Below are 144,179 nucleotides of genomic sequence, written 5' to 3' on the forward strand. Positions count from 1 at the left end.
TTAGGTTAGAGGCGCGACGGTAGGCGCCCCAGAGGCACCGGGAACAGTCACCAACGCCGCGCGCGTTCGCTGCGAACGCGGGCAGAACGCCGACGGCGTCGACAACAGTTCTGCGCGTTGCTGGTGCTGCTGCATGTCCAAGTTTATACAGCTGATAAAACTACCTTGAGTCGACCCCATGGCTGCTTCGCATACTACTCAGGGTTCCCCTACGGGAAGATGGTGTAATTTTTTTATCCAGCGGCCGTTTCTTTTTATCCAGCGGCCGTGGCATAGCTATACAGGACAGACAGATACAACTAGGTGCGTTCAGTTTGCACAATAGGCAGTGGTCCACAAAGCTTGCGGTCTCAATGACAAGTTTAGTTCAGTGACGCTTTCAGCTAGCACAGATTTGATTCACTGGTTGCTACTCAGGGGAGGGACGCTAGAGGACAAAAAGAAGGGTCCTTATGGTATGGATGAAGATGAGAATAAATAAAGCCATTGGACTTGATATGATCGACATTTCCATTTCTAGATAACTTGAGGACAAAAAATTGCCCCCATCTCCCCGAAGGGAATCGTGAGGAAATGCGAATGCATTTCTTGCGCCGAGAGTACACGGCGTAGTAATTTTAATGGCGTAAATTAATGACGAGACGAGGATTTGTACCGTAACCATTTATTTACACATTCATCAGCACCTGTTTGTGTTGTCATTGTACCTGACGGCCATAATCACAGCCTTGTGGTCGCTAAAGTGTACAGTCAAAGGGTCTTTGAGAAGCATGCGCACGTCACAGTTTCGGGTAAAGGCGAGATCAATGCAACTTCCGTGAATGGTAGTCGGACACTTGTCGGACTCGGCGGAGGCACACTGCATAGAGTACTTTGTACACATGTACTCCACCAACCACTCGCCGCTCTTTTTTCTCACGTCCACGTTAAAGTCACCAACCAAGACGACGGGGTCAGATACCTCCTCTTCCAAACTCGTCCCAAAGAACCCGAAGCGCGTTCAAACGACCCGAGTCCTTCTTGATGATCCCTATCACGCTCAGATTGTTGTCGAACCACAACCGATCGCAAACCTTGCTGCTGTGACCAAAGCTGTGGTCCTCGAAGTCGCGCTTGAAACGGGCGTCCGGCTGCGTAAACTGCCGAGCGCGCGCCGCCGCTTGCGTGGCGCGATCGAGAGCGCGGGGGGCAGCGGGATCAGCCTGTCGTCGTTGCCGCTTGGACTCGGCCTCGCGCCACTTCACTCGAGGATCGGCGGCTCGCCGTTGACGTTTCTCCGCCGCGTCTCGAACACGAACTTCAGCGTTCTCGGCTCGCCGTTGACGTCTCACAGCGGCGTATCGAGCACACATTTCCGGATCTTCGGCTCGGCGTTGGCGTTTCGCAGCGGCTTCCCGAGCACGGAGTTCGGTATCGGCAGCTCGCTTCGCTCGCTTGCGTTCGACATCACGCGCTCTTCGTAGCCTTGTCTTCCGCTTCTTCTCCTCCCGTTGATGATGACGTTGAAGCTACTGCAGTGACGTCATCTCCAGCGAGAGGTGTAATGCTCGGGTTGGATTGTATTACACTTCTTGCTAGGGGTACCAGAGCGCGCTCCTCCTCTCCACTCACTCTCCGCTACTCCGCCCGCACCACCGCTCCGGTTGCTAGGGGCGAGGATAAGCGCGCGCGCCCGCAGCTGTTGCTATGGCAGAGGGAGTGAGAGCGGAGAGATAACACCTGCCGGCGCGCGGACACCGACAGACGCCTGACATGCCCCGACTAAGAAATGCATTCGCATTTAAAAGAAGTGTCTTTATGGTATTGATGAAGCTGACGATAAATAAAGCCATTGAACTTGATAGGATTGACATTTCCACTTCTGGATAACCTATTAATTACTTATAACTTATTATTTACAATAAAATTCTGATCTACAATAACTTACAAATAAAAAAGACGTATGTTTTCTTACACACTTCAATTCGTTTCAAATTGTGTAATTCGTTTTGAGAAGAAGTGATCGTAGCGATCTGCCTCAGCTCCGATCTCTCAGTGTATCCCTGTGATTTTCTCGTGATTTCTGCAATCAGAGACAAGAACACTGGGGGACGTTTTCCCTTAGGATGGGGGATAAAAACCCCTCCCAGCAATGGGGCCCTGGACGACCACATCCTTGTTCTTCCGATGTGAGTGACCGCTTCGGTCCCAGCGTCTTCGACATTGATACTTCCGATGGCTATTCCACTGAAGATATGGCCTCGGATAGCGACTTCACCGTTGTCTCAAGCCGCCGTTTGAAGAGGAAGATCAGAAGGACATCACCGACCGGTCGGCAGCCACCGAAAAAGGCGAGTGGCATGCGGTCATACACAATCTCGTATGTACCAACAACGACGACAGACATCTTGAAGTCTCTGAATAGACAGAGCTTGACGGAGTATTTTGAACTTGTCGCCCCTGGCCAAGTTGAAGAGATACGTATAAATGCTCAAAAGAACATCCTGTCTGTGGAAGTCAATACAAAGACCATACTGGACACACTAAAAGAATTGGTCAGTTGGGCAATATTCCGGTCCGCGCATTCTACGCGTATGACAAGGAAACTACAACAGGCGTCATCTACGATGTGGACGAAGACATTACTGACTCCAGCCTTGAAAAATTTCTCTCATTGTCGGCTCCTGTACTTGGCTTTCACCGCTTTGGACGGTCCCGATGTGTGAAAGTAGTGTTTCAGTCGGAGACCCTGCCTACACACGTCAAGGTTGGATACGTGAGGCATTCGGTACGTCCTTACGTACCGAGGCCTCTACAATGTCATAAAGGCTTAAAATTTGGGCATGTAAGTGCAGTTTGCAAAGGTGTGGTAACATGCAAACGATGCGGTGGATCTCACGAAGATGATAACTGCAGCGTTGCTGCAAAATGTCCAAACTGTTCGGGCGCCCGTGATGCTACATCAAAGGAATGTCCCAAGATGAGGAACGAAATAAGTATCATGAAGACGATGGTTAGAGACCGTTCCACACACAGAGAAGCTGCAAGGGCTGTCCAGCGCCGTAGGCGTCGTTCACGACACCAACGACGACGACGAAGCAGCAGTGCTCATCAAGTAGAAAAACCAACACCCAAAGTGCAGTCTTCTTCACCTCCTCGCCCGATCTTGCCGGCCAGAAATGAAGACACGCGTACTTCAATGCCCTTACAGAACGCGAAAGTGCAAAGTCACCAGTCATTAGCCCCGAATACATCGGAGGCAGAATGGCCATCGTTACCATCGAGACCCACGTGTACGCCTCCGTCGCACAGTGCTGCTGCTTGCAATGAAGAGCAATACCAGGAATTAGGGACATTTCGTACAGTTTCCTTTTTTCGCCACCACGTGGCGTATCGACCTTAAAGAATTCGAAATTCCCGCTATGACGTATGCTATGACGCACAACTAAAGAAAGCGCAATAAAAAGAAACACACCCTGAAGCTGTGGCTTCACCTTGGTGCTTGGAAACGAGCGCGCTTGTGTATCAGCGTTATCTGGAAGACGGCCAGCTACTTGCTCTACTGACAATGAATCGACAGTTTTGCTAGACACTTCGCCAGAAAGCTCGTCCGCACTCTGGAGAGATGTCTGATCGAGATAACGGCTTCCGCGAAGCTTCCGATGAATACATATTTTTTTCCTTGAGCAGACTTTTTATTTGTACACCTCTGTGGCCACGGTCTTGCGTATACGTCAGGGTTCTGTCATAGAGAAAGAAATTCAACAAGAGGGGACACTCGGCAAAAACTGGCAACAGGAAACACGTCACCATACGTCACGCTATACTTTTGACACCGAACGTTAGCTGCCGCGAGCATCGAAAAAAAAGAAAGTGAACTTAAGTTAACAGGAATTGATTTATTTTTTAAATTCTTTGCCGCGAAAACTAAAACGTTTTGCGTATAAATGAACTTAAGCTTTGCGACTTATTTTCCTAGCCTTACCTAGCCACAGGTCAATGACGCGCCAGATACATGCGTCATCCGCCAGACAGTCCCCCGAAGCCAGCGAGTGCGGCCGCGCGCGCGTTTGAGCGCTCGCCCGCGGCGACCCGTCTGTCCCCTTTTTTTGTAAAGTAGCCTGGTTTCGTGGGCTCCCGGCGTATGCTTACGTTCCTTTTGCACTGGGACAAGACACCACTGCACTATTGGATTACGGCAAGGTGAGAAATTTGGTTTCACAATCTACGACGCATTTAGGCTTACGGCACGGGACCGAGACTTAAGACGCAGTTAGCGAAAAACAGCTCGGCCGTCCTGGCGCAGTTAATTTGGGTTAATGAATCGGGCTGGGATATGCTTCCGAAGCTTCCTAGGGGATTATTGTAACTTATTTCGGTTCTGTTGAGGCACACTGACCGCGCAGCGTGCTGTGACGCAGTTAGCGAGAACCAACTCGGTCGTAGTGCGCAGTGTAGTGCATCTTACTAGAAGTTTGTGCCGCTTTCTCTGACGCCAGACATTACTGAAGAGTAATTTCGTTACTTTCTGGGGTACTTTTGAGGCACGCTGGCCGCACAGCGCGCTGTGACGCAGTTAGCGATAAGCAGCTCGGCCGTGGTGATAAAGTTAGTTTGGCGTGTAATGAATCTTATAAAGGGTCAAGTTTGTGACGTTTTTTGTGGCCCCGCAACAACATATACCTTCTTTCGGTACTCACGTCTGTCGAAAACGCGATGGGCGATTGCCGAGAGTGATAACATGGAAGTGTGCTGCTGGCGCCGGCAGAACGCGCGAAAGATAACGCCGAGGAACATATCACACTTGTAATTCGAAAATTCCGTCTTCTAAAGGACTGAAAACAGGCTTTGCACCCACGCATTTGTCTTGAGTGCCTGTTGCGTCCGTCTCTGTGTATGTCACGTACCGTCGCATAACCTGAGGCCAAGTTTTGAAAATGCGAAGTCGCCCGTGTATTTGTGGTGCCAAAGTGCAGGAAATAATGCCCGGAAAGGGGGGAACGCTTGGAAATCAGATGTTTTCATATATGTTTGGGATGAGTCGGGTATTTTCTACGCCATGTATGTAAAAGCGAATTGCTTTTGTTTGTAATGCCGCCCATTCACCGCTTTCGCACGTTTCGCCTCTACACGCAGTATTCCTATATCTAAATACCAAAATGACTCGTGCTTGTAACATGTAACATGCTTGTAATTTACTTTTTTTTCAGCTGGTGCCGTCCGGTGGAGCTTTCATACAGGAACTACTGCCTTACCTGCTGGTGTCACAACGTTGGATGAACGCACAAAAAGCGCGGAACGAGCTTTTATATAGAGCAAAATAAATATTTCCTCATTGCACAAAAGGTCTTGCGTCTACTTTGTGAAATTGCACGTGGCACAGATTCGATGGGACTTTACGGGATCGTTCACAATCATTTTTACTAAATAATAAACCGATTCTGCACGCAGAGCAAAAAAAAAAAAATAAAATAAAAGGAGGGGGGGGGGGGGGGGTCGCAGCCGGCGTGCTAGCTTGCGTTCAAAATACGCGCGCCCAAAACCGAAACCGGAAGTGATGTAAGTGATCGACACCGACCGCTTGGCACGCTGCAGTCAATTCGGCCGCTGGGCCCTATGGGAGTGTCCCCTCTTGTTGACTTCCTTTCTCTATGGTTCTGTTTCATGCGTTTCCTATAAAACTGGCGTGATCCATTGTTTAAGAGGAAGCTTTAGCTCGGGCCTATCTTCGATGCCGGATTATCAAATACATGTAAAATGCAGGAATGCTTTCATGAGAAAACCGCTGAACCGATTTGAATGAAATGCGTTGCATTTAAGAGGGAAAGTTAAATTGCAGAGACTGCAGCAAATAGAATTTTCGTTTAGATAGTGTAATGTTTTCAAAGAATTGCAGGATGTTCGTAAACAAAAAAAAAATAGAAGCATGAAGTTTACAAATCCGAAACTCGGCCATTAAAAACAAATATGGCATTTCTATAAACTGCACCCGTTGAAGCATCAAAAGCGAACAATTTTTTTGCTTTAACTTAAAACTTACGTGAATTTGTTATAATGTTTGGAAGGGTTTTGCAAATGCAACATTCACAACATAGTGGTATATTTCAGGATGGTGTATGATATATGATTGCTATCCGCTTTCGATGTATTATTAGGTGCAGTTTACAGAATTCCGATATCATTTTTAGCTGCTGAGCTACATAGCTCTATACGCCAAGTTTTCTTTTCGAATTTTGACAATTCTTTAAAATTTGACGTAAGAAAGGTAGACCAGCCTATATTAAAATATCCCTTTCGGCAATCACTACACTTCAGCTCTTTTTTTCTAAATTCAACATAACTCATCAAATTTGGTGCATTGGTTGCTCTGAGAAACTATTTCCGATTTCCCGTGTATTTCGATAGGAGCCCCCAAGCTCAATGTTCCCCCTAAGTTCGAGCTTGAATAATATACTTGTTGGCAAGATACGTTTGTAAACGTGTGATCGTGGCCTAATGAGCTAGAGCACTGGCGTACTGAGCTCAACGGCAGAGGATATGTTTTCAAAGCGTCTTGAGAAGGAATAGGAGAAAAGAAAGGGAGCAGGCTGGTATGTTATTCAGAAGCGTGTCTGGTTGGCTAAAAAATACTAGATGTGTTGGTCGTCATACCACCTTCCGTTCCATCAGCATAATTTCTATTTCATTCCGCTAGTATTGTGCTATTATTGTCAATCAATCGAGATTAGAACACCGGTGTCATGGCATTGTATTCCGTCGCAATTCTTTATCGCCGTCACTTCAGAATCCTCTCATCGTCGTCATGCCGTCGTCCTTATATGCCTTCGTCGTTCTATCGACATCATTCCTACCTCGTAATTCCATCGTCGTCACTGCATGCACCGTCGGCCTGCGGTCCTTGTTCTACCATCGTGAGGTAACATTGGCGAGCGATGGTCATAACAAATCGGGTCAATCAGGGAGACAGTGTATGGCCGCATATAGCCGAATCACTTGAAAATGAGGAGAAACACTACGGATTCTAAACAAAGATGTCTTAGCTAACACGGTGTGTCGCTTCTTGTTCGCTAGATTGTGTAAATGCTAATCGCATTAACTTCCATAATCATCTTAACATGGGTTCTGCAGGAATTCGTTCGTCTTCGCGACACTAACGAACTCTTGTCCACAATGTTCCCAGCCTATTAACACCTCGAATTCCTAGAGGTGATCGTGCTCAGGCATGTGACGGACGACCCGAAGTTTGATGGAGGTAGCGGTATGATTTCGACAGCGGCGCCGCCTATCGACCATGAGAAACACATTTGGGTGGGTGGGAATAGCGGCGAAAGGCACACTTCATGAGTTGCTAGACATCACAGATTTGAATCAACCTGACAAAGAGTTAGAAATATATATGCATTGCAGTCGCGCTAAGAAATTGAAAACTATTGGATTGGTGCGGGACTCGCTGCAAAAACATTCATTAGACTGTCTCAGGTATCCGAGCTATCCTTAACGGGAATCAATGAGATTAGTTTCGATAGAGCTCGTTACATTTTTCAAGAGCGGGAGACGTGCCTAGAGGCAGAGTCGACGGCAATATTTTGTTGCTGCACAAAAATATCTAGATTTTCGGCAATATCATTTTAACGGAAAACCAAAAATTAAATAACTTTTCAAGAAGTACTTAGAGTACATTGATAAAATTGTAGCAAACAAATTCTGAAAAGTTAATTTGCAACTTTTTTGTGTCCTAAGGCACAGGGCTACTTACTACTGGTTTCCATTAATTTTCTTCGTTATATTTTCAAGCGAGTTGAATGTTCTGCCGTAGGTTTTATCACAATTAGCCCAACTAATTAAACTGAGACTTTCAAGTGTATATTGTTCTTGGACAAATGCTTTAAGACTACGCGGATGCTGCAAAATTTCTCAACATTGGGGAGGGGAATATGAAAAACAAAACAGAAATGCAAAGCACTTTATTGCCTCATAAATTTTTATTTTGAATGCTATTTCCACTCATTCAGTGGCGCGACCCTTGTGTTCTCAGCCTTATATATGTTTTTGTAGCACTAGGTGCGTTGTCTGCGAATATACGTGAATAAGCAAGCAGATCATACTTAAATCTGGCGGAGAAAAAAAAAACAAGGAAAGCCTACGTTGTTAGATGCACTGTACTGAAACACAATTAGACAGAGTCTAAATTTGCATATATTTCTAAACAAGGGTGCCTAAATTGTTGATTGAAAAATTGACATCATTATAATGAAGCCGAATAAAGCAATAAAGATGACATGTTCCGCGTGAAAATATGATGAGAGTTAGCCTTGTGGGTCAACAATTTCTGTTTAATGAAAAAAAAAGCTTCTAGTGGCCGTGTATTATCGTATTTCTGAAAACCAGTAACCAGCGTATCTAAATTTACATTCGCGCCAAAATTAGTGGCTCGAGTTCCATCACTGTAGGTACACCCGAATGAATATATGAGATTAAAAAGTGAGATTAAATGGCGGGCGGCGGCGTGTATGGTAGTGTTCACCTATGCCTTCGCTATAGTATGTTGCCGCACACTTTAAAGCATGAGCATGGTGATCAACCGATGTGCCTTTCTACAACTTCATCCCTACATGTAAGCCGGGGTTCTCCCACTCCCGGTGGTTGTTGCCAGCCTGATCCCTCCCTATTTTCCTAACTGTCCATTGCATGGTTTGTTTTCATACCAAATATTCACATAATAATCTGTGAGTGTTCGGCTAGTAATGAAATGTTCATTTCTCTCCCAGTTAAATTATCAAGTAACCACAAAGAAGGGATGCAGGGCAAAAACTTGCTATGATGCAGCTTGAAGACCGCCCGGCGGCCGTTGATCACATGACAGTATCTTCACAATAATCGAGAACGCGAGCTAGCTTCGTAAAGGCAAAGGGGCTCATGGGTCGAACAGAACCGGGCCGGCCAAAGAATGGTACTTTCAGGCTCGGGCCAAGCCCTGACCTGAAAAACCGGCCCGTGCAGTGCTCTACTTCAGATAGTCTGATCAGCAGATTCCCATACTGTCATGTAGTAGTGACGCTGAAGTAAACAGTCGTAAAACTGTGTATGATGAAACTGATTCTTTACTGGGCGAACATGTGCCCACAAAAGCAAGCTACACTCAAAGCACAACGAAAGCGGTGAACACAGTCGGCGATGGTCGAAATCTAATCAGCGGCGAAACGCGTCGGCTTTTATACATGAGTCATCGAAGGTCCCAGAATAACCCCTGGTACCCGCATCTCTTCCAGAAAGATCTAGATAATTCGCGTCTCTCATACAATCAGATTACATGAGCGTCGGTGACAAAAGACAACGGATAGAAGCATCGATAACGTTCGAGAAACTTCCCATACATGCAGGCGCGTCCTGTGCCTAGCGATAACGTTTAACATTTTTAGCCGGTGAAAAGCGGTCGCTGGTGAAAGATAAACATATATACGTGTCAATACCCTCCCCTTAAAAAGCATCGTCCCGATGATACAAACAAGAAAGCGAAAACAAAACCACGCGTACAGAGAGAGAAAAAAAATGTCTCAGTTTCGCCCGAAAGGCGAAGCATCAATTGCGATAGCAAATTAGTAGAGAGCTATTCGGAGTAGGGATAGTAGTTTTATCGGCTGCATAAACTTGGACACATCCGCTTACTAACTGAATTAACAAGCGTGGTGTCAGCGCGCACAAGCAAACATGAAAAGATCACACTGAATGACCGCATACAACGACTATCAGAACGTTGGCAGCAATCGCAGCTGCCGCAGCGGGCAAGGTTCGTGGGGTCTATCGCTTCAAAGGAAACTGAGCGGCGGATGCACAGCGCATACAAAGGTCAAAGCCGTGTGGAGATAGGAGACCGTGCGGGCGACGGCCACAGCCGGGCAAAGTACGAACGGAGTTGTTGGCAGAGTAGAAGCTGCGCCCCCCCCTTCCCTCCCCGCGCTGCCTTACCGCTTTGCTGCTTTCGCGTGGGAGATAGAGTGGCAAGTTCCCCTTACGCCCGATTGCAAGATACGCCTTTGGTGCCGGAGCACAGCGTCGCCCCGCCTCCCTCCCTCCCATACCCCCACGGCCTTTCGCGCGACGGTCGCGTTTGCTTTCGGCCGTGCGTTCGCTCTCCGTGATAGCGCGCGCGTCCCCCCCCCCTCGCGCTTTCGCTCGCGCATACGGCGCGCGGCGACGATTTTATCGCCCTCGGAATCTATACGGAACCTCACGGCGACGGCGACGGCAGAAATCCGGTTTAAGTGTCCATATAATTGCTATCGCAATAACAACAACAACAAACAATAACAAAGTAACAAAGTACCGAAGTTCGTCAGCGGGCGTAGAAAGGGCTAAGACGCACCACATGGTTGACTTCACGCGTAGAGTTCACGCGCTGTGGTATCCATGGGAATGCCGGTATATTGTGACTTCGGATTGGCATCGTTCTTGGAGAGCCAGAACGCCTTGAAGACGCGCCTGGCTAGCACCGTTCCGTCTGTCACAATGATTCATTTCCTGCTAAAACAGCACGTAAAAAACTGCTTTAGCTTTATTATTACACAAAAACATGTTTTGTTTAATTTTGACGACATACTATTCAATGCAGAATTCTATGGAACGTAAAAAGTATCAGCTGGCCACTAAAGTTGGAGGGCAGACGAAAAGATTCTCCCTCGCTTTGGAACAACTTGTCGTCTGCTCTTGCTTTTCTTCGCTTGATGCTGCATTGCAGGTGAGTAAACTTTATTGGGAGATGTATTATGGGTGAATGAAAGCCTTTTATGTAGATTTTATTTTAAGAATGCGTTATTTGTGTAGCCATATAGACACGTTTTAGACGGGGCCTCGTACAACACCAGCCAACACAAGCCTCGCAGACACATATCCCGTCATTCCCATGAGGGCACGGCGCCCTTTAAGAAAATCGCATAGACGGTGGCGCCAGTTTACCCTCTAGGTGTTATAGTGAGAAACTCTATGACTTCACGTCGTGCCCGGCGCCGCTGTGATTACGAAATGCCGTCTGGCACGACCTCATAGTCCAGTGTGCCAATACGTCGGATGATCTTATATGGTCCGAAATAGCGACGTAACAGTTTCTCGCTAAGTCCTCGTCGGCGTATCGGAGTCCAGACATAAACACTGTCGCCGGGCTGGTACTCGACGTAGCGTCGTCGAAGATTGTAGTGTCGGCTGTCGGTCCTCTGCTGGTTCTTGATGCGCAGGCGGGCGAGCTGTAGGCCTTCTTCGGCACGCTCCAAATAGCTGGCAACGTCGAGATTTTCTTCGTCGGTGACGTCCGGTAGCATGGCATCAAGCGTCGTTGCCGGGTTCCTTCCGTAGACCAGGTTGAACGGCGCCACGTGCGTCGTTTCTTGCACAGCCGTGTTGTATGCGAAGGTCACGTGCGGAAGGATGGCATCCCACGTCTTGTGTTCGACGTCGACGTACATTGCCAGCATGTCGTCGATGGTCTTATTTAGGTGCTCGGTGAGGCCATTCGTCTGCGGGTGGTAGGCGGTGGTTCGGCGATTGCTTGTGTGGCTGTATCGCAGGATGGCTTGAGTTAGTTCTGCCGTAAAGGCTGTACCTCTGTCGTTGACGAGGACTTCTGCGGCGCCGTGACACAGGAGGGTGTTCTCAACGAAAAATCGGGCTACCTCGGCGGCACTGCCTTTGGACAAGGCTTTTGTTTCGGCGTAGCGCGTGAGGTAGTCCGTAGATACGACGATCCATTTATTCCCGGACGTCGACGTCGGGAAAGGCCCCAGTATGACCATCCCGATCATCTGGAACAGTCGGCAAGGTGGCTCGATCGGCTGTAGAAGTCCGGCTGGCCTTGTCCGCGGTGTTTTGCGTCGCTGAGAGTCTCGGCATGTCCTTACGTAATGGGCGACGTCGGCGGAGAGGCGAGGCCAGTAGTATTTTTTCTTGGATCCTCGCGAGCGCGCAGGAAAAACTGAGGTGTCCAGCCGTTGGGTCGCTATGGAGAGCTCGCAGAACCTCTGGACGCAATGCTGAGGGTACCACGAGGAGGTAGTTGGCTCGAAAAGTCGAGAAGTTCGTCTTTAAGAGAATGTCGTTTTGCAAGAAAAACGACGCCAATCCTCGCCTGAACAACTTGGGCACAATGACGGTCTTGCCTTCCAGGCAGTCTACAAGGCTCATTAGTTCCGGGTCAGCTCGCTGTTGTTGGGCCCCATGAAAGTGTCGTCATCCTGGTCGTCCTGTGGCGGCGGTTCAACGGGGGCGCGAGACAAGCAGTCGGCGTCAGAGTGCTTTCGCCCGGACTTGTAAACGACGGTGATGTCGAATGCTTGAAGTGTCAGACTCCATTGTGCAAGGCGGCCTGAAGGATCCTTCCAGTTAGCTAGCCAACACAAGGCGTGGTGGTCGCTGACAACTTTGAAGCGCCTGCCATAGAGGTAGGGACGAAACTTTGATGTAGCCCAGATGATGGCGAGGCATTCCTTTTCGGTTGTGGAATAATTTGTTTCCGCCTTCGACAGCGACCGGCTAGCATAACTTACAACCCTTTCTAGTCCGTCAGTCCTCTGCACAAGCACAGCGCTGAGTCCTACACTGATTGCGTTGGTGTGCACTTCGGTATCGTCTTTTTCGTCGAAATGTGCAAGTATTGGCGGCGATTGCAGGCGTCGCTTCAGTTCTTCAAATGCTTCGACTTGCGGCGTCTCCCAGTTGAACTCGACGTCGGCCTTCGTGAGGTACGTCAGTGGCTCAGCGATCCGTGAAAAGTCCTTCACGAAGCGCATGTAATAGGCGCGCAGTCCAAGGAATCTACGGACTGCCTTCTTGTCGGCGGGCGAAGGAAAGTCAGCGATGGCCGCAGTTTTCTGTGGGTCAGGGCAAACTCCAGACTTGTTGATGACGTGGCCCAAAAACAAGAGCTCCTTGTATGCGAAGCGGCACTTTTCTGGCTTTAACGTTAGTCCGGAGGTCTTGATAACTTGAAGAACTTTTGAAGGCGCCGGAGGTGTTCCTCGAAGCTTGAGGCAAACGACGTCGTCCAAATAGACGAGGCAAGTCTGCCACTTCAAGCCTGCCAGTACATTATCCATGACGCGTTGGAAAGTCGCAGGTGCCCAGCAAAGACCAAACGACATGACCTTGAACTCGAACAGTCCGTCTGGTGTTATAAAGGCAGTCTTCTCCCGGTCCCTCTCGTCGACTTCGACTTGCCAGTAGCCGGTGTTGAGGTCCATTGGCAAAAAGTACTTTGCGTTGTAGAGTCGATCCAAGGCGTCGTCAATACGTGGGAGAGGGTATACGTCCTTCTTCGTGATTTTATCGAGGTGACGATAACCGACGCAGAAACGTAGCGTTCCATCCTTCTTCTTTACTAACACCACGGAGGACGCCCACGGACTCTTGGATGGCTGGATGATGTCGTCGCGTAGCATTTCGTCGACTTGTTGCCTTATGGCCTCGCGTTCGCGCGCCGAAACTCGGTAGGGGCTCTGACCGAGTGTGCGGACATATTCGTCGGTTATGATGCGGTGCTTGGCGACAGAGGTTTGTCGAACTTTTGACGACGAGAAGCAGTTCTTGTATTGCAGGAGCAGAGCTTTTAGCTATTCTTTCTTATGATTGGGAAGGTTCTGATTGACGTCGAAAGTTGGTTCAGGTACTACAGTCATCGTTGCAGGTGCACTAGAATCCGTGAAGCGAAAGCACCGCTGGATTGTACTATTTCGTCGATGTAGGCGACCATGGTGCCTTTGTTATTGTGCTTGTATTCGTGGCTGAAGCTCGTAAGCATCACTCTTGCTTTGCCTTCATGTAGCTCAGCTATGCCTCTAGCGACGCAAATTTCACGGTCGTGCAGTAAGTGATGATCGCCCTCGAAGACACCCTCCATGTCTGTAGGCACTTCGGTACCGACGGAAATCATTACGCTGGAGCGAGGCGGAACGGTGACTTGTTCTAGCACACTCAAGGCATGGTAACTGGTGTTTGTATCCGGTGTTGTCGCGTTGTGCGTTGAAAGCGTTATCGACTTGGACCTTAAGTCGATGATTGCACCGTGTTGGTTTAGAAAGTCCATGCCTAGGATAACATCCCTGGAGCCGTGCTGCAGGATTACGAAGCTCGCCGGGTAAGTGCGTTGTTTACCGTGACTCGCGCTGTGCAGATTCCAGCCGACGTTATTAGGTGGCCTCCCGCTGTCCGGATATCGGGTCCTTGCCAGGCCGTTTTCACCTTCATCAACTTGGCGGCGAACTCGCCACTGCAGACGGAATAGTCGGCTTCAGTGTCGACGAGAGCGGTGACGTTATGACCATCGAATAGCACATCTAGATCGGTAGACCATCGTCTGGCGTTACGGTTAAGTCGTGGCGTCGGATCACGGCTGCGTCGGCTTGCTGCGCTGCTGCTACGTCGCGTTGGTAGGTCTACTTTCGGCGGCGAAGTGTTGTCGTCAAGGCTCTTGCCAGGCGCTATGCTGATACCTCGTCATGATGAGTCGCGAATTTAGTTTGTCGGTGGCGGAGTATCTTCAGCATTGCGTCGAACAGCAACCGCACCTCCATCGGTTGCTGCCTTTAGTTTCCCGGGTAAGGGCTAGGAGATCGGCTCCGGGTTGGGCCGGCATACAGCCGGCGATGCGGCGAGATGTAGCAGCCTGGTGACGGCGAGCGTGAGGGTCGTCGTGATTGCCACTGGGCTCTGGCGAGGTAGTAGGCGATGTCACGTGACCGCTCGCCAAGCTGTGGACGTGGCGCGCTGACGGCGAACCCTTGCAGGCCCACAAAATCAAGCTACACTCGAAGCACAACGAAAGCGGCGAACACAGATGGCGATCGTTGAAATCTGATCCGCGGCGAAACGCGTCGGCTTTTATACATGAGTCATCGAAGGTCCCAGAATAATCCGTGGTACCCGCGTGTCTTCCAGAAAGTTCTAAATAATTCGCGTTGCTCATACAATCAGATGACATGAGCGTCGGTGACAAGAGACAACGGATAGAAGCATCGATAACGTTCCAGAAACTTCCGATACCTGCAGGCGCGTCCTGTGCCTAGCGATTACGTTTAACATTTGTTAGCCGGTGAAAAGTGGTCACTTAGATTTAGGTGCACGTTAAAGAACCCCAGGTGGTCAAAATTTCCGGAGTCCCCCACTACGGCATGCCTCATAATCAGAACTGGTTTTGGCACGTAAAACCCCACAATTTAATTTTTTTTAAAGTGGTCACCGGTGAAAGATAAACATGTATACGTGTCAATATGATTATGAAAGATTGAGTAAAACAATTTAAGACGTAACCTGCTTCCCCGTTCAAGCAAAAGGATCCAGTCAAGTTATTTTTTCCTCTTACACTTAGAAAGTGGTTGTATATCCCCAGGTCGAACAGTGTCGCGACGAATTGGACTTTTTCTAGAGCATTAATATGCAAAAAATTTATTGTTGGGCTTTACGTGCCAAAACCACAATCTGATTATGAGGCACGCCGTGGTGGGGGACTGCGGATTACTTTAGTTCACCTGGGGTTCTTTAACGTTCACCCAATGCTGCATTGATAAGCACATCAGAAACCGCATTCAACACAGGGCATGCCTACACCAACTTTGGTAAAATTTGTTTTTTACGCTGCTCTTTTACGTTAATACTTATGTGTTTTAAACTTTGTTGCAAGTGAAGGGCATGCCCGGCATTTCTAACTACGGTATTGACATGTTATGACCAAGAGCCATCCTCTGACAGCATAAGACCTAAATATTTGACAGGTGAATTATTTTTATATTTCAACTGGCCACTTAACAAATACTTATATCTGATTTTGTAACATTTTTGTAGTGAAGCTAATGTCTACATAATTATTTATGTTTAGGGCCATGCTATTAGTGACACAACATTTTTATACGCGCTTCAAGTCGGCCGCCAATAAAAACAATGACTCATTAGATGCCCTTGCACACAGTACACAATCATTCACAAAAATTGTATCCCGGTTCAATAATATCACACATATTGCTAATAAAAAACCTTGCACTCGGCCGCGCAACGCTTGAAACAGCGAAGCTGTGTGATCGTAGCCCAGCATTTTCCGGAAGTGCGCGCGAACTTTTCATCTTATTACTCATGTGGACGATAATTTCTTTTCGCGCGTCTCGGACTTACGGCCGACACTGCGCGTTGCACAGCGCAGCTTGCAACACCGACACCACGTTCCAGGAGACCCGCTCCGTGAATGCGTCGCTCTCTCTCTCTCTCTCGCTCTCATAGCACGCAAAACCTGTTCACCTCGCAGAGCACGAGCGTACAAACGCGCCAGCTGTGGAGGAATACGACGACGCTCGAACGCAATCATATGGTTAGCATAAATGCATGTTCTGTCAGCGTGGCTGTATAGCCTAGTACGTTGTGTAATATGAATTTGTTAATTACTTACTATGTTCATTTTAAATTATTTGTAAGGTCAGGTAATATGGTATAATTGTAAAGCTGCCTTCGTGGTGCGCACTGAACTTTTTTTCCACGTACCACCAGATAAAATTATATGACTAGAAACTTACTTTTTAATCATTGCATTATTTGTTTAGCCTGCTCAACCCACCTCCTTCCATTAGTAATGCCTTCGAGTGCTGACGGCGCAAATAAATAAATTATTAAACTGTAAAAAATATTTCTTGGATGAGAGGTGGTCACCTCCGGCAATGTTTCATCATCATCATAAGACTATATGTCCATGGCAGGACGAAGGCCTCGCCCAGCGATCTCCAATGACCCCTATCCGGCGATGTATAAAATATGCGCATTATTTAAAGCTACATGGTTTAACACTACGTAGCTAAACTCGGTTATTCTTCTGAAATAACTAGTCAGTTGTTCCTCTTAGCCGCTTATTTTGTCTGTGCATGAAAGTCTCTCGTTTTATTTGCTCATATAACAACCTAATTAACAAGCTTTTGAAACTTATATCGCTTTGGTAAATAAGTTGCTATGTGTTTTTGGACTCACGCGCTAAAATAAAAAAAAACGTACATTGCTTTATAAATGCAGTGAATGAAATTGCTGCGAAAAGACAAAGCCGTGTAATACATTTGAGCTTTTCATTACATGCCTATAACCAGGAAGTTTATGCAACCAAATGATTGTGTATTATTACATTCTCAAATTCCTACGGCATTTCCTCTATGTGGAGAAGCCAGTTTAACTTTTAAATGATTGACAATTCGACTTTGTGATGTTTCGACCATGTATTTGATAGATAGAAATGTGCATAACCAATAGGAACATATGTTGGAGGCAAAAATTCTTAGCAAATTTTGCAAAATAATCTGTGGTACCAACTGAACAGCATATATCTACCCTGGAACAGATAGGTAATTGAAATGAATCACATGCATAAAAGTTTGCAGTGCGAGTATTATGAAGTACAGTTTCAGTTTTATTTCTTTCAATTTATGATGTATGATAGTTGATGTGATGACTTCAATTTCCTGTTTTATGTTTAGGCTACTGACACTGCACAAACTATATTTTTTGTCTTAACACGGAATACAGGCCCAGAGTGCGGCTCATAAACACATCGGGATAATGAGGTGTAATTTGTGGATACATTTCTCGCTATGGGTAATATAGGAGCCCCTTTCTCGCAAATATGTCTTGGTTGAGAGCGCGTGTGCTGAAAGTAGACTGATTGTCCGCGCTTTCCGTGCAGCTACCGAAGCGACTGTGACAGCCTTTCGCTGTTTAAAGGTTTAAGCCTTTCGATGCCAAGCACCTGAAATATACACAAACAACGCGCTTGTCCAGAACCCGAAAGGTCACAAGCATCATGCGAAGGGAGGGATTACCCTTGTACGGGTTAGTTGCATTCTTGAGCAAAAAAGAAAAACCGGGGAGTGACAAGTCATTTTTAACGACGGGCTGTCGCTCTTATCGTTATCACAAATGACGACTTGCGGCAACGTACTGCGCTTTGTCGGGAAGCTGTTATGGTTCATTCTTTAGAAAGGGTATTTATTTTTTTCCGCAACGTAACCTACGTCATCGGGGCAGATTTTAAAACATAAAGGTCTTGGGTCAGGCGGTGGTACCTAGGTGACATGAACGCCCGAGAAAAATGGACTTGTACAGTCACTTTCTTTTGGAAGCGAGGATAACGTTGTAATTTTAACCACAATAGCACTTCGTACATGGCATTTTTCCTAACAGCTTAACAGAAGGCTAATCAGTTCTCATATTAATAAACTTATGACTTTTTACCAGAGACGCTCTCAGATGACTTCAATATATTTACAATAAAGGGCTCCATAATTTCCACCATGGCTTTACGTAGGTACGTTGGCGCACTTCATGTAATAATCCCAGTCAGCCTACTCACATATAGCGCATTAATAATCACATCTACCATGGCCTCGGCTACATCCCAAGAAGCAATTTCCTACCTATTTTGATTACTTAAGACTCGGTAGGCTTAAGACAGGCCAAAATTCGAATATGAATGCGTACTATGGAATTAGTATGGAACCTACAGTGATCTAGAACGTATGCATTACACTCGAGTCTGTCCAGAATTAGACAGTAACATTCATTTACTCTGACTATTCATCTATCATCAGTGTTAATTAACTAAACGGATGCTGTGCCGATCTTTCCCCCCACCTCACCCCAAATTCAGCTGGGCGCAGGCTACCACCCTGCGTCTGCTACAAACAAATACGTACCCTTCACTCGCCCGCCTCCACCTTATATTCCCTGAAGTCTACAGTACACCTAACTGCCGGTGCTGTGGCACTCACCCGGCTACACCTCCGCATGTGCTGTGGGAGTGCCCAGCACTGTACACATACATTAACACCACGACCCCCTCGTCGAGGTTGCGTGAGGCTCTGCGGAGCTCCGCCCTCGACGACCAAACCTGGGCGACCCAGCACGCCCGTGAGGCGGCGGCGAGGCAAGCCCTCGACGTCCCCTCATGGGAGGCTTAGGCCCGGCCATCATGAAGTGCTGGCTCTACAATAAATGTTTATTCCTCCTTCTGAGCTTCTATCGCTAGGTTTGCGTCGTGAAGTCGCCTGAGCTTGCACAAGTTCTACAATTATACGCTCCAATATCCCATCACGAAGAGCTCGGCGCTTGTCATCACGAATAAGCTAAAAAGCAACCTCGCCTTCAGAACGTATAGTCAGCGTCACAAGCTTTCGTACCCCGGAAGGTGAAAAAATATTTATATTTCTACGTCTTAGTCACGCATCGTAGTATTCGGATTTAAAGCGTATACTGGTCTAGAGTAAACAAAACAAAAGTTTTGCATAGTTTTACTGGCTGCGGGGTAGCTGCGTTGAAAATGAACTTATTCGCAGAACCTCGGCCGCGTAAACTTTTGGCGGCGACTGTGCGATTGAACACCTGCATTTTCTTTATTCTGCAAACAATTTTTTTTAATGAATGGCCTTTCAGCCAACGTCATGCAGTGCTTACACCTGGTTAATTTTCAGGACAGCAGATTCAGACATGACTTATTAAGTAGAAGAACTGAACTATTATGTAGCACGTCATTATTATCACCAATCAGGTGTAATAAATATATAAACAAATAAATGATAATAACATTGCCTATGAAATTTTACTAAAATCTCAGGACTACTTCAAAACTTCGCCTGTTCGTGTACTTCCCTTTACTTTCTAGCAAACTGAAAGGGAGAAATTCAAGGGTGAAATTGACATCGCTTGTGGCACCATGGCAGAAAAGGGAAGGTGTAGCTTAGTGGGCCCATATGAAAGGATCAGCTGCGATTGTGCTACTCACGCACAAGGAACGACACTTTTGTATTTTTTTACATGCAGTAAAGTAATAAATGGTGTCCGTGGACGCTGGAGTGATCATGACAATACCACCGTACCGATATGGGTGATAAACGATTCTAATAAGGGAACATTTCTGCAAGCCTCACGGTCCTTTCTCATGTTTCTTCAATTGTCGAAACACGTTAAATTCAGCGTAGGACAAAATTCTTACAGAATTACTGAAGAATTGTACCAGTAATTATATCATGGTGCTGCGATCTGATTCAGCAATAGCGTTAGTTAAGAAAAGAACAGCAGAATGCCATAGTAACTTTGTTGATTCTAGCCGAAAAAAATGTCTTCTTGCAACGCTTTGTGGGCATAACTCAAAAAGGGTGTGGTCTGTGATTGGAATAGTTCTCTATTTTTACACGACAAACTACATTAACACGCCCCGGTGTCTTTTCGCATTATTTCCAATGCTCCTCTGCGTACGTCGTGGTAAAAGGATATGAAGACCTTTAGTATTTCGGGAATTTCGTGAAGGTATATGGGAATGGTTCAAATGATAAGACACGTGCGCTGCATATTGAGGATAGAATGTTTATGTTTCGAGGTATTGGTTTGTACTAAGCAAAAGAGCTTGTGAAATAATTCGGACAGCCTTCATTTGCACCGAAGATCCGGTACGCAAAAATTCTGCTTTGACATAATGCAAATATACTCAGTCAAATAGCTTCTGTATTCCTTTGTAAGAATACTACGTCTGGGGCTGCAGCCAAGTTTTCTACTTCTGCGTCTTTTAATTGCACTCACGGGAAGCTATTTATTTTTGTGGTACGTTTCAGGCTAAACAAAAGTCGTACAAACACGCCTTTCCATGACATAGCTGAATAGGCAAAAATATTTCTTAGTAATGTCTTCATAAATGTTTGCCTTAAGAAAGAAATCAACTTTGAAAACACAAAGTTGGGTTTATTGTCTAAAATACATTACACCTAAAGTGCAAAAGAAGTTTGGAAGCACGTTCGCATGTTCACGAAACCAGCCAGCTATTTTTTTTTTAGGAAGACGTTGGTACAGTAGAAAGAAACGAAACAAGAACCGCCACTAAATGACCTGCGTTTCGGAATATGCCATCTGGCGGGAAACGGCCAAACTAAGCAGCGACAAAGTGATAAAAAAAACAGCGGCGCCGCTGGCTTCGAACCTGCGAACTGCCAATCGTGGTATCAGTGATCCTAATCGGTGGTCGCGCAGAACGCTCGGCTATCGGTTTGAGTGCTGCCGGAGGCAAAAACTAGGTTTATATACGTACCACAATAAATTCTGCGACCTTGTTATGAAAACTGCGATTTTGGAACGACTTTTTTGCCATTTCAAGAGTTGATGCTGCAACTAGCTGAAAGCCGAGTCATTGAAGTTGATAAATCCCCAATAATACGTCGATCGATGCAATAGGCTCATCGCAAATTGCTTTTTACTGGCCAAAAAAGCCTCCAAAATTTGGCCTTTTCCATAGACTCCCATACTTCGAACTTCGCCCGCAATTTGGAACGGGTTTTCTGTCGTAATTAATGGTACCGCTTGCATGAGATGTCGGGCTAAGCTCCTAGAGCCTATTTCCACGGTAATATTTTGAAAGATAGCTTCTATGATTAGTTATTTGGGAAAAACGACGCTATCCCATAGAAAATGCGCATGTTTTCAGAGGCGGCCGCTAGAGGCGCTGTTCGGCGATGTCCCAGATTCCTGGTATTGAATCAAAAGACGGATGAAGTTGACGTCAAGGCTATGTTAAAAAATTTGATGGGTTCGGTGCGCAAGATCCTTGGCAACCTCAACAGCCCGGCTGCTAAGGCCGCTGTACAGCTACTTGAGGTGCTGGAGCCACTTCCAGTGGTTCTTCAATAAGCGAATATGGCATTGATGTTTGAGGAACGCATACGTCAGTCGCTTGTTATGCAATGGAACGCCAGAGGTCTACGTGGTCGTCTGCCGGATTTCGGACAGCGTTTGTTTAAGTACCAATTTCCAGTTATTGTTATATGCGAGCCAAACATGGATTCCACGTTCCGTATCTCTGGGTATATCCAGGAATGGTCTCGCAGCGACCAACGTGCAAGCAAAGTACTAGTTTGTATACGCCGCGATCTGACGTACTTTAGACATGACATCATGCCGCATACTACCAATGATTACGTATGCCTGACTATAACACACAAAAGGCGAACGTGCTCTGTAATTGGTGGATACATCCATCCAAGAGCGAAGATTGACTGCTCCTACCTGACGTCTGTGCTGCAAACCACACGAGGTCCGCACGTTGTGATTGGTGACTTTAATGCACATCATCCCATATGGGGTAGCGCTGCAGTGAACTGTCGTGGCAGAGATTTGGCCGACTTCATGTGTACTCAGGGACTCATTGTGCTCAACGACGGGTCACCTACATTCATTCGTCGAACTTCTTACAGCAGCTGCCTTGACCTTACTTTTCTGTCCAGAAGCCTTCTGTCAACTGCATGTTGGTTCACGGATGTAGAAACTCATGGAAGTGACCACCTCCCAACATACGTTCAATTTAGCTGGTTCCGCCGATCAGCCTCACGATGCATACACCAAACAGACTGGACGTTATTTAAGGCATCTATCAAAACCAGATGTCAGTGCCCGCCTACACCATCCGAGGTTGAGGACATCATTTCTACTTCTCTGCGTGACACAACGAAACAAGTTAACCTACCAATGCGCAGATCAGCGATCGATTCACAATACGAGGCTCTTCGTGCAATCCACCGCCGCGCAGAACGACGATACAGAAGAACGAAGTCTCCGTCAGACCTTTCAGCCAGTCGCCGAGCGCAACGACACGTTCTTAGACATCTCGACAAGCTTGACAGGCAGTGGTGGCGGACGTTCTGCGGCTCTCTGGACCCAAGACAGCCTTTATCTAAGATCTGGCGGGTAGTACGAAGTCTGCAGACGAGTCCACAACAAAGCCACCCATTCCGTGCCGTGGCTCTACATCAAGGCCGGAGCGAACAGGAGGTGGCCAATGAATACTGTAAACTTGTGGTGGCTACCTCTAATACCGAAATTGAAGCTCTTACCACCATAGCGCCCCCGTCACCTGATGAGCGTCTCGAGGTGCATTTTACGATGCAAGAACTTGAAGCTGCAATTTCAGTCTCCCGACGCTCATCGGCTCCAGGTTCAGACGGAATCACGTACGCTGCACTCCGTCATCTTGGCACAGAAGCACGACAAATCCTGGTGTCCTACTATAACATCTCGTGGGAATCAGGAAATGTTCCTGCCAATTGGAAATGCAGCCACATTATTGCACTGCTCAAACCAGGGAAGTGCCCTAATGAACTTTCATCCTACAGGCCGATCGCATTAGCCAGCTGCGTCGGCAAAGTAATGGAAAAGATGGTACTGTCTAGATTAGAGTGGTTCTTAGAAAGCAATAACTGCTTTCCCCAATTTATGCATGGATTCAGAAGAGGCCGATCTGCCATTGACGGTGTGGTCAACTTGATCTCCGATGTTGAACAGGAAAGAAGTCGACGCAGATTAGTCGGGGCAGTATTCCTTGACATTAAGGGCGCCTATGACAATGTTCTGCATTACGCGATCCTTGATGTGCTAGACGATTTAATCATTGGTGGCCGACTATATAATTGGATCGTTAGTTATCTCAATGACCGTACCGTATATATGTCGACAAGCGATGGAGACACCGGTCACTATAATATTCACCGCGGTGTTCCCCAAGGAGGAGTTCTCAGTCCGACTCTCTTCAATGTGACATTGATTGGACTTGCGTCTGAGCTTCCCAACACAGTAAAGATTAGCGCGTATGCCAACGACATATGCATATGGGCATCTGGAGCTACGCGTCCGCAACTGCGTGCGCATTTGCAACGTGCAGTGACTATTACAGCCACGTACTTACGACGTCAAGGCCTCACACTTTCAACTGAAAAATGTGCAGTGCTTGCCTTCACGCGCAAACAAATGACTAAATATTCCATAGTCGTTAAAGGAACATCGATACCTTACGTAACACACCACAAGTTCCTTGGTGTAACCATCGACCGTGAACTATCCTGGTCAAGGCACGTCACTGCACTGAAGTCAAAACTGAAGAGTTTTGTCCTTGTGCTTCGGGTGGTGACAGGAGCAAGATGGGGCCCGTCGGAATCATCTCTTCTTCAATTGTACCAAGCCCTGTTCGTAGGCTATATAAGATACAGCATGCCGGTGCTCTCGAACATGAGACCCAGCTGTGTGCGGACGTTAGAGAGCATACAAGCTCAAGGTTTGCGCACGTGCTTGGGCCTACCACGCTGCACCTCAACGAATGGAACTATTGCGGAAGCTCGGGCTTGTCCCATCAATGTATATATGCTCTGCGAACCTCTTCGAGTGCACCTACGCTTGTTGACCCGACATAGGCAACATCCCCTATCAGCACTCCCTGCCACACACCCAAACTGCACGAATGCCCTGCTTCGGTGCGTTATGCGGAACTCTACACTTGAGTACTGGACCAATCCTGATCAACGGCACAAGAGACTGCACAAATGGGACCCAGAAATGAAGTTCCGCATGCCTCATAAACTGAAGAGGAGCATAACAAGTCTGCTACACCGGATTCGTCTTGGTGTTGCACTCACGAGGCGTTATACACATACCATCGGCTGCAGTGACACTGGTCCCAACTGCGATCACTGCCCAGTGCCAGAAACACTTGAGCACATATTTTGCTCATGCCCAGCGTGCGCGCGAGAACGGCAGAGCCTCATTTCAACTATTCAGCGAGTGACTAAAAGACCAATGTCTGACGAGATTGTCTTAGGTCCTTGGCCTGACGCCAACAGCGCAGCTGTGGTCATCGAAGCGACTATAGCCTTCCTTCAAGCCACTGGACTCCATGCACGGCTATAGTATGACCTCAACGGGATGGACATGTACATACGCACCTCCTAATCTTATCATCATCATTCATCGCTCTTTTTATCCCCTCCCCCCTTCCCCAGTGTGGAGTAGCAGGCCAGAGCAAACTAACGCTCAAGCCGACCTCTCTGCCTTTATTCAAATAAACCTCTCTCTCTTAATTCGTTTCAATGCCATAAAAGCTGGACACATATCCCAATTTCATACAATCAAAATGGCAAACTTCGTGTAGAATGATTTGGCAGGTGCAGAAAATAGCTGTTTCAATAGTGTTTTCACTTCACTGATGTCTCCGGGAGGCTCACAACATTTCACATTATAAACCCATTCCCTTAGAATTAGAGCCGACTCTGCATTGAATATTTTTAGATGCGAAGCAGCTTATGGTCGGGGCTATGTCACTCCCTCCCTCACTCCGTCCATCCGCCGTGCGGCGTCCACATCCGCACTGCGCTTGCGCATCCTCCTCCCCCTCCTCTCCTTGTCTCATTTCTCCTCTCCGACGCTCCTCTCCTCTCCGGACTGCACAACGAATGGCAACACCTGCGGCTCCGCGCGCGATAATGCGAAGCAGCTTAGGTTGGAGGCGTGACGGTAGGCGCTGCATACTCCGCTGCGGGCGCCACTGTAGCTTGCGGTATAATGACGCGCGCGCGCGCTCAGCTCCTCTCATTCTCCTCCCGCAACGCCGCGATGAGTGCCACGGACAGCGCCAGCGTCAACGCCAGTGTCAGCGCCGTGGACAGAGCCGCGGAGAAGAGGGCAAGAGCCGCTGCCACGAAACGGCAGCGGCGACAGGCCGGTAGCTACGTACCTCAACCTAACGGAAACGATGACCTGAAAACTAATGGGAACTTGAGTCGACCCCATGGCTGCTTCGCATACTACTCAGGGTTCCCCTACGGGAAGATGGTGTAATTTTATTATTGATTCTAGAAGCACTGCTATACAGGCTACACTGTTCAGCGCAGCGAAGTGAGTTCATCGAACGCACTCGCTGCCGAATAATTTCACAGCAGTGCGTCACCCAACATTTCCGTCTGACAGCCCGCGAATGACACTAACAGCGAAGTGCACTCGCTCATAGTGACAATACATTTAACTGTTTGAGTGAGGTGTGTGCGGATCTGCTATTCAAGCAATATCTTTTTTTTTGGTTGTCCCACTCTTTTTCGCGGTGGTCGGTGGTAGTCAAATTTTACAGCGGCGCTGTATATGTCTACCCTACTCCCGCGCTATGAGGAGAGAAAGCAAACCAGTAAGGCATGTGCTGACATCTGGTGTAGAAAGACGAAACCCACGACACCACCCAATACATAGAATGACATACAACAATTACTACAGGTATATCTGGCGCAGGTATATACGGCAGCTGCCATCGGGGCAATTCCGCCAGCGTGAGAGTTGTGGGAAGTACTTAGATTTTCCTCAATTTCGTCCTTCTAACTTTAAACGTCTCCCCAACTTCGTAATCCTTTGCATCGTCCTTGATCGTCCTTTGCAACAAAGTACCGTCTAATAAAGAATTAAATAAACATTATTAAAATCATCCGCCAGCAGGATTCGAACACAAGCCCTCTAGCACAGAAGCTCGAGATTTAAACCCTACCCTACGGATCTTACGGAATTTTTTTTTGAAGGTACGCGGATCTGGCATTTCTTCTGTGGAAATACGTCGACCCTATCTCGCTGGTTTTGGCATGTCTCACGTGAAGGACGTCGGGCACTATAAGCACGCGGAACAGCTAAATAGCCACTTCCCTCGCGTTAACGTTCCTGTTATGTGTGTTACGGCGGAGCACACCAGAGTGAGCTCAGCCGCCACAGAACTTCGCGCTCTTCGCTGCTGCAGCAACGGCCGCATCTGATTCCACAGCCTTGATGTGCGCTGTCACAGGATAACAAATAAGCCATCTCGCCCGAACGGCGAAGCACCAGCAGTGATAGCAAGGTTTATAAGCGTTGTGCCTCAACTCCTCGGATGGCGTTCTAAATATGCACGAGTGCGACTGTGCGCGGATGCAACATAGGCGGGTACGCTGATATATCTGGCACCCTTAAAAGGCTTAAGACGCCATGTAACGCTGTAATGGCATCGCACAGGCCCCATTGCTCTACCCGTATAGAGCGGCCCCAGTGAAATTGCATCCCTTCCAGGCTGTGAGTACCAACATTGTTTTGCACTTTTTAACAATCTGACATTCAAGATCTGAAATGGGTCATGTAATTGTAATGCAGTCATGTATTTAGACAGCACAGTGCCAGGTATTTCTCTGCCCACTACGCCCGCTCTGCATACCGGCAAATTGTTGTTGACAAAAACGAAAGCCAGAAAACAGCCTTTGTTACACCGGTTGGACTTAAATGGTCCACAGGCGCGTGCTATTTTGGAGGCGTTATTGTTTTTTTCGTCCACGAAGTCACAAAGCATTATCGACTTGCTCGCAGGGCATTTCCGTTGCCCCACCGAAATCTATCACGGCCTCAATCGGTTACGCTTAGGTTATTACAAACGCACTCGTATCCCAGCCTCTCGATCTATAGTCGTTTCACGGAGGTCTCCCCTTCGTGTCCCGACTGCGGCGGATACAGCGATTTTAACCATATGCTCTGGGAGTGCCCCTCTTTACAGCACCACACGGATCAAGGGATCCCGCAAGACACATTTTATTTACTGATAAAGAGTCATGACTGGTTCGATCAACTCAAGGCAGTCCAGAAGGCCCACGATGCGGCGGTGAGGCTTGGCCTTCCCGTCCCGACGTGGGAGCGGCCCGCGGTCCTCCCTCCATGAAAACGAGGGGTGACTACTTCAGGACGTCAATAAAGTTTGCTACCTACCTACCTACATCCACAGCCCATCTTCATCACCTTCCGGCCGTTCTTGCCATTTTTCGAAAAGCCGGCCTACAGCTCAACTCTGCTAAGTGTCGTTTCTGGCGACGCCGCATCAAAGTCCTTGGCCACCCCGTTGACGCTGCCGGTATGTAGCCTGATCCAGACTTGGTCCACGCTGTGAAAAAATTTCCGCTGCCGCATTCATCCAACGATGCCTGAAACTTTCTTGGACATTTTCTTACTTCCGACGCTTCATTAGGAACTTCACGGACATCACGCGGCCACTCACCGATCTTCTCAACGGGGTTGGTGCTTTTTTGTTGCAGCCTTTTCTGGACCTATTGCCGGACTCACAAGTCCGCCTATTCTGGCTCAGTTTCATGCGTCTGGCCACGCAGAAGTTCGTAGAGACGCGAGTGGCCGCTGTGAATATTATACGCTGAACCGTATGCGGCAGGCAATATGAAAAAACAGTCAAAGTAAGAAACAACAAAACAGTGGTCACATATTGATGCGCAACCAGATATCCCATCTCTAAGACATGCAACGCTGTTTGGTTGTTTGGCTTAATTTACCTTAAGAAATTGACCCGGAGTGATTACGCAACAGAAATTACGGCTTCAAGTTCTTGCAAATCAGGAAACCTTTCTCAGCTGCTCGGATGACGGATTTACAGTCTTGCATCGGAATGCATCGTCTCGCTCTATTGGTCCGAAGATTTACAATTAACTAGCATAATTTCATATCTGATTGCTATTTTGAGACACTCAAGAATGTGTGTCTCTGCGGTTAAACGTTCTAGAAGAAATCGTTATATTATCCCCTGTTGCCTGTGCTTAATGAACTTGGAACGCATTCTCAAAAACTGGTTTATAATAGCATCACATTTTTCAACGGCGCTAATCGGTCAAGCTCTTTGAGCAGCTTTCTTGTTCATTTAAATGTTATTTCTATTGCTGCATCCTAATTAAGGCAATAATATAAATATTCTTGCCTCCTCCAAATGTTATGCGATTTATGGCAGCCACGGAGCACCCAATGAAACGCAGGCTGTTGGTCGCACTAAAGCTGCACTAAAGGTTGGTCGCACAGTGACCAACCTTTATCGCAGCTTCTTCTTCACTGCAATATTACTATTTATGTGGGTAAAACTTAAGAGGTCATTCTAATCGGGGATCCTTTGCTGCGCCTAGAAGGAGAGGAAAACATTTTGAGAGCAAGCTCATTAGGATCACCCACTCTACACGCGTCCCGGAGCCGTCAGCACGGTTATCGCGGGCCCTTTATCACGGTGTAAGCGACACCGCTCTTCTCGTCGTCGATGAGTGACGTGGGAACGCCAAAACGAGTCGGCGGAACTTGCCCCGCTGGCAACGATACGGAATTCCCACGGAACGCGCACGCCCGCACCCAACAAAACTAGCAAGCCGAGAAGCTTTGTAACACGGGTCTCAACGACATGTTCTAGTTGCACCCTGCTTTGAAACTATGTGATCTACGAAATAAACAGAGCTAAAGAAAGCAGTGCTCAAATGGGCTGGGGAATTTAACGGAGGCAGAAGCGCCCATTGAGTAGGAAAAACCTGGCAAGGTTGCATGCATTCTACTCATTTGGGCCTTTGGGCTCTTCGCCGACATTCGATATCTTTCGAGAAACCTAGTCCTGCTTGTTCCGCGTTGGTGTCAGTACTTGTAGTTTCCTTGCTGTTTCCTCAAGCGGGTTTTACCACGGTGTACATATCTACAGATTTTCCAGGATACGCTGCGTACGTAACTAATGCTGAGGCAATGTCTCAACTACTGTATATATATAAAGCGTGCCGGTCCTGCACCAACAGAATTCCTGTCCTGTGGTCTTCGAGCTTCACTCATAACTATACTCTCTGCCATGGCTCGTCCTGCCACATTTGCTTTGTTATTGGCGCTCACAGGTAATTACTGAAATCATATTGTTAGACATTTTTCGCATATTTGTGATAATTACTTTGTGTTTGGCACTCACACTTTGTCTTCTTATTTCAGCTCTAGCTGTGGCCAATGCTCAGGTACGTAGCTTCTGAGCATTCGAGAATGCGCATTATAGGGAGAATGGTTAGACTCGGCAGAGGGGACATTGTATCAGTATGTGCCGTCTAACGGTGCTTAAGCTACAGCGAATTTCATAACTGTATTTGAAATACACATGCCTTAAAATTCTACATTTCTATGTTTTCAAAGAGGGCGCAGTCTTGTAAATCGCTTGCGCATTATCGGAGATAGAAGTTATGCGAATGCTACTTTGTCCATTTAGTTCATAACGGAGGTTACTTAAACGGAGAGCTATTACGCCAAATACCAAGGAGTAAATTATTCGTGTTCGACATAGCTCTCTCTCTGCCTTTTAATTGTTTATTATGAACGCCTTCTTCGGCTCTCGCAAGCCGGCGAATGGTTGATGGTCTTCCGTTTTTTTCTGTTACAGAGGAGGAGATTCAACTTCAACTTTCAGCCCCCTCCTCCACGAGTAAGTGCCTGATCCATGTCGCAGTGGTGTGCGAAATTTCTTTCTCTGAAGACTTAGTGCTTACTCTTCGGTTATAATAATAGAGCAGTATTGTAAATGATGTACGGAAATGTTCCTGAGGAAATGTTGCCTTACATTTTTTTATAATATATTCGCGTTTCATAATACCTTCTAAACCTAAAGTAAGATTACTTTTGCAGCTACACAAATATACCGCTACATGCGGCAGCGTGGGGTGTTTTTTTATTTTTCAGCAATCGCTACAGAAAAAAAAAACCGCTTAACTTTACACTCGGCCGTGCAACGATTGAAACAGCGCAGCTGGGCGATCGTAGCCTAGCATTTTCCGGAAGAGCACGCGAACTTTTCATCTCATTACTCATGATGTTGATAATTTCTTTTCACGTGTCCACGTGTCTCGAACTTACGACCATCACTGCGCGTTGCATAGCGCAACTTGCAACAGCGACACCACGTACCAATGCCGACACTACGTTCCAGGAGACCCGGTCCGTTAATGCGTCTATCTCTCGCTCTCATAGCGCGCAAAACCTCTTCACCTCGCAGAGCACGAGCCTACGAACGTGCCAGCTGTGGACGAAGACGACGACGCTCGAACGCAATCATATGGATAACATAAATGCATGCTCTGCAGATGTGGCTGTGTAGCCTATAGTGGTTACGACGCTCGCTTTGGGACCGGGGGTACGCGGGTTCGAATCCCGCCTCGGCAAGAAAGTTTATTCCTTCCTTTCTTGGTAGTTTTGCTAAGCACCACAAATTACCGCTGGCTTAAACAGCTTCGCGGTTAAAAAAAAAGTCTGCTAAAGTCAATAGCTGGGTTGCTTGTGTTTCTTCATTGACAAACTATTGCGCCGTGGCCCCACAACAGGAAATATGTGTTCTCTTTCTTCTTTGTATATCGTTGTTGCAAAGCCTTTATTTCAAGCGAAGCTTGTATACGCTAGCCTGCGCCGGCGATGTAACGCTAAAAAAATGTTGCAGTGGCTTAGCTCGGCTATGCCAGGATATACGTAGCGTTAGCAAAGGTTCAGCTGATTATTCTTAGCTTATTCTTAAGATTATTCTTAAGATAAGATTATTCTTATGAGTCAAGCTTCTCCGTTCTTCTGCGCTGTTGAGCAGCATTTGCGCTCTCCTTCTCCATGGCTATACCACACTGGCAAACGCCAGTCAGAAGCGCAGCGGCTCCAGCGCAGTGTCAGACGGCGACTGCACAGCGAGCGCGCGCCGGCGCCAGTGCGCCTACCACGGCTACGACGTCACTCCTCTGAAATGCGCAGACCGGCGCCGGTGATCCGCGCGCGGCGGCGGCGGAGTGCGCGAGAGGTGCCGGCTCCGGTGGCTCCGGTGCGCATGCCGTGTGACATCACTGACCCTTGCGCATGCGCAGCACGGCTATTGATGTGCCGCGCGAAACGGGCTTGGCTAGGCCAGTGTAGCTAACGCTACAAAACCAGCTGCTCTCACAACTCCACAGCTGGTTCGTGCCCGACACGCGCTTGTGCCAATGCTCCCGCGTTCGTCGTCGTCTTCTGCTTCCACAGCCTGCTCGCAGAACTTCACTTCTCTTATCTAGTCGTAATGGGGTGGCCGCGGTTACGGGGGTATGAGCACTTCATTGTCTTACGTGACGGACAGATTTAATTTTGAAGAAATTTCATGGATATCCATCCAGAATGAACGCACTCGGGAAAGGGCACCTCGTTGAAGTTCCGATTCCAGCGTGAGGGCTTCCGAAGCCCAGGAAAAACGTTAGCAAAGCTCGCGGATCCCTAGTTGAGGATGCGCGATGTTGAGATAAAACATCAGCGTCGTCTAGCCCCCCAGGAATCCGACCACCGTGGTGCATGCCTCGGCAACGCTAGCGCCAACTTCCATGGTGTGACGGCCAGGTTTCAACGCGACTTTATCAACCGGAACTTCGGAGCCGGCTGCAGTGCGTGTCACCGGTTGTAGTTCGAAGACACGGTGGCACTCGTCAGTGCAATTCGTTCGCAGGAACACCAAAGAAACATACGAAAAGCTTCGCTAACCTCCATCTCCTCGACAGAGGAGGGGCTACTGACTTCTTTAGCTTGTAACATATTTAATCAGGGCTGTTGTTTATATAAACTTTAAAAAATGCCACTGATCTATGCCATCAGCGCCAGAGTGCTTGATAGTGTCATCAAAACATTATTGTGTCATTATCAAGGTGTTAGTGATATTGCTCTGCGTAATCACGCTGTGAAGTTACGCAAAAAAGAAAAAAAAAACATATTGTAGGGTACTTTCGGCCCTGATGAAGCACATTTGCTACGTAAACAAGCCTTCTTATTACATGGAGGGTGAAGGTTGCTTACCCCGTCTTTCTGCAGCACCGCTTCAGCGTGGAGGCTTCGGGTGGAGGCCGCAACCACCGCAACTTCAACGTGGGCGGTTCTGTCCGCGGCGAGTATGACGTGTATCGAGGCAGGGACGGCACTCGGGTGGTGGCCTCTGGCGGAGTATCGCACGGTGCGACCCGCATCGACGGCAAGACGTACAAAGGCAGGCCTCAAGGCGCAGTGGGCATCGGCGTCGAGATCCCGATCGGAAAGGGTCGATGAACTTGGCGACATACCAACACAGCAGCCACGACCATCAGCTTAGGCGAAGAAAACTACGAATACCGTGTTCATTTGCCGAGCGGCTTTGCTTTTCTGTGAATGCAGCGTGATGAAGTTAAAGAACGAGGTATTTCTCTGTGACGATATCGAATTAATTCAGATAAATGTTCGGTTCAGCCTGAAGGAGCTCGGATTAGAGTTATACCTTGCGTTCCTTCTCATTGTGAATACATTTATTGTTTTTGCACGATGTAGCAGTTATACATTCTTCTTTAAAGTATATATCCTTTGTATAAACCAGTGGTTAAGATGCGAAACAGAAATGATACTTGTGCTTGTGCTTGTCTTCAATAAATTCAATGCTATATGTACAACGGTGCTAAAACAGACAGACAATGAACTTTTATTGAGGTCCTGAGGGACTAGCCGGCGGAGACCCGTTGGGGCCCCCGGCTCGCCGCTTGCTACTCCCATGTCGGAATCGGGAGACCAAGCCTCTCCGTTCTGGACGGCCATGAACTGGAGCTTGAGTTCCGTACTAGAGATGGCCTCGTCCCAGTCCTGTTCGCTGGTGAGTGACGTATCCCGTAACGCAGGACACTGCCAGAGCATATGTGCTAGAGTGCTAAACTCCTCCCCACAATCCGGGCACTGTGGATCAATTTCTGTGTTTATCCTGCTTAGGAAACTTTGCGAGGGATATGACCTCGTCTGAAGCATCCTAAGCGTGATGATTAAGCTCTACATAGATTTGGGTGTGGAGGCGGGAAGCGCCTGCGTTCCTCTTTATAGTGGGAGACGATCTCATGGAATGTTAATAAGGGGTCCCTGGCCGAGCTCCTCCGGATCCAATGAAGCCTCACCGCCGTCGCGGCGCGTGAATTCTCGCGCATGGCGGTAAGCAATCTCATTGGGGTTCGGGCGGCCCGGCAGCACGTTGTCACCCATGTGAGCGGGGGACCACGTAACGTAATGCACGGGGTCAAAATTAGTTCTGGACTTGCTCTTCAGATGCGCCTCCGCCTGTCTCGCAACCATTCCCGAAGGGAAAGCCCTGACGGCCGCGCGTGAGTCAGTGCAGATATACGGCCTTTTAAAATCCTGCATTGACTATTAGAGTTACAGAATGGGTACAAAGAGAAGGGAAGCGTAGTCAAGGACGGCAGAAAACTAGGTAGCATGATGAGGTTAGAAAATTTCAGGCGCAAGTTGAAATCAGCTAGCGCAAGACAGGGGTAATTGGAGATCGCAGGGAGAGGCCTTCGTCCTGCAGTGGACATAAATATAGGCTGATAAAGATGATCTTCACTAATATTGCCCAACACGACATTATACTAACGCAGGGCTAGTATCAATAGAGAAGGGTTATCGCACACCTGTTTCTCTGGCATCCTCAATGTTCACCGCTGTACCATGGCAAATGTAGGACATCGCTTCTTTTTCTCGACATGGGTTATTCTTATCTTGTTTAACAGCTCAGTACTGCTGAGCAGTTTAATGAAGAGGGAGCAAGGCTCTCCGTTAAACAGGCTACAGATTCCATGAATGACTTGCTTGGTGCGACTGGGAGATGCAGGTATCCGCTGTCGCCCCATGGATCGAGAAAGTACTGCGAGAAGCGAGTTGCGGCAGTCAAATAAACGCCAAGCGAATATACCTTGTATGAAGCTACTTCTTGTACACTGATGTGGCGGTTGCACAGAGTGTGTTGCGAAACGCGATGTAACCAGTTTGATCAGTGCTATCACGACAAGTTGAGACATATTCGTCTCACTGGCGCGTTTTGATTTGTGCTTACCGAGGCGCAGTCAGAACACAGGCGAGAGCTTGCGCAGACGAGGAACCCGCGGATAACACAGGCTTCCGAGGGTGAGAGCGAAGCGGACGGCGATGTCCTCTCCCCTCACGCAACACGTGGCGCACTAGCGCCGCAGCAGGTGTGCCCTTTCGCCCGCGCTACTCCATCGACACGCGCTCGTGATGTGGCATCGCAGCCAGTGGCAATGCGAGCTTAGGTGCCGTTTCGTTGCTACAGACGACAGACGCCGGCTTTTTTGCTCAAATGGGCTCTTTGACCCCTTCATATCAAAAACCTGTCCCGGTAGCCCAGGGGGTATGGCGTCGTGCTGCTGAGCGGGAGGTCCTGGGTTCGATGATGGCCGCGGCGACTTCATTTCATAGGCGCGATATGCATAAATGCTCGTGCACTGTACAACTTAGTTTTCAATCTACGTGCCCACAAATAATCCTAGGGGGCCAAAATAATTCCCAGTACCCCACTACAGCGTTCGTCATAATCAGATCGTTGCACTGGCATGTTAAATCCCAGAATTTATTTTGTTTATTTACTGACTGCAACCACAATAAAATAGGCTTCCTCGTAAAATAAACGAGATTCTGAACATAGTGGGGTATAGACGCGGCGTAGGTAATATAGAAAATGTACCACCCACATAATAATGAAAATGTCTGTTTCTTCTACTTTCAAACCTCATCAGAATATGGCTGTAAGTAAGCACTGTTACCGTTTATTTAGTGAACTTCGAGTCGACTGTTATTGCAGTCGTTGGCGGGTCATCGTTGCTCCGGTTACGCGCTCGTGCCGGCGTACTTTTCGATTGTCTCGATCATGATCTTGTGGAGGAAGTCCGTTGCTTGGTAGCCGAACGCGAAGTCTAGGTGACGGAAGTCTTTGGGTGGCACCACGTGGTTGAAGAGTAACCTCGAACCCAGCCTTTCAGCAAGGAGAGACACATCTTTTGGATCGGCGATCGTGTCTCCCTCTGACGAGAACAGTGCTATCGGAACTGTAATGCGATCCACGTCGTAAGCAGGAGGCGTTTCCTGCAAGCACGTGCAGCATGAAGACGTAAGCAAAATCAATCAATCGATCAATCACTTTATCCATCAAATAATCAATGAATTCGGCAACCAATGAGTTTATTTTAGCTCATTTTTTGTGAGAATCTGAGGGTGGCAAAAAAATTCTTAACCGCGACTTACCGAGCTTCCCCAAGCCTTGAAAGAAATGTAGGCAATACGTGAATATGTGATAGCGTAGACTGAGACTTACATAATTTCATGTATATTCCAAATATTGCAGATTAGTAAAGGTGACATGAAATGGATTGCGTAACAGACATAGCAAACATGATAAGCTATTACAATGAGAAGACTACTAATAATTATATATCGTAATGCAGTCATGGAGACATATGGATAATTAGCTCATAGTGTATAAATAGCAAAACGAAATTAAAAACGGCATGTAAAACTGCCGTGTTGACTTGTGATATGTTCACATGTTTCTTTCCGTTTCGAAGGAAGTATTTCACCGGCATTTCTAATTGGTTTTGGTAGATAGTGATAGTGTAATTATCAAAAATGTAATTAGAGAATTTTTGGTAATTAGTCAAATACGGATTTTGATTTATTGTGCATGTAGTGTCCATCTCTTTGAGAAATCCAACTGAAAGACTACATTTCTAACAGGAAATGTTTTAAAATTCAGTATATTCTGTTGAGTACAATTCAGTATATTATGTCTTGAGAAAACAATGCAGAGCATAAGACTGCGCCGAGTTTGTTTTTTTCACCAATCTATAAAGTGTGCAGTTTGTAAAACTATCATAATCCGCTAAATGCAAGCATAGACCTTATGTAAAAGTGTCGCCGGCTCTCGGCGTTGCGGCGCGACTAACGTGAGGGTGCCATGTTATAGGAGGATTGCGCTGGTCGCAAAATCTTGAGAACGCACTGCGGCAGTCGCTTAGGAGTTATTTTTTGCGAGATAATGCTGCGTTGAGTAGTTCTTTAGTTTTTGAGTTTGAATCAAAGCTTCTGAAATATTTATTTATTTATTTATTTATTTATTTATTTATTTATTTATTTATTTATTTATTTATTTAAGCAAGTACCTGCAGCGCCACAAGGGCATTATTGGTGGTGGGGGGGGGGGGGGGGGGGACATTCGTAGCGAAAGGCAAACATAATAAACATGAGCTGATTCAAAAAGCAGACAGCAAGGTACAAACTCAAAAAAAAAAAACAGAGACAAAAGAAAAAGCGTCACAACAGGCTGACAGGCGCATTCATATCCTGCAAAAGGAAAGATTGGTTTATCGAGCGAAGTGCAGTGATATGCGCTTACGACAGGTTAGCCGATAAGAACAACAGAAACTCAGAGCACGTTTTACATCGAAGAATACTCTTAAGAAGCTTATTCCAGTACGCTGAAGCAAGCGGGCAAATTATTTGCGGGACACATCCGTGTGACACTGTTTTTCAAGAACTTTATACTCGTGATCACATCAGAAAGAAATGGAATTGGGGTGGTAAAATGCACAAGGTCTTGTCTATTCCTGTGATATCAAAGTAAATTCGTAACAAAAGTTCTAATTTCGTTGCTATGCAACCTTGTGCTAGTGTTTCCTAGCCAAGTTTATCTTTAATAAATGTAATACTACTGTGGAAGTTGTAATTTTCAGAAACAAACCTGGCTTCGAATGCGTTCAAGTTGGTTTATGTGATATGAGGTTTCAGGCTCCCAAGTCGCCCAAGCGTACTCGAGTATTGTGCGAACATTTGTGTTCTAAAGCTGCTCTTTTACACTTTTGCGGGCTTCACGAAAATTACGCCTAATTCTTGATGACCTTGAGGTGAGATATTCAATATGTTTATTCCAGGCCAAATTTTCTGAAAAGTACACACCAGATATTTGTAATGCTCAACCCGTTCAATCGGCAGTGCATCCGAATTATAAACGGACCTCACAGGGAGAATTTTATGGGTGAAAGACCGGACATGACATTTTGCACTGTTCAAAGACATGCCAATGTTCAAGCACCAACTCTTAGTTGTGTTTAAATCCCTTTGTAGGCAGCTAATGTCATCATCATTTTGTATGTCTCTAGTGTTACACAGTCGTCTCCATCCAATCGGGCTTCGCAGTGAAGTCTTCGGACAACATCATTTACATACACGAAAAATTATAACAGCCCGCAGACTCTTGGAGCACGCCAGAAGTTACTGTGACACCAGTTGATTTAGCTCCGTTGATGAAGACATGCTCCAAAGGCCCAGTCAAATAATTTAGTGCTCATTCAATCGACTTTAGCAGGATGAATGAAGGGACATGAAAATGTATGTAACAGGAAGCCATGAGGAACGGTATCAAAGGCCTTTCGGAAGTCCAATAATACACAGTCTGTCTGGTAACGTAAGTCCAAAGAGTAAAAGAGATCATGGCAGAATTCTGCCGATTTAGTGGTACATGACAAGCCAGGCCTGAATCCATGTTGGGCACTCGAAAAGAAATTATTGCTTTGACAGTGCTTCAACACAGCACTTTAGATGATGTGTTCGATTACATTGCAACACACGCATGTTATAGAGATGGGCCTGTAGTTCTGTATTTTACTTTTGAGACAACTTTTACAGCGGAACTATTAATGCATCGCTAGGCTGGTATCGTTGTCGTGCGAAGCATCGCGAAGCTGGGAGAGCGTAAGCTGGGAGAGAGTGAAAGCAGAGCAGAGGAGGAGAGGGGGTGCAGAGAGAGAAAGAAAGAGAGACAGACAGAGAGCGAACACATTGAACTTTCTTGGGATTCGAGCCCGAGTACCCCCAGTTCCAAGGCGAGTGTCATTTTCCTTCTTTATTGGCGCTATACACCCACGTGTGCAGAATATCTACTATGGGAACCGTATGGTTGCATTGTACCGACGATTGTACCACAACTTGCTATGGGCGAGAGAACGAGAAAATGAGAGCCTGAGAGAGAGCAAGAAAGAGAAAGAAAGACAGAGCTAGAAAGTAAGAGAGAAATAAAGAAAGAAAGCGAGAAATAAGAACAATATTAACTTTTTCGGGGAGGCAGGATTTGAGCCCCGGTACTCACGGTCCGAAGGCGAGCGTCATACCCACTAGGCTATATACCCACGCTTGGAGAGCTGCGCTGTTTCATCGGATTTCACAAGCGTGGAACTTGCTTAACTTTTTATGGATTCGTACCACATCGGCTACTTTCCATTGTGCCGGAATTGAACGGCTGTGTAATGATTTATTAAACAAATTGCTAAGAAATAAGCAATTTCTTGACAGGAAGTATTAATCACCTGTGGAGGGATACGATCAGGACCTCCAGCATTTTTTTCTTTCTTTTTTGATGGAGAGCAGTTTCAGAACCCCGTTATAAGTGACAGTAATCATGGGCATATGCCCATAGGCTATTTCATGTATTTCAGGTAGTGGACTGATGTATGCGGAAGAAAACGCGGATTTAAAATAGGAATTACGAGAGCACGGCTTCTCATAATCGTCAGACACCGTTTCACCATCGACTAATAAATTAGGGTGAAATATTATTTTTGCAGTACCGGTAGAGACGAGATTCTACCAGTCGTTGAGGTAACGTTGCGGCCCCGGTTGGAGAATGCGCAGTATTATGAGTTTGTTTTACCAGGTCTGCACTAGAGAACGACGAACGCCGTAAGAGTTACTGAATAAGATTCATAGCATTTTTGATGGTATGGTAAACCTTTCTTGAAAGAGGGATAGCTCATCGGCCTATTAAGGGTTAATGAGTTGGGGAATTGAGAGATGAGGACAGGACCAGCCACCGAGGAATGCTTCCCGGCATGATTACTGCTTCCCCCCTCGCGAAAAGAAGATTTATGCTGGGCTTAACAATGGGATGTGTATAAATAGAAAGCATACTCGTTTCCAGGGCGAATTGGTAAGCCTTATAGGAGCACATTAATGGCGGACTTCGAATGCATGCGCTAAGCGCAATTCCTTTCATGCACCCGTGCCGTCACTTTCGTCCTGCACGGTACTGCATAGTGAAGCCTACCGCACTCAGCCTGATTAACCTTCCTGCCTTTCCCTTAAGGCTTATCTCTCTCTCTTTGAGAAGGAATTGTTTTTAGATGACTGCCGCGATTGACGCTCATCGCATGATTCAAAGCACCGCGTCGCAATTATGAGAAACGCTGCATCTTTCTTGCTTGTTTTATTTCTTGAGTGTGTGACCTCTAAGTGACGCGTGGTTGCGTGTAAAGGCGAGTGTTTTCTGTGAATAAACTTCATTTGGTAGTTCGTCCAGGTCCTCTAATTCGGTAGTTCTGTCATCATCGTTCTGCGCCGCTTATAACATTTCAACATAAACGGCCACACAGACGAAATCAAACTACTGATTACTTACCTGACCATAGCGGTCTTTGTTCTCGGAGGCACCGTAATTATACATAAGAAAGTCTTTTTCCCGATTGATCTGTAATAATGAAGAAGGCACGTAAGGTAATATATTGCTGTTGCCAGGGAGGGTGTCATGAACACACTTCAGTGTAATTTGGCAAAATTACACGATCGCTCTTCTAAGAAACATCTGGTTCTAGGGACTTTATTGATTCATGAGAATATTTCCTTGCCTGCCCTCCCGGATTTGGCGTGGCTGGTGCTTTGTTGGTTAAAATCTCAGCGGATACAATTACTGATATACGTGTTACGTAAAATATGTATACGTTTCATGTGTGCTGAATGCGAGTACCAACAAATGGCCTAGATTATCTGTCTATGTTTACCGAACAAGTAGCGGTGCCAGCAAGCGCGCCTCTGTTCAGTGTAATATAAAAACAAATAGATCCTAACGCCTGTACATATGTTGGCTCACAGGTGTCTCTGAAGTACACAGACCTGGTAATAGAACAGGGCATTATATTGAGTGATTTTTTTTCATTCAGTTGATTTTTTGGGATCTAGTTGAACTTCGCACTTCATTTCGTATCTATACAACCTACAGATAACAGGGGCACATATAAAGAGCCATAAAATCGGCTTGACTAAGTCCGTGTCCCTTATAGGTTTCTTTGGCAACACCTAGCAATGCGTGCATAAATACAAGACATGAACACATGTATTGGTAAAACTATGTAAATATAAACATTGTGTGGATAAACTGGACAATTTCCAAAAAGTTGCGTTTGCACAGCGGCAAAAGATTGACATGAATGCAGAAATTGTAATTGTCATACAAGTTATAAATAACAACAGGAACAGGAAAACAACAAAATGCAGACAAAAATCACTTTTCATTTAAGGATAACCAATCTGAGAAATAAAAAAACTAAATAAGTCACTGTGCAATTGCCGCTTAGAATGCGTATTCATCAGAAAAAACACACAAAGGAAAGCGCCAAGCATACACGCGAATAACAGTATGAATGGCAAGTTTGGGCCACTAATTTAAATAATAAGAAGTGCCGATTAAAGAAGACAGTTAAGTAGAAATGGCCGTGCATGGCGCAGTATTTGATTCCCGTAATTAGTTCTTGAGTGCGGAATATGCTATGTTTCTCTGGGACGTGCACTGAAACTGCGTTTATTTAATGTTAGCCTTGACAAGTACTCGAGAAAATCAGTGCTAACCTTTCTTTCTGTTAAAGAAACATTTTAGTAAAATTGTATTGTAGACGGATGTTATCGGCGTTATTCGTATCTAAGTGACAAAAAAGAGGATCAGTAGAGACCTTTTCACAAACCGACGTTTGAGCAGCGCCATTGGCCGACACGAGCGACCTCTAGCGTCGCCGCCATTTTGGACTGTGCGCCTTGCGAGAGCAGGCCGGCCGCACTTCGGTTGTGTGATCTTCGCCGCGCATTATTTCGATTGTTTTCTTCCGCTTCGCTTGTCTTGTGCCGCTTGACTTGTTACATGTTTCACGTGCTCGCGTGAGCGCTCAGTGTAGTGTGCCATGGCAACAGCAAGCCCAGCCAGTGGATGTGGTGTTTCTTCGTCAGTAGCGGCGGCAGCCGCGTCTGCTTCGTCGAGACCTGGCGTGCTAATCAGCGGTATATTTCATTGTTATTGCTGGGCACACGTGACCGTATCGTCGATTGAATCTGATCACCATTACGTTTCGCGATTGAGGGTTGCCTCATTTAGCGAAAGCAGGCGCGTACGTAGCTGTCGGGCAATGCTTATAGAACCAGGCGCCGGCAGCCCGACGACGCGTGTCAGTGGTTGGTAGATATGCGGTGGTTACTCCATACGCTTCCGACGCAACTGAACAGCTCAATCATGCAAAATTTATTAGATCTGGTGCGGTGCAGGGTGCTTATAACCAAATGTCAAAGCATAAAGCGTGGCGATCGAGCAGCGCGGTACCTGCAGCGAACCGACGCGCGGCAGTGATCACAGATGCCAGCGCGACTGATACAGCCCAGGTGCTAGATTTTTATTTTTAGTATTTATTTATTTATACATACTGTCAATCCCAATAGGGATTATAACAGGACTTGTTATAAAGATATATTTGTTTACATATATTTTACGTTTGTTTACCTGGAATGGCTTTTCTTTCGAATGTCTCAATTTGGAACAAGCTTCGCTCACGGTGAACCTTAACGTAGATCGTGCGCGAAGTTTGTATTGAAGATATCGCGTACGGCAAGAATTGTTCGTGTGCGCTATCTCTGAAGCGAAATAAGCCAATAATATTGCAGAGTTAGGGCCATCTCTGCTCTTTCTCTTGTTTCCCTTACACCGTATCACTGTGCTATGTCCATAATAAAGTAATGTCGAGTCTTAACAATTGTAGAATAAATACATATGCATATGACTGTAAACCACTACTGACCGTGAGTGAAAAGCGCTTAGTGGTCAGCGAAGCAGTCTCTGCACGCACGCTAAGTATTTCACTTGATCGACTGTGCGAATTTTTTTTCGTTACTGTTATTCTTGCAAGCATGATGCTATTGTCCGCGTACCCATGCGAATACCGTTTTTTTTTACGTTCTTACTTGCGCGGGCTCATTTAGCGCATTTCTACGCCGCGCACAGTTAGCGCATTACGGTTCCTGAACTCTAACACTGGCGCTAGGCCGCACTGATGAGGTTGACACGTTCGTTTTTGCATTCTCTTGCTGCCCAAGCACATAGACAACGCTCAAAGATGGGTGAGCTCGATGCAGCACCACACTGTTGAAGTTAATTACCTTTATGGGCAGGGCCGCGTAGGGTGCGTGTGAACGCAGAAACAATGTTTTGGTGGACACAGGGTCTGCATACATCTTCCATAGGACACGATTTTTCCAGATCGTTGCGAAGTGTATTTACCGACTAGTTCTCTCGCAGAGTGCTCCAATTTGTCTTATACCGGTGTCACACGGCCACTTTTGATAGCGAACGAGACTGATCTGGATCGGAATGTTCGACCGCGATTGGCTCCCTTCCACAGATTGAGCAAAGAAGCCAATCGCGACCGAGAAATTCGATCCAGATCGGGCTCGATCACGATAAAAAGTGCGCCGTGTGACCCCCGTATTAGGCACTGGAATGAAGTCGTGTTTGAAAGAATAACAAATGTAGCCTCTGCTATACATACGAGAAAATATTGCATCGAAGAGCTGACAATTCTCGCAACCTGTTGGGAAATGTGCCGAAAAGAGTTTACCAAAATGCGTTATTTTACTGATGTGTGCATTGGTTCTCATTAGACTGAAATGCCAAGTCCTCAGGTGATGCAGCAAATCGGCGAAGCGTGAACATACCACATCGCGGCAGTGGTCTCGCGGAGTGCTGTGTTGTGGACACACTTAGTCCCTAAAATCGTTATTTCCCGCTGGTTGTTTGCGCACCCATAAACTGCACAGTGCTGGCCTGTAGCCTTTTGATGAGTATATATGCCATTATTTACGAGCGTAAGTCGTTCGTGACAAAAATAAACGGAAACATCGAAGGAAAGCTACCACTCCGCAATGCAAGCGCAAGGCAAGCTCACAGTCCAGACCGAACAGGCAACACTGACACATACTCTCCACGCCAGATCGTCGGGAGCGCCCTCGTGAAAACGTCTATAGGCATCGAATGAAGAGTTTGAAATTGCACGGATGGCTTTCTTTTGCTATAAATATACAATGTTGAGGTGATTTCAAGTCGTGTTGCCCCATACGAGGTGACAATAGTTAACATCAGATCAAAAATAGAATTAGAAAGTAGGAACTTCACTCTTAATGGTAAAAGGAAGCGTAATCTCATTAGTATTCCAACAACTCGGGCAACTTTGTGAGCAATATTGTTAGCAAGGTCATTCCACAGCATATTCTCTTGGAAAATTACGCCAAAAGCATTTAACCCATGGTACTATGTCTGTGAAATAAGTACCTATTCTTAGATGTCCATCGATGCGCTGCTTTTTGTTCTTTGACTGAAAAAAAGCACGCCTTTTATTTTGGCAGTATTATTAGTTAATGAGTTCAATAAGCTCCACTTGTTTATTTGTGTTGTGTATCATTAGCAACACTCAGCAATTCTTTTACGTCTTTTGAAGTTATAAATATAGTTATTCGGTATGTTATACAGGGTGTCCCAGCTAAATGTAGCCAATGTTTTAAAAACGATGGAGTGTGCTAGGAGGCGCAAACCAACTCAGTGGTGTCGAGGATCGCGTGTCCTAGTCTGCGGTATTTTTTTGTTTTGCAAAGTCAATTAATTAGTACAAACTAATGCCGAACTTTTTATATATTGCCTTCCCCGAAAAGTGCAAATAGGAAAGTTGTAGCTCATATTTAAAAATGGCCAACTGAAGTGTTTGCAACTAAGTACCATTGTAGGAGCTTCTTGTCATCATTATCATCAGCCTATATTTATGTCCACTGCAGGACGAAGGCCTCTCCCCGCGATCTCCAATTACCCCTGTCTTGCGCTAGCGTATTGCAACTTGCGCCTGCAAATTTCCTAACTTCATCATCCCACCTGGTTTTCTGCCGTCCTCGAGTGCGCTTCCCTTCTCTTGGTATCCATTCTGTAACCCTAATGGTCCACCGGTTATCCATCCTACGCATTACATGGCCTGCCCAGCTCCATTTCTTCCGCTTAATGTAAACTAGAATATCGGATATCCCCGTTTGTTCTCTGATCCACACCGCTCTCTTCCGGTCTCTTAACGTTACTCCTAAGATTTTTCGTTCCATCGCTCTTTTTGCGGTCCTTAACTTGTTCTCGAGCTTCTTTGTTAACCTCCAAGTTTCTGCCCCATATGTTAGCACCGGTAGAATTCAATCATTGTACACTTTTCTTTGCAACGACAGTGGTAAGCTCCCAGTCATGATTTAGCAATGCCTGCCGTAGGCACTCCGACCCAATTTTATTCTTATGTAAATTTCTTTCTCATGATCAGGGTCCCCTGTGAGTAATTGACCTAGATAAACGTACTCCTTTACAGACTTTAGAGGCTGACTGGCGATCCTGAATTCTTGTTCCCTTGCCAGCCTATTCAACATTATCCTTGTCTTCTGAATATTCATCTTCAACCCAATTCCTACACTTTCTCGATTTAGGTCCTCAATTATTTTTTGTAATTCATCCCCGTTGTTGCTGAATAGGACAATGTCATCTGCAAAGCGAAGGTTGCTGAGGTATTCGCCGTTTATCCTTACTCCTAAGCCTTACCAGTCTAAAAGCTTGAATACTTCCAAGAATGGAGTGAATAGCATTGTATAGATTGTGTCTCCTTGCCTGACCCCTTTCTCGATAGGTAACTTTCTACTTTTCTTGTGGAGAACCAAGGTAGCTGCGGAATCCCTGTAGATATTTGCCAAGATATTCCGTAAACCTCCTCTACTCCTTGATTACGCAATGCCTATATGACTGCTGGTATCTATACTGAGTCAAATGCGTTTTCATAATCTATGAAAGCCATATAGAGAGGTCGATTGTACTCCGCAGATTTCTCTATCTATGACATGGATATCATTCATCGTTGAATATCCCTTCCTGAAGCCAGCCTGTTCTCTTGGTTGGCTGAAGTCAAGTGTTGCCCTGATTTTATTTTAAATTATCTTGGTGAATATTTTATACAATACTGAAAGCAAGCTAATGGGTCTGTAATTTTTCAATTCTTTAACGTCTCCCTTCCTATGAATGAGTATAATGTTGGCGTTCTTCCAGCTTTCTTGTACACTTTTAGTCGTGAGGCATTGCGTACAAAGGGCCGCAAGCTTTTCAAGCATGATGTATTTCCACCATTTTTGATTAAATAGACTGTTATTCCGTCTTCTCTAGCAGCTTTTCTCCTGGTCATGTCTTTCAAAGCTTTTAACTTCATCGCTAGTTATAGTAGGAGCATCTGTATCCTGTTCATCACTACTTCGAATGAAAGTAGCTTGGATGCTCTGGGAACTGTACAGGTCAGTATAAAATTATTCCGCTGCTTTTACTATGTCATCGAAATAGCTGATGATATTACCCTGCTTATTTTTCAGTGCATACATTTTGCCTTGTCCTATGCCAAGTTTTCTTCTCTCTGATTCCATGCTGCGTACATATTTTACTGCTTCCTTAATCTTTAGCACGTTTTAATTTCGGATATCCTTTACTTTCTTCTTGTTCATCAGTTTCGACAGTTCAGCGAATTCTATCTGATCTATTGCGTTTGACAGTTGCATGTTTTGCCGTTTCTTTATTAGGTCCTTTGTTACTTGGGAGATCTTACCTTCTGGTTGCCTTGGTGGCTTACCTACCATTTCAATTGCTGCTTCTGAGATTAATCTAGTTAAGGTTTCATTCAATTAATCTATGTTGTCTTCATCTTTCTGTTCTAAAGCTGCATATTTGTTTGCGAGCACCAGCCTGAACTGGTCTGCTTTTACACTTATTGCGTCCAGGTTGGCCTGTTTCTTCTTGCCGAGTTTTGTTCTTTCTCTCTTCAAATTGAGAGAAAACCTAGACCTCCCTAACCTATGGTCTCTGCACTTTAACCTACCTAACACTTTTACATTCTGCACTATGCTGGGATCGGCAGATAGCATGAAATCTATTTCATTCCTTGTTTCTCCCTTAGGGCTTTTCTAGGTCCCCTTCCTGTTGCTGCGCTTCCTGAAGAAGGTACTCATTATTCGGAGCCTATTCTTTTCCGCGAACTCTGCCAACATCTCTCCACTAGCGTTCCTAGAACCGATCCCGCGGTTGTCAATTGCTTAGTCACCAGCCTGCTTTTCCCCCACCTTTGCATTGAAGTCTCCCATGACTACAGTATACTGCGTTTGCACTCTTCTCATTGCTAATTCAACATCTTCATAAAACTGTTCTAGTTCTTCATCGTCGTGACTGGAGGTTGGGGCGTGGACATAAATATAGGCTCATGATGATGATTCAGCTTTATTAGGACGACTGCTACCCTTTCAATAATGCTGTAGAGTTCATCAATGTTGCCTGCTATGTCCTTATGGACTAGAAATCCTACTTCAAGTTCTCTCTTATCTGGAAGGCCTCTGTAGCAGAGGACGTGGCCGTTAGCCAGGACTGTATAAGCCTCACCAGTACTTCTAACCTCACTAAGGCGAATAATATCCCAGGCAATGCCTGATAATTCTTCAAATAGCCCTGCTAAGCTAGCCTAATTCGATAGGGTGCGCGTGTTCAACGTTGCCATTATCAGTTTCCAGTGGCGCTCTGTCAGGACCCAGCAATTCTTAGCACCCTCTGCCATGTCGCGGGTCTAACCGCCGCCTTGGTCAGGTGCTCCGCTGCCGCTGGAGACTGAGGGCCATGAGTTAATTGTAGGAGTCATGAGGGAGGTAGTGGCTGAATACTGCACCAGTGAGGCCAATTCCTGTTCTGGTGATGGAGTGCCTTTGTTGAAGCTTGGTGGGCCTTCCTAATTTGGTTGCACCTGGACTAATGTAGCCCCACTAGCTCTCGGCGATTTTTTGGGCGGTGTCAGGCGTCACTCCATGCGTGAAAATGTGGTGGACTGGACGAGGATTCGCACTTATGACCTTCAGATTAGAAGCCGGGTGTTCTACCTATGCTCCACGCCACCACCATCAATGGTACTTAGTTGCAAACACTTCAGTCGGCCATTTTTATATGTGATATACATCTTTTGTATTGGAACTTTCTTGGTTAAACCAATATTTAATAAGTTAGGCAAATAAATTATACTAATTAATTGATTTTGCAAAACAGAATGAATACTGCAGACTAGGACACGCGATCCTCAACAATATTTAGTTGGTTTGAGCCTCCTAGCACACTCCGTCGTTTTTAAAACATTGGCTACTTTTAGCTGGGACACCCTGTATATAGTGACGCGTGTACTTGTTTACCTTTCGCCGGTGGCCGCTTTTTCACTGGCTAAGAAATGTTAAACGTTATCGCTCGGCGCAGGACGCGCCTGCATGTATCGAAAGTTTCTCGAACATTACCAATGCGTTATCCGTTGTCTGTTGTCACCGACGCTTATGCAATGTGATTGTATGAACGACGCGAATTGTCTAGCACTTTCTGAAAGACATGCGGGCACCAGGGATTACTGTAGAACCTTCGATGACTCATGTATAAAAGCCGGCGTGTTTCGTCGCTGATCAGATTTCGACGATCGCCGACTGTGTTCGCCGCTATCGTTGTGCTTCTAGTGTAACTTGCTTTTGTGGGCTCAGGTTCGCCCAATAAAGAATCAGTTACACTCGAATGAGAACGGTAGCGGCGAACACAGTCGGTGAGCCACTGATCGGATCGCCTAGCCACGGATCACCGAGCCACTGACGTAGCTCACGAAGGCCGACGTCGAGTTCACGTGGGAGACGCCGCAAGTGGAAGGTATTGTCACGTAGCAGTGACTGTGAAGAAAACAATCCTGAAACTGTGTTTGACGAAACTGAGTGTTTATTGGGCGAACCTGGGCCGGCATTTTGTAGCGATGCCTTTCTGGTGCTAATGCCTTTTCGCGCTTATCGCGCTTTGTCAGTGGTCAGAGCGACAGTCCGCTCGCGTTATCAACAGGATCAGCCAGCCATGAGTGGTAGATTATAAGACTAGTATAAGCCATCGCTACAAAATACCGGCCCTGTGCCCACAAAAGCAAGCTACACTCAAAGGACAATGTTAGCGGCGAACACAGTCAGCGATCGTCTAAAATCTGATCAGCGGAGAAACGCGTCGGCTTTCGTACATGAGTCATCGAAGGTTCCAGATTAATCCCTGGTACCTGCGTGTCTTCCAGAAAGTTCTAGACAATACGCGTCGCACATTCGATCAGATTGCATGAGCATCGGTGACAAGAGACAACGGATAGAATCATCGATAACGTTCGAGAAACTTCCGATACATGCAGCCGCGTCCTGTACCTAGTGATAACGTTTAACATCCGGTGAAAAGGGGTCACTGGTGTAAGATAAACATGTATACGTGTCAATACCCTCCCCATAAAAAGCATCGTCCCGAAGCTACAAACACGAAAGCGAAAACAATACCCCGCGTACAGAGAGAAAATAACTATAACAAACCAACAAAGTATCAAAGTTCGTCAGCGGGCGTACAAAGGCTTAAGACGCACCACGTGGATGACTTCAGGTCGTGCCCGGCGGCGCTGTGATTGCGAAATGCCGTCTGGCACGACCTCATAGTCCAGTGCGCCAATACGTTAGATGATTTTATATGGTATGAAATAGCGACGTAACCGTTTCTCGCTAAGTCCTCGTCGGCGTATCGGAGTCCAGACCCGATCACGGTGGCCGGGCTGGTACTCGACGTAGCGTCATCGAAGATTGTAGTATCGGCTGTCGGTCCTCTGCTGGTTCTTGATGCGCACGCGGGCGAGCTGTCGACCTTATTCGGCACGCTGAAAATAGGTGGCAACCTCGACATTTTCTTCGTCGGTAACGTCCGGTAGCATGGCTTCAAGCGCCGTTGCCGTGTTTCTTCCGTAGACCAGGTTGAACGAAGCCTATGCGTCGTTTCTTGAACGGCCGTGTTGTATGCGAAGGTCACGTACGGAAGCATGGCATACCACGTCTTGTGTTCGACGTCAACGTACATTGCCAGCATGTCGGCGATGGTCTTATTAGGCGCTCGGTGAGGCCACTCGTCTGCGGGTTGTAGGTGGTGGTCGGGCGATGGCTTGTCTGGCTGTATCGCAGGATGGCTTGAGTTAGATATGCCGTAAAGGCCATACCTCTGTCGGTGATGAGGACTTCTGGGGCACCGTGACGAAGGAGGATGTTCTAAACGAGAAATCGGGCTACCTCGGCGGCACTGCCTTTCGGGCAAGGCTTTTGTTTCGGCGTAGCGGGTGAGGTAGTCCGTAGCTACGACGATCCATTTATTACTGGACGTCGACGTCGGAAAATGCCCCAGTAAGTCCATCCCGATCTGCTGGAACGGTCGGCGAGGTGGCTCGATCGGCTGTAGAAGTCTGTCTGGCCTTGTCGGTGTTGTTTTGCGTCTTTCACAGTCTCGGCATGTCCTTACGTAATGGGCGATGCGGCAGAGAGGTGAGTCCAGTAGTATTTTTCTTGTATCGTCGCGAGCGTGCAGGAATAACCGAGGTGTCCAGCCATTGGGTCGTCATGGAGAGCTTGCAGAACCTCTGGACGCAATGCGGAGGGTACCACGAGAAGGTAGTTGGCTCGGAGAGGAGAGAAGTTCTTCTTTAGGAGAATGCCGTTTTGCAAGAAAAACGACGCCAAGTCCTCGCCTGAACACCTTCGGCACAATGGCGGTCTTGCCTTCCAAGTAGTCCACAAGGCTCCTTAGTTCCGGGTCGGGTCGCTGTAATTCAGCAAATACGTCGGCACTGATGGGCCCCAAGAAAGAGTCGTCATCCTGGCCGTCCTGTGGCGGCGGTTTAACGGGGGCGCGAGACAAGCAGTCGGCGTCAGAGTGCTTTCACCCGGACTTGTCAACTGACTGGTGATGTCGAATGCTTGAAGTCGCAGACTCCATCGTGCGAGGCGATCTGAAGGACTCTTCAAGTTAGCTAGCCAACATAAGACGTGGTAGTCGCTCACAACTTTGAAGGGCCTGCCATAGAGGTAGGGGTGCAACTTTGATGTAGCCCAGATGATGGCGAGGCACTGCTTTTCTGTTGTGGAATAATTTGCTTCCGCCTTTGATAGCGACCGGCTATAGTAACTTACAACCCTTTCTAGTCCGTCAGGACGGTGCACAAGCACGGCGCCGAGTCCCACACTGCTTACGTCGGTGTACACTTCGGTATCGGCGTTTTCGTCGAATAATGCAAGTATTGGCCGCGATTGCAGGCGTCGCTTCAGTTCTTCGAATGCTTCAACTTGTGGTGTCTCCCACTTGAACTCGACGTCGGCCTTCATAAGGTACGTAAGTGGCTCGGCGGTCCGAGAAAAGTCCTTGACGAAGGGCCTGTAATAGCGCACAGTCCAAGAAATCTACGCACTGCCTTCTTGTCGGTGGGCGGAGGAAAGTTGGAGATGGCCGCAGTTTTCTGAGGGTCAGGGCGCACTCCAGACTTGTTGATGACGTGGCCCTAAAATAAGAGCTCCTCGTATGCGAAGCGGCACTTTTCTGGCTTCAACGTGAGTCCGGAGGTTTTGATTGCTTGAAGAACTGTGTCAATGTGCCGCAGGTGTTCTTCGAAGCTTGCGGCAAAAAACAACGTCGTCCAAATAGACGGAGGCAAGTCTTCCACTTCAAGCCTGCCAGTACTGTATCCTTGACGCGTTGAAAAGTCACAGGTGCCGAGCAAAGACCCAACGCCTTGACCTTGAACTCGAACAGTCTGTCTGGTGTTATAAAGGCAGTCTTCTCCCGGTCCCTCTAGTCGACTTCGATTTGCCAGTAGCCGGTTTTGAGGTCCATCGACGAAAAATACTTTGCATTGTAGAGTCGATCCAAGGCGTCGTGAATCCGTGGGAAAGGGCATACGTTCTTCTTCGTGATTTTGTTGAGGCGACGATAATCGACGAAGAAACGTAGGGTTCCATCATTCTTCTTCACTAACACCATGGGGGACGCCCACGGACTCTTAATTGGACGGCTGGATGATATCGTCGCGTAGCATTTCGTCGACTTGTTGCCTTATGGCCTCGCGTTCGCGCGCCGCAACTCGGTACGGGCTCTGATGGAGTGGGCGGACGTATTCGTCGGTTATGATGCGGTGCTTGGCTACAGGGGTTTGTCGAACTTTTCACGACGACGAGAAGCACTCCTTGTATTGCAGGAGCACAGCTTTCAGCTGTTCTTTCTTATGCCTGGGAATGTTCTGATTGATGTCGAACGCTGGTTAAGACACTAAAGTCGTCGTTTCAGGTGCGCTAGAATCCATGAAGGCGAAAGCACTGCTGGCTTGTACTATTTCATCGATGTAGGCGACCGTGGTGTCTTTGTTAATGTGCTTGTATTCGTGGCTGAAGTTCGTGAGCATCACTCTTGCTTTTCCTTCACGTAGCTCAGCTATGCCTCTAGCGACGCAAATTTCACGATTGAGCAGTAAGTGATGATCGCCCTTGATGACGCCCTCCATGTCTGCAGGCACTTCGGTACCGACGGAAATCATTACGCTGAAGCGAGGCGGAACGGTGACTTCTTCTAGCACATTCAAGGCATGGTAACTGATGTTTGTATCCGGTGCTATCGCGTTGTGCGTTGAAAGCGTTATCGACTTGCACATTAAGTCGATAACTGCACCGTGTTGGCTTAGAAAGTCCATGCCTAGGATGACATCCCTGGAGCAGTGCTGCGGGATTACGAAGCTCGCCGGGTAAGTGCGGTTGTTTACCGTGACTCGCGCTGTGCAGATTCCATCCGGCGTTATTAGGTGGCCTCCCGCTGTCCGGATATCGGGTCCTAGTCAGACCGTTTTCACATTCTTCAACTTGGCGGTGAACGGGCCACTGAAGATGGAATAGTCGGCTCCAGTGTCGACGAGAGCGGTGACGTTATGACCATCGATTAGCACGTCTAGGTCGGTTGATAGTCGTACTGGCGTTACGGTTAAGTCGTGGCGTCCGATCACGGCTGCGTCGGCTTGCTCCGCTGCTGATAAGTCGCGTCGGCAGGTCTTCTTTCCGCGGTGAAGTGTAGTCGTCAAAGCTTTTGCCAGGCGGCGTGCTGAAACCTCGTCGTGATGATTCGCGAATCTTCTTCGTCGGCGGCGGAGGATCTTCGGCAGTTTTTTCAGCAGGATGGAGGACGCTGGGGTTGCCATGGGAGTCGTTGACTTGGCCTTGATTGCTGTGGTCTTCTCGGGAAGAAGTCCGTACTCCGGCAGAAGTGCTTGCTGCCAACGGCTAGTTCGCTGGTCCTTGGCGACATCGGTGTTGTCCTCCGGTTTTGGGCTTGGATCGCGGCTTTGCGGGGACGTTCGCTGCATGAACGCCCTAGCACCTCCACCAGATGTCACGTAGTAGTGACCGTGAAGAAAACAGTCCTGAAACTGTGTATGACGAAACTGATTGTTTATTGGGCGAACCTGTGCCCACAAAAGCAAGCTGCACTCAAAGCAAAACGTTAGCGGCAAACACAGTCGGCGATCGTCGAAAATCTGATCAGCGGCGAAACGCGCCGGCTTTTATACATGAGTCATCGAAGGTTCCAGATTAATCCCTGGTACCCGCGTCATAGAGAAATAAATTCAACAAGAGTTGACACTCGGCAAAAGCTGGCAACAGGAAACACGTCACCATACGTCACGCTGTACTTCTGACACCGAACGTTAGCTGCCGCGAGCATCGAAAAAAAAAAAGAAAGTGAACTTAAGTTAACAGGCATTTATTTATTTTTTTAATTCTTTGCCGCCAAAACTAAAACGTTTTGCGTATAAATGAACTTAAGCTTTGCGACTTATTTTCCTTGCCTTACCTAGCCACAAGTCAATGACGCGCCAGATACATGCGTCATCCGCCAGACAGTCCCCCGAAGCCAGCGAGGATGGCGGCGCGCGCGTTTGAGCGCTTGCGCTCAACCTGTCTCCTTCAACCTGTCTCCTCAACCTGTCTTCTCAACCTGTCTCCTCAACCTGTCTCCTCAACCTGTCGCCCAATCTGTCTCCTTCTTTTTTTTCTTTTTTAAATGTAACCTGGTTTATTGGGCTCTCGGCGTATTCTTGCGTTCCTTCTGCACTGGGACAACACACCACTGCACTATTGGACGACAGCAAGGTGAGAAATATTGTTTCACAGTCTACGACGCAATTAGGCTTACGGCACGAGGCCGAGACTTAAGACGCAGTTAGCGAAAAACAGCTCGGCCATCCTGGCGCGGTTAATTTGAGGTAATGAATCGTGCTGGGACATGTTTCCGACGCTTCCTATGGGACTATTGTAACTTATTTCGGTTTTTGAGCCACACTGGCCGCACAGGGCGCCGTGTCGCAGTTAGCGAGAACTCAGCCGTGGTGTGTAGTCTAGTGCATCTTGCTAGGAGAAGTTTGTGCCGCTTTCTCTGACGCCAGACATTACTGAAAAGTAATTTCGTTACTTTCTGGGGTACTTTTGAGGCACGCTGGCCGCACAGCGCACTGTGACGCAGTTAGCGATAAGCAGCTCGGCCGTGGTGATAAAGTTCGTTTGGCGAGTAATGAATCTTAGAGGGACAAGTCTGTGACGTTTTCTGTGGCTCCGCAACAACATATACCTTCTTTCGGTACTCACGCCTTTTGAAAACGCGATGGGCGATTGCCAAGAGTGATAACATGGAGTGTGCTGCTGGCGCCGGCAGAACGCACGAACAACGAACATATCAGAAACTTGTAATTCGACAATTACGTCTTCTAAAGGAACTGAAAAAAGGCATTGCACCCACGCATTTGTCTTGAGTGCCTGTTGCGTCCGTCTCTATGTAGGTAGCGTACTGTCGCGTCGCCCGAGGCCAAGTTTTGGAAACGCGAAGTCGCTCGTGTATTTGTGCTGCCAAAGTGCAGGAAATAATGCACGGAAATGGGGGAACGCTTGGAAATCAGATGTTTTCATATATATTTGGGAGGAGTCGGGTATTTTCTACGCCATGTATGTAAAAGTGAATTGCTTTTGTTTGTAATGCCGCCCATTCACCGCTTTCGCACGTTTCGCCTCTACACGCAGTATTCCTATGTCTAAATACCAAAATGACTCATGCTTGTAACATGCTGTTACGTGCTTGCAAATGTAACATGCTTGTAATTTACTTTTTTTTTCAGCTGGTGCCGTCGGTGGAGCTTCATACAGGAACTACTGCCTTACCTGCTGGTGTCACAACGTTGGATGAACGCACAAAAAGCGCGGAACGAGCTTTTATATACAGCAAAATAAATATTTCCTCATGGCACAAAAGGTCTTGCGTCTACTTTGTGAAATTGCACGTTGCACAGATTCGATGGGACTTTACGAGATCGTTCGCAATCATTTTTACTCAATAATAAACCGATTCTGCACGAAGAGCAAAAAAAAAGAAATAAAGGAGGGGGGGGGGGGGGGGCGCAGCCGGCGTGCTAGCTTGCGTTCAAAATACGCGCGCCCAAAACCGAAACCGGAAGTGATGTAAGTGATTGACACCGACCGCTTGGCACGCTGCAGTCAATTCGGTCGCTGGGCCCTATGGGAGTGACCCCTCTTGTTGAATTCCTTCCTCTATGCCCGCGTGTCTTCCAGAAAGTTCTAGACAATTCGCGTCGCTCATACTATCAGAGAACATGAGCTTCGGTGACAAGAGACAACGGATAGGAGCATCGATAACGTTCGAGAAACTTCGGATACACGCAGGCGCGTCCTGTGCCAGGCAATAACGTTTAACAGCCGTTGAAAAGCGGTCCCTGGTGAAAGATGAACATGTATACGTGTTAGTAATGAAGAACTGAAGCGACGCCTGCAATCGCCGCCAATATTTGCGCATTTCGACGAAAACGCCGATATATAAGTCCACACCGACGCAAGCAGCGGAGGGCTCGGCGCCGTGCTTGTGCAGAGGACTGACGGACTAGAAAGAGTTGTAAGTTACTCTAGCCCGTCGCTATCGAAGGCGGAAGCAAATTATTCCACAACAGAAAAGCCGTGCCTCGCCATCATCTGGGCTACATCAAAGTTTCGTCCCTACCTCCATGGCAGGCCCTTCAAAGTTGTGAGCGACCACCACGCCTTGTGTTGGCTAGCTAACCTAAAGGATCCATCAGGTCGCCTCGGACGATGGAGTGTGAGACTTCAAGCATTCGACATCACCGTCGTTTACAAGTCCGAGCGAAAGCACTCTGACGCCGACTGCTTGTCTCGCGCCCCTGTCGAACCCCCGCCACAGAACGACCAGGATGACGAGACTTACTTGGGACCCATCAGCGCCGATGAATTCGTCGAACAAGGAGCCGTCCCGGAACTAAGGAGCGTTGTAGACTATCTGGAAGGCAAGACCGTCGTTGTGCCGAAGATGTTCAGGCGAGAATTGGCGTCGTTTTTCTTGCAAAACGACATTCTCCTAAAGACGAACATCTCGCCACTCCGAGCCAACTACCTTCCCGTGGTACCCTCAGCATTGCGCCCAGAGGTTCTGCAAGCTCTCCATGACGACCCAACGGCTGGACACCTCGGTTTTTCCCCCATGCTCATGAGGATACATGAAAAATAGTACTGGCCTCGCCTCACTGCCGACATCGCCCATTACATAACGACGTGCCAAAACTATCAGTGACGCAAAACACCGCCGACAAGGCCAGCCGGAGTTCTATGGCCGATCGAACCACCTCGCCGACATTTTAAGCAGATCAGGATGGACTTACTGTGACCTTTCCCGACGTCGACGTCCGCGAATAAATGGATAGTCGTAGCTACGTACTACATCATCCGCTACGCCGAAACAAAAACCTTGCGCAAAGGCAGTGCCGCCGCGGTAGCCAGATTCTTCGTTGAGAACATCCTCCTGTGTCACGGTGCCCCAGAAGTCCTCATCACCGACAGAGGTACGGCCTTTACGGCAGATCTAACTCAAGCCATCGTGCGATACAGCCAGACAAGCCATCGCCGGACCACCGCCTACCACCCGCAGAGCAATGACCTCACCGAGAGCCTAAATAAGACCATCGCCGACATGCTGGCAATGTACGTCGTCGTCTAACACAAGACTTGGGATGCCATCATTCCCCTACATGACCTTCGCATACAAGACGGCCGTGCAAAAAACGACGCACACGGCGCCTTTAAACCTGGTCTATGGAAGGAGCCCAGCAACGGCGCTTGAAGCCATGCTACCGGACGTCACCGTCGAAGACAATCTCGACGTTGCCACCTACTTGCAGCGTGCCGAAGAACGTCAACAGCTCGCCAGCCTGAGCATCAAGAACCCGCAGAGGACGGACAGCCCGCACTACAATCTTCGACAATGCTACGTCAAATACCAGCCTGGCGACCGTGTTTGGGTCTGGACTCCGATACGCCGGCGAGGACTTAGCGAGAAATTGTTAGGTCACTATTTCGGACCCACTTATATCATATGCAGTGAGGGTGATATCATATGCAGCGAGGGAACCCATGCAGTCTTCAAGTTTATTCGCTACAGAGATGAAAACACTTGCATCACACATTTTTTTGCGTTTGAGCACTAATCCACGCACAAGTTATGCCAAAATGCAAACACCAATTCAAGGGAATACACTGTGTGCAACGTCTACACTGGTGGTATCGCGAAGACCAAGGCGATGTATGATCTTTGTCAAAAGAAAAAGCGTAATGATAAGTTTTTAATACGGAGAGGTACTACGCGTATATATCTGCATTTAACGATTTTGCACTTATTCGCCACCGTAGCAGCTGCCCATTCCAAAGAAGTGGCCGAGAGTGCCATATAGTGAAGGGCCAAATAAAATAAAATAAAGTAATTCAAAGAATCTGGTAACTCTTTTCCGCTATTTCATTAATATGACAGCGTATGTTTCAGACAGCCATGTTTATATGTGCTGGTGTTACGCAAGAGTTTGTCTACTTTATTACTTAGAGAAAAAGCTCGCTTACTGGCACTACTGTCAGTCAGCATGCTTTGGTTATATAAGCCTGTTTGCAGGTAGTTTTATGCGGCACCCATATAAACATCGTGGTAATACCAGATGCCTTATCTAAGCTGCTCCAATATGCGAACCTTTTTCTAAGTTTCACAGAGAACCCATGATATTCACCACTAAACCTACAAAATTTATGCAGAGTGGCCAGAACTCTAATTTGTCAAGTTTTTTCTGGCCATTCCTTTTTTTCCCCGCGTAAGACATTCATTGCAACCCAGAAAACGCACATCACCTCGCGGACGTCCGAAAAATATCCTGACATCCCACTTCCTTTGAAAGCTGTCCCGCGGCCATCCATGGGACGTGGGACTCAGCGATGTCCCAACGATGAACAAGTGCGCACGTTATCGAGATGTGTTGGCAGAGTGGGCCCGCAACACGTATTCGTCTTGTTCGCTAGATAAATAACTTCAGGGTTCAAACAAAATTATTGCCACATGGCTAAAAACGTTTCCGCTAACACAAATCTGCATGTCTTGCAATTGCAGGGTTGGCCTTGGTTTGAACTTTTGCCTAGGAACTTTATAACTAAAACGGTTTTAATGCGATAGCGTTAAGGGCCCCGTGTCGCAGAAAATACAGTGTCGGCGTTGGCGCCGGCGTTGGCCTGGAGGTTGGCGTCCATGGCGGATAAAATAATTCTCAACCACTCCGTACGCGCAGGCCCTCCGCGTGGCGCAAGGTGTTAGCGAAGGGGAAACTCATCCTGAACCGAGCAGGCCCTCCACGTGGTGCAACGTTTTGGTGAACAAAAATTGAATTCCCACAGTGAAATCTGTCAGAAAACTGGTAAAGTACGACTTAACCAAAACCTACAGACATGGTGGCGTCGGATTGTATTTTGAATGTACGACAAAACATAATTCTGTTACGAGGAAAAACCAACACAGACCCCTTTTCCAGTATTTCTACCATACCAACAAAGGCGCGCTCGGGTAGTTTACTTGCGAAAATGCTGTCCAGATGGCGCTCGCATCCTCGGCAGGTGAAATTGAGACTGCCTGCCTAATGCGTTTTGGACACGCGCGCGCGTCGGGGCAATAGCAAACACTTAATAAAATAATAAAAAAGGTACCAGGGCCTTCACATTTTAATATGACACGGACTTATACTGCCCTTGAAAAAACGTCTTCCCAGCAATGCATTTCTGTTTAAAAGAGAAGCCGACCTTAAGGGGATCGGTGTAAGCTTGGTCTTTGTAAGCTGGCTTTTCCACGTTCTGTTTTGCAGTGAAGCCTACTGAAAGAAAAATGAGATGCGAACGGGACCCGATAACGCTATCGCGTTCCACTATTAAAGGCGAAGCTTAAGCGTCCTCCAAGTTTTTTTGTTCCTATGATGAAGTTAGCGCAAAGTTAGTTTTTTTTTTCACTTGCAGCCAGGCTCACAGACCGGCAAGTGCCATCATCGCAAGCAACCTCAGGTATCAATGAAATAGTAAAATGTGCAATGTCGGGGTTTCGTCATGCCTCAGAGCAAGCAGCTGCATTGTACAAGGAAGGGGCGGCTGCTATTTACTTAGCTGTGAGTGTGTGGTGTTCTATATTATTGGTTACCTGCCTGCTTTTGAAGTAATTGAAGGTGTTGTGTTTTAGATGGCTGTAGCTGTAGGCTCTCATCTTGGCTGACCCTAGCTGAAGCTGTAGGCTCATGATGGCTGACCTTAGCTATATAGTTGCTCATGTACTGGCATTCATTCAATTATGATGCCTCCCCAAGGCCTTTTTTGGTCTTAAAGTGCTATTCTCTTCATTGATGCATTGCTCACGGTGACTTTGAAAATCAGCAAACAACGTAAACCTAATGAATTTACACTGTTCTGGATCTTGTAATTTTCAGTCGTACCTAGCGCGGTGAAGTAGAGGCTGAATTTTCTCTTAATTGCTGGATTGCAAGATGTTTGGAATCGCGTCACCATCACCGTTTGGTGAATAAGTGGTAGTGCATATGCTCATTCACATATTTATTTATTCTCTGCTTAAGTATCTTGCTTCGTAACAAAATAATTATACAGGGCGTATGTTTTTTTTGTTTTGTTCCAGAACACAATTGTGAGAAATAGCCGGTGGCAGATGGGGTAATTGTAATCCGTGATCTGGGTTGTTTGAAGCGGTGTGCTTTACTTGGCCAATAAATCGAAATGCGTAATCGATTCGATATCAAAAATACTAACTCTTACACTAAATCATTTCTTTATGGCACGCACTGCAATTTCAAAATTTTAGCCGTGAAGTCTGTAAAGCACGTCTACTAGGAACAAACAGTGAGGATGGTAGTGGTTCTGATATATGCTCCGTCAAACGTAAGGTAGAAATACACTGTCCCGCTTTCTTAAGAAAATTGTGTTTTCTGCACTGAAGCACAGAAGTAACGGGAGGCCGATGTATTCTGGTGTCAACCTGAAAATAATTATAACTTCATGCGCCTTCTCACCTCACTGGCTATAATTCAGAAATTGAAACACGTGTCACGATTTCAATAATGAAAAGTGTAATTAGTGAAGCTTTATTCATTAGTCGATTATACAAGTAATGTCCGCCGTTTTCAGTAATCCAGCACAAGAACTACAATTACACTAGCTGCCACTGGCGATTATTTAAACTCCTTTATAGTCGAAAAAAGCACTTAGCATTTTTTTTGCACCGAATTTTTTTTGTACATAAGACACTTTTCAGTGGCATACTGGCCTACATTTCATCGTTCGAAGCTTTCGTTATACGGTACTCAATTCCAACAGCGCCTGTTTGATGTGCTTTGGTTTTCCTTTGGAATCGTTTTTTTTTTCGTTTTGTTTCTTCCCTTCTCATAGGGACTGTTCGCAAAATTCATCCACTCAGGCACCCTGATGAGAAGTTGCAATAAAACTGCGCAAGTTTTACAAGGTTGCTCCACTCAATTAGAACAAATGAGCATGCATCTAATAACATACATTTTACGTCTCGAGCCAGGGATATAACCTCAATCCCTCATCCAGGTAACATTTAAAAAGACCCCGCCAGCACCTCCGTGGCAACACCTTTCGGTGTTTCGTATGGGATATTTTCTGGATTGGTGCATCGGATTTTTAGGAACATCCCCAGGATCTCTTCAACATCCTTACAGACACATCCATCAAACATCCTTAGGATGTGTGTGTGCTGTCTGGGAATATGCAGGGTTTTTATAGGAATTGTAAGACCAGAAAGGGAAGAAAGGGAACCGAGGGGCCCGATTTTATTAATCATCATAAGAAGCCAACAAACATTGACACCAAGAACAACATAGGGGAAATTACTTGCACACACTAATTGATTAAAGAAATGATAAATTAATGAAAATGAAAACGGATGAAAAAACAACTGTCCGCAGGTGGGGAACGAACCCACGTCTTCGCATTACGCGTGCGATGCTCTCACCATTGAGCTACCGCGGAACCGTTTTCCCATCCGCTTTCTGGGGTATTTATGTTTTACAACTAGAACTAACTCTGGGAGTGTTAGCCAGCGCCACCACTCCCAAGCCGGGAGTGGTGGCTAACACTCCCATGAAACCTGCAATCCGTAGATTTCTTTTTCTACCCAAATGAATACGTTTAATTCACCAGAAAATACCCTGGGGGGATTCTTAGCTAAAAGCGTCGAAGAAATAATATGATGGGCACCCACGAACCGTTACAAGGGAACATGCGAGAGGTAGATTGTTCACAGAAGTAGCAAAAACCATCGCACAAGAGACACACGCTTTAGTATCAGTAGTATTATACATATGTTGCTCTGTGTACTCTCACTGGTGGAACTTATAAGAAGCACTGAATGCAATGGTACCACGGAATTAAGGTGTACAGTAACGTGTAAAATGTAATATTAAAAGAATAATTATATATATACTATAAAATATTTAGGTCACAGCTTAAGTTGTATGCAACACATCGAAGATACAAACAGAGAAAGTAAGAAAGAAAACTGCTTATTACAAGAACTAGACATTCTGCTCGACAAGTTAGGAAATGAAACAAATTCACCCTCATTTATTTGGTTAGTCCAGCTGTTTTATGTCTCTAGTCTGAGCTTCTGCCATTTCTCTCGTCGAAGTAAACCTGGACTGTGGTGTAGCCGTGCACTACTTTGAATACTTCGCTACTCGTCTCTATTTAGGGCGCAGGCTTTTTTTACCAATGATTATGCGATTACTTCAAACTTTTTCCGACTGGAAGTTCGACCATTAGGGTGCATCAGTAATGTCGCAGCCGAAGTCTTTGCAATATAAAGCAGAAATTACACTCATCGGACTAGTATTTATTAGATGGCGTTGGGTTGTTACGGGTTTGCAGCTGACCTTCGCACATAGGAGCCAAGTGTGCAATGATCCTGTTTCCAAGCGAAGGAAGATATAGCGGTACACGTCGTCACAAAAGTCGCCTCATATTTGTTGCTTTTATTTCTTACCTGTACGAAGTGTCGTAGATTTTGATACGAAGTCCCGATAAGATAGTGTGACAGTATTACTGGTAGCCGCGTCTGAAACAAAGAAAAAGTTTGAAGGAGCCAACTGAAACTGCCCTTAGCCTGATTTCACACTTAATGAAACAAAAATTTATCTTATTGCCGAAGTTAAATAATGAATAAAATCCAGTTGGCCAAACGGATTTAAAAACTTACACATGCACTGCAAATGACACAAAGACGAACATCAAGAAAAAAATATGCGCTACCACATAAGTGCAACAGTCATCTAACTGAACATACAGAACCAATCGACTATTAGTTAAAAGAAAAGTTAAGCGCTTTATTGTGTGGGATATGCGTGCTTGGCTGTTCTTAACTCCAGAATCCGTTACTTGTTTACTTGTGCTAGCAACACTGTAGAAATATACAAAGATGGCTACTACATCGAGGTTCACCACAGCTGTTTCGCTTGGGCTGTACTCAAGCTTCTCCATTGTGGCGTAGAACTCGTGTGTTTCTTCGAATGAAAAAGGGCCAGTGCTTCCGATTACGTTATTTTAAAGTATTTCAGCGACAATGCTGCGGAAATCATTGCAATGTGCGTGCAAACATCCGGCCGGCCTAGCGAGTTGCATCACTCTTTTTCAAAGGCAAATAGCCTTTCAAGCGAGCCGGAGGCTAAAAAAGCGAATTGTGTATGGGTAGCGAGCCTCGGAAAAGGGCAAGCTCATGTTCGCGGCGTTGCTTCAACCTCTAGAGGTAAGATACTTGGCTGTTTTCAACCTTCATAGGCAACTCCGCACGGTGATTCTTGTTGCAGTATACCACATAGCATCCCAAAATGTATAGGCTGTAACCTCTGTCGTGCTTTCAGTAGAGAAATACGGATATTGAGCACCGATAGAACGAGGTTAAAGGCTTTTAAGTTACCTGGTAATTGTGTGTTGGGATAAAAACAAATGAGAGTTCCGTTTGTGAGTCGAGGTGCACCTTGCTCGGTATGATTAGCTGATCCGTGTAAAAAAGTTCGTTGTTTATTTGAAATGAAATTAAAAAGAAAGCTACGTAGTCACCCTATAATGGTGATGACTACTCCTTTTCGCATAGCAGAAGCAACAACATAAAAAATATAGGTAGTGAGAAAATGAAAAAAAAAAACATCACAGGGCCAGAAATCCACAACGCAGTCCTATACACCCACAAAATGTATAAATATTAGGCGCAAAGGCACGTCACACCACAATGAGTTTGCAAACAGTCACGAACACTCACAAGCGGCCTGCGATGTAGGCTGGGATGAGCAAGTAAATAGATGAGACTACACAGAATACAGAGTAGAACACGTGATATACAAGAGCTAATAATTGCAAATAATAGAAGCGAGTTGTAGTTACACTGCACACTTTGTGGCTATTCAGTGCAATATCTAGTAATTGTTAGGGATGCCTCTGTCTTCGAAAAAATGTTCGAGCGCGTTCAATGCTTTTCGCTGAGCAACATTCGATGGCTATAGGCCCAGCAATTTTGCAAGCGAGAAAGGTTGCTGAAGATCAATGGAATGTAGCTCTTGTTCTACTTGCCGTCTTTGCGTCGCATATCTCACGCATTCAAGGAGTAGATGGCGAACATCCTCATCATCATTGCCGCAGGAGCAGGCCGGGGAAGAAGCCCGTTTTATGCGGTATAGAAAATGTTTGGTGAATGCTGTCCCAAGGCGCAGTCGATGAATTAGTGTCTCAGTACTTTTCGAAAGATTTACCTGTAGCTGTTATATGAGTTCAGGTTCCACTTTGTAAAGAATCGATTCCTTAGTACTTTCATTGAACTAGGTTGGCATGCACAAGTCCTTCTTTAGTACTCGTAATATTCGTTGCGTGTACATTGGTGACAAAGGGATGAGTGGAATTTCCGAACCTTTATGGGCCGATTTTGCGAACGAGTCCGCTAATTCGTTGCCTGCGTACAGGAGAAGAACGAGCAGTATGCACTGCTTCGAGAAAGACGACGATGACGAATTGCTCGAACTATTGTGCCTGCATTCCCTGAGCTGTGTAACTCCTCCGTGCGATGTTCTACTCTGAGGACTTAATCGATTAAAGTAGAACGCCTCTCTACACCTTATATACCAGCATGACCCGCAACCAGCTGGTTTCACCACTGGTTTCATCAAACCATCACTTCATGGTTTCTTTCAGTAGCCTGAGTTAAACTGTTCAGTACTGAGTATGTGACTCGCCATCTGTCATCCCATCTTTACTTCTTGCTGTTTTAGCTATGAGGGTTGTAATACTTTTTACGGTGTGTTTGAGTTTGTCTATTGCCGTCTTTACACTGTTATTTTCTTGTATGTGCATGCCCAGGATTCGTGCTACCGGGGTTCTGTTGATGACTTGTCCGGCAATGGTCAGGTGAAGTGGGGGTGCACGGTTGGACTGGGTGCGCGGTGGTATTATCTGCAGGTATTCCGATTTGCTTGGGGCGCAGGTCATACCTGCCCCCTGAAGGTAGCTTTGAGTCTTGTCTATAGCGTTTTGCAGGACATCTTGCCGTTCTCCATAGGAGCCCTTGATTGCCCATAGTGAAATGTCGTCCGCGTGAAAGGCACTGCCCAGATTCGGTATACCCTCCAGTTGTAGGACTAGCTTCCGGAGCCCGATGTTAAAGAGGAATGGGGACAGGATGGAACCCTGGGGTGTGCCTTTCAGTGGAAGGTCGTAAGGTGGTGAGTTAGTTCCGGCCATGCCAATCTGTGCCTTGCGATTGCTGCTAGCTACGCCGCCGAGCAAATTCGAGACATCGAATGCAAGCGTTTGTGGTTCGACAACAGCTTTTCCCTCATCAGTGACATCCACTCCAACGAACAGCGACACAAGTATGAATGAATGAAGATATTCTAACGCAGGATGAAGAAAACAGGCAAATTCCAGTAAACATAAAGTTGATGGCAAATGGGACAGTTAAGTATACAAAGGGCGAAGCTTCGCTTATCATCTATCTTCACGGAATTGAAGGGCCGACGAATTTTAATAGCGGAGCTCTTTAAGCCGGAGGTTGGCCCGTATAGCGTAGACCAGAAACTGCGCCTGGCGATAACGTCACCGCGCGTTGCCCAGCAACCACTTGGCACAGCTGCGCCTCGCTACACCGCCGCTCCGCACCGCCGCGCCGAACTGCTACGACCGCGCACGTGCTCCGTCTAGCCATGACGTTACTTCGCGTCGCCTAGCAACCACATGGGCCTCGCTTTGCCTAGACATGCCAACGCTTCGCCAGGCTGCGTCCTGAAGCGGGTCGGGTGGCCAAGCCAGAATGTGAGCGTCGGCGTCGAGCCGATCCGGTATACCACGCCGAAGCTGCAGCCGAGAAGACGCGTCGTCGAGTCGAAGATCCTGAGTTTCGAGAACGAGAACGCGAGAGTCTGCGTTTGAGTATCCAAAGTCGTCGGGATAGCGAACCTGGCTGTAGCTTGGTCGATCACAAGCTCCGCTGTTTGCTCCATACTTGCACCACTAGTGCAAGCTGCGCTCTTTCTCTCTCTTTCTTTTATATAGACATCACTGTTCAATATTAAATGCTGACCCATTTTTTAAAATGATTTACATTATGTATAACGTGTCTCTGAATTTTATAAAAGCAAGACTGCGTCAATGTTCTACCAAGGATATCTTGAGATAAAAAATTGGTCGCAGATCTGCTTGCTTCGCTGCAAATGACGTCGAAATACGATGGTTTTCTGCCGTCCGTGATACGTACTACCCTCTCTTCTCCCCATCCCACCCATCAAGCTGTTCCCCTCCCCTCTCACTCCTCCCATGATGGATGCAATGGAGGTTTTGCTGAATTCAATTCAAGGTTTCCGCGTTCGTCCTGATCTCGCGCCATCTGTTTGGACCTTTTATTACTGTTGGCTTAAAGCCGGCTACACAGCCGCGGCTTCAGTGGGCTTGTTTTTAACGCATAGCGTCTCTTCGGCACCATTTCTAACGCGTTGATTTTTCATTTACTAACGTAAAAAGCAGTCCAATGTGTATTCTTAATTAAAGGAACGCTGTGGAGCACGACTGTGAACGTATATTTTCCCTGAAATAGGCCTGAGGTTTCCATTGCGCTGTATAATGTTGACGTGTGTGACCACGTGCCAACAGTGCTAGTAGCTTGGTTGGTTTTGGCCGGCCGGGCGGTTGAATCGAGTGACAGACAGACAGCCAGACAGACAGACTAAGTTTTTCGCGTTTAGGTAGCCCAAGAAAGACTATCGTCTTTAAAAGAGCACATAATAAAGGTCACAGGCGCGCGCGGCACAGTCAGAGCATACGACATAAGCTGGAGGAGCGGCTCCGTAGGAAACTGTCGTAAACTGCTTGAGGACGGTAGCAGTAACTACTGAGCATACGGAAAATAGTGTTTTATTTTGCACACAATTATTGAAACACGCTCAGGTGTGCTTTATGATCCTAAAAATAGGCAGCGAAGCCCATGCAGCTCTCATCATGCGTGCAGCTTACTACGGGTACTTTGTTGTTTATAAATACAAAGTCCAAAGAAGACCCGGTGCGCGAAGAGCTGCATTGTGTATTGGACACAAATAACATGCCGAGGTCTTCTTGCACACACTGTAGGGGTCGTTTTCACGACAACTGAACTGTCAGCCCGGCGTCGACGGTGAGCTGCGGCTTGTGCGGCTCTCTGCACATCGGTCTGCTGAGCCCGAAGTTGCATGGTTAAAGCCGCGCGCGTAGCTCTACGATTCGCATCTTCAGCAGCGGCTCGTACCATGCGAGTGGGTACCGCAACGTGCACCGAAGAGTAAACAGATATCGAGACTAAGTGGTGCATATGTCATATCCCTCGACACGTGGCACGATTCGATGAAACTGCTACAAGTCATGACACCTGGTGGAATACAACGCAACTTTAATGCGTAGTGTGCATGTATCGGCGCTACGTGGTGTGCATCTCACATCGTATGACTCCTCGCATGCTAGGATGCCTGCATTGGGCATGTTTCCACATCAGCTAGCAAGCGCTAGCGTGGCGCAGTGGTAGAGTAACTGATTGAGTAGCCCGATTGCCAGTTTTGCGGTAGGCAGTGCTAGTTTAAATTCAAGCATGAACAGTTGCAAGAGAACTCCAATGCAATGTTACGTTCCCAGGTTCCCCTGGAACAGGTGCCTAACTGATACTCCAAAACGTACACTAGGAACCACGTCACCCTTACCCACTGACCACAAAGCGATTACACGTGGCACGTTTTCTGTGCTTGCGTGCAAGAGGTGTTTTCATTACTTATCCCCAGTTTGCGTTTAAATGAATGCCCATGGTATTCTATCGTACTATACCTATTTCTTCATTAACTCACTCCAATAATCACCAAGGGATTAAGTGCGCTGCAGAACGACGACGCAGTACCTTGTTCAGCTGTTCGGGACTGCTGAAAAGCGTAATTGATAAGAGCAGGCTGCATGGCTGCCCTTGAAGGACGTCACATACAAGCTGAGTCAGCGCCCTCGGAGCCTCGGGTAGGTGCAAATACCCGCTGTCTCCAAGAGGATCCAGAAGAAGCTGCGCAAGAAGGCATAAGTTCGTGAGGTTGGACATCAGGAGAGGCAGATAATTCCTTACACTCACGTCAAACCAACAAACCCATATTTGATGAAATTGATGAAATGAAGAAAATATTACACGTTTGTCGTGCAAGATAACATCGTTGGACGGATATTTACAGATCCATGTTTTCAATTGACTTTTACTGTGTCTTAAAACAGTCGTTAGTGTCAAACAGCTTTTTGTCCTCAAAAAATCCCCGCAAAAAGACATTCTAAGCCGAATTGGAATACTGCAGCGAGAACGCATATTTGACGAAACCGAATGTTTTGTGCACAATTCACAGTTGCACCGAACATGCAGAGCAATGATTCTGTGAGTGCAGTGATAAGATAGGGTAAAGCAACATGCCTGTAGAAGAAATGCAAAAAAAATTACCCTTCTCTCACAGCTGAAGTGGAATCCCTTTTTTATCCCCTTTAATCCCAAACAATGACGGACTGTTAAAAACTGTGTCAAATTATGCAACACTTACCTAGTTGGCGGATGAAATTTGAATTTCTTAGACGAATCGAATATTACACACAAAATATTTGTATCCCATTCGAAAGGGGACTATTCCGTATTTTTAAATACTCAACCGAACGAAAGGCTGCGCAGCAAGCGACTTTTAAAATATGTTTACTCTTGTAATTTTGCTAAACAATGTACAGCAAACTATGAGAAATGAAACAACGAATAACGTTCCCGAAGCAATTGAGAAAAAAATGGGTAATAAAAGCTCTGTGTTTGCTTTTGCTGCGTAAGCCTACAAGACAACCTGTGATTATTGCTTGTAGTCATTTAGTGCTTTTGGCAGTGATGTCATTTATTTATTTATTTACAAAATACTGCAGGCCCAAGCTAGGGCCCATGCAGGAGGGGTATCAAAAGGTTTAGACAAGCAAAAAAAAACATCGAACAAAATTCATTACAGATCATGAAGAGAGGAAAAAATAATATATACATAAACGTTGCACACCAATGAGCACCCTATGGCCGTGAAAACAATTATAAAGATTGGAACTTTAGGGAAAACAGTCCTAGGGTTCACGACAAGAAAGAAAGAAAAAGCAAAAAAAGCAAGAAGAAAACAAAAGAAAGCGCGTCACATTCTGAAATTAATGCGTAGAATAAGTCGCTGTGCTGTAGCATAGATAGCGGCAAAGCGTTCCAGTCTGTAATGGTTTGCGGGAAAATGAGAACTTGAATGTGTTAGTACGTGTTCTAAATGGTGTTAGCGATTCAGCATGACGATTTCGAGTCAGTCGTGACATCAGAGGTTGGATGTACGGAGCAGGGTCTAATGCGAGATGGTTGTTTTTCAAGTGAAAAAGAAACTTTATTCTCAGAATTTTGCGACGGAGCTTAAGTTCCTGGATATTATTTTGTTGCATCATAAAAGTTGGGGAGTCCGTCATGCGGTATTTAGAAAAGATAAACCGAATGGATTTACATTAAATCATTTCTAGAGCATCAATGTTTTTCTTAGTGCGTGGGTCTCAAATAATACATGCATATGCGAGGGCAGGTCTAATGATTGAATTATAGGCCAACAGCTTGACGGATGGAGAGGCTTGTCGAAGTTTATATAACTTCATAACTTGTGGAAGTTATGAAGCAGTTTCATCTTTTACGCTACCACCAGTGTTGTTTTCTTCGCAACGGGTCCTTTAACATATGTCTACGACACACGAGTCCTTCAGCAGCTTTGTGTTTTCATTTTTCACAGCCTTGAATTTTTTCCAAACCAACATTTGTTTTGTTTCTTTCGAGTGAATATTTCTAAAGCGATGGTTCGAGGAAGAACCATCGCTTTAGAAATATTCACTTGGCCCTCTAGAACTCATATACTTTAGCGCCAGATTTTTGGAACGTTCTGGAATATCCGTAACGTTTTCTTTGTCACCAGTAGACAGAACGTGCCCTAATCATCATCATCGTCGTCGTCGTCACCATCATCATCAGCCTATTTTGATGTGCACTACAGGACGAACGCCCCTCCTAGCGATCTCCAATTACCACTGTTTTGTGCTAGCTGATTCCAACTGGCACCTGAAAATCTCCTAACTTCCTCACCCCACCCTTGCCGTAATAAGTCGTATAAAATACTTTGTACACCGTTTATTGAAAGTCATATAATTTAAGTTAACGCTTCATAAATGTTTTCCTCACCACAGTCAGTACTAAGACCAGAGGATTCGCGTACAGCGAAAACCATAATTAAAGGAGATGTAGAGATACAATAATACAGTTTAACGCAACGTCTTCTCTGATTGAAGAATTGAAGAGTTATGCAAATTTTAGGCTACAAAAATGGCCTTTTGCGATTTGGGTTTTCATTCGGTTGTCAGTGTCGTTCGCAAGCTAAAGAAGTGCTTACTATTCCGCTACCCGTGTGCACCTATAAGTTCAGTAGTCCCATATGTATTTAATGTGTACATGTACATTATGTTCTCATCCTTTCACCAAAATATTTCAACTCATATTCAGTATATAATTCACGAGGCCTCTTTGATTAACGTTCAGCTTATGTTTCGACCTTAATGGTTTATGGCAACCTACTCTTGTAGAAATGCTTCTAGAACCGCATTTATTATCCGCATTAATTGATGTATCACAGCCAGAATGCATGCATCTTGAGCGCTGAATAGCATATGTAACGATCACGATCGCTTACGACACTTTGGCCGTAGCATACGCAGTAAATTTAGTGACCTCGGCACGGCACCAATGGTGGATCGTAAAAATAAACCGAGCATATGCCGACCAACATGAAGAATGCAATGAAAAATTTGCGGGCGCTGATTAGACATAGTTAGGAGTGTTTGAGCGCAAGGACAGATGTGGACAAAAAATGTTGCGCAACTACAAGCGCAACTTTCAACAATTGGTTTTATTGGAGACTGCAGCGTCGTCGATAAAGCACACTTGTGCGCCTGAGTTCCTCATCAGCTACCAGCGAGAAGCGATATGCTCGGCCGCAGCGGGTGTTGCTACTCACGCGCTTTTCAGTTACTTAAAGCTCGAGCGCAGAGCAATAAACGGTCCAATATTCTTGTCGCTACTGTGTTGGGTCACTTCAGTGGCGACGAGGAAGGGATCGAGGCCACCCGAGTTTCACGAGACAGCAAGCAGTTGGGATGCCTACCATGTTCACCTGGAGGCTTACTTCGAAGGCAACGATATTAAGGACTCGTCGAAGCGACGGGCACTTTTGGTAGCATCGCTCAGTGACAACGTAGTTCGAGTTCTTCAGGGACGATGCCCGTCAACGCCCGTGAACAGCTTAGAGTGCGACGAAGTTGTGAAGGTGTTAGAAGAGCACTACAGCCCACAAGTGAACGAGACAGCGGCAAGTCACGCATTTTTCATGCGGAAGCAAGAAGATGACGAGACAGTTAAAGACTTTGTGGCCGACTTACGACGTCTTGCGAAAGATTGCAACTTCGGCAGTTTTCTGGACAGAATGTTACGAGACCGGATAGTGTGTGGTATCCGGGACGACGACGTCAGGCGGTTCCTGCTGACGCAAAGGAAGCTGAATCAGCAGGAAGCTGAGGAATTCGCAATGTCTTCAAAAACGGCAGACAGTAACGTCCGTTCCACGAGGAATGCAGACGCCGAGAAAGACGCTAGCAATGTGCTTTTCGTTCAACGGCGACGTGGCAGCGGACGAAATACTGACAGCGGGTACGATAGACGAGACCAACGCCCTTAGTGCTGGAGATGCGGCTCGAGTCACTCGGCATACGAATGCCAACATGTCGGGAAGGTGTGCAGGAAATGCGGCACTAGAGGACACTTGGCGAGAATGTGCCAGCGCCGGCGCACCAACCAACAGGGATCATACGCGCTCAACGAACTGTCCGATAGAGAAGACAGCGGGGGAGAAATGCTTTTCGCCCTATCCACCCGGAACAATGCTGACCAGGCGAGTACGCGCCCAATGGAACGAAACTTGGTCTGGGGCGGCAGGACACTACGGATGCTGATCGACACAGGGTCATCTGTCAGTGTTATTCCAAAAAAACGTTTTTAAGACACACCGTCAGTGGTGGCCTAGGCTAGAAAAAACACCACTGCGATAGGCCTGCTTCTTGGGGCCTCTTCCAGTGGTTGGCCGAGTCACCATAAGTGTGGAGCACGGCAAGGCGCAAGTGAACAGTTCGCTCGTGGTAGTCGACTGTGACGGACCACTACTGTGCGGCCGACACACAATCCATGCTTTCCGCGAAGCCAGGCTTGCCACTCTTCGAAGAACAGGCTCTACAAGGCGTTCATGCGCTGCAGTCTGAAGACGGCATAAAAGAGCTGCTTGATGAGTTCTCAGACTTGTTTAAAGACCGGCTGGGCTGTTGCAAAGGTCCGCCCGTGAAGCTGCACAAGAAAGAAGGTGCGGTGCCACGGTTTTTGAGGGCTCGTTTGGTGCCGTTCGCGCTTCGCAAAGCCGTGTCCGCTGAAATTGACCGCCTCGTTCAGCAAGGTGTTCTGTCGCCGGTGAGTGTTTCCGAGTGGGCTGCGCCTGTTGTACCAGTGGTGAAGAAGAATGGGGACATCAGGCTGTGTGGCGATTTTAAACTCACCGTGAACCCCGCCACTCATCTGGAGCAGTACCCTTTGCCAAAGGTGGATGACATTTTTGCTGCGCTCTACGGAGGAGAAGTATTCACTACACTGGACTTGTGGAATGCCAGCTCCCGCTTGACGAAGAGGCTAAAAATATGACCGTCATCAACACGCACCAGGGCTTATACTCGTACAACCGATTAGCCTTCGGCATCTCGTCTGCTCCCGCACTGTTCCAGCGGCGCGTTGAGTCGTTATTGCGGGGCTTACCAAGAGTGCGCGTATACTTGGACGACATCATAATCGCCGAGAAACAGCATGACACGTCGACGCTTCGACAAGTGTTGCAGAGACTGCGGGACAGTGGCCTCCAGCTGAACAAAGCCAAATGCCGGTTCCGAGAGAAAGAAGTGCAGTTTCTGGGGCACAAGATTGATGCAACCGGCCTCCACCCGCTGCGTGACAATCTCGAAGCCATAACAGCTGCACCAAAACCAGAGTCGGTGAGCCAACTTAGGTCGTTTCTGGGGCTAATAACCTATTACTCAAAGTTATTGCCTAATTTGGCTACGTCCCTGGCTCCGCTTTATCGGTTGCTGGCGAAAGGCCAACACTGGAACTGGAAAGAATAGCAGACAAGAGCTTTTGAGGAAGCAAAGCGGGCCTTGTTTAAACCAAATTTTCTGGTTCACTACGATCCGCAGAAGGAATTGCGGCTAGAGTGTGATGCTTCATCAGACGGTTTAGGCGCAGTATTATCTCATCGCATTGAGGGCGTGGACCATCCGATAGCATTTCGTTCAAGAACGCTGACGTCAGCAGAACGCAATTGTTCACAATTAGAGAAAGACGCGCTCGCCTTGGTGTTTGGAATTTCTAAGTTTCGCGATTTCCTGCTCGGCAACCATTTCACTTTAGTAACGGATCACGAGCCACTCACCGGGCTCTTCCACCCAGACAAACCGATTCCACAGATGGCGGCAGCTCGAATTCAGCGTTGGGCGCTCCTTCTATCGGCGTACCAATACAATCTGGAATACCGCAAAGGACTGCACAATGGTAACGCGGACGCTCTCAGTCGCATGCCTTCGCCAGGGGATCATGAACGCGGAAGTCAAGTTGTAATGGAATATGTGCTCCACACGCAGGGTTTAGATGCAAGTGTCCTTCCATCTGAACAAATGATTGCTCTGACCCAGGAGGACGGCACACTTCGGCCAGTCCGGGAATGGATCGAGCGTGGCTGGCCGTCACATCTTGCCAAGGAGCAGCAGCATATACTTCCGTACTTCACCCGCCGACACGAGCTCGTCGTGAGCCATAGCCTCATTTACTGAGGTCATCGTGTGGTCGTGCCGGAGACAGCCCGACAGTGCTTATTGAACAAGCTGCACGATACACACCCAGGCATCGGGGCCATGAAGAGGCTTGCGCGTACGTTATTTTGTTACCCCGAATTGGACAATGACATTGAAAGGTTGGGGAAAAGCTGCCCCCAGTGCGTGCAGTGTTGGTCGATGCCTGGAGCGCAAGTTCCTTCGCCGTGGCCCAGGACGGGAAAGCGGTGGTACCGATTGCATATGGATTTTGCAGGCCCTGTTGATGGTTACCTAATCTTCATCCTAGTTGACGCGGAAACCAAGTGGATAGAAGCAACGCCTGTGAAAACAGCGACGACAGACACAACTGTTCAGCTGCTCAGAGAAAGTTTCGCCCGTTTTGGTATTCCGCAGTTTGTGGTGTCGGACAACGGTCCCCAGTTATCGAGTGGGGCAATGGCAAAGTTTTTGCAGGAAAATTGCATACGCCACATCAGGATGGCACCATACCATCCACAATCAAATGGTTTAGCGGAGTGGGCTGTGCGAACAATAAAATAGGGTCTCAAGAAAAACAAACGCGGCACATTACAGGAAAAGCTGTCCCGTTTTCAGTTCCGTTACAGATCGACGCCTCTCGAGAGTGGTAAATCCCCCGCCCAACTGCTCCTTGGATTCAAGCCCCGGACAAGGCTGTCTGCCCACTTCCCAGAAGGCGAGGTACCTGCAGAGGCTGACGCGATACAGGAACAGTTTCCGTCGGCCAATACACAACCACTGTTCCCACCTGGAAAGCGCATCTGGTCCCGCCAATTTCAGCGAGGGCGAAAATGGCTACCAGGGACGGTGATAGCGACAGAGGGGAATCGCATGGTAAGGCTGGAGACACCCCTGGGAATACAGCGCCGTCATGTGGATCAGTTGCGGACACGGCTAGCGGAAGCGACAACGCAAAGGGAGAATGCAACAACGCTCGGCCGCAGTCCAGCGGGAACACAGCCGGCCGAGGAGACTGGAGAAGCAAGTGCAACGGCGCACTACAGTCCAGCGACTTCCCAGCCGGCCGCAGAGACTCGACAAACGAGTGCATCGGAAGCGGGCCCAATGCTACTTCGCCGCTCAACACGACCAAGACGCCCGCCGGAGCGACTGGGCTTTTGAAGGGGGAAGAGATGCAGCGTCGTCGATAAGGCACACTTGTGCGCCTGAGTTCCTTATCAGCTACCAGCAAGAAGCGATATGCTCGGCCGCAGCGGGTGTCGCTACTCACGTGCTTTTCAGTTACTTAAAGCTCGAGCGCAGAGCAATAAACAGTTCAGTATTCTTGTCGCTACTGTGTTGGGTCACTTCAGAGACCGGTGTGCATAACTGTGCACGTGCACATCATGCTAATTTTGAAGCAGACATGGCACGCGTGCACGATATCACAATACAAATATAGTTGTTACTTGACAACGCTAACGATTGCGTGCTCACACACTCGCTGTGCAAGCTCGCAACGTTTGCCACTCCAATAATAAGCATAATGAGCGCATCTGTGTGTCTCAGCAGAGCTAATCAATTCTGAAACAACAACACGCGACCGTGTGGATGTGAGCCGTTGATTCAGAATCACTTCGTTGCGTCAAGACAAAGAGACTCACTAGGCTGATTAGACTCACTATACAAGACTCACTAGACTGATTATTGAATAGGTAAGAAATTCCCAGAGAACCCACATCACTATCAGTGTCTAACTTAATTCGAGAGCACTAACACACACGCTCCTGAATTCACACACGTGTTTATACAATTTCTATTTTATCGTTTATCGTGCCCATAACGTGCATCAGGGGCTGGTAAATGCTAAAGTATGATACATACTACAACGTTCTCAAATGTTGTATACCTCACGCAAAGACAAGGTATAAGACACCTCCTGTCGCTGCTTTAGTTATCAAATCTGTCACGCAGAGTTCTAATTCTAGTGCCGCTTTGACTTCTCTTAGGTGTTATATTAGTACGGAAGCACTGTGTTCAGCGTGTTTTCTGCGACTCGTGGTATCTGGTTTTATTTCTAGCTGTTAAGACGAAAGTCATGCTATTCAAGAACCTTAAGTTACTCCACTACAAATCTTAATAAACTCCCTTCCCTATCTATTGTGATGCACTACTTCATCAGCAGCGATGATATCCTACTTTATGATTATAAACCCAGTTTGCGTGGACGCCGCGACAGCGACGGATAATTTACTCTTCGTTGTGGAAGTAACTGACTGTCGCCGTTTATTTGCTGTGCGAGCCACTTACCAAGGAATCTCCGCGCTGTTGAGCCCACATTTCGAGCAGTAAGTTGCTCAAGAATACGCCTGCATGTCGATCAATATACTTAATAATCTGCGGAGGTGGAAACCAATTCAGGGGCTTCAAATTTCTTCGATGCCTTTGCTTCTCCCGGTCTACTAAACGCAGCAAGAGAACTCGATAGCGGAAGTCACTGAGGAGCAGCTAGCTGAAGACAATTTGTGTGAAACTTTCGGATTAATTTGAGGCTGAATAATGCTGACGTTGCAGAAAATAAGTCTCACCACAAGATTATCGCAGTGATAGCTACAAGACACGCCCAGTGACAGATCGTATCATATTCTGCATATAACTCACAAGAGATAAAGAAAGTCGCAGTTTCGCCCGAAAGACGAAGCATCGATTGCGATATCAAATTAGCAGGCAGCTATACGAAGTAAGGATTGTAGTTTTATCGGCCGTATAAAGTTGTAAATATTTGCTTACTAACTAAAGAAACAAGCACGGTGTCACGCGCGCACAGGTAAACATGAACACATCTCGCTCGATGACCGCGGAAACTCATCAAAATGCTGGAGTGAGAAAGCGTGCCAGCCGCAGCGAGCAAATTGACCTTTGCGCTGGCTCTTGCTTCAACACGAACAAAACGTCGAAAGCACAGCACATACGAAACTACCGAAACTCGGCGCATGCACTTGGTCCCCATCGCACATCGCTTTGAAAATTAGGCCCCCGCGGGCACACACTTCGGCCACTTCGCAATCGCAGATCGCTTTCAAGATAGGGCGCCCGCGCGGCAGCTCCGTGACCAGCAGCCGAAAGAGCAGAGCACTCCCCTCTCCCACCCTCCCACCCCCGTGCCTTGCGCGCGGACGAAGACCGCGCGCTTCCGGCCGCCTTACTCTCTCGCGTGCGCGAGATTAAGCTGCGTTGGTCGACTCACCCTCGCACGCTTTCACTCGCACACACAGCGTACGGCGCACGGCGACGATTTTATCGCCGTTGGACTTTATACGGAACCTCACGGCGACGAAGACGGTGGCAGCAAAAATGCGCTTGGAGGGTCCATATATATTTGCTATCGCAATAAAGCAAAGACAACACTAACACTTTATCATAGAGGTGAGAACAAAATAATGATAAACAAACACCAAAATAGTGCCAATAATTGGGCCGGCAGCTCTCACCAACTTTGCATGGAGTATAAACGGCTATTATATAAAAAGTGCTTCGCACGATAGATACACAAATTCCGCCAATAACCATACCAGGGTGCACAGATTCCCCGTGTGTAACTAAGGTGCACAAAAGGAAACGATGCCAGGACTATTTTTGTGTTAAACATTCTGCGGCAGCACTGCACAGGCGAAACGAAGTAATGCTGAAAATAAGCGTAGCACTGCTCTAGTACAAGCTAAACGTGATTTGTGAATTAAAACACTTCCTGATATGCTTTAAAAAACGCGAGAAATATTGCCAAGCAAACAAGTCTGGCGGCTCTTTTACATTTACTTGAGTTCCAGTAACGCGTCTTCCTTCCCCAAATGAGAAGTTGCTCTAAATAATGGTCATTTCATTGCATTTGCTGTCCAGTAGTCTGCTTTACTGTGCTCACGCTAAACTTATCCATGCTCTCAAGTGAATGGAATATCGATAATTCTCATTAGTATTGGTAATGCAAAAATGAGGATTATGATCATGATGATGATTTATTGGCATCCCCTTTGAATCGGGGCGGCGACAAATAGTCACCTAGCCGGCTTGATTTAATTAGGTATACTATACATGTTCTTTATCTAGCATTTTTGTATACCTCTTATTATTCTTTTCTTTTTCAAAAATTTACCTTGTACCGCTAATTATGATTTGAAGAAATCAGGTCATATCCATCTTTTCCCTGCTTTTTCCCCACCAGTACTCTAATCGTCTCTTGCTTATCTCTACGGCTGATCTGTTGATGTTTCCTTCCACTTTAAACCCAAGCACTTCTGGGACTTCCACGTTACCTACGGTTCTCGCTGGGTGGATCCCGTCGCATTCCATTAGGATGTGCTGAGTGGTCTCTGGATCTTTACTGCAGGATACACATGCCTCATCTAGTTCCGAATATTTGCTCTGGTATGCTCCGGCTCGAGCCTCAAATAGCAAGGCACTGCCCTTTGTGTTATCGTACAGATTTTCCCTTCTAATTTCTTTCTTCTCATTCTTGTATTGTCCTTTTTGTTTCCAATCTTTGCATCCAATTCACGGTCTCCAGTTCTCTCAGTAAAAATAAGTGACCAGCACGCCCTCTGTCGGAATTAATTACGTGAACAACAACCTTACAAAACAGACTGGTTTAGCCTGGCGCTCTTCCCCGTCAATTACGAGGTCGTGCATGCTAGTTTCGGTAGCCGTTTTTACTCGTTAGGTCCGTTTTTATTCGTTACCAATTGAACTTGATTATTTAACATTCTAAAATGTTTCTGACACCATTCCTCCAGACTTTTCGATAACCACTGTCACTACAGAGGTTCCATTACACACTAATCGCGCCTTCGTCTTCCGACACTCGCCTCTTGTCATACGATAGCACTATTAACATTATTTTTCTTCTTCTTTAACAGAGAACATATATTTCATTCAACCTTCACATTGCGTAACACGCAATGCCTGTACGGGCACACTTTATTCAGTGCGTGTCAGCCCATGACATATCCAAAGCAGTCTTTCTTACGTATTGCCCAATACTAATAACCTTCCTGCCCGCATCACTTTGAAAATTTATCATCAGCAATTGCAGTCTGCCATCGAACACCTGATCATATAATAAACGACAGCCCTACTTTGAGGACCGCTCATGCAATGCCTTGTATGTTTTCTAATACCAAGAAATAATAATCCACAAAGTGCACACTCGATCCTAAGATATGACGTGTAACATATGACGTGTTGTGTCACCAGCATGCATCGCAGCATATGCTGAATCACGGGATGTCAAAGCTAACAGAAATCGCACATAGCAATGGAAGTAACTATAATGAGCGGGCCCCTCATTATAGTCCTAACACTATAGTGACCGGTTAACAGCCACTCATGCAGAACCTTTGTAAGGGCGCATCTCTCCGTCTGGTTTCATTACACGCGCAAAAGCATTGGGCTCATGCATTAGGGTCATGGGTTCGAATCGCGTGTACGGAAATTTTTTAAGCGTTGCTGCATTATTTATTATTTTCCTCGCTTCGCTTCTGCAGTACCTGTTACTCTGTCATATGATTCATCACCACCTCTGACACGCCAAAGGGGAGGGGGGGTGGAGGGTCTTAGGTGGATGCTGTTTTAGCGGCCGCAGACCAATGACTAATGACTAGCTCCTCTTGTTACTGTGCACCCCAGTATGACGAGCGCCCAAACCACTGACTAGCGAAACTATGTGCACATAACATGGGATGGAATAAAAAGCGGCCCCCTCGCTTTACCACCAATATCGTGAGGGGGCCCGTCATGATGTTGTATAGACTGTTATGACGGGCCCTGTCACCGTACTGAGAGCCCATAGAAAAAGCGTCTGAAAGGACAAAATTTACTACCGTTGAACAGTTCACTGACGCAAAACGTTTGAACTGAACTACTGGCCTGCATACGCTCTTGTGCAGTATACTCGCCTCACTGAAGAAGCACCTGGTGGGATTTGCGCCATCAACATATGCGGTTAACAGTGACAGGCTGAATCACGACGTGTGCTGCGTAGTATTTCTCGCACGTACCACCAAGCTAGCGCGGACGTTAACACTGAAGGTGCTAAACATCAAGATTCATGTGATCTAGGTATACGCTGCGTTTTTCTGCATCGCATTGCAACTATGGGCACAATGATTCGTACAGGCAAGGTTGGTGCAGTTGCTGTGTAACGTAATGAAATGCGTTAATGACGTGTCGAAAGTTTGACTTCAGAAAAAAAATGCACACGTGACCCAAAAATGTTAAATATCGTCCAGAAATGATCTTACGCTCACACTCACAAATTGAAAAGTGGTAAAACATGCGGGGATATATATATATATTTTTTTTTTTCTAGCTTAATAGATAGAAACAATGCAAGGCGTTGCGTAAAGGCTGTTATCAATGTTATAAATAGACCATTCCTTTGTTTAATATCTATAAAGCGCGCCCGCCTCACACCTATCTACTCTGCAATGCAATGATAGGGTGCACAAGTTCTAGAACATTCTCATTATTATAGCAACCTTGTGCACGCTTATAAGCGAGACGCACATTATTTATAAGCAGGACTGCGTAATCGATAGGGGAACAGCCCAAAAAACACGACAGACAAGAAGGGGGCACGCACCAGCGCTGCCTAAATTTACTGCGTAAATTCACAATACGGAGCCCCGAAAAAAAACATAACCTGGGCTAATATTCCAAATTATTACATGTATAAGTGACTGATTTTTCGTTTATTTATTTATTTACACATACTGCAGCCCAACATAGGGCTATAGCAGGAGTGGGAACATTATACATTACTATACATTACATATCAAAAAACGTACACATGCCCAATAATTGAAAAAGGAGCTCTTTACATGTTAGCGAGGTGATTACCGGTGGTAGCTTTAAAATCTTTTAGTGATAGTGAACGCATGTTGGCGGGTAGAGAATTCTATAGCTCTATTGTACGTTAAAAAAACTATTTGAATGTTTTAATACGAACAAATATAGGTGTTATTTTCAAGGTGTGGGAGCTACGGGTGCAACTTGCGTTTTTAAATGTGATGTAGTTAAAATCAGAAAGATCAGAGGTGGAGTTATTAATTGCGTATAAAAGTTTTAAGGCTTCGATGCGATAACGTGAAAGTAATGGTCCGGTGTTCAGAGATTGTCGAGCCTGTGTTGGTGAAAAACTGCGGCTGTAATTTTGGCAAATGAAACGGATAGATTTTCGTTGAACATTATTGACCGAAATTATTTCACAGCGTTTGTAGGGAAACCAGACAACAGATGCATATTCTAGAACAGGGCGAATTAACGTTTTATATAATAACAGTTTAGCATCACGAGGGGTCTTAGCTAAAGTGCCGCGCAAATAACCTAATTTTTGGGGGGCTTTCCCGCTCATATATTCGATGTGTTTAGACCAAGAAAGATGTTCTGTTAGAATGACTCGTAAGTATTTATATTGAGACACTCTTTCAAGTGGGATGATGATGTCAAAGAACTCAAATATTAACAATAATATACTGAAGATAAACGACAGACACATATAAAGTACCTAGGGCCACTAGGTAACCAAACTGGCAATAATTATCTCGAATATGCAACTTTTCTACAAACTGAAGGTTGGCATGACAGCTGCCATAGCACCGCCTAAAATATGAGCAAGAAACGACTTCAAGAATGAAGATGTATGTGTCTAGATGTGACACATTACAGTGATATCCGCTTGAATAAAAACAATCCACAGGTTTGCAAATTTGGAGAACACGCTGACTTGCCAATTATTTCGGCAAGCCGTAAGCGGTGGGCTCGCATTCGCAGTCTTCAGTTTCCGATGCATCCAATGAAGAATACATTTGTGTTAACCTAGTGATGTCATGAAAATATAAGCCCGATATACTCTAAATATCGTTCTTGCTGTAATTGTACCCGACGCACTTGCTCTACTGATTATAACGGCTGACATAGTCCTTTGGCTGTTACATGTTTCTAACCACGTCTTCGTAATAATTTGGCGCTGATCAACATTTTCTATAGATATGAACTAACTAGATCGCCAAGGAGCTGAGTTTTATATACGCTGTGCCATGGTTGTGAGTTCGACGGCCACCGTAGGTAAGTTCCTTTCAAACTTTTATTTCCGTTTTCGTAGTCTCCTTTTTCTTCCTTTGATTCATTCATAGCCTGTTAACGTTCACTTATCTTTTACTACCTAATAATTCAGTCCTGAGGGTCCTTTTATTATTCAGGCTAAATTTAAAATAGCTAATGCTGCTGCTGAAGATGACCTTTATTTGCACCCCGTTTGAAACGGAGCAACCGCAAAACGTCACCTAGCCTGCTTGAGCTAATAAGGTTTTATTCATCTAACACAATCTAGCTATTTGCTTGCCTCTTCTTAATCTTCCGTTTATTGTCAGCGCTCTGCTTTTCAGAACGGAATAGTAAAAAAAAATGACGCATTTGAGTAGCATGCAAACGCTAAACCCATTTAGCTTTGTTTAGCCGTGCTATTTTTTAATTTTTATTCCATGTTAAGGACTGGTGGCGAACAGCGTATTATTTTTGTGTGTGTGATTGGTTTCGACAAATTTGTTACTCGCCATGTGTAAGAAAACCACTTGCCAGGTGTAGTCCCCTAGACAAGGACCTAGGCACCACGTCGCACGTGATAATTATTTGCTCTTTTGTCAGTTTGATGGAGAGTGCTGGCATGAGGCACGAATTGAGTTATCTAATTCTTCCAATGATATTCACTTTTTTGTTAGTTCCTGAAAAGAGACATCTATTGTAACAGCAAAAATGAAAGCGACTGCATCAAGCTGGTACTTACGAACAGTGGCCCAGAGATTGCTATCAGCTCACGAATAGGGAACCCGATGTGAGTTATATTCGCCACAGGACCATAGGCTACAAGAAGGTCAACCTGCAAAAAATGGGGCAGGCTTCGGATATTTACACGTTTCTGTCAGAAAACAGCAGGCACAAGAAAAAATGCTTAACCTTGCATTCGGCCACGCAATGCTTGAAACAGCGAAGCAGGGCGATCGTAGCCCAGCATTTTCCGAAGTGCGCGCGAACTTTTCATCTTCTTACTCATGATGATGATGATTTTTGGCTCGTCTCGGACTTACGGCCATCACTGCGCGTTGCATAGCACAGCTTGCAACACCAACACCGCGTTGCAATGCCGACAACGCGTTCCAGCAGACCCGCTCCGTGAATGCGTCTCCCTCTCTCTCTCTCTCGCTCTCATTTTCTTTATAAACCTCCCGAGCACAGCGCGCAAAACCTCTTCTTCACCTCGCAGAGCATTGGCACGAGCTCGTGCGAACGAGCCAGCTGTGGACGAAGACGACGAGGCTCGAACGCAATTATATGGTTCGCATAAATGAATGTTCTGCAAGCGTGGCTGCATAGCCTAGTGGTTACGACACTCCTAGGGAGCCTGGGTACGCGGGTTCAAATCCTGCCTCGGCAAGAAGTTTATTTTCTTTATTTCTTGATAGTTTCTTGATACGAACCACAAATTACGGCTGGCTTAAACAGCTTCGCTGTTAAAAAAAAATCAGGCAAGTTTGCACTCGGTCGCGCAAAGCTTAGGCGCAGCGAAGCTTACTGGCTGCTACTGCTAGGTATGAACTTGGTTGCTGCTAGGTTTTAACTTGGTTTAACTTAACTACGCATTTCGAAAGGTATTCTCGAGCGATCATTTTCGGAGGTACCTTCCCTTTCGCGACATTTCGCGTGACTAGCGCTGGACGCGTGGGCGCCTAAGAGCGACAGCGCTCCTGGCATGGCACAAACGCAGACAGGCTAACCAAGGCTGGCACAGTGCCAAGAACGCGGCTGCTTGCCGACGCCGAACGCGTTGGAGGCTAGCCGCTCGATATCAATCGGCCAGCTTCACTGTGTCTTGAGCTTCGCGCTGTCTAGTGCAAGCTTTCGCCTTTTTTTTTCTCCTGGCTCAGCGCGCCGCGGAGAGAAGAGAGGCAGGGGTCATGAAGGCCGGGAGCTGGCGAGGAGGAGTACGCGGACCGCGTGCGCACGCGGTCTCCTCCTCCTTTTCCTTCGGGTTGCCATAGCTACCACTGCTATGCACCACAAATTACGGTTAGCTTAACGGCTTTGCTGTTAAAAAATGAATCACTGCCACATCGAATGCAGAAATCTGGGTGCAGTATTGGGCTTGCAGTTAAGATTACCTTTAAGTTATGCAATATTTTCTGCTGTACAGTGCCTCCGTAGAAAAAAAGGTCGAGGATAGACCTAAAACTAAGCACAGATATAATTTCGCATGGCAGCATTGCAGATCTTTTTACCGAATTCGTATTAATTAATTGAGTAGGGTTTCTCAATAGACTACAACACTAATTGGAGTGGCTAAAAATCCGGCATGTGATGTCTGTGGCTTCGGGAAGAGCATGGACCATCTTCTCTGCCACTGTCTTCTATTTCAAACACAGCGGCAATCTACCTAGAACGCGTTAATGAAACTAGATGATCTTCGACTCAGAGAACGGACAACACTGGAATACAATCCCCACTGATCCTGGGCTCGGAAGGCTGTGAAGACACATTTTTGCTTTCTGAGAACGACTGGCTTGTGTGAGCGCTTTGACTGCGTAGTGCCATCAGCGCATGTACTCATACACCGCATTCCTTTCTCTCTTTTCCTCTCTCCTTTCCTTACACTCTTCTTTTCCCTCAGCGTAGGGTAGCCAACCGGACTCTTTACTCCTTAACATCCCTGCCTTCTCTTAAACTCTCTGGATTCCATAGTATTTCACTTTGTGGTTGGGTCGAAAGAAAGCCGGGAATAGCAAGGGTAGGAAACTGCAGAGGGAAGCTAAAGTAAGTAAAAAATCATAGAACGTTGTATTTGCGGCGATCTCGTTCGTAATAGTTGCTGTTTATGTCTAGCTTGATTGGTCAGCCGCAGGAAGTCCTTGTATTCAAAACTCTGTGTGGTCGTTGTAGTCGAAAAAAGTACAATTCACTGAAATGATGTGTTCTTGTGAAGGGATCTACTCGGCTAAACCTCATCGTTTCCTGCCAGTTTTCCGTAATTGTACGTGATCACAAGAACTGCAAGTCTATGCCTTTCCAACTGGCACATTTAAAATTGTATTTGATTCTCCTAGTGTCGATGTGTCTATTTACCTTCACACTGATTCTTACTTCCAATGGTTAGTATAACGAGCCTAATTTATCACGCCGTAGTGAAAAGTCATTTCCTAGCCAATGTGTGTGATTTTGAATCTCGTGTAACATCGTTCTTTTAAGCCGATGCTTTAAAAGACGGCGTTCATCATGTAGTGTGCGATATACCTTGGCATTTGATTGACGCATCGTGACAGCCTGAAACAAGATATTGTTCTTACACAATATTTTTAAACCACTTGAAATGTTTTTCTAGTCAAGTATTACATTCATGAAAGCAAAATAACGCAATATAATAGAATGCACCTGTACCAAAAGAAAACAGTTATGCTATTAGTATACTAGAACCTTTTGGTAATAACTGAAACCAACAGATCACATCTTTTAAATGCCCAGCGATTTACCAGGGTACGAAATTGGAAATACAAACGCTTTTGATACAGCGCGTTTTAGAATTACAGCTACATTGTAATGCGGCCACCGGCGACGGAAATAGAACCTGCGAAGGGTGCAGAACATCACAACACCACAGCCACTGAACCATAGCGGATTCTAGGCTGCTATCTACTCCAATATGCTTATTTTGCCTTTCTAGAGTCGGTAGACCATGTTGATACGACTGCTTTTATATCACTACGGCTGCCTGACTACGGTAGTCAGGTGAATGGTACGGCAAAAGTTTATTGTATGGTCAAACTTTATTGGTAGTCAAGTGAATTCTTGCATGAAAATAAGTATCCGTAATGCTACCACAGACGGCTTCGTTTGGGTTAAACCCCAAGAATGAAAAACCTTGTTATCTTGCGAAGGATAAGAAAATGAGGCTGTTTAGTTCAAAAAGCGTCCTAAATTCTTAGTTGTGTCAGATTGCAGGGAACGATTTGTACAACCCACGTAATAGTGTTTAAGCATGTGTGTGTGTATTTGTGCCTGCGCGATTATTTTGGCGCCGTCTTATTGAATTCAGCATTGCAGTCGTGAAATCGACACAACACCGTCTCGTCACGCGACTAGCATTGTAGGAGACGCGACAGATGACTGAAAAACGTCAAAAGAGTACGAGCTGTGTTTTGGCCAAGCAGGTAGCCGTTTATAGCAATGCCATGGAAGGGCTTCAGCACCTCACAGCAGTTTGCAAGTGGTAGTCTCTTCGACTACTATAGCGTTACTTTTCAACACGCCTGTCAGACTGTTGCGGCTGTTTTCCATTGAATGCAATGGCTGGTGATAACAGTTCATATATCGCTAACAATTTCTTTTAACCACAGTTCACAGAGCTTTTAACTCTTTTAATCAGAGTTAATCGGGGCTGTGCTTACACAGGATGTCCTAGGTACCGGCGAGACCTCCAGGTCAAAGCTTCAATGCCGTGATCGAAATACGTTTACGATACACGTAGAGGTGCTACAAGGGTAAGTCAAAAATTATTCACAATTTTGACATAGCTCTTCCTACATTGTTTGTACTGACCTGTGTCCCCGTTTATTTTATTGTTATACCGTTCTGGTCATGCTATGAAAGTTTGATCCTAATTCCTCAATTTGTCTTCCTTTTGTCGTAAATAGATCATGGGCGCTCCATCCTAGAAGTTTCCACCAAAAGGACCAACGAGCAGTGATCCGGTTTTTGTGGTCGAAAGCTGTATCAGGGGTCGCAATTCATCAAAGATTTTCGGCACAATAAGGGAACAGTGTCTTGCAGTCTACGAATGGATTGAAAAAATCAAAAATGGTGGCACAAATGTTACGCATTAGGAATAAGCCGGACGACCATATACGGCCACAAATGAGGACAACTTTGAGCCTGCACGTGACATGGTTCTTTTAGGCAGACGATTGACTGTTGATGACGTGGCACATCGTGTGCAAATTATTCATGGTTCTGCATACGAAATCATCCACAACAGACCTGGGTTTCATAAAGTCTGTGCATGATGGGTCACAAAACAACTCATAGTGTTGCATAAACAAACGCGCTTGGCCGTCTGCCAAAAATAATTGGATCACGATGGTAACGAACGTGACGACTTCTTAGACAGAATCATCACTGGTGACGAAACACGGATCCATCATTACGAGCGGGAGAGTAAACGGCAGAGTATGGAATGGGAACCTTCACAATCTCCCAGCAAGAAAAAGTTCAAAACCCAACCATCCGCAGGAAAACTGATGCGTACCGTTTCTTGGGATGCACAAGGCCCAGTACAGGAACATTATCCAGAGAATGACACAACAATAAACAGCACGCGTTACAGTGAGATGCTTACTGACAGGCTAAAGCCTGCAATTTTAAGCAAACGACGAGGACTGCTGTCAAAAGGAGTTGTCCTGTTGCACGACAATGCCCGTCCATGTGTTGCTGCCCACACTGCTGAAATGCTCAGGAAACTCAAGTTTGATGTAATGGCTCATCCTTCGTATAGAACTGATCTTGCCCCTTCTGACTGCCACTTGTTTGGTCCACTCAAAGGGGCATTAAGGGGCCTTCGATCCACCTCGGACCAAGAAGTGAAGGACGTGGTGCATGCGTGGCTCGCTGCTCGGCCAAAAACCTTCTTTTCTGAGGGCATCAGGAAGCTTGTGCAACGATGGGCCAAGTGCGCTAAAAAGCGAGGGGACTATATGGAAAAATTATGCTAACGCGATTTCCCAATTTGTATTGCAACAAATTTATAGGTACATTGCGGATGATTTTTGTCTTACCCTTGTATTACACCAGTTTCTTTTACAGCTAAGTATCTTCCAACACAAACAGCCCTATTGTTGGTATAACTCTAAAATGCACCAGCACTACTCAAGCTGCGCATGCTGCTGCTAACACTATAGACGCCTCTCCAAAGCTGCATTTAGACATTAAAGATGTTTATTCTCTCTCTAACACTATAGACAACAACGACACCGGGCCACAAGGGTTACTAAAAACGAACCTTGTCGTTGTACTCCGACTTCGTAGAAAGTAGAGTCAAGCTCGCAGTCATTCCTTGGGAGTATGCCAGCAGCGTGACCTTGCTTGCACGGGTGACATTCAGCACAAGGTCAATGACGGCGGCGATATCGTAGCGGCCGATTTCATCAAAGCTGAGACAAAGGTTCAGTGCAAAACAAATGGCAAGAAATTGTAAATGCCCTCGATAAACATACACATCACTTACATTGATTAACTGCCTAAACAACAACGATGTGTACTGTTGCGTTGTGCGCCAGTTTATGACGTCACCTGGTGTTTCTTTCAGCTGGTAAAAAAAATACCAGCGTTTGCTTTAGCTCTGAATTCATTTACTCCGACCACTAGCATTGTCCCCCAGTGAAGACCACCATCTAATTTTTCTTTTGCTTGTTTATTGCTCAAATAATTACGTTTCCTCACTGTGTAGAACTGGACATCGAATCCAGCCGTTACAGGGTGTTTTGTTAGGTTGGACGGGTGCGGTTGTATGAAATGTATTCAGCTAAAGCAAGAACTTTATAATTAATAACAATAAGGCAAAAGACTGGTGAGACCTTGCAGAACAACAACCTAATTTCCAGCGAAGCTGTTTTTTCTTTTCGAGCTGCATTATTAATAATTTCAGTAGTCCCTAACCAAATTACATACTTTGAAATGGTCATCCTATATGACTACGTTGTTTGAAACCTTGCCCGCATATAACGCTTTCGAGCACTTGTTAAGGAAGTTTTACAAAGGCAGCAATTCAACAACACACCCTTTTACTTCGCGAGAACATTGGCCATCGTGTTCCCTCTGTTCCCGTTGCAGTGGGATGCATGTTGCAGATAACATGTTTTTAGTCCTTCATCTGGGTTATTCCGTGAAGCGGACATTACTCACATGAAAAATCTAAACACCTATTCAGCTACTTCACAAAAATTTACTAATTATCTTCTGAATTAATTATTTTGCCCCACATATTGCAATTCAAAAATTGTAGCCGCTGAGGATGAAAGGCATATTCACTTAGAGTGAGTATCCAGAAGTGTTTAAGTTGAGTGAGGGGGCTCCCATTGAAAATTGTCCAACTGGGTCATCTGGTCTCTACTTGCAAATGGTCGCTAAGAAGGTCCAAAGAAACTTGGTTCATAAATGATGTGCAGAACTCTCAATTATACAATATTGATCCTGGAATAGAATTCAATATTCCGTTTAACATTAACCGATCTGTTGAAACAACTGTTCATAGGACTTGGATAGACACTGTCTATACTAAAGCTTCTTGTATATGATGTGAAGAGGCTGATGAAGACATAGAACACCTTCTTCTACACTGTAAAAACATGATGCTCCCTGTTAGAACCTTTTGGAAAAACTACATGTCTTGGTGTCACGGAGCGGCATATTTTCGAGAGTGGTTTTGACGCTCATTAGCGACACGCCGAATTACGGGCGTCAAAAACATGGGGTCTTCACTGTGCGGCGTATCATTTCGATTAGCGACTCGCCGAATTACGGGCGTCAAAAGCGTCGTAGCCTCACGGGCGGCGTCTCGATTCGAGACGCGACACGCCGATTACGGACCCCGAAGTGTGCATGTACGGCCACGTGGTAGTGCCGGGTTCGACCTTGGCCCTTGGCCTTGGGAGAGAGGAGAATCTTCCGCTTTTCGTCCATGGTGAAAAGGGCGCGGCCAAGACTGTTGGGAGCTAGGAGCCGTGAATTAGGAGAACTCTACATACCGGCAGTTTCCCTACATAGAGAACTTGGGAAAGGAGCAGGAAAGGAGAAGGGAAAAGCGCAGGTTTTGGGCCCTGATGATGAGTCTAGAAGCTGATCCTGTAATCTGCGGAGAAGTAGTCAAGGAGCTAGCGCCGTCCACTATCGTCTGAGCCGCCTAGCCGCGTCGGAACTCCAAGTAACTAGTTGACGTACGAGACGTCAAACCAGCGTCTGCAACGAAGTACTCGGTAGTCCGCCTCAAGTTAGCTCAACCTGCTTGAGGGAAGTCGTCGGATCTAGACTCCCGGGAAACCCAGCCCAGCAATTCGCATCAACCTCGACAAGATCGGACCACCAGCCTTCTTCGGGAAAGCTCTGTGTACCGACTTCACGGTCTATGGACTTGCTGCTGCTGCCCGGCCAAGCGTATGACACCATTTGTTTTCTTTTGAATTTTGACTTCTATCGAACTTTGCTTTAGTGTTTAGTGTGTTCTTGTGTATTTGATCCTCGCACTGTTTCATTTTTATATCTACTGTTAGTTGCTCGTATTTATTCGTCTTCATCATTGTGTTATATTAAGTTCAGTTGTGTTAGTTTGTCTAGTGTATTTTATTTTATTAATTTGTGTATATTTATCAGCCGATAAATATCTTGTTTTTTTGTTTACTCCCGACTCTGACTCTCTTCACTGTGTTCGCTTGAGTACGGAACGACCAAACAGCTTGTCTACCCCGTCGATCGACTTCGCGCCGACGACGAATCGGGGACAGCTGTGACACTTGGATATACAGTCACTTTCCTTAGGAAAATTTTTGGGTCCATGGCCGGCAGCAAAACTTCAAAACATCGCTGCGCGCGCCTAAGTACAACTTTTGTAGGAATAAAAAGCTTTTGTCATGACTTTTTTTGTCATGTTTTTACTTTTTGTCATGGTAAGAGGCCGGAGGCGAAATAAAAGAAGACAAGGACGATGTGATCGGAGCGTTCCGAACGGCGCGAGCGCGCGAGGCGCGTGATCCGAGCTGTCATCGAGGGAGAAGCAAGGCTGAGCGAGCATTATCGACATGGCTCCGGGCCAGGAAGGCCGCATCGCCAGCTCCGCTCTGGCGACGGGAGGCTTGGGGGTCTGGCCGAGTCCGTGACGTTGGCCGTCCAAGGTGTGGCCGTCGACCTCGGCAAGTTCGAGTGAGGCTCCTGGACTGGCTGCAGCCTCTCACGGCAGGACCGGGCACCCCAGAAAGGACCCCTCTTCCACGGCAGACCGGCACGTTCGATGATCCCCGGAACGCCACGTCGGCACTCGGGAAAGGAGCTAGACCGAAGCGGCGGCCGAGCACGTCGCTAGGCCTAAGCCGTCGCGCCTCCCTGCCACGTCAGCAACAGCGACCGGGTTACCCAGGCTCCCGAGACGAGCAAGTTGAAGGGTAGGACCGACTTCTATGCAGCACCGTTTATGCGAAGATCGGCGAAACAACCACATTGAAGAGTTGACAAGCCTCCGGCCGGGAAAATACGCGCATCGACGAACTTTCGTAAGAAAGACTTTCTTGTATCGTCACTACAGTAGGCCAGTGATGCCAGACTTTGGGGTAAGAAGGGCCTAGGACTAACGGAGGCGAAGTTAAGGATATTTATTGATTCATTAGGTTGTACATTTGTTGGCATTTATTTGTTCATTGTGTTTTAGTTCAGTGCATTCTAGTTTGAATGAGTTTTTAGTTTGAGGTTTTTTGGTTTCGAGTGTGATTAAATATCTGCTTGCTGTGTCGCCATGCGTCTTCCCTTTCCATCTCTCATAACACCCGCACGCCCCCGAGATCGGTGACACACTTGGATATACAGTCACTATCCTTAGGAAAATTTTTGGGTCCATGGCCGACAGCAAAACTTCAAAACATCGCTGCGCGCGCCTAAGTACAACTTTTGTAGGAATAAAAAATATCACAAAAATACTAAGTCACACATCAGTTATTGCTAGCATTGTTATTATTAACCGGTACTATTAATTACATGTTCATTGTGTCTTCGTGTTCATGTAGCCTTTGTCTATGCGTACAAGTCTGTTGTACTGAGTGTGGCATTCAAGAGGGACCTAATTCGCAAGTGCTCAACCTCTTCTGTATGAGGATCTTGGTTTTGTGAACATTCATGCTGTGGGAACTCATGTGTTGCGTGTGAACACTTCGGCTTTGCGAGAACTTATGCTATGTCCGCTAACGTTTATTTATGTCGCAGTACCAAGAATTAGTATGTGAATGTTCATTCATTTATTTATTAGTCCAGTTTTGCGATTGTTGAAAACTTTCCGACGAAAACTATCATGTAAGAGAAGAGGAGTACCCGGCGCCACATATAGGCACCAATCTCTCCTTAAAACATTTAGCAAAGAAAGGAACCACAATCATCACAAACACCAATAAAAACTTCGCCTGAACCAATTCTTGGTCCTTGTGGATTTTTCATTCAACTTTTCTGTAAGTCGATATTTCGGCCACAAATGGGGAGGCATTTGTTCTGTTAGGTTTTTCTGCACTTAGGCTCACTGAATTACGAAATCGTACAGTGCCACTTACAATGTTAGAGCGATTTCATTTTCCCTGTTCATTTGCAGTGCTGCTATATAGGGCACTTCGCGGCTGTGAATAATGTGGGTTACTTTGTAAACCACATGGCATAGACACTGCGACATCGCTTCTGGCATTGACGTTGTCAATGTCTATGACGTGTTTTCCATCAACCACGTACTCTTGGCGCATCCTGTATTTTGGGTGTCTGCCATGTTTAAAGCTTATCATCAACCTTAATTATCACGTGCGCCTACCTGGCGCCATCAACGCTGTTTTCACGAACGTGACAAAGCAGGATTGCATTCAAACACCCCGCGAAATTGTCAAGAATAATTTTTACGCACTACCCATAATCTACACAGTCTCAGTCTGTGCATTACTGCTCCTTCTGAGCTCCGATATTCATGCACAGACGCAATTGTTCCAATTATCTGCAGCGCGAGGCCTTGCACTAATTGTTCAACGCTGTTGCACGATAAATTAGTGGTTAGGGGGCTCGATTCATAAATACCCAGTCCTTCAATGCCATGGCTTCAAGTCACGGTGGAGGCGGTTGTGAAGTTTTGTTTCTGAAAACGTGGTCTAATTTGCTGGCTTCAAGTGGATATGGTGTATATTGGATCTTTGCGATCTTGTAACCATTCCCAGAGAAGAAACGGCTGGTTAGGTGGCTTTTAAATGTCGTATGAGCATGGAAATTTTACGAAATGATACCTCTACGCTGAGAAGAAGTCGCGATTTTCAGATATTCAAAAAGGAGTATAATTAGTCGTAAACACTCGTTAAGTGCGCCATATTTTACTAATAGTGCCATCTGCGCAGTACGCGTTTGCTTACACGTGCGAGGGTGGGGGATGAGGTATCAATGATGTTCCCGCACGCCCTGCGTGGTTGGGTTGCGTGCGTTTGATGAAAAGGTCAATGCAACTGCGCGTGAAATACGATATCAATAAGATACAACATTAGTGTGTAATTAACATGAAGAAAAAGACAGAACGATACAAACTAATAGAGATATAGTCAACTTTATAATCATCAAATCATTTCAACCCTCATAACGTCGACTTTGTCTTCTTTATCACCGTCAGTGGTTGCCCTTCTTTTTTCACGCTCTTGCAAGGGCGCAGCTGGCACTGACTTGGTGAGATAACGATGACAAACCCATCGTTGTGTGTCGTCGATGACGCCAGCGATCATCGTCAGCGTAACCGAATGGGCGGACGGATGGACGCAAAAGCAAACTCGATTTCTAGCACTTAACTTCTGTCAAAGTAAAACTTAAAATTCTATCGTGGGTTTTTCTTGGCGTATGTAACACGGAGAACTCCAAAGCCTATTGCAGGGCAAATATGAAGAGATGGCTTGATAACTTAGCTCCTGTGTAAGTATTTCTTGAATTGGTATGATTTTCCACAAGGCATATTGAATATAAAGAGAAAGTGAAACAAAAGCTTCCAGCTCTGCACGATGTGCACAAATGAACCGTGAAGTTCCAGCTTCCTTGATTTTCTTTATTAAGCTCACTTACGCTCATTTCCTGAGAAAGCAACATTCGTAATATTCTACCACTCTCTCAATGCAACTAAATGAATATTGCTTGCATGGAAGGGGACGTTATTAATAATTGCACCTCTTTTTGTGTTGGTTACGAATATAAATATAGCATTGTTTTTTTGCAATTAGAGAAAATTTGTATTAGAAAAATTGCAATTATATCTTTCCCACCCATAAAAATATTTTCTCTTGACCATTCATGTACAGCTTTTGAAACATTCATATTGGAATGAAGAATTTGGTCGGACAGCTTTATTAATTTACATTGTGACAAAGTTGGAACATTTCCAAACGATGCTTGCCTGGAAAGCGGTGTTCTGAAAAAGTGTTTACGTTGTGTATGAATTCTTACAATTACTTATGGTAAACATGCCTAATGCTGTCCCACGTTATTCGCGCTCATCTATTCAATTGATCAGGTAGCCGGCAAACATGGGCAGCATCAGCACAAAGGCCACATTTTCACCGATATAATTTTGTGTGCATAAAAAGAAAACCTTCATTCTGTTAACTGTGGCGTCATTCTGACACTTCATTCTCGCGTTCGCCCAGAGTTTATCAATCTTCACGTTTAGTGGTCCAAGTAAAACTGAACGAGCTCCAATTGTAGTGCTTTGTTTGAAACAGGGAGAAGTCTGGGTCATTTCCCAAAATGTACACAAATAGCTACATTATTCTGACAATAGGGTTAATAATGCCAATACGTTTAGCAGGAACGTTTCATCATCTTCATTATTTGAAGTCGTTTAAGAGGTGTGTAACATTGTTGCATTTAATTTATGCAGGGAGAGCAAGAAGATATAAAAAGGAAAAACCGTTTCTTAAGCAATGGGCTGCGCATTACGACAATAGACTCGCGTCAGATTTGTGTGACGAATGTACCCCTCAGTCACTATGGTGCACAATAGAGAGAGTGCAGTGCCTTTACCCATCCTTAAAATGTGTTCATTCACAAGATCCAGCCAGTAAGAGACTTAAGGACTCAAATGCACACTGTTTTTGTAGTAGAAAAAATTAGGCCCTCTTTCGATTCGTGAAATTTTTTCATCGGAAACAACAAGTTATGACGCTTGATTATTATTTTTTGCGAGTGAACATAATTTTTGTCCTTTCGAAATATACCGAACTTTGCCATCAGAAATAATGATTTCAGTACAAAATGACTTGCCTCCATTGCCAGTATCGGTCATCGTTTTGGCTCAGAGTCTTGTGGTGAGAGCGGAACGCTATCTCTCTGGTGTTCATAGCCCATAGGTCGTAGCCACGCTCAGCTAGAAGAAAACCTGCAATTTATAACGACAAACTTATTACCACAGTAATTTGCTCGTGTAGACTAAGTGGCAGTGACAATTATAAGCCATGAATGCAGTTCTTTAACACAAGGGATAAAGAAAATGGTCACACTTTCGCCCGACGGAGAAAGGATTGATTCGGACAGCAAATTAATAGAAAGATATACGTAGTAAGGTTAGTCGTTTTATCAGCTGCATAAACCGCCGTAAAAATTCGCTTACTAAATTCCCCAGCACATGGTCACGTGCGCACAGGCAAACATATACACATCTCACTCGATGACAGTGGACACTCGCTGTCAGAACACTGGCCCTATCAAGAGCGGTAGCAGAGGCAATGGAATACTCTCGCTTCGTTCCACCTCTCGCATTGACGCGAACTAGGCGAGAAAGAACGCAGAGCACATGAAGCCATCAGCTAACTCAGGAAGGGTAACCTTCGAATTCAGCGCGGATTTTTCCCAATATAGGATGCGCACGGCCATGTGATAGCACAAGGCCTGTGCACCTTAACCCATGAAGCCATGCTACCTTGCCCGACTGCTAAAGAATCTAATAGGGATGCTCCCGTGTAAGCCGCGGTGATTTCTACGTCATCACTTTCGTCACACCGAGCTTGACAATGACAATTTCAGTTCAATAGCATCACGTCATAAAGTAGAGTGCACAGGCCTGCTATCTAGGAGGCATTGATTGAGGGACCATCCTTCTCGGCTCATACTCGTTAACTTTCGTTCACGCCTACAGCATACGACGCCCGGCAGCGATGTTATCGCACTTGGACTTTTTACGGAACATCACGGAGACACCGACGCCAGTGGCGACTACAGTGACATAAGTTTGCCAGCAGTGTCCATATAATAGATTTCGCAGTAATAGAAACATCCCACGTATTTAAGTTATTCGATATAGTCGTGAATAATACAGACACATAGATGATTATGGGCAATGAACATACCATGAAAAATAACACTTCCTAGAAAAGAACAAATATATAAAAACTGTCAGCCCTTCCACTCAGGTGGAGATAGAAGACCAGCGAAGCCGTACTATGGTGGGAATTAGGTATTTCCAATTATGACTAATAAGATGTGATGGTGCAATGGTTATTTTAACTATTAACGAATGAGAAATATATATGATCCGGTGGTTTTCATTTATTTAGTGAACACAGGCACCATGGCCTTATGGTCGCTACCGTACACCGCCATATGGTGTACGGCAAAGGTTGGCACATTCTTCATAAACAAGTCAGCAGCGCCGCGCGCGTTCGGTGCGAACGCGGGCAGAACGCGGCCGCCGTCGACAACAGTTCTGCGCGTTGTTTGTGTGACCGCACACAACAGCTGTCAAAACGCTGGCAAGCGCACCAGCAGCAGCGAGCGAAGGTTCATGTGGTCTATCGCTTCAACGGAAACTGAGTGGCGAAAGCACAGCGCATACAAAGGTAGGAGCCGTGTTGGAGATCACTTTGATGATGATGATAAGTGGTTATTGAGGGAAAGGGAAAGGTTGGCGCTATCTTCTGCTTTCAAGATACGGTGCGCGCGACCGCCCGGTCGCCTCCTCTCCCTCCCTACCGTCGCCTCCCGGCCTTTCGTGCGATGGAAGAAGTCGCGTTTGCTCTCCGCCACGCATTCGCTCCCCGTGAAAGCGCGCGTCCGTCGCGCGCTTTCACTCGCACATACAGCATACGGCCAATGCGAGTTTTTTTCTACGTTAGGACGCGACCATCGAAGACTGAGCCCTTAACAGTTTCGCTGTAAAACAGTAGGTATCAAACTGTCATGCAAGTATTTCTTTTTCTAGTAGGAATACGAACCGATTTAAAGAGGCAATGTTAGGTATTGCTTCGTCTGGTTGATTTAATTCGATATATATGAGGCAAAAAAAAAAATCGGGCAAGCTTGCGCTTGGTAGTGCAAAGCTTAGGCACAGCGAAACTGTCGATACTCAAGACTTACTGGCTGTTACGGCTAGGTATTGACTTGGTTTAACGTAACTACGCATGTACTGAAAGTATCCTCGAGCGATCATTTTCGGAGGCACCTTCCCTTTCGCGACATTTCGCGTGATTAGCGCTGGACGCGTCGGCGCCTACGAGTGACACCATTCCTGGCATGCCACCAACGCAGGCAGGCTAACCAAGGTTGGTACAGTGCCAAGAACGCTGTTGCTTGCCGAGGCCGAGCGCGTTGGAGGCTAGCCGCTCGATATCTATCGAAAGTTGACACGACTAGGCGCAGCCCGTTTTATGGCAAACTCCGAGGCCAAGCGCATGCACACTGGGCGAAAGCTACCCGCCGTGGTTGCTCAGTGGCTATGGTGTTGGGCTGCTGAGCACAAGGTCGCGGGATCGAATCCCGGTCACGGCGGCCGCATTTCGATGGGGGCGAAATGCGAAAACACCCGTGTATTTAGATTTAGGTGCACGTTAAAGAACCCCAGGTGGTCCAAATTTCCGGACTCCCTCACTACGGCGTGCCTCATAATCAGAAATGGTTTTGGCACGTAAAACCCCATAATTTAATTTTAACTGGGCGAAAGCTATGCACAGTGTAAGGGTGGCGCGCAACAGACACACCGGGATAGCGTCACGGCGCTTGCGCAGTAGCGGGCAGCTTGCGGGAGCTCGGCGGAGACGTGTCTGTGTCGGGCGAAGCGAGTGCGCACGTGCGCCGGCGATTACTAGGCAACAAGAGGTGACGTAATCGCTACTGCTTCGGCGCATGCGCGGCTAGGCGAGGTTGAGCCAGGTGGTGCGCAGCTGTGGCTTGGTTGTTTCTACGCAACGGCGCGGAGCTTTCTGCTGACTTCCGACATTTCTCCTCCAGCTTGAATAGCTTCGCTGTCAATATTAAGCTTCAAAGCAGTTGGAGGTAACTGAGTTCGTCCGGTATTCCGCAGTGTTTATGCCGTGTCTGCTTGGTGTTTCCTACAACAATAAAGATAGATGTATCAATCTGATCTACTCCATTCAGGCATTACAAGAAAAACGTCAGTCTATTGAATTTCACTCTGTTATAGATAGTCATCATCATCATCATCAGCCTATATTTTATGTCCACTGCAGGACGAAGGCCTCTCCCTGCGATCTCCAATTACCCCTGTCTTGCGCTAGCGTATTCCAACTTGCGCCTGCGAATTTCCTTACTTCATCATCCCATCTGCTTTTCTGCCGACCTCGACTGCGCTTTCCTTCTCTTGGTATCCATTCTGTAACCCTAATGGTCCACCGGTTATCCATCCTACGCATTACATGGCCTGCCCAGCTCCATTTCTTCCGCTTAATGTCAACTAGAATATCGGCTATCCCCGTCTATTCTCTGATCCACACCGCTCTCTTCCTGTCTCTTAACGTTAGTCCTAAGATTTTTCGTTCCATCGCTCTTTGTGCGGTCCTTAACTTGTTCGCGAGCTTCTTCGTTAACCTCCAAGTTTCTGCCCCATATGTTAGCACCGGTAGAATGCAATGATTGTACACTTTTCTTTTCAACGACAGTGGTAAGCTCCCAGTCAAGATTTGGTAATGCCTGCCGTATGCACTCCAACGCAATTTTATTCTTCTGTAAATTTCTTTCTCGTGATCAGGGTCCCCTGTAAGTAATTGACCTAGATAAACGTACTCCTTTACAGACTCTAGAGGCTGACTGACACTGAATTCTTGTTTCCCTTGCCAGGCTATTGAACATTATCTTTGTCTTCTGCATATTCATCTTCAACCCAATTCTTACACTTTCTCGATTAAGGTCCTCAATCATTTGTTGTAATTCGTCTCCAATGTTGCTGAGTAGGACAATGTCATCTGCAAATCGAAGGTTGCTGAGATATTCGCCGTTGATCCTCACTCCTAAGCCTTCCCAGTGTAAGAGCTTGAATACTTCTTCTAAGCATGCAGTGAATAGCATTGGAGAGATTGTGTGTCCTTGCCTGACCTCTTTCTTGATAGGTAACTTTCTACTTTTCTTGTGGAGAACCAAGGTAGCTGTGGAATCCTTGTAGATGTTTGCTAAGATATTTACGTATGCCTCCTGTACTCCTTGATTACGCAATGCATCTAGATAGTAAGCCAGCTTTATTATGCAGTTTTGCGGGCGCATCACTTCGTTCTAATTTCTTTAATGAAAGCCAAATTGCATTTAGTTGTACAGCCTTTAATTGTTATATACATTTCTTATTGTCAGGAAACAAAGCAAGATGTCACATTCTAGGATTTCTTGAAGTAGTGCACGTAAGCCGGCAGTTTTGTTTTTAGTGCCGCTGAATGGAGCTGAAGTCTAAAAAAGGTATTTGCAAAAGAATTGAGGTGGTGTTTTTTTTCGGGGGGGGGAATCTAAACCGAGCATATTGTTAAAACATTAGTTGCATGGTAAAGCGTTAAACCTTATAGTCGGGATGTTATTAATTGCATCGGAGTAATCCGTCCATTCGTCCTTTTGCCTAAGTGATCCAAAGTACCGCAGGTTCTTGGATAATAATATTATTGGCCAATCCTCAGACCATTTATGAACTGATCCTAATGGTTCATTACGTGTCTCGAGATCTGCCGGTGACATAAATTTGCAATAAAAATACAATAAACTGCCAACAGTCCAAATTTTACAATGCATATTATTATACAGGGTGTTTCAGTAAACACTTTCAAATTTTTTAAAGGGGGTCTGTGGCACATAGCACAATTCTAGTTCATGAGCTGGTCTACTCGAAGAGGCGGACATTACTTGCACAAAAAATTGAAATGCATATTCTACTAATTAACAAAAATCCACGAATGAAGTTTTTGAACTAGTCACCTTATGGCCCGTATTGCAATTTATAAATTATAGCCATGGAGTTCGCAAGGCGGATCCACTTGGAACGAATTGTGAGGTTAACACAAGTTTTTCAGTATTAATTCCCGAACATTGCGGAGAAATTCATTGGCGTTCCAGTTACTTTTGTTCTTGAACGCATAAAACGACGTTTTTTTTTTTTTTTTGAAGAAAGATACTGGAACGTCAATGAATTTCTGGTCAATTCGGACATTAAAATCTCGAAACTAATACCATTCTGAGAACTCGTTAAAAGTGAATCCGCCTTGCGAACTCAATCGCTAAAATTTGTAAATGGCTATATGGGCCATAATTAAATTAGTTAAAAACATAAGTAGTGGTTTTATGTAAATTATTCGATTATGGATTTCAAGTTTTGCAAGTAATGTCCGCCTCTTCGAGTAGGCCAACTCATGAATTAGAATTGTGCTATCTACCACCGGCAACCTTTCAAACTTTTTCAAAGTGTTCGCTGGAACACCCTACATAAAAGGAATAACACGTACAGACCCCCAGACACTGCCTTGGCACTAAAGACTCCAGAAAATAAAAGCCCTGAAAGTTTATTTGTGGGTGTAACTTGCTAATCATGACCTGCTGGATTTTTATATTTCCTTTTTCTTAGGTGCCTTTTGAATATAGGCTATTGATTATTCCCGCTATTTTTGTTTTAATTTGGCATGTAATTTCGCCGTTCAACAACACTCCCTTTATAGCATTCCTGTAAATGTACTTGTGACTATAACACTGAATGAGCTACCCATCTTTCGGTCCAAGTCCCATAGTGCCTATGTCAGGCAAGACTAGGATGGTCAACAAGAACAACCACTGCTCGAACTGTGTTCAAACTCTATGCGTGTGCAATATCTTCACCCAACGCACAAAACAAGGCAACCTAATATTTTTTTTTCGAGCGGGGGGTATCTAAACCTAGGATATTGTGAAAACATTAGCTGCATGATATCCGCATGATATCCGCTAAGCCAAATGAGGCATGGACGGGCCTGTTTGTGTTGCTCCGTATTTTTTGATGCGTAAACATTATTATTATTATTATTATTATTATTATTATTATTATTATTATTATTATTATTATTATTATTATTACTACTACTACTACTAAGGTAACGCCTGTATGTACATAAGCTGACCTCATCGCTGTTGCCGGCGCTGCCGGGCTTGTCACAAAAGTCATTTAGGCTTCAACAGGCCCACCTACTATGTATTTGTTCTTGTGGTGTATAAATAAATATTATTGTTGTTGTTGTTGTTGTTGTTGTTGTTGTTGTTGTTGTTGTTGTTGTTGTTAGTTATATTATTTGAAAAATACGCCACAAATAAGTTGCGTACCCGGGCTCTGCGAAGGGTAGTTAATGAACCAGACACCCGACTCATCCAATATGCCTGGCACAAGGATGATGGGGTTGCGAAAGGTGCCGTTTTCTGAGGACGTCGTACTGTCCTTCTTAGCCAACGTGCCCACCCTGTCCACTTCCAGGATGTACCCGTCGTCTGTGGTGGCCTCAGTCGTCTCGCAGGAAAAGCCAAAGTATTTGATCAGCTCGCACTGCAAAGCGAAGAGCGAGAAAGTGGTGGCACATTGTGTCCATCTTTTATTTACATGGAAAGTTATGATGCGTACAAAAGCAATGTCAGCACAATTACGCAGGCGCAAAATCAATATTATTCAGCATTATAACAAATATCCGTCTATGAACAAAATAATTGTAGGTAACAAGCATCGTAGCAATACAACCGGTAAGCCGATGTGTTGTGTGGCTTTTTGTCGCAAACTGAATGTACAGAGTCCTTTGTTTTATGTAGATGGACGGGCGTCGGTAAAACCTGGTTTCAAACGAGCTGCCACCAGTAAATACGGGGAAGTAGTTGCGGAAAGGCGAGCTTATAACAGCGTCTATAGATATCGACGAAGTATAAAATAGGAACAAAATAATGTAGTCACGGTATATATATATATATATATATATATATATACACCGTGACTACATTATTTATATGATGTTTATATATATATATATATATATATATATATGTGACGGTGCACAGATGGTCAGTGCATGGAAGCAGAGGAAGAGAAAGATTAAAGGCAGTGTTCGGGCGACCATGTTTGCCTCCGTCCGCAACCTCCTGGTCGCGTCACACTAGCCGACAGGATGAAGACCTTGCAGCCACCTCATCAGCCACACATCAACATGCAAGTCTTCCATGCCACGCTGTGAATCCCGAGCGCACAGCTTCCCCACCGACACCGACCAGCATCATGACCACATCCCCGCAACCTATGGACATACCCAAGTACACCGGATCAGTGGACGATGGGCCCGTGGAAGATTGGTTCCACCTCTTCGAGCTCCACGCATCCGCTGCGTCATGACCGGAACGGGATATGGTCGCAAACTTCAACGATTATGTCACTGGTGAGGCATTTCACTTCTACCTCATGCACATATTTGAAAATAACGAATCATGGAAGAAAATCAAAGAATAGATGATGAGTCGATTTCAAGTATATGTCACGGATCCCTCCATTATCCACCAGCTGGACACATTTCAATTGGGTCGCCGCAGTCACACACAGACTCAACGTAGCTATCATCATCTGTGCCAACCAAAGCCACGCATGACTCGATCATCGACAATTTCTTCAAGTAGTGGTCCTCCCGAAGAGACGAAAGAAAATCGCAAGCCTACCATGATTTCACCACTCCCAATGGACATAGTAAAGCCTCCTTTCGCTGAGCGATATCCAAGTCACTTCGCTTCAAGACCAAACCTTCCACCAGGTTTCAGTTCCATGCAGGAATCGCGAATATGTGCGTCTTCATCATGCTATCGTACTCCTGCCATCGCGAATCCATCAGATGCGTTGACTGCGTTTTATACGTGCGACCCGCCGCTTGGTTTCCAGTCACGCCAGTCCTCTATGACGCTCATTCCGCAGCCCGTGCCTTATAGAATTGCTTCGTTCACGCATGGCACATCGAATTTCCCAGAGCCAGACCAATCACTGGAAGTATGTAGTGCAGCCACCTCCACTGCGGCGTCGTCCAATAATCGCCCGCCTGGAATTTCAGGCTGCATGGACACAATCAGTGTAACCTATAAAATTAATCCAACGTACTTTTCGCTAGACCACCAAAATGTAAACACCAATACCATATGCTCATTTGGCGACAAAGAGCATCTACCTTCATCAAGAGCGGATGAACAGTTTCCACTTCGAGTTCAGGCTGATTTACAGATCTCAAGCTCTTTTGCACACACTAATCTTCAACAAAACGCTGACATTGCAGAAGCATCGGGGTCACCAGATACCACACATTGCCAACTAGCAGAAGTTTCCGCTCAGAACGATGGCACATGGATGGCAGCCTTAGAAGTGGCTTCTCAAGAACCTTACAGATTGACCTCGCCATCAGATAAGCTACACGAAAGCAAGCAGTCTGTCAGTTGCCTGCCGCTGGCGACACTAATTTGCCAAAGATATACCAGGCTTATTCCTGAATCAGTGCTACATCATCAGCTGTCGCAGCCACCTCTGAATGATCGGAATCAGTCACTCCAAGGTAAACTTCAGCTACCTCGACGACGACTTCGACACCGACGACGACGGCGAGCCTCGACGAAAGCAAATTTGCAACAACAAATAAAATGTCAGTGCGCAATCCACCTAAACATAAGGCGCACTCAACGAAGACAACTTTTTGCAAGCAAGAAACGTCGCGAGCACACCTTCAGCACCACCTATCAGTATTGCTCGCACCTCAAGGATTCCTGCGACCACGCTGTGCACAACGACGTAACGGACACGGGCACTTTCCTGGCATACAGGACCAACAGAAATATCACTGCAACGACCCAGTCCACCGAACGTTCGATCAGGAGACACCGTGGCAACGACAACTGAGTTCCCACGGCTGCCATGTGTCCAAACCGTTCCTCATTTGGGCATGCGTATATCGTCCGGAGCGCAACAGTCAGGCTCGTCCACCAGAGCTATGCTATACGTCACCGGACAGATAAACTTTTCTGTGAAGTTGCCAAGGCTTACAGAGTCATCTTGAGACATTGAACTTACTGCGCATTTTTCGTCTTCGTTTATCAGCGTCCTCTTGCTTCCGCAGATGTTTGTTGCTCGCGCTCTTTTGGGGGGAGGGGGAAGGTGTGACGGTGCACAGATGGTCCGTGCATGGAAGCAGAGGAAGAGAAAGATTAAAGGCAGTGTTCGGGCGACCATGTTTGTCTCCGTCCGCAACCTCCTGGTCGCGTCACATATATATAAACGTTAGAAGGCGATTCAACGCCTAGTTCAAGTCGATCGAAGACAATATCTTTCTTAGTGAATTTGGCAGACAGTAGGCCGAAATCACGGTGCAACGCACACTATCGCGTCAATCCTCGCCTAAGGGGAGTTGCAGGAGTATCGACTGCGTTAATTTCTTTCCTGCGCTATTTTGGGAATCGGCCCACATTTTAACGTATGAGGATGTGCTAGTTATTTTAAACACTTTCTGTGGCTTTACATGCGACTGATTACGTGGCACGCTGTAGTGGTGTACTGGACAAATGCCATAGTGTCCGTGGCACATTGGTTACATTATCGGACACACCATGACATTTTGAGACGATAAAAGGATAGATACGTACCCGATACCGAAAAGTGATGGTAACTCACTAAGAGAGACACTGTTAATAAAAGCATTTTAGAACGCGGAATGGAGGCAAGCTGACAAAGGTCGGCTTCTGAACAAGCGTAACATCATATCTTACTCGATTATTAGTGTCAGCAATTGCTGTTTCCTAATGATATCGCACATTAGCTTACATCGGTTCTGTTACATGAGGTAAACATTTTGGAGGTTTTCCCTTCTACTTTGACGCCCCGTTCTAAAATTTACACAACCCGACTTCTACTAAGATTTTCTCAGGCTTTATATAGACCGAAAATTCATACTCCCGTCTCTGTCCCCGTGGAAAACCCATGTGAACTAAAAGCACAAATTTGCATGCATTTTAAGCGTACCCATGGTGTTATTACGCGTAAAATGTTTTGAACGCTCAAGTCGCATCAGGGTATTTGTTGCCCTCGCAAGAGCCTATGGTAAAATGTGCACATGCATAAGATATCAGGGTATCACACCGGAATAGCAATCAAGTCCGAATCAGTCCTGGAAACCAAGGTTCAGTTTGTCATAGCGGTAAATTATAGTAGAGTACTTTCCTCCAACGGTTATTGGAAGCTACCATCAGCAAATGAATGACTTCGCTTTTGACTACCAAGCCGAAGTAGCACTCTGTGGAAAAGCAAAGTCAATGAAGGGGATTTCTTTCTCGAGGAGCATAGGTATACACCAGTGAGAGCACCCTGTCACGTTTAGGTGAGCATTGCCGTCATGTCGATGTTTTCATTTTATGTGCTCTTTTGTGAGCGACAGTTGGTGTCGCGCCAGTACAATGTGAGCTTTCATTTCATAAGCAATGCATCAACTTTTTTTCTATTTCATCAAACATGCATTCTCCACACGTAAGCAATATTTTAAGGAAGCTCTCTCGCGCGAGCAGTTTCTTAACAACGGTTGAAAACATTGCAACTTTTAGTAATAAAAACTAAATACATCTCGCTTACCGTTGTCATCTTTGCTTGCTGCTCTACGTCGGAGGCACATATTGTCAGGTTCCGTATCGAGAACAACATTAGCAAAAGAAAAGGCTTCCGTAGAACACGACAGGGTGCCCGCAGATCAGTCATCCTGCCGCCTCACCTGCGCAGAATGGATGCACACGGGCGAGCACAGAAGCATTCTAAATGTGTAATGTGGCCTTCTGCTTTTTTTAGATGCACACTCGTCCTCGTCTTGTTCCGTCCCTATGAGAGCTTCTTTTTTCTTGCTCAAGTTGCCAACTCTGTATAGCTCTGACAAAATGCGCATGTTTACTCGGAACAGCTGTTCAGTGGAATAACGAATGAGGTTACCCAGAAAAAATATACCGGTGCAGCCCTTGGACTTTATATTCGTGCTTTTCAGCGCATGATAAGTGCGATAAATTACTTGAAATCATGCTTACTTTGCAAAAAGTTAATGCATGTGTGCGCAAGCTTAGAATAGTGTGTCTTCTTCAAAAAACGACGTGATTTTAATATAATTTTTATTGTTTCAGTTGCAATTTGTTAATCTTGTGTCTACTTTCATTTCCCTTTACCATTTCATTCCTTCATTGCAATTAAATAACATACCTAATTCCCGCAATTTTTTCTCGGCCTGATGGTATTTTGGCGTATAGTAGTTGTAATTAGCAAATATCGACCTCAGAAGCTCTCCCTATTAATCTCGTTGATTGCGTAACGAGGGCTTCGAATGCCGTGACGTGCTATAACAGAGCTTGTTGGTAGGTTGCGTTCTCCTAAGTTGAATTCTGGGGTCTTACGGGCCAAAGTCACGAATTGATTATGAGGCACACCGTAGTGGGGGAGTCCGGATTAATTTCGACCACCAGGGGATCTATAACTTGCCATCAATGCATGCGACACGGGCGTTCTTGCATTCCAACCCCATCGAAATGCGGTCGCCGTGGCCGGGATTTGACCCCACGACCTTGTGCTTAGCAGCCCAACACCATAGCCGCTGAGCAACCCCAGCGGGATCTCTAAAGTTCACGTACTTTGTGACGACTGCGGTAAAAAAGCATGCTCTACGCCTGCCGCCGCAGTGGTGACACTGACTAACACTATCATGGCTCGATTTACTACGCCTAGAAAAATACCCAAGAAACTAGACGCAAGAACGGTCACCGCGTAGCTGAACTAGTAGAGTATAAAAGGCATAATTCGAAACATATTGGTTGGGTTCCCACCAGTGAAAAGGTGTGTTTTTATGTTTACTTTCATTTCCTGGAAGCTCCTGATTTCCAGATTTCAATTAAATAAACAGGTTATTTCTAGAGGTGGGCCAATATAAACATTTTCCAATACAAATCGAATACAAATAATAAGTATCGAATATCGAATGAAATATTTAATAGTGAAACAAAGACGCTGATATTTCCAACAGGAATATTTATTTAGCTATAATTACGTATCACACCCGTAAGGCCTATCACAAAAAATAGCTATAGGTACCAAGGATCAGTGTTACACGCAATATCACTAATTGTCAGAAAGAACTGCACAAATAGCCTCCCAACATTTCAAGAGACTGGTTGCAAACAATATTTTCAACAATGAATTGCGGCTGTATGACTTCCTCTCTTAAAACGCTGAAAAAATGGTTGCTGGAAATAACCTTTCAAAGAAGCATGTGCCCTAGACAAAATTAGAAAGACCCGTTTCAAGGAAAACATTGCTGGTTTTAGGGCAAAACATAAAACTGCTCCATGACTATAGCGCCAAAAACGTACTAATTGACAGACAAGCAAAAATCGGAGGTTGTCATGTAGCCTGCCGCCATGAAACCATAAACAAAGCTTTAATAACACATTTTGTTTCTGCATTACTTGGGAAATGCTTTGTCTTTGTGTCCCTCCTGATAGCTTGCGATACATTGTATAGCAGACAGAGAGCAGTAGCCAGACTTTAACAGTTAGTTGTCGCGAAATGTTTGCTTAGCTTTGATTGTTCGAAAATAACGAATAGTTAGTTTTTAACGCTAGCGTATTTTTTGATTCGTATACGAATCTTTGAATATTCACCAGTGCCTGGTTATTTCCCTTGTGTTTTCCTTGGATTCTTTGTCTGTTGGCCTAGAATATTTGCATTCAGCAAAGAACTGAGGCTCGCTATTCACCTTACTCTTCTCGTTCGTGATCTCATTTGCCTATGCAGTGAAACCAGTGTAGTCACTGCGGAGCTTGAAGCGGGGACCTTGTGCATCGCACAGTGAAACCACAAAATAACTGATTATAAAAAGGCCTGGTATAGCCTCCCACTTAACGCCCTTACTTGGCCCTTACGACTATCGCGTTGAAATTTATACTGAGATTTTGAAACTACGCCCAAATTTATGTTCATCATTAGCCTATATATGACATCTTTACCATACTTTAAACAGCTTTATGATGGAGAAAGGAAAGTTCAACACCACCGCAGCAGCCTACTGGGCTCACGAGCAAGAAATGTACGATACTTAATCCTTAGAGATGTTTGTGCAAGAAGTTTGAAACCGCTCGCTGCGAAGTGCCTCGTTCGGTAACAAAAGCACGGAATTGCATGCTTCTTTATGCTTCTTAATGATAAAAAAAAACGCTCAAGCTTATGTTTTGTTGACGTTTTGGCAGCAGATTGCGGTGATTCAACAGACTAACGCTTCTTCATTTACATCCCCTGTGTAACGTTTCGAAAGTTTAGAATTCTTTTTTCCTGCCAACATACTCTTCTCTGAGAACGTGCTTTCAGACCCGACAACGAAGTGCCCTTCTTTGTCCGAAATTAAAATGCCTGGTTGGTTATCAGCGAGAAAGTTCGCGAAATAAGACAGCTATCCCGTTTGTCTTTATCACTAAAGAAACCGTGCTTCACAACATGGGGGCTAGCTTGAATAGGTAGATCTCACGACGTAGGGGTGCGGAAATACGAAAAAGACGTGATCTTGTTTGCTTGTAGCAAAGTATTAAAAAACAAGTGAAACAGAGCAGCAATAGCTGCCCAGAAGAAAACAAGCCCGATAAGTCTGCTGTGGTACTGTACGTACACGGTGTTATGCATGGAGCTAAAGAATGCAGGAAAAAAGGTTCAGGGTCCGCGTGGTTTTGCTTGTCTGAACAAAGTTGGCCGCGTCTGTCCCTTCTAGGACGGAAAACCAGAAAATGGCCGAAACATGTCTAGACAAATTTGTATGATGAACCGAAGGAATCCGTTTGTTCCAAGTTCAGTGAGCGCTGTTTACCAGTGCCCGACCAAGTGAGCCAGCCTCAACGTGTGAAAGAAATGCACAAACATTATCAATGACTTCCAAATACGTTCACTTGATCTTGATAAGTATACCGTCTGTGCGCTATAGTACCATGAAAAAATGCAAAAAATACCAAAAATAAAGCAGTTTCCGCATTTAGTACCGAAAGTTTACTGGGGAAAAAAGCGAAGATTTCCTCGCTTGGAAAAGTACATTGATAGAAGCTTCTTATCTGTCATAAGAATTCATAATTCATAAGAATGCGTCTTATCTAGGTGCTGTGGAAACACAGTGGTCTACCTTTGAAGAAAGATCGCTAAAACTTTATTAGATAAAGATTTATTAGAGAGATTAGATTAGCTAAATATTTATTGTATAAAGGTCGCTTTCTTTTAAAAGATAAAAAAGTATTGCTGATACATCTTTCAAAACTGAATTTCACACTGCCCTTTCTTTATAACTTTAAATTTATAATTTGGGATCTTAAGTGCCATAACCACGATCTGATTATGAGGAATGCCGTAGTGGGTGTAAGGAATAATTTGGACCACCTGGGGTTCGTTAACGTACACCTAAGTTAATTTGCACAGGTGTTTTCGCATTTCGCCCCCATCGAAATGCATCCGTCGTAGCCGGGATTCGATCCCGCGACCTCGTGCTGAGCAGCCCAACAACATAGCCACTAAGCAACTACGGCGGGTCTTTATCGCTTTCAGTTTCCTCTGGTATGTGGTGAGCGCAGCCTTACCTTCACTCAGGCGCAAAGTCTATCGCGCCGAATTTTACGACTCTTTACACTCAGGTCAGAGGATGGCAATAAATAGAACGCAAACTGATATGGACACGAGAATGTTGTTTACAAGTTTTTCTTGGCAAATGGCTCTGAGAGTTACTTCAAACACTTCCCTGTATTGACGCACAATATTGCACTACGCTCAAATATAGTGACGGGTCTGTCAGTAAATTCAGTAAAACTCACCAGGCACAGAAGGAAACCAGACAAACCTATAAATTTGATGTGGCTTCTTTACGGTACATAAACGTCCCTGTAAAAAGTTTTCCGAGTATCTACGCACGTACCTAGCAAGTGCTGCGTTGTTTTAGCCAGCAGTGGTTTTCGCTGCCGCAAGCTCATTTGAAAGCACAGGAAAACTGCGGTGATATTTATGGAATTCCAGCATGCTACACCAAAGCCGGAGTGTTCCTGGAACCTGTGAAATGCGCGGTAAACATTAGGAAGTGCGCAGCGAAGGGAATGAAATGCTCATGCAAACCAGTGACACACCGGCGCCACCTGTTTTGTTTCCGCGTAACGGCACTCCGTCTTATCTTTACCACCATATAGGTGACGCTGTTTTTTTTTCTAAATAGTTGAAAAGAGAGTGGACCACGACATCAGGTGGAGATGAATGGCGTCATTTGCTTCTTCCCACTAAGTTTCACTTAATATTGCCAAAACGGTACGAATGCAGACAATAATTGGGAACAAAACGAAAACGACGTTCTTATACGTGTTCTCGCCCATCTATGGCTTTAAGAATCAGGATCACTGGAGGACCCACATGCTATGGTTTCGTGCATTTTTCGTGACCGTACAAACCTGCGTGAGCAAAAACTCAGCTCCCGAATATGATGAAATATCGCTTCATTCTACGCAAAAGCTTATAGGTCTCATCACTTGGATATGCATTTTCAGTAGATTAGTTATCAATGGGCACCATTTTCAATATCAGTGGACTCTCAGGTAGATAACAAGGGTTTCTCAAACATTTTCCGTTGTGAGACTCGCATTAGCCATGTGTACGCTTGCACCGCCCTCCCTTTGTCGTCATTCCAAGCGCTTGCGTTCCTAGTTTTCCCGGCTCCCCGAGGTGGCGGTAGTCTACAACGCGAATGTATGCCGCTGATGAAGACCACTGATCAAAATAAAAGTGCTGTGCGTGTGTCCTTCGGTATGGCCGCCGTCGCCGCTAAAAGAATTAATTTGCTCATATCTAAATCAATCTAAATTATGTGTCACCTCCATGACGTGTGCTAAACTGCTTTGCTGGTAATCAACCTTCACAGCAGTGGAGTGGCGCGTGATTTTTTTCTCATTTTCTTTTCAAATCTCGTTAAACTTGAACGCGTGGTCTGCCGGAAGCTTTACAGCATAGGCTGCAAACGTTGGACCATTACTAATAAACTTCATTAGGCTTAAGAAAATCTCAATCCAGGTGTCTCTGTGGAAGAGCATATTCGAACTAAAATTTGGAACAATATGATGGCGTCAGTAAACACAAGGTAAGTAATATCGAACATCGCTAGGCGCAGCCGTAATCCTGAAATGGACATAGAAAGTATGACTTGAATTATTTTATTGATAATGAAGATCATGACGGCGATTACCTTTTCTGGAGCTTACTCCCAGATAATTTCAAAGCACTTACAACATACAATGTTTTCAGAGCTTTAGTGATCTCGAACTCAGAAAAGAAGCTTGTCGTTGTCGTTCATCAGCTATTCCTGTTCGTGCTGATTAATACCCCCGAGCAACAGTATTATCGGGAATATTGCGAATCACCACAGAATTTAGTAAAACAGAAAAAAAGTATTAGTTTTCATGGAGAAGCTACAAGAAAAAAAGAACCGGCAGATACCACGCCCTGTGCGAATTGATATCATACGAAGCAGTGTGCGGGGCACCTACCAAATTAACGAAACGACCACTAGAGCACCAAGGTGTAGGCGGCTGTTTCATGACCTACATGACACGCATCATGATATTCATGTCATGACGACCTATTATTTATGTTCGTCATGCACTCTTATCATGCTATGCCAATTTTGGTACATACCAAGTTAACGAAATGACCATGAGAGTACCAAAACGTAGGCGGCTAGATAGATAGGCAGATAGATAGGTAGTTTGATAGATAGATAGATAGATAGATAGATAGATAGATAGATAGATAGATAGATAGATAGATAGATAGATAGATAGATAGATACTGCCAAAGTGGCAAATGTTTGCCAAGAAATCCTTCGCATTTAAGAAAACAACGGCGCGGGAAATGCTCTAAATACAGAGCAGGTCACCAAAGCCTCTCTCTAGGATAATCCCAACAAGAGCAGTAAGCTACCTACGCAAAAAGCAGCCATTGCTTGTAACGCAAACGAAGAATGAATGGACGATGAACTTCGTATGCAGTACCACAAGTATGTTTGTCACGTAGATATGCTTAGTATGTCTAAAGAGAGACAGCCAAGATCAGAGGCTAACGTGAGCATCAGCATAACCATCATCAGCCCCCTTTGTAAGTCCCCCGCAGGGGCGTCTGCGTCAGCAGGCGTTTGGTGTGTTGCGACACCACGTACCCGAGCACACGAGGGTTGGACCCTCCCGCGTGTAACCGTGCGCGGCTTAGCCGTGTCCGGGGAAAAGGGGATCCTGGGGGTTGAGCCAATGCCGAGTGTTTGGACCGTTACGGTCCCTCGGTGGAGGCAACACACCTCTTTGGCCTCTGCTTCACGTAGACGGCACCCCCGGACTGACCCGCCCGGGGGAAACTGGTAGTCGTCTTTTCTTATCTCTCTCTACCCTCATTTTCGTCTTTCCCTTCCACTTTTAATCTGTCCTGTCCTGTTTATTGTTTCCATTCACTTCGACTTTTCCTGGCGGCAAGGGTTAGCCTGGTGTGGCTGTCCTACCTTGGGTATACCATATTGGGTTATAGTAACGGCATACTGCTGGTGCTGTGCAGACCTGTTTTCATTTCTTCCACGTCCCTTTGTTGGGCTCCGGGGGGGGGGGGGGGGCAGACGCCGTTGCCGAATAAATAATGTCTTTCCATGGGATCCTCGAACCCTTTCTCAACCGATCGTGCCTCGAAAAGGTACGCACCGACGCAACCTCGCTATTCTGGCCCAAGAACAAAGAAACTTTCCAAAAATTCCATATCCTTCACTGTGACCAATCATCAACAAAAGCTAGAGCAATTTCACCATTTCTTGTGGTCAAGTGCCTAAAAGAGACCACTGGAACTGGTTATAAGGCAACAAAGATGGCAAGAGATTTGCTCCTCGAACTAAAAGACAAGGAACAATTCAACAGACTTGCACACCTCGTAGTCTTTGGTAACATCCCTGTTTCTGTGAGCGCACATCGAACTATGAACACAGTCAAAGACGAAGACTTAATGACATTGAATGAAAAAGAACTCCTGGATTGATGGAAGGACCAAGGGGTAATCTATGTGCAGCGCATCACAATCAGACGGAATGACAACGAAATCCCAACAAAGCATTTCATACTCACTTTCAGTTCAACTACTTTACCCGAGACTATTGAAACCAGCTACGTAAAACTTCATGTTCGACCTTACATTCCGAACCCGCGAAGTTGCTTCAAATGTCAAAGATTTGGTCACGCATCCCAGAGCTGCCGAGGACAGCTTATGTGCGCAAAGTGCGGCACAACCGGTCACTCTTCTGACGATTGCAATAATGACGAGGTACATTGTGCAAACTGCGATGGCAGTCACCCTTCATACTCCAAAGCTTGTCCAGCCCGGAAGAAAGAAAAAGAAATAATTACTGTAAAAGTGAAGGAGAACATAACATTCCGTGAAGCACCACAACATATTTCTTCGTTATTCTTGCTCAAAACATCTTTCGCCGGAGTGGTGCAACGGGGGGCGGCACCACAACGGCCTCGGGCGGCATCCCGGACCACGCCTCGCGTGCCGAGGCTAACGCCACCCGCCCCTAAGGTGGGAGCAGCCAACGCTGCCCTGCCATCTCTCAAATTGTCCACACCAGTGGCCTTTACAAGATCCGGCAGCAGCCAGGGCACCGCAGAGGCCACAGGGGTCCTGTCGACCTCCGGTCCGGTGGGGACGAAGACTTCGTCGCTCGAGACGAAGTCTACGCGACGCGCACATCGTTCTCTGGAGCGGGTGTCCAGTGTCTCGCAAGAGGCTATGGACACCAGTCCACGCCAAACGGCGCTAGTAGTGTCGAAGGAGCAGCGAGGTTCTCTTGACCGCTCCAAAAAACACAAAACACCAATTACAGGGCCTAACCAAGGCTCTGTAAGGTACGTCACTCTCCTTCCTTTTGAGACACACATCACATTTTTTTCAACATGGACAACATCATACAGTGGAATATTCGAGGACTATTAAGAAACCTAGATGACGTGCAAGAAATTTTCTGTAAGTTTAATCCTAAGGTCCTGTTTGTGCAAGAAACACATCTAATTTCCAAACACACCAACTTCCTCCGACAATACATGACTTTCCGGAAAGACCGCGAGGATGCTGTCGCATCATCTGGCGGTGTAGCCATCATTGCTGATAGAAGTGTAGCGTGTCAGCATTTGAAGCTCCAAACGGCTCTTGAGGCAGTGGCCGTTCGAGCCGTTCTTTTAAATAAACTCGTTACCATCTGCTCGTTGTATATACCACCACATTATCACCTTCACAGACGCGACCTAGAATCATTAATAGATGAGCTCCCAGACTCATATCTGATTCTTGGTGATTTTAATGCACACAGTAGTTTCTGGGACGATTCACGCTGTGATGCGCGAGGTCGCGTTATTGAACAGCTGTTTTTTTCCTCTGGAGCATGTCTTTTGAATGCGAAGGAGCCCACGTATTTTCACCTGGCTAACAAGTCATACTTTGCCATAGATCTTAGCATTTTATCGCCGACGCTTTTACTCTATTTTAAATGGAATAACCCGTATGGGAGTGACCACTTCCCAATAATCTTGAGTACGCCGAAACAAGATCAATTTCCCCCGCAGGTCCCTCGGTGGAAGGTTGACTCAGCCGATTGGGAACGGTACCGAACTCTTACATGACGTGGACTGAGATGTCTGGTCTAACCATAGATGATGCGGTTACATATTTTACAGCTTTATACTTGATGCCGCCTGTAAATGTATTACTCTAGCGAGCGGCATGGGCACCCAGCGGCGTGTTCCCTGGTGGAACGATGCCTGTAGGCAAGCACGGAGGAACCAGAACAAAGCGTGGGCGCTGCTTCGCGATTCTCTAATAGCAGAAAACCTGGAAAACTTTAATCATGTCAAATCCCAGGCAAGGAGAACGCAAGGACAAGCAAGACGAGAGAGTTGGGCAAAGTTTATATCAAGCGTAAACTCGTATACAGATGAGAGAAAAGTCTGGAAGAGAGTAAAGGAAATTAACGGGCAACAAACGTATTCCCTGCCTTTAGTAAACAGCCACGGAGAAAGCCTGGAAGATCAAGCAAACTTTCTTGGTGCACATTTTGAACACATATCGAGCTCTTCACACTACTCCGAAACCTTCCGAAAGTACAAAACGCGAATAGAGCAACAAAAGTTAGAAAGAAAATGTGCAAGAAGTGAGGCGTACAATGAACCATTCTGCATAGCGGAAATGCAGGCCGCACTGAACTGTTGTAATACGTCCACCCCAGGTTCAGACCGCATAATATATGATATGGTGAAACAACTACCCTCCGAAACACAAAAAACTCTCCTTTCTCTCTACAACGTTATCTGGTTTTCCGGCGAGACCCGCTCTGTTTGGAAGGAGGCTATTATAATTCCAATTCTGAAGCACGGAAAGGATCCTTCCTCTGTATCAAGTTAGAGACCTATAACTTTAACAAGCTGCCTCTGCAAAGTATTTGAAAAAATGATTAAATGTCGCTTACTACACTTCCTCGAATCAAATAAATTGCTCGACCCATACCAGTGCGGATTTTGGGAGGGCCAATCCACCAGTGACCACCTCATACATATCGAGGCACGTATCCGTGAAGCTTTTGTTCATAAGCAGTTTTTCTTACCTGTATTCCTTGATATGGAGAAAGACTATGATACTAGGTGGCGGTTTGGGATATTGAGAGACCTCTCACACTTAGGCATACGCGGTAATATGTTCAATGTTATCGAGAGTTATCTGTCTAATCGTGCATTCCGTGTTCGAGTGGGCAATGTGTTGTCACGGAAATTTGTACAGGAAACTGGATTGCCGCAGGGCGGGGTGCTCAGCTGCACGCTCTTTATAGTAAAAATGAATTCTCTTCGCCTACACATACCACGTAAGATCTTCTATTCAACATGTGTTGACGATGTGCAGATCGGATTTCAATCAAGTTCCCTCGCAATCTGTGAGCGAAAGGTCCAGCTTGGTCTCAACAAGGTCTCCAAATGGGCTGATGAGAACGGGTTCAGACTGAACCCACAAAAAAGCACCTGTGTAGTTTTCTCTAGAAAAAGAGGCCTGCACCCTGATCTTGAAATTGTGTTGCAGGGTGAGCGTCTGCCTGTAAACAGGGAACATCAATTTTTAGGCATAATTTTAGACGCAAAATTAACCTTTGTACAGCACATAAAGTATCCTAAATACAAATGTATGAAAACAATGAATATCTTAAAGGTGCTGTCACGCACAACCTGGGGTAGTGATAGAAAATGTATTATGAACTTGTATAAAAGCCTCATACGCACACGACTAGACTATGGAGCCATAGTGTACCAGTCGGCTACTCCAACTGCTCTGAAGATGCTGGACCCTGTCCACCACTTAGGCATTCGTCTGTCCACAGGCGCCTTTAGAACAAGCCCAGTGGAAAGCCTTTACGTTGAATCGGATGAGTGGTCGCTTCATCTGCAGAGAACATATTCGTCTTTCATGTATTTTCTGAGAGTGAACGCAAACAGTGAGCAGCCCGTGTATTCCACCATAAATGATTTGTCCAATTCTCAACTTTTTCGCAACCAGCCCAGAGTGGCACAGACTTTCTCACTGCGTGTTGGAGACATAGATAAGAAACAAGGGTTCCGCTCTTTGAATACCACATTATGCCCCCTGCTATACGGCCCCCGCCGTGGCAGTGGCAACTCATACACTGTGACACATCTTTCGTAGCTATTACAAACCTGTCGCGCATATCCGAATGTACTTCTTCGAACTACAGCCCAAATACTCCTCTCCTGAATTTTTTACAGATGCATCGAAGTGTAATTCTGGCGCGTCTTACGCAGCGGTCGGTCCATAATTTTCGGATGCCGGTGTTCTGCACCCTAACACAAGTATTTTCACAGCAGAGGCCCACGCGATATTGGCCGCCGTTAAACACATTAAAGATTTAATTATCCCAAAGGCAGTTATGTACACAGACTCTTTGAGCGTCGTAAACGTTTTAAAAACTGTCAAACAATATAAAACCCCTGTAATTCTATCCCTTTACTCAATACTATGCACCACCTATGCGTCCAAGCAACCTATCGTGGTATGCTGGGCGCCGGGGCACCGGCAGATTGAAGGAAACGTATTGGCTGACCAGCTAGCCACATCCGTCCACGCGAACGTTGCCAACTCTTCCACGACTGTCCCTGTAATGGACCTCAAGCCCGCCCTAAAGAAAAAGCTCAGGGCTTACTGGCAGCGGTTGTGGGATAAAGAAACAGAAAATAAACTACATGTTATCAAGGCGTATCTTGGCAACTGGCCGCCGGTATCAAAGAACCGCCGCACAGAAGTAACACTTTGCAGACTTAGGATAGGACACACATACAGTACACACGCTTACCTCTTGTCCGGTGGTGATCCACCCACGTGTGATAAATGTGGTGAGCCACTTACCGTGCTTCACATCCCGTTGCAATGCACTGAATTAAACGCTAATAGGAAAAAGCATTTTCCATTACCACACCGACATGCAAATTCCACTTCATCCTCTAATGATCTTAGGTATAGAATCTCTCTTTAAATATCAATCTTTGTTTGAATTTTAAAAGGTGTACACAGTTTTCATGTGATAGCCCCAGGAAATCCGTATAGCACGGCCTCTTAACAGAGGTTGCTGCTGCGGTAGCTGCATTGAAGAAAGCACCTGCCTCACAGCTTCTGCGATCAAAGGCCTTAAGGAGGCATACCTGCCATTTCCATATTCTTGCATTTTAGCATCATGATCACTTGTCATTCGCACTGTACCCATCGTCCACTCCCCATATCACTGTCATAACTTTATACTATATATTGTTTTACGCTTCTACGATAGCGATTGATTTTAGGTCACTTTACAGCCATGTTACATCCTATCATAGCAACTAATCAATCAGCGCTTAACACAACATTATCAGTCATGGCGCTCTTTGGCCATACCTGGCCCTTGCGCCACAAAAAAACACATATCATCATCATCATCATCATCACTTTGTAAGTCCTATGAAATACGAATGTCTTTCACACAGGTATCGAAAAACCCCCTTCTTGTGCTAGCTTAGTCAAAGTTATGCCTGCAGGCTTCATAATTTCATCGTACCCCCTAATTCTTTGCCATCCTCGATTGTGCTTCCCTTCTCTTGGTACCCATTCTATAACTCTAAGACACCACCGGTTATCTACCCTGCCCATTACATCATCTGCCCCGCTCTACTTCACGCACTTCTCGGGAGCTAAGTATGCATGTATACAACCGTTTTACCGTCTACCCGGGTCACTGAGTAGTCCGAGGTCGAATGGTTAGTAGATCGGGCTTCTGTGTTGAAGTAACAGGGTTCGAAACGAACCATCGGACGAACGTGGGTCACGGAGTATGTGGCTACAGAGTTTTAGCGCCTTTGGCATTGCGCAAAACGCAGGCGGACTGGGCATTTTTTTCTGGATGGGCTGAGGCGCAAGCGTGAGTGGCCTGCACGGTGCAACAACCTGGTGGCGTAGCAGTAAACCAGACCAACGCCTCTTAAATAAACAATGCCTGGAACGTCGCTCTTTTTCCCATAGAGAGCTCCCTGCCGCGTGTTGTGACCAGGTGCTGTACGAGAGCACTCGCCTACCTACCGCCTGATCATGTGACACCATCGGCGTAGCCAATGGCGTAGCCGGGAGCAGCCAGCAGCGCGCTGTCCGCCGGCGGAGAGCGCGAGCTCGCGCCGGCGTCCCTGAAAAAAAAAAAAAAACGCCGGCGTAGGTTTCAGCGTCGCTGACGCCGCGTGGAAATTTGCAGCTCTCCAGCAAATTTTTGTACTAAAACAAACTGACCAGTGACAAAAAGCCCCGTAAGGTGACTCGCATGATGTCAGAACAGCGATAAAGAAACCACTTGAGTGTCATCGTCTGCATATAGCAGTGGTGACCACGCGCGGTCGGCAAGGTGTCGCCTGCTCGCGACTAGCCAGCTGCTCGGCTCCCGGCCGCAGCGCGCCGGCATGTATACAAGGATCGCCCGTCAGAGGCGCTCGCCTCCCTACCGGTGGGAGAGAGAAAAAATTACACCATCTTCCTTCCTTCCTTCGACCCCATGGCTGCTTCGCAGCCATGGGGTCGACTCAAGGTAGTTTTATCAGCTGTATAAACTTGGACATGCAGCAGCACCAGCAACGCCCAGAACTGTTGTCGACGCCGTCGGCGTTGTGCCCGCGTTCGCACCGAACGCGCGCGGCGTCGGTGACTGTTGCCGGTGCCTCTGGGGCGCCTACCGTCGCGCCTCTAACCTTAGCTGCTTCGTATTATCGCGCGCGTAGCCGCAGGTGTTGCTATTCGTTGCGCAATCCGGAGAGGAGAAGAGCGTCGGAGAGATGAGACAAGGAGAGGAGGGGGAGGAGGGAGGAGAGGAGACAAGGAGAGGAGATGAGGGGGAGGAGGATGCGCATGCGCAGTAGGGGTGTGGACGCCGCACGGCGGATGGATGGATGGAGGGGGGAGGGAGTGACATAGCCCCGACCATAAGATGCTTCGCATCTAAAATCCGAGGGTAGGGCAGCGAGTTCGCGGCTCATTTTCCAGGCATAGTCTTTATAGGAGGCGTTGACCTGACAAACACGGAGCTAACTAATATTTAACAAGCCTGTGCTACTTCGCTGATGGTATATATTTCGGCAGTGGCGTAATCGTGTTCACGACTACCCCTCTGCAGAAATTTACAAGAGTACCCAAGTAGAACACACCTGTTTACTGCAATATTAGTTCTGTGTTCGTCTGGTTTGGGTTCTGCGCTCTCAGGAGGCACTACGGTTACGGCCACTCGTGTCTGCATGCCTGCTCATCCGATATGCGGCCCGTTTAGTGGAATACCGGACACGCTAAAACTCTCTCATGTGTACCTACGTGCCACTCTTCAACGGACCTCTTTCATGCCGACATAGGTCACTGTAGATGCGGGACTGGGTATCTGTAACTCGGTATGTTCTCGTCTCCAATGAACCTCTTTGATGACATCTTGGGTCACTGGGTATGTGTCAGTTCATGTGTGCCGCTCTTCAGTGAACGCCTCTCGCGCCAAATTTAGCGGGCTGCGCCATAACATCAATGGGTATGTGCCAGGCACAGACCAAAACCAGGCAAACCTATAATTCTGATGCGGCTTCTTTACCGTGGATAATCCACCCTGTAAAAATGTTTTCCGGGTATCTACGCACGCACCTGCCAAGTGCTGCGTTGTTTGCGCCAGCAATGGTTCTCGCCGTCGCAGGCTCAGTTGAAGCAAAGAAAAACTGCGACAGTATTTCTGGTATGCCAGCATGCTATGCTAGGCTCGGAGCGTCCTTGTAACTAGTGAAATGTGCAGTAAACATTACGAAGTCTGCAGCGAAGGACATGAAATGCTCATGAAATTACCAGTGATGCCCCGGCGCCAGCTGTTCCTTTCAGCGTAGCGGCACTCCGTGTTATCGTCACCACCGTAGGTGCCGCAGATGTTTTCGCAATATTTTAAAAGAGCTTGCACCTTGACATGAGGAGCAGAGGATTGATGTCATTCTTCCTACTTTATTTCATTTCTATAATATTGGCCAAGGCAACGAATGCAGACAATTACTTGAAAAAAAAACTAAAACGACGTTCTCATACGTGTTCTCGCACATTTATGGCTTTAAGAATGACGATCACTGGCGGGCCCGCCATTCTTTCTCACTTTAAACCTCGTTAAACTTGAACGCGTGGTCTACTAGAAGCTTTACAACATGGGCTACAAACGTTGAATAGTTATTACTAATCAACTTCATTGGGCTTAGAAAATCGCAATTTAGTTGTATCTGTGGAAGAGCATATTACAACTAAAATTTGAGCCGATATGATGGTGTCAGTGAACAAGGTAAGCATTAATGAGCACCGCAAGGAGCAGCCGTGGTCCTGAAATATGCGTAGAAAGTATGACTTTAATTATTTTATTGATAATGAAGATTGTGACAATGATTACCTTTTCAAGAGCTAACGCCCGAACCATTATGAAGCATTTACTATCAAACAAAGGTTTCAAAGCTTTAGTGATCACTAATTCAAAAAAGAAGCCGTTAGAATATAAACGGTCATTGATCAGCAATTCCTGTTCGTGCTGATTCAAAACCTCAAGCAACAGGATGGTCGGCGAAATTGAAAGCACCATAGAATTTTCAAACACAGTAAAAGAGAAAAAAATGCGTATCTCACGCACTGTGGCAATCAATGTTAGCGAAGCTTTGTATGCTGTTTGCTTTGATTGACGATAATTAGCGGTGATGTTGGCGGCGAATGTGTCAATTGTTCAGAGTTTAGTGCAACGCGAGAGTGGTGTGTTAATGTTAAACGTTACCTTGTGTGCACCAATGTTGTTTGTCTGCGTAGTCCACAAAACACACAGAGAGACGTGTTTGCCTGAGGCGTTGTTGTGTGTCATTGTTCATAATCTCTCAGGGGGTTGAGCATTATGATTGCCTCACATGGCCCATCACATCATGGCAGAAGTGTACAGAAGCACATTTCATCAACAACGGCTAGTCAGCAGGGAAACTGCTCTTGTGCGTTCGTCTGCTGGAGAGGAATGTTCGGACGTTTGACATACGGACGGGGCAGCACAGCGTGCTTCACTACCACGGCTGGTGGCAGAGACGCCAGCTCCAAGCGCTCTCTTCAGGCTATGTACCATTGTAATGTTTACGTTATCACAACCCAGCACGCGACCTCCACAGCCCAGCACCTGCATTTTTGTCGCATGCGTTCCTATGCACAGCACGTGTAACACGCAGGAACAGTGAAGCGTGGACGGACGGACGGACGGACGGACGGACGGACGGACGGACGGACGGACGGACGGACGGACGGATGGACGGACGGACGGATGGATGGATGGATGGATGGATGGATGGATGGATGGATGGATGGATGGATGGATGGATGGATGGATGGATGGATGGATGGATGGATGGATGGATGGATGGATGGATGCTAGGTGCGTCCCCTTTGGAACGGAGCGCTGGGTTGCGTCACCTAGCTTGATGACATGCGGTACAAAAGGCTGCGGCACCAAGGGCCGCAAGCTTTTCATGCATGATATCTCTTCCATCTTGGGTTAAATCGACTGTTATTTCATCTTCTCCAGCAGCTTTTCCTCTGGTCATGTCTTGCAAGGCCCTTCTAACTTCATCACTAGTTATATAAGGAGCCTCTGCATCCTGTTAATCACTACTTCGAATGAAAGTAGCTTGGCTGCTCTGGTTACTGTACAGCTCAGTTTAGAATTCTTGCGCTGCTTTTGGTATGTCGTCGAAATGGCTGATGTCGTCGAAATCGTCGAAATTACCCTGCTTATCTTTCAGTGCATACATTTTGCCTTGTCCTAAGCCAAGTTTTCTTCTCCCTGATTTTATGCTGCGTCCATATTTTACTGCTTCCTTAATCTTTTGCAGTTATAATTTCGGATATATCTTACTTTCTTCTTGTTCATCAGTTTCGACAGTTCAGGAAATTCTATCTGGTCTCTTGCGTTTGACAGTTTCATGTTTTGCTGTTTCTTTATTAGGTCCTTTGTTACTTGGGAGAGCTTGCCTACTGGTTGCCTTGGTGCCTTACCTCCCACTTCAATTGCTGCTTCTGAGATCAGCCTAGTTACGGTTTCATTCATTACCTCTATGTTGTCTTCATCTTCCTGTTCTAAAGCTACATATTTGTTTGCGAGCACCAGCCTGAATTGGTCTGCTTTTACCCTTACTGCATCTAGGTTGGCCTGTTTCTTCTTGACTAATTTTATTCTTTCCCTCTTCCAATTGAAAGAAATCCTAGACCTCACTAACCTATAGTAACTGAACTTTACCCTTCCTAACACTTTTACATCCTGCACTATGCTGGGATCGGCAGAGAGTATGAAATCTGTTTAATTCCTTGTTTCTCCATTAGGGCTTTTCCAGGTCGGTCCACTTCCTGTTGCTGCGCTTCCTGAAGAAGGTATTCATTCTTCGGAGCCTATTCCGTTCCGCGAATTCTACCAACATCTTTCCTCTAGTGTTTCTAGAATCGATGCCTAGTTGCCAATTGCTCTCTCACCAGCCTGCTTTTTCCACACTTTTGCATTGAAGTCTCCCATGACTACAGTATAACGAGTTTGCACCTTTATCATTGCTAGTTCAACATCTTCATAATTCTGTTCTATTTCTTCATCATCGTGACTGGAGGTATGTTGAGGCGTAGGCTTGTACAACCTTCATTCTATATCTCATATTCAGGTTTATTCCGACGACTGCTACCCTCTCGGTAATGCTGTAGAATTCATCAGTTTTGCCCGCTATGTCCTTATGGACTAGAAATCCTACTCCGAATTCTCTCTTATCTGGATGACCTCTGTAGCAGAGGACGTGGCCGTTAGTGAGCACTGTATAAGCATCACCAGTTCTTCTAGCCCCACTAAGGACATTATCCCAGGCAATACCTGATAATTCTTCAAATAGCCCCGCTATGCTAGCCTCACTCGATAGGGTGCGTGTGTTGAACGTTGCCAGGTTCAGTTTCCAGTGGCAGCCTGTCCAGACCCGAAGAGTCTTAGCACCCTCTGCCGCGTCGCAGGTCTGACCGCCGCCTTGGTCAGGTGCTCCGCATCCGCTGGGGACTAAGGGCCATGGGTTAATTATAGGAGTCATGAGGGAGGTAGTGGCCGAATACTGCACGAGGGATACCAATTCCTGTTCTGGTGAGGGAGTGGCTTTGTTGAAGCTTTGTCTAGGATATGTTGTTGTATTGGTCCAGGGATGGGCGGAGGTGAGCGCCATCTGGGGGCGTTGCAAAAAACCCAGCGACGCGTGCGAGCAAGACGATAGCAGCACCCGGAAAGTCGGGAGAAGGGGCAAAGAAAAGGCACGCGGGTTTGGCACCGAGGCATGATGTGCCGGAGCAGTGTTGCATCCACACCCATTAGTGTGTGGATGCAACATCAGCACTTGACCCACGCCAGGGCTTGCCTGGCTGGGGCACGTCAGTTGCAAGCAGAGGTGGGCGACCTCACGAGGCACCCACCTCCTGAAGTCGACGCAAACCTCAATTTGACTTAAACCTCATGAAATGAGGTGGTGTTCCGGTGAGGTTGGCGACAGGTAGAAATATTATGACTAAGGTCTTCGCTGTCGAACTCAACCTCATAAGTGAGCTTGAGGTTGAGTGAGGTAGGATGCTCTGAGAAGTCAAGTTTTGTAATAAACTTTTTGCTAAGGTCTGCGCTGCGGACAGCTCCGAAGACAGGAAACTGTCGACCACGTTAACAAAAGCTTCAAAAATTCTTCGTGGAACGCTATTCATATCAGATTCAATACAATGGCCGACAGGAGTATAAAACAGATCACAAAGTACAAGCGCCACTTTTGATATAAAACTGGATACGAAGTTCATTCTCCCAACTAATAATTCTTTAAGTTAAATATTATTCTAAAATTTCAAGAAACTTTCTACTGAGCTTTTTAAACTACGTCCAAACTCATATTCATCATTATCGTCTATATCACATTTTTACATACTTCAAAACAGCTTTAGGATAGAGAGGAGGAGGAGGGAAAACTTTATTTTTGTCAGATGCAGTTATTTGAATTACTGGGTTTCTTCTGCTAGGCGGCGTGAGGTGGCCGTAAGCCATTGACTTTTGGGGACCTCCAAAGCCCAGCCGACGGTCCGCAGCTGGACCGCCGGATCCGAGCTGGACACCGCTACATCCCAGTCCAAAGTGTTATTCAGTTTGAGTTCCGCCCTAGGTCGTTCAATATATGTGTCAGGTACGCTTTATAGGCGTCAGAGTTCTTGCATTTATGTGAGAAGCAGCCGGGATATATTAGCGAATACTTGTAAGGGTTGGCAAATGAGCCAGTTTGCAACTGTCTCCAGGTCACCTGTTGCAGTTTAGTTGTTGCATGTGGAGGGGGGTATTTTTGTCTACCTTCGCGGTAGTGCATAGTAACTTCGTGGAAAGTCACCATGCGATCCCTCGCTGAACCCAGGTCGAGGCCTTCCACCGCCCGGTTGACGAAACCTCGGGGAAAATTGGGGGCAGCCTCATTTCCTGGGTGCGAGGAATGTGCCGGGACCCCTATGATTTGAATCTGGCGATCAAGTGGTGGATATTTGTTTAGAATTTGCATGGCCTGTTAGCGGATTTTGCCAATGGCAAAGTTTCTAAATGTGATTTTGAAATCGCTAAAAATGATTTCCGCGGTAGTGCCATTTATAGCCGGAGCTATAGCTGCCTCTTCTGCTTCCTTTGCATGCATGCAACTAATTCTTGCTGCGGAGTGGGCCTGATTCAAACTCAAACCTTGATCGGCACACTTTTCAGCGTGACACCACCACCACCACTGCCGACACTTGTGAGCCCGTAAAGCTTCGCTTAATAATGCAACATGTTTTTGAGGCTCGCCGTCAGCGAAGACCGACGATCTCGAGGAGAGGACTTCCGAAGCCGAGGCCCGCCGTCAGCGACGAGCAGAGTATCCCGAGGCGAGGGCTTCCGAAGCCGAGGCCCGCCGTCAACAACGATCAGAGAATTCCGAGGCGATGGCTTCCGAACGTCACCCAGATGACGGTGAGATACATACACGACAAGCTTCGCTTACCCCCTGTTTCTCGACAGGGGAAGGGCTGGTGATCTTTTAATGCTCTTTTTTCAGTGTCTGTGAACAGCTCTTTACGAGCTTTCGAGAAAAATAAGCAATTTTTAAATTTTTAAATAGTGTTCATTTTCGTCAAACTTCACATTAGAGGCAAGTTGTAAAAATGGTAATTTCTGATACAGCAGCAATATTCAGCACATTTGTTGAACAGGTTATGGTCTGACAGCCCGCAAAATTTCAAAGGGCTACATGCATCGTTTAATAGATAAAAGTTCGTAAATGAAGTAACTTTTTAATAGTTTATCAAATTAAAGATTTTTTTCTAAAACACTTGCACTTGGCACAGAAGCCTCAAACAATGCTAGCTGACTCTTCTTTACGTATACGTTTTAAGCAAAAAAATGCATTCTTTGTATCCGCAGTATCTTGCATTTCACATTGCTCTGAATTTGCGAGAATGCCCGGTGCATGAAAATAGCGCCTCCACACTCAAGAATTTCGGTATTTTTTTCCTTCTAAAGTATCGAATTGGCAAAGAAACCAAGTTCACTTTTGTGCTACCGAGTGATATGCACATAAGTGCAAAATATTCAATGCAATCTAAAATGAGTTTGTGGACCCGTATTGGTCTCTCGTAGAATCACCCAGCAGAGTGTGAGCTATTCGGAGAAAACGCACAAGCGGTGGCAGCTGCGGCAGCACCAGGTGGAAGCTGCGGTCAGCAAGAGAGAGAATAAACTTTCTGCAAAAGAGCACGCGAGCGTAGGCAGCTCGTCCGCTCTGCAGTGGGTGGTCCCCTCTGTCCAGGAGCCCAGCGGCCTTAGCTGCCCTTCTCGCTCGGTTGACCAGGTTGAGCTGGTCCGTCGAGTCGGGGATGCACAGCGGTGCCTCCCATTGCCGTGTGGTGGGGTGTGTTATGGGTGTGAGCTGTGGTGTGTTTGCGCAAGCCCATACCATGTGATATAGCGTTGCGCATTGATCACATTGCGGACATTTATAGGAATACAGCGCAGACTGTATGGCCTGGTGAAGACTCAAATGTGGATACGTGTCTGTTTGGAGTTTTCGCCATATTACGGCTTCCTATCACGTGAGAGCATTATGCGGTGGAGGTAGTGTTCTTCATGAAAGGCGATAGTGTTGTAGGATGTGCGTGCAGGTTAATGGTATAGGCTCTGGACGGAACTGCTCCTCAGGGGGGTTTGCAAAGGAAGCTTCGAGTTTAAAAGGATATTGCAGTACGGCAAAACATGTGTGATCAATTTGAGAAAAAAAAGCGGCGGCAGCGTCAGTGTGCAAACGAAGGAACCGTTTGCGCCTTCAGCAAACTCAAGATCGGAACAAGATGCCCTTGGCTTCAGTCACGTCTGTCCAGCAGAAGATTGTTAAGACGACGTCGGGCGAACTTCCAGAAGCAACGCCTAAAGTGAACGGAAGCCCGGACACGAATGCGTGGCCACGCTTACACCGCGAGCTCGGAGGTCCGAACATAAGCGACGAAAACGAGGGTGCTGCGAGACGTCCCCGTCGGATTCGGCAATCAAGGCGAAGATGCGACATATAATTGACACCCTGCAGCAGCTGGTATCTCGCTCAAATACACCTGTGGCGAGAACAGCTGTACATATCATGCGAGTCATAGACGGTCTGCATGCTACGCTCCACTATTGTGGGTGTACCGTAAATAATGCATATCCGGGTTGCACACGAACAGTAGACTGGGCAGCACCTATCATTATAATCTTCGCCATAATACCTTCATCTTCCTCACTATCTCGGTCATTCACCTTCCCTAGAATAGCAGGCTCGAGTCACATCACTCAGGCCATATCTGCACCTATCTCTCATAAAAGTTCCCTTCGCCCGCTATCTCATTAGCCCGAAATGGCCACATACACCGTGGCATACACGCGTCGGCAGTATAATGTGGCTGGGGAGGTCTAATATAATACATTTCAAAGAAACCGGTAAATAATAAGTTCTGCATTTTATTATCATGTCGCTGATAATTCGAGAACTTATTAGGTAACATTACGTGTGCATGTTTTATGTCATTAATTATCGCTTGATTGCACAAAACAGAGGTTTGCGCACTGGTTTAGGTTTGGAGGCGAAAATACACTTATCTTGTTTGCGCGTATATGTGGTTATCAATTTAAGATTTCCGGAATCTTAAAGATTGTCTGTGGCAAATAGCATGTCTTCTCCTTCAGATGGATTATTCCTAGAGGCGGACGCTACTAGCACGAGAAATCAAAACACACAATAAACTAATTACGAAAACGTCACTCATTAACTTCCTAATTAATTGCTTGATGGCACGTATTGCAATTGACGAATTATAGCCGGTGAGCTCGCAAGGCGTATCCACTTGAAACGAATTCCTATGATGAAACCAGTTTCGAGATGTTATTTTCCATAGTGGTGGACGAAATACATGGGCGTTCCAGCCACTTCTGTGCATAACAGAAAAAAAGCATTAAGTCAAAGAACAGTGCATAATTACGGCTAGTTTGATCGTGTCAAACTAGTGTCATTCTGGAAATTTATTCCAAGTAGATACGCCTTGCAAACTCACCAGCTACAATCCGTAAATTCAATATGTGCCGTACACTAATAAAATAAGAGGTTCATTAGATATTTTTTTTCTTTAGATGAATGTGTTTCCATTTCTCGTGCAAGTAATATCCGCCTCTCTGAATAATCTAGCTCAAAGACTAGAATTACGTCATCTCCAACAAGCGATTTTCCCAATACCGAGAAACTCAAAAATTATCGCCCTGTATAATTTTATGCGATATACTGGCAGCCATGAAATTAGGGTTTCATAGTTCAAAAAACATTCGCTTCAAATATATTTTGTATCATTGCTATGTCTACGAGGTCTCCTCCTTCTTCCGAGAGGGGGGCGCCAACGCGCCCCCCTCTCTCCAACTCCTGACTCTCTCCCCGTCGGCGGCTCCCGAGAGACACAAGAGCAGAGGCCAGACCGCGCTGCGTGCAAGTCCCTCCGCAATAAACTCCGTTCCAAGTTCCCAATGTCTTTTATTGCGGCTACCGCGGACATGACAGTGGCGACGAGTAAGCGGATTTAAACCTCACGTTGACCTACACTTGTGCTACGCATTGGCAACGCATGCATCGGGCCGACTACCGGAGTTTATTGGCGCATCGTGGACGTCGTGGTTTGGACGCCTCCAGTTTTACTTCGAGGCTAACAGCATCACCGACCCTAACAAGAAGAGGGCACACCTGCTGACGCTGTGTGGTGAGCAGACGTACGACACAGTCTGCGCCTTGGTGCCGCCAAGCAGCCCAGCTGAAGTGGGCTACGATGACATTTGACTTCATAAACACTACGATCCGAGGCCATCTGAGGTCTTCAGCAGCAGCCGAGCTCGCTTCCAACGACGTGACCAGTTGGAAGGAGAGACCGTAAGCGCCTACGTCGCGGCACAACAGACACTGGTCGCCGACTGCAACTTCGGGACGCGACGCACAACGGTTACTACACCAGCAGCTACCGGACAGCATACGGCGTCAACACCAACACCTGCTAACGCAACAATGCTTCCCTTGGACATTATGTTGCGTCACCGATTCGTGTGCGGACTACGGGGCGATCTCCTGCAACAGAGACTGTTTGCTGAGAGTGTCCTGACGTTCACAAAGGCCTACGACATCACTTTTCAAGCAGGAAGCGCTGGCCAACAACAGCGAGACATTCGAAAAAAAAATCACCGCATATCCACGAAGTGAATGATGATGAGTGGGCGTAGCACCGGGGGATCATTCGGGTAACTGTGAATCCCCCGTAGATTGCCCACTCGAACATGCAAATGAGTGACAACACATGTGTACAGTATATACAATGTTGTTTTATTGGTCGTGTATGGTATTGAGGTGCGGACTTCGTTTTTCCTTCATTAAGACTGCTTTTTGATTAGTGCAGCAGCACGGCGACGCCGGCAAGCGGGCCCAGAGGCGGCGAGAGCGCGGGAAGCGGCGGCAAAACGCCGGAAACGTTGTCTACCTGATGTTGGCGGCGCCGATGCTCGGTTCTAGCGCGAGCTTCGCGAGCCCTCAGCTCCGGGTCCGCTTGCCGGCGTTGCCGTACTGCTGCAGCTTTGCGAGCTCTCAGCTCCGGGTCCGCTTGCCGGAGTGGCCATTTTGCTGCAGCTTCCCGCGCCCTAGACTCCGGGTCCGCTTGTTGTCTGCGTCGCCGTGCTGCAGCAGCTTTGCGAGCCCTCGACTCCGCTTGCAGTTGAGCCGCCACTTTCGCCTTTTCATCCATAGCGGGCGCGTCGTTATCAGAAGCGACCGTTATCATCCATGGCTGAAGAGAGGAGAGCGCGCGTCGGGAACGAGCGCTTACATAGATGCAGATGATGATGATTTATTGGCATCCCCTTTGAAACGGGGCGGCGACAAATAGTCACCTAGCCTGCTTGATTTAATCAGGTATACTATACATGTTCTTTATCTAGCATTTTTGTATACCTCTCATTATTTTTATTTTTCAAAAATTTACCTTGTACCGCTGCCTATGATTTTAAGAGATCAGGGCATATCCATCTTTTCCCTGCTTTTTTCCACCAGTACTCTAATCATCTCTTGCTGATCTCTACGGCTGATCTGTTTATGTTTCCTTCCACTTTAAACCCAAGCGCTTCTGGGAGTTGCACGTTACCTACGGTTCTCGCTGAGTGGATCCCGTCGCATTCCATTAGGATGTGCTGAGTGGTCTCTGGATCTTTACTGCAGCATACACATGTCTCATCTAGTTCCGAATATTTGTTCCGATATGTTTTCGTCCTTAGGCAACCGGCTCGAGCCTCAAATAGCAAGGCACTGCCCTTTGTGTTATCGTACAGATTTTCCCTTCTAATTTCTTTCTTCTCGTTCTTGTAAATCTCCATTGTCCTTTTCGTTTCTATTCTTTGCATCCAATTCACGGTCTCTATTTCTCTCACTTTCTTTCTGATGACCCCTGGTTGTCTATTTACAGTTTCGATTATTCTGTACTTGGTTGCCAACTTCCTTGACCTCTTCCTCCATTCTGTGTCCACGCTTTTCATGTAGAGATACTTGTGCACTTTGGCCGCCCATTTATTTTCATCCATGTTCCTGAGCCTTTCTTCAAAACTAATTTTGCTTTGTGCTTCTCTGACTTCAAAAGAGGCCCAACCCATGTCTCCATGCACTGCCTCATTTGTCGTATTACCGTGTGCTCCCAAAGCCAACCGGCCTACTGATCTTTGGTTAACTTCCAAACCCGCCAATATATCCGATTTTAAGCATATAATGGCATTTGCGAATGTTAGCGCTGGCACCATTACTCCTTTCCAGGTTCCACGCACCACCTCATACTTATTGTGGCCCCACAGTGCTCTGTGTTTCATTAATGCTGCATTCCGCTTCCCCTTTATTTTCAGATTATCTTGGTGGTTGCTTGAGTAATTCTTTCCTTCGTTTATGTGTACGTCGAGGTACTTATATTGCTTCACTATGGGTATTACTTGCTGTTGAATTGACACCACGAAGTTACTCGTGTGTTCATTAAAGATCATAATCCCTGATTTCTCAGTGCTAAACTTATGGCCTAGATTTGTCGCTGCGTTCCCACAGATATTCGCAAGTATCTGTAAATCTTTTTTATTGTCCGCTAGTAGCACAATGTCGTCTGCGTACATCAATCTAGGGACCTTCTGTTGCACCATTTGTCCATTACGCATGTAGGATAAATCAAAACCTAATTCGCTGTTTTCCAGTCGTCTTTCTATGCCCTTGACGTAAAGCGTGAACAACAATGGTGACAGAGGGCATCCTTGCTTCAATCCTTGGTGAATTCCCACCATTTCATTTCCTTTTCGGCCTTCCCATGCCACTTGTACTTGGTTGTCTCGATATATCTCCCTCAGCAGCTCCACGAAATCGTCATCTATGCCTTGGTATTGAAGAATATCCCACAACAATTCCCTGTCTACGTTGTCATAAGCTCCTTTAATATCTAGAAATGCTACCCATAAAGGTCTTTTCTTAGCTACTGAAATCTCTATGCACTGAGTTAGTACAAACATATTGTCTTCTAAGCGTCGGCCTGGCCTGAACCCATTCTGTAGTTCCCCCAATACACCGTTTTCCTCCACCCACTTCAACAGTTCTAATTTTATGGCTTGCATTGCCATTCTATATATCACCGACGTTACTGTAACTGGCCTGTACGAGCTCGTCTCATCCTTATCTCCTTTGGCTTTGTAGATGAGATTCATCTTGCTTTCACGCCATCCAACGGGAATACTCTTTGTTCTATGGCATTAGTCAGCAGTGCCTTGCTTTTTGGACCGAGGTTTTTGATTAGCTGTATTGGGATTTCAACGGGTCATGCTGCCGTGTTGTTAGGGACATTTTCTGCTGCCTTTTTCCAATAAAAGCTTTCTATGCTGAATTTTGATCTCTCAATAATCTCTGTTGTTGCTGGATCTGTTGTCTGAACTACGCTTTTTCTCGTACCGAAGTTATGCCTGATAACGTCTGTGATGTACCGCAGCGCATCATCGCCTTCATAGATGTTACCGTCTTCATCCCTTATAGCCGTTTGCGAGTTTCTAGTTGGAGCTCCGAGTGCTTTTATATGGTTCCAGAATCTTTTTGGGGCGCCTTTGTCTCTTTTGTGAATTTTATGCACCCAACGTTCACTTGCGCATTTAATTTTCTCTTGCACGAGCTCACTCGCAACCCTTTTATTTTCTCTGTATGTATTCCATCTAAGGAGCACCTCTTCTTCTTGTAATCCCAACTTTTTGGCTTCTCGATGAACCCTAGATGCCTCTTTACGCTCTTCTATAGCTTGTTTAATTTCCTTGTTCCACCACTTACGTGGTTTCCTCTTTCCAATCCAACAATTGTATTGCCGTGTCCGCCTTATTTCATGCTGCATAACCTCAACCAGTTCCTTATATTCCCAGACTGCTGTAGGAAAAGCCTCAATTTTCTACTCTATGTTGTTTGCGATCTCTGTTATTCGCTCGTCATTCATTTTTAAAAACTCTGAGGCTATTGGTTCATGTTCTGCGCTGCTATCTCTCCCAAACTTTAATGCTAAATGTCTATGATCGCTTCCCAGGCTATTTTTTCCATTTTCGTCTATTATCATTTGGTCCAGTTGTTCGTAGACCATTTCTGAGACTAAGGCGTAGTCGATGCATGACTGCCTGTTTCCGCATTGCCACGTTACCTGTCCATGACACTTATTCTCCCTGTTAACTACTATAAGGTTGTGTTCATCACACAAATCCAGCACTAGAGAGCCGTGTTAATCAGTGTATCCGTCTAAATCGTCCATGTTCGCGTTCATATCTCCCACTAATATCACCTGGCCCGAGTTACTGAACTCATTAATATCGCTTCTAATGCAATCAACCAATTCCTTATTTTTTCCCTGCTATCACTAGCTGTCCATAGGTAAGCTACTCCCAGCCACGTCTTTTTACCTTGCCATGTACCACTAATCCATAAATGCTCTTTACATGTCTCGTTTACCCTTCGCCACTTCAGACCTCGCCTAATTAGTACGCCTACGCCTCCGCCTTTCCTTGACCCGGTCATTCTGTTGCACCCTTCCCATACAAAGTTATCAATAACAGGCGGCTGCTCCAAATCTCGTAGATGCGTTTCGGTCAATGCGCACACGCTAATCGCTTCATCATTCAGTTGCGTTTGAATTTCCAGCCATTTTTCCTGCTTACGACCACCCTGCATGTTAATGTAGCAAATTTTACCTTCTCTATTCTTATCCTTTCTGCGTCTTTTCCTGACTCCTGGTCGCCTAATTCTGCCCTTTACTGGTGTTTCGCTATGTTCAATACTCAATCCTGCTTCCTGATTGCCTGGGGCCCGCCTAAAAAAGCTACAGCTCGTGCCGCGAATCGACGTCCGACCGGTGTTGCTACACTTTCACTAAAATATATCTCGTCAACCACAAAAGCGCCTTCGCGGCCTGCTCTGTGCACTTCTCGGTTGATGTCAATGACCGTAAAATTCATTGCTTTAGCTAGAGTCCAAATTTCCCTGTTTACTGCAAGAACTGCCTTTTCAATTTTATAACCCTGCCTTTCAACCTCTGGCACCGTGCACACCGCGATTTGTACTTCTTTTGAAACATTGCGCAGGTCGGTGACCCCTTTGGCTATTTGCTTTGTGATTCCTGCTCCTCGTCCGTTCAGTACGTCAATCACTCCGCCCATTATCACCACTAGGTGTCTCTCCTCCATTGTGTCCCACATGCGTTCCTTGGCCTTCGCTATCACCTCTCTAATCGACCCTTGTGCACCGCAGCGCTCCTAGTGGCATCCATGCAAACCAGAACTACGGACGACGAGGGAGGGACAAGGCTCGGCCCTAAGGTGCTTCGCCCCTAAAACATCGAACCGGTTCACCAGGCGACTCACCAATTTCGTCGTGACCATGGCAAGTGCAGAGATATCTTGTAAGCCACAACGCTACTGGCGTTGCGATGGGCAGCACAGCCCCCAGTCATGGGGGCTGCACCTACGTGCATTTCCGCCACAAGCGCGGTCACGTTGAGAAGGCCTGCATCACGAACAAAAAAAATTTGCCGCGTATCTGCGTGCTTCGCTGCAAATGTCGTCGAAAGACGATAGTCTTCTGCCGGCCGTACTACATGAGTGCTGGTCTGATCCGCGGCCACCCGTGATGCTGTTCTCGTACCATTTCCGTCCTGGCATGAAGGTTTGTTTGAACAGATTTCATTTTACCGCATTATTTCATCAAGCGGCCATTTATGTTTTGCCCGGCCTCAGACAGCGCTTCCTTTATGTTGAATCGGCCGCATCTGGCTGGCATTGATAAAATTGAGGAGGCGCTGCGTGAGACATGGACGCCATCTGGCAATACATCGGGAAACATGAGCTTGTGCAGAGGGTTTCCTTCCTCCATGGCAAAGGGCGCTCGTCGGCGCGCAGTCGGGGAACGTCGTTCGTCGGCGCGCATAGCATGGCATTTTCAGCGCAGCTTAAGAAACTAGGGTCTTTAGAGTTACGTATCTATGTGTTTTCTATTAAAGGAACACACCTCCTAATACTTACCTAGTGATGTTGCGCCTCAGATATGCGTAATATTTACTTTGTGATCGATAACGTTCACAAGTATGAACATCCGTACCAGTTTAAGTAGTGTGGGCGGTAAGCAAGTGGTCCAACTTTGGCCGGGTGGCTGAATCGGGTGACAGACAGACAAACAGACAGACAGACAGACCAAATTTTCAGCGTTTAAGTTCCCCAAGAAAGACTATCGTCTTTAAAACAGGCGAAGGGGCCACCACAGCAAAACACGACCCGCCCATACAATTTGCAGTTGATTCGGGAGCTGCATGCACGCTCATCAGCGAGGATACGTACCGCAACGCATGGCCACGGAACGCACCAGCACTTTTCGATGAGAACACACACCTGAGAACATGGTCAGGACAATACCTGCCACTTCCAGGTAGTGCCAACGTAGAAGTTGCGTACAACGGCACTATTGCAAAGCTGATTCTTGTGATTGTGAAGGGCACTGGATCCAGCCTCATGGGAAGAAACTGGTTCGACGCTCTCAAGATCGCGATCTGTGGCATCAACCAGGCAGCACAGGAACGCCCGATCGATCGACAAAAGCTGGTCGAGCGGCTGCAGAAGAAGTACCAGATGGTCTTCTCTGGGGAAATTCCTGGACATAACGGGCCACCGGTTTATCTCGAGCTTCATCCGGACGCCAGTCCGAAGTTTCTGATGGCCAAACCCATACCGTTTACCCTGCAACCTGCCTACGAGAGGGAGCTCAACAAACTGGAACAGCAGGGTATCATTGAGCCCACGCAACACTCAGACTGGGCCACACCACTGGTCGCAGTGAGGAAGAAAAACGGAAGCCCACGTCTTTGCGGGGACTACCGGTTTACCGTAAACTTAACGACAAAATCGTCCTCGTACCCGCTGCCAACACCGTAGAAAGTCTTCAGTACGCTACGTGGAGGAACGATTTTCAGCACACTGGACCTAACCCTAGCGTACCATCAGCTGAAGGTGAGCGAGAAAACTTCAGAAGTGCTCACTCTTAACACCACTAAAGGACTGTACAGGGTTAAGCAACCACCATTTGGAGTAGCGCCAGCTCCAGCAATTTTACAAAAGTACATGGAATCCCAGTAGTAGTAGTAGTAGCAGTAAACGTTTATTCCATGAAGGGCATTGAAGGGTGAGTGTTGGGGCCCTCAGTCCAGGGCTCGCTTCAAGGAATCCCTGACGTGTGCGTCTACTTGGACGACGTAATCATCAGCGGCACAAGCAATGAGGAACATACAGCTCGCTTAGAACTTGTTCTCGAAAGGCTTGCTAGCGCGAACCTCCCCTTGAGCATGAATAAGTGTTGCTTCGTGCTGCCTCAAGTGAAATTTTTAGGTCACCTGATCGATTCCGAAGGCATTCACCCCACTAATGACAAGGTGCTGGCCATCACGTAGGCACAAGCTCCAACCAACAAGCAGGAGCTGCAATCCTTTCATGGGCTCCTAACAATCTATAACCTGTTCTTAGTACACCGAGCAATGGTGGCCAACGACCTTTACAAACCTGCTGAAAAACGACGTTCCCTGAGTTGGTCTCTACGCAGTTAGAATGCATTTGAAGCCTTGAAGGATCTGCTCCGTGACAGTGTAGTGATCAGGCACTGCAACGTGACATTGCCCTTACTCTTGGCATGTGACGCTTCGCCCTACGGCGTAGGTGCAGTTCTCTCATAGAGAGACGATCGAGGCAGAGAAGCAGCGATCGCCATCGCTTCCCTGCAGAGCTCAATTACTCTCAACGGAGACAGCGACGCCCTCCGGACCGCTACCAAGCGCAGAACTAAGGGGGGAGGCAGTGCTATGTCTACGAGATCACCTTCTTCCGAACGCATCACGCGTTGCGCCAACGCGGCACCCTCTCTCCAACTCCGAGAATTGTGGCCGTAGCGGAATCGAACCAGGGACCCCTCGCTTCTGAACGCGTGGCGCTAACCACTACGCCACGAAGCGCACCCGCCGTGGTTGCTCAGTGGCTATGGTGTTGGGCTGCTGAGCACGAGGTCGCGGGATCGAATCCCGGCCACGGCGGCCGCATTTCGATGGGGGCGAAATGCGAAAACACCCGTGTACTTAGATTTAGGTGCACGTTAAAGAACCCCAGGTGGTCCAAATTTCCGGAGTCCCCCACTACGGCGTGCCTCATAATCAGATCGTGGTTTTGGCACGTAAAACCCCATAATGTAATGTAATGTCTCTCCAACTCCCGACTCTCACCCCGTCGGCGGCTCCTGAGAGCCGCAAGAGCAGACGCCAGACAAAGAGCAACCAGAGACGGCTTCGGACCGCGCTGCGTGCAAGTCCCTCTGAAAAAATTTGCCGCGTATCTGCGTGCTTCGCTGCAAATGTCGTCGAAAGACGATAGTCTTCTACCGGCCGTACTACATGAGTGCTGGTCTGATCCGCGGCCACCCGTGATGCTGTTCTCGTACCCTTTCCGTCCTGGCATGAAGGTTTGTTTAAACAGATTTCATTTTACCGCATTATTTCATCAAGCGGCCATTTATGTTTTGCCCTGCATCAGACAGCGCTTCCTTTATGTTGAATCGGCCGCATCTGGCTGGCATTGATAAAATTGAGGAGGCGCTGCATGAGACATGGACGCCATCTGGCAATACATCGGGAAACATGAGCTTGTGCAGAGGGTTTCCTTCCTCCATGGCAGAGGGCGCTCGTCGGCGCGCAGTCGGGGAACGTCGTTCGTCGGCGCGCATAGCATGGCATTTTTAGCGCAGCTTAACAAACTAGGGTCTTTATAGTTACGTATCTATGTATTTTCTATTAAAGGAACACACCTCCTAATACTTACCTAGTGATGTTGCGCCTCAGATATGCGTAATATTTACTTTGTGATCGATAACGTTCACAAATATGAACAGCCGTACCAGTTTAAGTAGTGTGGGCGGTAAGCAAGTGGTCCAACTTTGGCCGGGTGGCTGAATCGGGTGACAGACAGACAAACAGACAGACAGACAGACAGACCAAATTTTCAGCGTTTAAGTTCCCCAAAAAAGACTATCGTCTTTAATAAACTCCGTTCTAGAGCACTGCACGGGCCCGGGCCGTCCGAAGCGTTTGTCGGCGGGCTCGGGCCGGGCCCGGGCTTAAAGCCGCGGGCCCGGGCCGGGCTCGGGCTTGAGGCCGCGGGCCCGGGCCGGGCTCGGGCTTGAAGCGACGGGCCCGGGCCAGACTCGGGCCCGCTCATTCAAGGGCCTAAGTAGGCCTTCGAGCACACGCGACCGTTATGCATTGCATGGTTGAATGCATTCAGTGCCAAGCTGAAGTGACACGTGCAAGATGACTGTCATCATCAGCCTATATTTATGTCCACTGCAGGACGAAGGCCTCTCCCTGCGATCTCCAATTAACCTTGTCCTGCGCTAGCTGATTCCAATTTGCGCCTGCGAATTTCCTAACTTCATCACCCCACCTAGTTTTCTGCCGTCCTGGACTGCGCTTCCCTTCTCTTGGTATCCATTCTGTAGCTCTAATGGTCCATCGGTGATCAATCCTACGCATTACATGGCCTGCCCAGCTCCATTTTTTCCGCTTAATGTCAACTAGAATATCGGTTATCCCCGTTTGTTCTCAGATCCACACCGCTCTCTTGACTGTATATCTTATCAGATGACTATATCTTATCAAGGAAAATAGTAAAACAGATGAAGTTCTCATTTTTAACAGCGGAGCTGTTTCAGCCGGGCCTAATGTGTCCGCTGAATCCAAAAATGTGGGCCGATCCTGGCAGCAGTGCAGAAAGGGTCCAAGCGCAATGGCACATACACCGGTGAACTAGCCAAGCTGAGCCTGGATAAGTCTAGCTAATTGCCTATCGATAGGCAATTGATAGCCAATCAATAGCTAGTCGATGATCGATCAATAATTAATAAATTCCCGAAAATAGTGGGGATTACTTGGTAATGCTTAGCCTAGCCCAAATACGTGGCCAATACCTTACGATAGCCAATAGACAGCCAGTCAATAGCTAATCGATAATGGATCAATAATGAATAAATTCGGATAACCTTGTAGCGCTTAGCCTATCCGAAATACGTGGCCAATATCTTGCAATAGACAATAAATAGCCAATCAATAGCTAATCGCTAATCAAACAATAATTAATAAATTCCGGGAAATGTAGGGGATGACTTGGTAGTACTTAGTCTAGCCCAAAAGCCAGGACTAGCTAGGTGCCCATCATCTCCGCTCTCACTTTAGCATTGCGCCGCCAGTGCTAATTTTTTTTCTTTTCCGCAAAAACGAACATTGTTTCCACGTAAGGAAAAATAAATTATACAAAGAACCACTCCTCAAACCATTTCCATGTTACCGCTTTTGCGATCGCACTATTCCCAGTGTCGATACTATGGCATTATTTTAGCGCTAAGGCCAGGTACTTTTGTGCTTCAATGCATAAAACAGCGTTTTCCTCAAAAAGTGATCTGAAACGCCCATGCATTTCGTCGGACACTTTGAAAATTAATGTCTCGAAACTGGTTCAGTCCTGAGAATTCGTTCCAAGTGGATACGCCTTGTGAAATCAGCGGCTATAATTCGTAGATTGAAAGATGTGCCGTAAAATAATGAATTAAAAAGTTAATTAGGGCTATTATGGTAAATGTTCAATTAGGCGTTTTGACCATCCATAAGGCCATCCATGTCAGAATTAGCTTGGAACTACATAAAACAATTAGCCTCCTTAGAGCGTCGTCGCATTAATGCGAACACAAGAAATCCTGAGATATGGTAAGTTCCATACATCAGAACACTCTATAAGCATCAGTCGTTAATACATTACCTACCATTCGCTTTGAACAGATACAAAAATGGTGGTAATTTCAATAAGAAAGAACTCAGCTGACACTTTGGTCGCTGGTAATGTGTCAATATTCTGCCTTTGTGTATGTTTCTGAGTATATAATGTAAATCCTGTTTCGTTTTCTTAGCAAATGTTGATCTTGTAAAATTCAGTCTCATGCTATGTTGTATAGCTGGTGTTGGGTTGTATTGTATAGCTAGTATTGTTATTGTAGTGTTGTTTAAAATGCATTCTGTTAAAACTTTTTGCAATTCTGTTAACTCGCCGTGACGCAGATATTCTTTGTCTTTCCGTTCATAGCTATTTCGTCTATGAGTAATTCCAGCGACAGCTGGAAATATATGTGAATTATTGTGCATTTGTACACACTGTTTGCTGTACTATTGCCCCGCCTGGTCTTTTGGGTCACGTCAAGCTACATATGTAGCTTTTATTCCAAAATGACCGTCCAGCATGTAAACCGGACAATAAATTGATTTGATTTGATTGATTTCGTCGGACACCTTGAAAATTATCTCGGAACTGGTTTAGTCCTGAGAATTCGTTCCAAGTGGATACGCCTTGCGAACTCGGCGGCTATAATTCGCAGATTGAAAGATGTGCCATAAAATAATTAAATAAAACGTTCATTAGCATAATTATGTTAATTCTTCAATTAAGCGTTTTGATTTCTCGTGGAAGTAATGACCGCCTCATCGAGTAGTTTAGATCAAGGATTATAACTGTGCTATCTGCCACAGGCAATCTTTAAAAATTTGGTTTAATGAAACGCCCTGTATGTTTGCATGCTAAATGACATCACAGAACCATATCGTACAAATCAAGGTAAGTGCATGGGCACCACCAGAAGAATAGTAGCACAGGCAATGGGCCGGATTACTGATGTTCCCGTGGGAGAAACAAAGATTTCGGCCTTTTATTGCTTATATACTGCAGCTGATCAAACCTCGAGAAGGTGAGGCTGACAGATACGGTACAATCTGTAAGTAAAAAAAAAGGTTTTTTTTCTTACAGGCCGGGCCTGGTCATGCACACGCGGGCCCTAACTAAGCTTAGTAATGAACACCCGTGCCCGGGCCGAGCCCGGGCTCAGTAACACGGGCCCGGGTCGGGCCCGGGCTTGGACCCACGGGCCCGGGCTGGTCTCGGTCATGTACGCCCGCGCCCGGGCCGGGCTCGGGCTTTGTATTACGGGCCCGGGCTGGGCTCGGCCCTCGTAAAGCGGGCCCGAGCCGGGCTCGGGCCGAAAAATCAGGCCCGTGCAGTGCTCTACTCCGTTCCAAGTTCCGTATGCCTTTTATTGCGGCTACCGCGGACATAACAATCATGTAATATAAGTAATGAAAGCAACCGTTACCTTCATGCGAGATAGCGAATCCTTTGCCGCAATAAATGGTCACAAGAAGCGTGCAAGTCACCATTGCCTAAACGATTGGGTAGGCAGCGTTGGGGACGTAGCCGCAACGGAATGCGTGAAACGTCTTGTGCGTTCTTCAGAGGGCGTACGGGCACTAGGGTAAAAAAATCACCCACCTAAAGAAACAAATTGCATTTATTCATGCATAACAAAGCTTAAATGGGTAACTTAATTTACAGCTGTTGTAGTGTAGCTAAGTTATACGTCTCTTCTCTAGTAGCACTTCCTTTGGGGGCGGACACGTTCTACTGTGCTAAAAAGGGGAGGACGAGAATCTACATCCCTCTGTGTTGCTGCCGGAAGCTACTCACGCCACTAATGGGCCCTACGTGTAAAACGCGGGGGCGCCACAGCCGTAGAATCATCTAATTTCTGCAACAAATCGCACACTTGTAAGTCTCATCGCGCCAAATGGTCATAAGTCTGTATTTCATAGGTTGGCCCTTACTATGGCTCAGTGAGCTCTCTAAAAGATGAACATTTCCGCTAGGATTGACAAGCTATGTCTCTCTGAACACGCAGCAAGATGCTAAATTTGACTGCGATTGCATAGGGCTTGGCGCCATCCATGCTTGATCGAGTAAATGCTTTTTATGCGCATTCCTGCCGTCGTCACCGTGAGATTCCGTATAAACTCCAACGGCGATAAAATTGTCGCCGTGCGCCGTACGCTGTGTGTGCGAGTGAAAGCGTACGAGGGGAGCCGACAGTCGCGGCTCAATGTAGCGAACCTGAGGGAGGAAGGCAGGCCGGAAGCGCGCGGTCGTCTTTCGCGCGCGCAAAGCACGGTGGCAAAGCGACGGAGATGGAGGGGGAGGGGATGCGTTGTGCTTCGTCGGCTGCTGCTCACAGCACAGCCGCGCCGTATCTTGAAAGCAATCTGCGATGTGGGCGAAGTGCATGCGCCGATTGCCGGTAGCTTCGTATGCGCTTTGCTTTCGAGGATTATTTCGCGTTGAAGCGAGGCGAGAGACAGCGCGAAGGTCAATTTGCCCGCTGCTGCTGGTGTGCTTTCTCACTCCGGCGTTTACACAGCGAGTTTCCGCGGTCATCAAACGATATGTGTTCATGTTTAGCTGTGCGCGTGTCACGCCGGGCTTGTCTATTTAGATAATAAGCAAATGTTCACAACTTTCTACGGCCAAATAAACTATTATCCTTGCTTCACATAGCTCTCTAATAATTTGCTATCGCAATCGATGCTTCGCCTTTTGGGCGAAACTGCCAGTTTTTGCTACTACACAGCAATACCAAAGTGAGATGCGTGAGTAGTATGGCTGCAAAGGTACACGCGAGAATATTACATATTTTCGTTGCATGCCATTTTAGCAAGCGGCCCCTATGTTGATCGAATTGAAAGAGGATTCAGGTAAGAAAAATAAAACTGTCTATATGCGTAAAGAACATCACAACAAAATTAAGGTTGTGCCCTAAACAACTGACATGTTTTTATGCTAGTAAGCAAGCTACTTTTTAAGTATTTTAAAGTTATTCACTATATCTTTTATATTCGGCTGATGTCCATAGGTAAAAAAGAAATTTGAAAGCTGTGGCGCAACTTACGAGTTTGCTCCGTTTATTCGATATTTTTTTGCAACACCATCCAAGGTAGTCCTGAAATGTAGAGTTTTATAGCACCGATATTTCTTGAAGGTGCATTTTATAGTGGCCTCAAATCTTCTTCACACTATCGCCATATTAGGAATTCCTGCAGAATGTCTCCAGGAATTCCTAATATTAATATAATAATATAATAATCATATATAATTAACAATATAATAATATTATTATAATATTATTATAATATTATATATTATTAATATATAATAATATATTATTATTAATATAATATTAGGACCCTATTGAAAAATTTGTACGCGAATTGTGCGAGAAATGTGCGAGATGTATGCATATCGCACAGATTTGACGAGAAGTGTGCGATGTGCTACGCACATTCAACGAGATATCGTAGAAAATGTGCGAGATCTGTACGCATGAGCTGCGTAGACTTCACGAAGTGTGCGAGATCTATGCGAGGTGCTACGCGAATGCATGTGCGAGATGTACGCATGTGCGAGATGTGTGCGATGTGTTGTGCCAACCTAACGAGATTCTGTACGAGGTGTGCGAGATAGCGTGTGATGTGTACGCACTGTAGTCATATGTGCAACGAGATCTTGGCCGATGACTACGAATTGCATACAAAGTGCATGCACCTAAGTCGTAGTGTATACAAAAGCTCGTGAATGACAGCAAGATTTTATGATGAATCGTTTGTAGCACATGCAAGGACATAATCAATGTGCTGTATGACGACGTCGAACCATTGTGCCACATATAGCAGCATAAACTGCAGAATGAATATGAGCGCCAGTGTTGAATTTCTGCAATTTCATATAATGGACACACACATCTCCATCAAAGCTCATGTCAGTCCTAATGATGCAATGATTTTCACTTGGGGACATATTCTCGGATAATCACTTATGGCAATACTATTGCCTTCGTGTGACGCATTGCTGAACCAGCCAATAAGCGCGCACAGACAGTGATATAGCCAAAAGCTGTTGTCTGAGAGTACGTCCCTTGCTCAGAGTGGATCACCCGAAGCTTTTAATGCAATATAGGGTTGAGTACCTTCACAGTTTCGGAAAAAAATGCTATAGGTTTGTTTTTATGCAGAATAAAAGAAGCTGGCAATGTGATTATAGCTCACTGAAAACACATCCAACACAGACGAGTTGGCAAATTATTTTATTGCATGCAGTTTGATCAGTAACAGAAGATGCATGCGCTTTGTCATAGCGTAATCATATTGCTTGCGTCAGAGCTGTCAGTCAGAGGTAGCAATGCAGAAATTTCAAGCTGCGCATTTTCCAAACAGCTAAGTGTGCCCCCCCACAAGACGAGTAATTCACGAAGAAAGTTGGGTTAGTTGGTGTTGATGCAGTTGCTGTGACTAGTGCGAACAACGGAAAAAAAGGTGGGACTGGACAGAGCCCTCTCTCGTATCCCACTTTTTTTCCGTTAGTCTTGTTCGCGTTAGTAATTATGTCACAGCCCCCACAAGACTATCAAATCTGCTAGTCACTTTTTATTGCCCATATTTTAAGAGGTTGTTAGTGCCTGTTTATGCCAAACTGTAGCAGGCAGGCATAAACTGGCCATGCATGCCCACATGTAAAAAATAAAAATAACCACAAACTCAGTGTAAATAAATTGGTGAATAAATAGCCAAAATAGCAGCCAAAATCTATCGCACTTTGACAGAAAAAAATAACGAAATTACATAACCATCAATCACTAATGCTGTCATACAATCAGCACATTTTGCCCAATTGCTGCTTGAAAAATTATTTGCACTAAGTCTTTCACAACTTGTGCACTGTATGCTGAGAGAGCTTGACGTAGTAAAAAAACCTCGTATTTGCCGCTCAACAGCGGCAAATACGAGTTTAGCGTGGCAACGGAGCATTATCTGTGTATATACTACACAAAACTGAATTTGAAATTAACGGAGAAATAACTAAGTAGTTCGTGCTGTGATGGTTCAGAGCAAGGCAACGCTTTGCGATTCGTTAAAAGCTGACCTCGAAACGACCAAAATGTCAATGTCCCTACATTCAAGCAGGGTCGTTAAATGACGAACATGCAGCATATCCTGGCGTTCGCGCACGCCGGAAACAAAATAAAAAACACTTTTGCAAATCGCTGACACAATAACGACGCATATCAGACGCGCG

General features: G+C 46.1%; 2 protein-coding genes and 1 non-coding gene across 5 annotated transcripts; 1 reads left to right on the plus strand and 2 right to left on the minus strand.

The window, feature by feature from the left end:
- The first annotated feature begins 29,389 nt into the window (after positions 1–29,389).
- LOC119464716 (uncharacterized) lies at positions 29,390–32,840 on the plus strand. The gene is made up of 4 exons (XM_037725690.2): positions 29,390–29,474; positions 29,566–29,588; positions 30,005–30,046; positions 32,428–32,840. Exons 1-4 carry the CDS (start codon positions 29,432–29,434, stop codon positions 32,656–32,658), a joined length of 339 nt encoding a protein of 112 aa, XP_037581618.1. The 5' UTR covers positions 29,390–29,431; the 3' UTR covers positions 32,659–32,840.
- Positions 32,841–35,109: 2,269 nt separating this feature from the next.
- Positions 35,110–119,776, minus strand: LOC119465213 (lipase member M-like). 3 transcript variants are annotated; one of them, XM_037726006.2, is made up of 10 exons: positions 119,663–119,776; positions 104,996–105,131; positions 100,699–100,915; positions 94,414–94,528; positions 87,398–87,548; positions 82,142–82,234; positions 67,265–67,417; positions 61,856–61,927; positions 39,863–39,931; positions 35,110–35,502 (listed from the first exon to the last, which is right to left on the minus strand). In XM_037726006.2, exons 2-10 carry the CDS (start codon positions 105,116–105,118, stop codon positions 35,248–35,250), a joined length of 1,248 nt encoding a protein of 415 aa, XP_037581934.1. In that variant the 5' UTR covers positions 105,119–105,131; positions 119,663–119,776; the 3' UTR covers positions 35,110–35,247. The 3 variants fall into 3 exon arrangements, with proteins under 3 accessions (XP_037581934.1, XP_049512498.1, XP_049512497.1); XM_049656541.1 differs by lacking the exon at positions 119,663–119,776 and adding an exon at positions 109,335–109,458; XM_049656540.1 differs by lacking the exon at positions 119,663–119,776 and adding an exon at positions 109,234–109,342.
- Trnat-cgu (transfer RNA threonine (anticodon CGU)) lies at positions 60,772–60,843 on the minus strand. Its single transcript has one exon. It is a non-coding gene; the product is annotated as a tRNA-Thr (tRNA).
- Positions 119,777–144,179: the final 24,403 nt, after the last annotated feature.

This window comes from Dermacentor silvarum, chromosome 9, assembly GCF_013339745.2.
Source record: "Dermacentor silvarum isolate Dsil-2018 chromosome 9, BIME_Dsil_1.4, whole genome shotgun sequence".
In the NCBI taxonomy this organism is placed as follows: Eukaryota; Metazoa; Arthropoda; class Arachnida; order Ixodida; family Ixodidae; genus Dermacentor; species Dermacentor silvarum.

Coding starts and splice junctions, on each gene's coding strand:
- LOC119464716 (XM_037725690.2), top strand. CDS start 29,432: ATGGCTCGTCCTGCCACATTTGCTTTGTTATTGGCGCTCACAG. Junction 29,589..30,004: donor TAGCTGTGGCCAATGCTCAG/GTACGTAGCTTC, acceptor TTTCTGTTACAG/AGGAGGAGATTCAACTTCAA. Junction 30,047..32,427: donor TTCAGCCCCCTCCTCCACGA/GTAAGTGCCTGA, acceptor GTCTTTCTGCAG/CACCGCTTCAGCGTGGAGGC.
- LOC119465213 (XM_037726006.2), bottom strand. CDS start 105,118: ATGACTGATCTGCGGGCACCCTGTCGTGTTCTACGGAAGCCTTTTCTT. Junction 94,529..100,698: donor CTACCCTTCGCAGAGCCCGG/GTACGCAACTTA, acceptor TATAAATTGCAG/GTTTTCTTCTAGCTGAGCGT. Junction 82,235..87,397: donor AGTCGGAGTACAACGACAAG/GTTCGTTTTTAG, acceptor CATTTTTTGCAG/GTTGACCTTCTTGTAGCCTA.